We start from the raw sequence: 117,291 nt of genomic DNA, 5'->3' as shown, positions 1-117,291 counted from the left end.
GAGACAAAAAGTGCCCCTCTGATGGCTGCAATCTCCTCCCCAGGATGCCATTACCAGCCTCACAAGGTGTATTTTGCTGGAATAGGGGGAAAAAGCCAAAATGCCACAGTCAAAGGCCTAGTGCAGGCAGGTGCTGAGCATCAGCACTCTGGAGCATTTGGAGCTTGCTGCTGGGGCTCTGTGCCCTGCACTGTCTCTGGATCACTTGGCATTTTGTTTCCCCAGCTCCCCTCTCAGCAGTGGCAGTGCCCAACACGGCTGTGCTGCCCCTCCGAGCGCCTTCCCCTGCTCGCTCCTGGAGGCTGCTATCATGTGCAAAAAGGAAGGAGAAGGCAAAACAAGCACAGCCAGGAATCACATAATATTGCTGCAGTCCTGCCAGGAAACAGACTGTAGAAGTTCCTGTATTTAAAAGCCAGGAGATGAGTTTTATTGTTAGTAGTTGTTATAGCAACCTGAGGTGCTGGAGTAATACACGCTCGGCGCGTTGCGACAGACTCTGACAAGTTCAAGGCTGTTGCCTTGCTGCTAAATCTTGTTGCCAAGGCAATGCAACACAAGGCAAGAGCCTAGAGAAATGAATACTGATGACAGCTCATGCCAGCAGGCCTGGGCTGATTAAAAGGGAACTTTTAAAAGTGATGTTAACTTAAAAAGCACGGCAGCAGAAAGGAAAGGGGAGCACAGATATGGAGGAGAGGATCCAGAGGAGGAGCAATAGGTTAATGTCAAGCAACAGGTAAAGGAAAGTGTTTGATTAAAAAACAATGTGGCTAAACAGGATGTCTTAGCTTGTCATGCAAGAAATGAGCCACATTTTTGGAGGGAGTAAAAAAAATCACAAAATCCTCACTTTTTAAATTTGTTTAGCTTGGGCAGTAGGCAATTACTGCTGTAATTTGAAAGGCAACTTTGTTTTTTTCCTAATAGTGTTGACAGCAAAAATAATTTTCTCAGTAAATTTGTTTAGTGGCATGGATGTTATTGCTGCTGTAGTAAAAACTATGAAGTAGTTCAGTCAGCTTTCAATTTTATGTTCATTTCCAGCCTTTTAAAAATGCTTCATGGTGAACGGTTAGCTGGAAAAGAGATGAAGCCGTAAGCTGATTATTCTCTCCTGTCTATGATTCACTGTAAGTGCTGACAGTATACTCTGAATTGAAGGAAGAATATTACCCCAAGGACCACAGAGTCAAAATAAATTATCAGTGCTGAAGAAGTCAGGTAATTTTGTTAATTTCAACTACATATACAATATTTTGACATTGCTATAGGATACTAGGGTTCTAAAATGCAAGTACTGCAGAAGTACCTCAGATACACAATGATCTCAGATAAACTTGTTGACTTGTCTATTGACTTGTGATAAAAGCATAACTTTTCTTGGACAATTACCATAGCATTATTCTGATCCATTCCCACTTATGCCCCATATATTTTACATTTCCATGAATTATCAATAGCTACAAATGACCTCATGTTTTCCTATTCAATGACTACTCCATCATGTGCAACTCGCAGTACAGGAGTACTTTACCTGAACAAATGCCCTAAGTGGGAATTTGTTCTTCTGGCACCTGCTGTGGATCATGGAAAAGTCAAGTCTGCAAGTACTTTGTATTATATAAAAATGGGAAACTAAGACATGGAAAGTGATTTGCCAGTTGTGCTGGAATTTTCTGTGTGTGTGCATTCCTTGGCAGAGCCATCTCTATTGACCTTCGTAAAAGTCAGGTTTTTAATTAACTGTGAAATATTTTTGTACTATTTTGAAGTTCTGAAGCCGTGGGCCAGGAAGCAGGCAGGTGACTGGTCATATGCTTGTAGCTATCATTTGGTTTTCAGCAGCTAAATTATATTCAAACAAGCTAGCAATGTGTTACTTGCACCCTTACTACTGTTACTGGCATTTTTCCACAATTGCCATAGCTAGCTGGGAGATATTATACAATCAGAAAGAAGGGAAAAACTGGTTCAGGCAATTGTGAAGGGAACATGGCATTGCCCCAGAGGATGTTTTTATTTGCAGACTGTCTATCTTATCATTAGATAAAGAAATATAAGAATCCAAGATCTGGGCATTAGCTTTAATTTTTTAATAAGAAAGCAAAAAGAAACTCTAATTTTAGTCTTCGTTTAATTTCTCTGCTGGTGATTCCACACATGGTGTTATTTCTTAATATATTCAGGAGAAGGTTTTGAAGCCCTCCAGAACATCCTTCCTTTTTCTGAAGGGAAGCATACACAGAAGTCAGGCTAGTAAAAAGGCAGAACCATATGGGCAGGTCACACAGCAATATCAACATTTAGTTGAACTGCAGGACCCCAGAGCACTTCCAAGACCTGGCTCTCCTGTCTTCAAATCCCATCTGTCCCTACAGCCTGTGACAATAGGAACCTCCTTGGAAGATTTTAGACCGTGTTTACCACTCTGAACTGCTGTGTGATGCCTCCTCCAGGACAGATGGGCTGCGTAGGGGAAGCTCAGACCCCCTGAAAGAACCACTGAGAAGCACTGCAGCTCAATGCACCTTGGCACAGCCTCTAAAATACGGATGCACAGCCCAAGGGCATCCCCCTCTGTTTCCTTCTGCCTCCTGTCCCCCTTCCCTGCTGTGCCCTTGCTCGAGAGCCACCCCCAGAGAGCAGGGAAGCACTGAGGAGCAGGGACAGTGTGTCATCAAGATAGCTACTGATAGCAGAGCAGACAGAGCTATTTCCAGAATGATTAATACTATTAGCACATGCTGAAGCTTAAGGCTGAACATAAGCTTCAGAGGAATGGATTTTGATGTAAAAAGTGAATAAATGAGACAACTGTCAGAACAATGAGTGGTGAACCAAGTAAAGATTCTTAGTGTAGGAGATGCAAAGCCCTGCCTGCTGGCCTGTTTTCACTGAACCTGCTGGTAAAATTCCCACTGCCCTTCAGGCTGGAGAAATAGCCCAGCAGTAGCATGTGGCACAGAGGTAACCTAACCAGCAGGCACCAAGGCTGCTCCCACAACTAATTAGCTGCATGGCATTTGAGCAGAGGCATAGTGATGGTAACACCCCAGGATCCTCCCCCAGCCCAAACCATGCTCCACTGCCCCTGGAGCCTGCTCGAAGATCTTCGTGCTGCCCTTTGCTGTACATACCTTGACTGCTTGCAAGAGTACCAGTGTGAGGGCTCGTCTGTCACTGAATAAAAAGCACGTCTCAAAAGGGCCATCTGACTTATGCTGTCTTCTCATAATCCCCACTCCACAGGTCTCAAATGCCATAATTGAAAACCTGCTGTTCATCTTCTGAAAGTCAGGTTTAACTTATTGTAAGCAGCTCGCAGAGGGACAGTATTTTGCATAATCAGTTACAGGGGATATGTGTAGCATTTTTCTGTTTTTCTGCTCCTGACACTTTCCTCACAAGAGAGCAAGCAAATAAAATGTAGGCCTAACTGTGCAATGTCCTCTCCCCCAATTCATTTTTTTACCCCAATCATCAAGTCTATTTTTTCCTTATGGCTATAGCATTGTATGTACAACTCTTCATTTCCTTTTTGAAAATATATTCTTATTTTTCTTACATAAGACATCTTGGGAATAGATGTCTTGAATGGATTCAACAAAACCAGGTGGGCTGATTACTTTAGATCTATGTCTGCAAAGAAGTCACGTGCTCAGGGCGTTTCTCTGGAGTAGCTAATTCAGCTTGGGCCCAGCCACACGATCCCCCTTTCGAGTCCTGCCTTATGGCCTCTCAGGAATGTTGCATTGGCTGCAAGGGAATTACTAGGTCTTGGCAAGACATGTTAATATCTTCGCAAAGACTTGTTAGGGACCAAGACTTCAGCCTCCAACTATTTCCTCTGATAAAGCAGGGTATTCACAGCAGTTCATTAGTCTTGAATCACCAGTTTGACTTTGAGAGAAATGAAAGTTCCCCAGAAACCAGAGGGATTCTGTGAGTAAAGCTGGCTGGTGCTGCCTGCCTGCTAGGAGGCTTCAAACAAGAAGCACAGTGTTGGATCCAGTTAGACAAATCAGTGGCTCAGGACACTTTAGTCAAGGGTTGGGAAAATGAACACCCATTTAGAAGAAAGGTTATGGATTGTGGCCATACCTGCTGTAATGGGATTTGAAAGACCAGCTGTCAGGACATCAGAAAACTTGGACGTGGGCATGCAAATTTGATGTTTTCTCCTGAAGATCTGCCCATGTTTGTACACCAAGTTTGCAGCAGCAACAGAATTACAGTCTTATTTTATTACAGCAGTTGTTTGGGTTTGTTTATTTTCTTTTTTTTTTTTTTAACTCAGTGCTATCTTTCCATTAGCATCCAGCATTACCCTGATAATCCTTGAAAGCACCAGAGCATGAGTATCATATCTGCAGCTGGATCTCTCTGCTAGGAAGCTCGTTACACAGCATGGAAAGAATTTTTGCAGTCCCATTTTGAATCACTGATAACAATATCACAAGTAAAGGGGCTGCATTGTTCATCCCTGAGATGGGAAGGAATCATTCCCACAGTCCCAGCACATTGCTGTCCCAAGCACCTGTTTGCAAGGCAGAGAGGCAACATATTTTGCAAAGCAAGAGTTTTCCCAAAGAGCAGGGGGCACAACACTGGTACAAGGGACAGAGGGTGTGTCACAAAACAGGTCCCTCCACGCCAACTCCCCAAAACACTTGTATCATTGAGCTGAGCTGCAGAGCACAGCACAGAGAGCACTAAAGGAACCTGAGAGCTGGCCCCTAGGAGCAGCCAGCCCCAGCAGCTGGACCACTCCATCTGAGGAAGGGGATCTGTCAGTGAGATACTCACAAAACCCCAGCTGACTCACGGCCCCATTTCTTGGCTGAGTGCTGGCCTCCTTACACCTCTGGTGTTGGAAAAGGAAGTGACACAGCCGGTTCTCATGCACACGTTCAGCAGCTTTGAGAAGCTCCCAGCTGTAGAAAAACGCAGCAGAGCTGCAGGGTCTGGAGCTGGTTTCCTATCTGAAAGCCAGGCAGGATGCCGGATCTGTAGCTGCAGTTTGGATTGACACAGGGCCAACTCCAACACCGCTGTTCTCATCTGCTTTAGTGTCAGCTGAACATTTGTGTGCCATTTTCCCATCCATCATCATACAAGCCTAAACCGAAGACTGAAGTTCCCCCAGCTTTCTGCTGAGTGGTGGCATGAATTTCTGTCTTGTTCAGTGCCATTTTCTGTCACCCAGCTGACAATGGGATCCAAATCAGGGCCCCAGCTCAGCAGCTACTCAGTGACTTGTTCCATTCCAGCCTCCTTTGGCCTGTTCATGTCCCTAGTTAGACACATGTTTAAAGAACTCACTACAGCCATGCTTAAGCCCTGAGAAAAAAGCATCCCAGCAGAAGGGCAGAGAACCAGCTCGATCAAGAACTCACAGTGAGATGTGTTCAAGATGTGTTCATTTGTGTCTATGTACCACAAATAAACAAGATAACTCACTGTCCTGCTTGCCAGAAGAATGTTGTTGTCTCTTGGGAGACAAGCCTTCCTGGTCAAAGACTATCCTTGTAGAATAAATAATCAAACCACACTAATGCATGTGTGTATATATATATATATATATATTTCACATGGATTCATATGACATGTTGCATTTGCTTATGTCAGTCCATCTGATGAGGTAGAAACCGATGGGGAAGTTGTAACTACACAGAAAGAATGGAAATTTTCTGGTGAGCCTCAGCATGGCAGAGGCTGTTCTCAGGAGTCATAAAAGACTTCTGCAGCCTGCTAATTATACACTAGCCAAATCTTATTACAAACAAGCAATAAGTATAGGCACGTTTGTTGGTTTTGCTAATGACATTAATGTCCCTCTTGATGATGTGCAGAGCTCCAGGAGGCCAGAGGCTCAATTTGTACTGATGTATCTCTCACTCTGGTGAAGTCTAGGAAACTCTGGATGTTTGATAGCTTTTCACTGTCTATCTTTAGACAATCCAAGGTCTGTTTTCTGCACAGTAGTTTGAGCTGCTTCTTCTGCTGTATAACACATGCATTCAGAACTCTAATTAGATAGTGGATCTGTGTATTATTTTCTGGTATGTAAGTGATGGTATGTAGAATTACATATTATTCTTCTTAAAGGGAACTTATGCTTTTACTCCTCCATGATTTCCTTATCTCCCTCAGTAAAATGGCTGTGACAGTAAAATCTGCTGTGTAGATTCATTTATCTTTCCCCTCTGCAGTCCCAGAGAGTTCAGATATCCTGGTTAAAACCACAGACTTTACAATTTAGGGTAAATCACCACAGGGTAAGAGACAGACTCGGAGCTGGTTAGTACACATTCTGAAGAATTACCAGGATTTGCTGGACAAAGAGAAGCTAAGGTTTTTCTCTTCTCTCTATCCATATACTTCTGTGAGTGATTTGTTTTGAGTTTCCAGTGTCTGTTTGCACAGACCTGATCATCGGTCCCGCTGCCCTTCTCCACTTCCTGTCTGAGAACAAATGGAGACAGTCAGCAGCAGCAACCTCACATCCTTTCGTATGAAAACCACCAAACACAATTTGTCCCGCCAGGGAAATCAGTGCTCTAAGTATGTGAGTAATCCACTGACTTCACAGGGATATCTCTGGGTGGTTTTTTCAGCCTGCTCTGTGGCTGCAGTGACAGAAGGACATTGCCCTGGGCACACTCTTGCACGCTGCAGGAGGATGCCAGGGGCTCTCTGTGGGCACTGCTGGCCCGTGCTGCAGTGTGGGGAGCCCTGCTGTGCTGGGGCAGAGAGCTCCTGCCCCCAGCTTTCCATCCAGCCATTCCCAGCATTACGCATCCCTGGGAATACACTCAGAAACTACAGATGAGGTCATTCCCAAGAGTCTGCTTAGGTATTTGGGGCCCTTGACACTGAGAGGAGCTAAAATCTTACATTCTATGAATGGTTTTTAAAGGGAAAGTGGAACTCTTTTTATAGTACATTAGCTGTTTGCTAATCTTGAATGGGTAAATTATTAACTCTTCTACATTTTTTTTATCCTTATTGTTAGACACTGCACTAATACACATTCTTCTATCTTACTTGCCTCCTGAAAAGCTTTGGGAGTGACAGCTGCTTATCAAAATCCAAAATAAAATATTATTCATGAATTAATACTGTTTATGCACATTAACAAATCTGAGGCTGAATTCATTGCCATACTGCCCTTTCAAGCAATGCATCAAATATGAAATGCAACAGTTGGCTCAAGCAGCTCTGAATTGCACTTGATGCCCTAAACTTCAAAACATTTGTCCAGGAAATTACACCACATACTCATCTGTGGGCCCTGAGATAGAACAAAAAGCACAGCCTGCAAAGATACACCACCACTGAGGACGGGGGATGACTCTGTCTTTGTGTTATATTCAATTTGTCTTGGGGTAATGTAGAAGAAAGAAGAACTCCAGGATAGTTACAGAGAACTTTTTCAGACTTACTGAGCCAACATGCACATCTACCAGCCCATGACCATAGGTCCCATACTTCCAATACTTCCACATTCCTCTCCCCAGGCAGCTGCACTGGGCTTCCCAGCCAGTGTGTGTCTGGTGACAGCACACCCCTGCCAGAGATGGCACCTGAGGTCCAACTCACTGTTAATGTGCTGACAAAGAATCCCAGCCTTGTTGTTCAACCAACATAGGCCTTTTGCCTGAGTGTAGATGGTGCTGAGCCAATAAAATTTGGTTTCTTGATGCAAAGGACGCGCTGTGCTCCAAGTGCACCATCAGAATCACAGATTAGTGATGTCTTTTTAAAAATGTGCTCTGAACATGAGTTTTTCCTTCCAAAAATAACTTTTATTTTGTTCATATTAGAAGAGCAGGATGTTCCTTCCTGTCCTGAAGGGATAAGGAGGAAATGAGAACTATGGGGTTCTTATATGGTATGAGCTACTATTCATCTGGACTAATGCTGTGAATCTCGATTTTTTTCTCCCCAGGCTTAGCATTTTATTCCCCATGGACCTTATTTTGCATTCATTCATGCTGATGTTACTCCAGTGAAGTTCTCTTTGATATCAAAGGCATTCCTCCATGTTTACAACCCCTCTCATCCTAAGGCATTAGAAGGGAGGCAACCTATTGAAGACAGTGCACACTAAATGTCTCAATTCCCCTTTTGAATGAGATAAAGTCAGTTGAGAGACATGAGTGGGAGTAGAAAGCATCCTTTCCTGTACTCTGTGTTCAAGGAAAGAGACAGCAGTTTGGAGGAAATGTGAACGTAATGGACTGTACATTTGTCTCCCATTGTACTGAGGTCTGACAGGAAACACTTGGGGTTTGATTCAGGAAAAAGTAAATCGTATCCCTTTATAATACTCTCATAACCCCGGTTATCCTGCAGTATTTGACTACATCTCTGTCTTTAATGTATATATTCTCACAGCTCTCTCCAGAAGACCAGAAGGAAATCTGGTCACTGGGGAGCAGGGGAGGCATGGGAAGAGATTTTACAACATTTTCCATCCGATGGCCCTCCTGAGTGACAGCAAAAGGCCAGCAGCTCTTCACTTTTAAACCAAAGGGACTCCTGGGAAGCTGCCATTACTTCTGCCACCGCAAGCAGTTCCTTACATGAGGAAAGTTGCAAATACCAAACTTTGGATAATTTCTGAGCAGCCTCTGCCAAGCCCGTGAAGGTTTTTTTTGCAATTGGCCTTCACTGTAATGTGTAGATGGTTGCAGTGAGTTCCCACCACATGCACAGGGCCAGAGACTCCTCAGCAGGCACTGGAGGATCCCTTGGTTAGAGGTTCACCCTGCAGCAGCATGGAAAAGCTCCAGCTCTCAGCATTCAGCAGCTCTGCTCCTCACACAGCCTGCTGAGCTCTGTGGGATCTGTGCTGGTCCCAGGAAATGCCTTCAGTCACTCCCAGGGAGTGACCAGGGTCAGGGAGCTGTTCCAGTCCTTTGTCTCTGGGGAACACGCAGTACCACCAGTGTTTGGCATTGCAAAGATTGCAAAAGGAGCCAGCCCCCCCACACGTGACCCAGAAGAGATGGGTTGAGGACATAATGCCCTTGATTGAAAAGGGAGGCACCCAGGAAACCTTGTGGTATATATTTATTTTCAACTAGAGCTAAAGTAATTTGGCATATGTGTCCCCTGAGTTGCTTCCTAAACCACAGCTGCATGAGGAATTATCTAGCTCTTAGCTGAAGTAACTTCTCAAAAAAAAACCCAAACATGTAGGTCATTAAAGTGCTAATAAAAAAAAAGTTGATGAATCTCTGAGCAGTGCTCTGATTATCTCTCTGTGGGGAATGAAGAACTCATTAACATGAGCTCCATGCCACTCCCTCCTCCTTTCTCTGAGTTTGGCAAAAAGCAAGGAAACAAATGTTTGTGGTTTGGCCAAGTTTCTAATGAGTAGCTCAGCTAGGTCCACTGATTAGACACGTGGCTTTATGGAGGGTAAAAAAGCTGCCATACCCCGTAAAGTGGCAAAGACCAGCAAAGCATTTCTGCCACACTGAGTTCCCAAAAAGGAAACACTTCACTTCTTGTGTGGATTTCTTTCAAAGTATTTAGTGAGAAACGTACACAGAGAGGGTTTCCTTGACATGGCCAACAGAGAGAAACAGTGTAAGGTCCAGAGAGAGTAGAAAGCCGGATGCATGAGGACTCACTCACCAAAAATTGTTGTTACAGCTTACTATGTGTTTGGTTTCACTTGTTAAGGGGCAGGTTTTATTGCTAAGATACAGTCCAACTCCCAAAGAACAATCCTGCCTACCATCTCTCCTCCCTGCTTTAGATGTCACCTGTCCCACCCCACCGAGGATCTGTGCACAGCAGCCCCCAGGCACGGCAGGAGCCCACAGGCAGAGGTCCCCACTTGCTGCATCACCTGCAGGAGCTGCAGCACAGAGATCTGCCTAACTAGGATGGCCCAGGCCTCTGACTCTCCAGAAGCACCTGGCTGTTGTTTCAAAGGAGGGAACAAAAGCTCCAGAACTAATGGGAAGAAGTGTCTTCCATGCAGGAAAGTTTCTTTTTGATCGTGCTTGTAATCCATTTATAGCCTGAATCATCAGTACTTGTCAGCTTCATAATCTTTCCAAGACTAAAGTAAAACTCATCTACATGCCCAGGAGAAGAAAACTCACCCTACAATAAACCTGAAAGGCATCTGCTGGTATAAGCAACTGCTGCATCTGAAATTCAAATATCAGGGTGTGTGATCAGTGTCACGCAGTGCCTTAGCACTCAAATCAACCTCCTGAGACACCAAGTCTGTCCCCTGCTGCTGCAGACAACGCACTGTATAATGACTTTAATGAACTACAACTCAAAAGCAGTGAGATTTTTCCATTCCAAATCCCCCCTTGGAAAAGGCAGTATTTGATAACTCTAATGGTTAACAATTCTCTTCTGGTTTTCAGCTGAAATTTGTGTGTGGCCAGTTCCTATTCAATCACTCATGTGCCAGCACTCTCTCTAGCTAAGCTGGGCCAGAGCTCAGAGTTCAGGGCAAGTCCCGATCCACCAATTTCATTCCAATGTCACCCCCACTTTCAAAACCACACCTAAAGCTTGTAATTTCTTGGCCTTTTCAGTTTCCAAGTTCATTAAAACATGATACAGCTGTAATTTTTTTCCAAAAGGAAATAAAAATGAGGGGATGAACACGGGCGGAACAGCCCTACTAATTCCATGAGTGTTAAACCGAATTAATAGGCAAATTGAAGAAAGCCAATTGCTTCAACCTTCATAGCACAGTCCACATGTATACAGTGTGGTGCCTCAGGCACTTTTTTTCTCCAGGGACCTCTCTAGCTCCCAAGGGCCTTGCTCACTTTTCTGTGATGGTCTTGTAGCTCCTACACTGATGTGGTGGCAGCAGCCAGCTGTCCTCAAAGAAGGTCCTGCTCTGAGGGTCTTCATCCTGCCCTGCTCCAGCCCTGCTTCATTTCCCATGACCACAGTCCTCGAGGGGCTCTTTAAAAGCGGCCAGTACCCAGAATTAAAAGGTTTTGTCCCCGAACCTACATGGAGTTAGGTAATGTGTGTAATTTTATATACCTGTAAGCAGCAGTGCTGATTTCAAAAGAACCTTCTAAGATTTTCAAGGTTATTTTACAAAGTTTCTACTCGATCCTGCTTGTAATTCACTGCTAGCCTGGATCACGAGGACTTGTTGGATTTGAGGACTTCTGCATCTTGAAATAATTAAAAACATAATTAAAATACAGATGGGTTTTTGTTTTGTTTTTGGGTTGGTTGTTGTTTTGGGGGGGTGGGGTTTGCATCGAAAGGAGAACTATCACCCGGTGCTTCTGTGACTTCAAACGTCTGGTCAGAGCCGCTCAGATGTAACAAAACCAGCCCTGAAACCGAGAAACCAACTTTGGGTGGGGAACCAAGACAGGGATGATTTCAGCTGCAGAGCAGAACAACTACAGAAAGCCAAGAAAACAAAAAACAGGGGAAAAAAAAAAAAAAAAAAAGACGAGAGAGAGAAAGGACAGTGTTTGCCAAGATGACTTTAGCATTTTGTGCAGCTTTTTTTAGGCAAGGCTGCTTTCGGCAAAAGAGCTTTCTCCTGAGTAGCCATCTGGAGAAGCCGTCTGCCGCCTTTCAGCCCCAACAACTGTTTAAATGTCTCAAAATTTCGCTTCCAACCCAGTGTTTTGTTGTTGTTGTCGCTTGTTTGGGGGGCGTGGGTTCTTTATTCATTTTTCCCGCACACGGCTCGCTGTACCCCGTCGCCCCAGCCGTGCGCTGCCCATCGCGCAGCCCCGCGGGGATCGAGGCTCCAGCCCCGCACTGCAGGTACGGCGGGGGCGCGGGCCGGGGGACAACAATGGACGGCAGCGGGGCGGAGGACGCTGGCGGTGCCGCCGCCCCTCGGCCGAGCTGGAAGCCGTGGAAGGGCGAGGGAAGGCGGCCGCGGTTCCAATTTGGCCGAGGGGCGGCCGGGGAAGGGCGGCGGGCGAGCCCCCGAGCGCTGCCAGATAGTGATCCAGAGCGGGCGGGCGGGCGCGGGAGGAGGAGCCCAGGTGTCCCTTCCTGCCACATAGTGCTCCGCCCCTTTCCCCGCCCGCTCCCGCGGTGGTGCTGGCGCTCCCGCCGCCGGGCGCGGGGATGGACTGCAGCACAAAGGCGCGGGCCCGCTGAGGTGAGGCTGCCCGGGCTGCGGGCACCGCCGGGGGGGCGGCGGGGCGGCAGGGGAGCTCCCTTCCCGCCCAGCGCGGCGCCGCGGCCGCCCCGGAGCCGCGGTCGGGAAGGGGGCGGCGGCGGCCCGAGGCCCCGAGCGCTCCCCGCGCTGCCGCGGCCGCCCCGGGGCTGCGGGGGGAGCGCGGGGCCGCGGCCGGCGGCGGGATGGGGCGGTGCGGGGGCACCGGGGGCCGAGCGGGACCTCGCCCGCGGGTCTACGCCAGCTCTCCGCCGGGGGAGATGCTGCAGTGCTGTCGTTCTGCCTCGGCGCTGGGCTGAGGAGGAGGACGGCGCTTTAAATAATGCGCCTCCGCTCCGAAACTCCGCTAATCAAATAAAACCTTGGGAGTAATCGTTGTAACTACGGGCCGCCCTTGCTCCGCCGCAAGGCTCCGGACTCCCTGCGCGTCTCGGAAAACTTCTTAAAATCCACGTTTTGGGGGGTTTTAGAGTGGCTGGCGGTGCGGAGAGCCCGGGGCTGCGCTTCCCGGTGCGGGCTCAGGCATTCCGGTCACGGCAGCGCGGACCCGCCGGCGTGAGCAGCATCAGCCCAGCGCCGCTCGCTGCTGCGGCCACCCGGCCCCCTGCGCTGAGCGCAGTTGGGAATTATCTCCATTAGGTGCTTGTCTCGGCGAGGGGGAAATTCGGCACTGCTGCCTTGAACTTTAGGCTCCAGAAATGAGGATTTACGATGGGCCTTTTGGGAGTTTGTTCCTCGGTGCTGGTCAGTTTTCGTCTCGCATTAAAAAGCTTGTTTAGGAATTCAGAGCGGAGTTAGCAGTCAGTGTTGGCTGCAGACTTCAGGGCAGGCAGTGTCTGCATGGCTGAACGATGGGATTTTGGCAGGGAAGCCTTGGAGTGGCTCTGTAAGGAGGGTAGAGCATGCCTCAAAAGCAACAACCCGGCCGTGGAGGCGGGCTGCCTCTGTCCTCTCAGCATCATTATGTTACAGGCAGGTTGAGCCTGAATCTGCTGGTTTTCATTCACATGTCTTGGACCCGTGTCTGGAGGGTAGTGATGTGATACCAAGTGGAGGAAAAATGTGTAGGCATGTGCCTCATCTGGGTAGTTCCACTATGTGGAGGAGTTAAGTTTAAAAAAAACAAATAGATAAAATCAATGGCAATGAATATCTGGGGGAAAAAATGAATGGCCAAGGGTTATAAAAGCATGAATGTATGGAATTGCTGAATTGTGTGGGAGAAGTTGCTGCTTAAATGAGCTTTGGTACCAGAGGAATGAAGCTGACAAATGTAACCTCAGCCTTTCAAAGAGCTTTGGTGTGCCTGGGGCAGCTTCAGGCTGTCTCTCTTACCTTCTGGTCCAGCTGCTGGTGACTGGAGTGGAGCAGAGGTGTAGCAGAGGTGTGGCTCTGTGCGATCTGCTGGGAAGGGATGGTGGTGGCTTTTGGGGGGAGCAGTGCAGGACGATCTGCACGTGTCTGCTTTGACAACAGTTCTGCTGTGAAAGCCTCCCTTTTGCCTCCCTGCCAGGGTTTGCCTTGTACCAGGGAGTTCTCAGGACTGCACACCCGGTCACTTCAGTGGCCTTGCTGGCTGGAAACTGTGTGAACAAATTGTACAGACCTCCTTGATGGCATCCAGTACTTGCAGGGAAAGAAAGTGTCAACCCAGGGAACAGCATGAGCTCTTTGGCTGTTATCAGACAAGCTCCTCAATGCTGATTTGAGTAAGAAGTGCATGTATTTCTCAATGAAACAAAATGATAATTGTGTGACTAATAGAGTATACCAGTTCTAACTTCAGATGTTGTCATGTTAACACTTTTAGTGTTAGTTGCATTATTTCTCAGGAAATATCATTGCTTGAGTTTAATTTTCGCTGGAAGAATGTGAAGTCCCAGGCAGGAAGGGGTGGGCTGCTTAGGGGTTGAGTGTTTAATGATAGAGGGTAGTGAATGATGATGATGATGATTAAGCATGTCCTTAATTCCTGACCAATAGATGGAGTGCTGCTATGCTTTAGGATATCTGAGGATTTAATGGTCTCTTGGTTAAATCAGTCATTATCCTTGACTCTTGCCTGAGGATTGAGGCAGCTGACATTATTTAAGGGAAAGGTGATTTTAGGGTGGTGCATTCAAGCTGTCCTGTACACCACAATCATCTCACACAAGAGGAGGTCCAGGTGATGCCTCTGACGCCCCAGGCTTTGCAGTGCTTGCAGGGTGGTTGGACTGGAGCGATCTGGGGGAATGGGGCAGGTTCAGAGCCTTGGCCAGCGAGGTGTTCTGCAGCCCTTGTGGTGACCCTTTGCTGGTTATGGAGGGAGCTGCTGGACAGGGCTGGCTGAGCCCAGCCCGGGCTGTGCTGGAACAGTCCCTGTTGCATGTGATGTTAGAGGTGACATTGCACGCAGGGGCCGCCTGCTTTTGTTCAGCTCCACTTGTTACAGGCCCAATGACCTGGCATAAGGCTCTATTTGCTGTGAAAATTGCAAGAAATTAACATGTAAGAGACGAGAAATGAAAACTGTTTTAGGAAAGGCCAGCATTAGTTTGTTTCCTTTTGTAAGGGGAATGTTTTACGCATCAAGAACTGAACTGAAAGAAGGCAAAAGGCTGCTAGTTTTTCTTTCCCATGTTAAAATCATCATTGCCAGTTAAAACTGCAGCGCTGTCCTTGCTGTGCTGCGGATGGTGCTGGAATGATAATGCTTTAAAAAAACAATTTTAATTTAGGGGAATAACTAGTTTCACGTTGAGATAGTGCATGAAATTGCTTTTTGCTAGCTTTTTTTAAACTGGATACGCATTCGAGTTTCTTTAAAAAATGTCCTGTAACTCTAGCAGCCATAGTAACCTCTGGCTATTATTTCCCTTGTAAATCAATTTTGCATTTTCATAGTGCTGCAGTTCCAAAAACTGAGTCGGTCATTGTTTTGGTATTGACTTAGAAGAATGCAATCTTATATTTTTTAATAGCATTGCTTCCCATTACATCACAGGCTTTTCTTCAAGCTATGTTTTGAAATGCCTATTGCCGTATGAGAGATGGTGGTAGATGGTGGTGTGGCTTCTGGTAGGATTCTTGGGGTTTAGTTGTCTTTTGTGTTGTGTTTTTTGGCAGATGAAGATGAATAAAAGCTACTTGGCCCTTAGGGAACAAGCAGTAACTTACTCATTGTGTGTTAATATTAGTTCTCTTTGCCCACAGAGTCTACTCTGCTTCTATACTAACTCTGAGTCACTTGACATGTGGGAAAACACTTTTGTTTCTTTACTGTATTCAAGATAACACATGTCATTGTACATCATCACAAATGGGATTTTGAGGGATTTCATTTAAAGATATCTTAGCAAGTGCATGGCTATTTTGCAGATAATTTGTGATCCAGATTATTAATTAAGAGAAACAAATTAATTGGTTAGATAAGAAAGTATGTTCAGTTATGGCATGCTCTTAATTCTGGGCTGGTGGTCAAATCTGGGCTGGGCAGGTCAAAACTGTAAACTGGAAAATGTTGACTACTGAAAAGGTGAGATTTTCTCCAGATTCATTGAGAATTTGGATAGTGGGAGAAGGCTTGAGAGCATCAGACCTCAGTGGGAGGATGATGGCTGCTGGTGTTTTATTCCCCCCTGGATCTTTACAGCCTGGTGAATGTGATGTAGGTATCTGTTTATTTAGGACTCTGGAAACATATTAAACATATTGGTGTCTTACAGTAGTAATGTCAGTTTTTCTTGACAAGGATGCAGTCAGCTGTTACAAAGTGCTAATTAGGGAAATATTCTAATAGCCTCATTCATTGTTCTCATCTCTTAAACTGTTGTGGTCTTGGCTAGGAAGAAACTCTTTTCTTGCCTTTATTGTCAAAATCCAAGTGACATCAAAGCAGGAGGCAGTTTCCACGTGAGTCAGCAGGCTGAGGTGAAGATCCGTAAATCACAGGCTGGTGTGAGAGCTGGGGTTTGCTTTGTAGCATTTCCTGACCCTCAGCAGCAAACAGCTGGTAAATCCCTTCTCCCTTGTGCAGCTGGAATCTCCTGAAGTTACTTCTCCAGCTGCAGTACGTGGCAGTCCTGAGCAGCACAGAGATGAGAGCACTTTGCTGCTGTTCCTATTTTGCTGTGCTGCCCTGAGCAGGTACCTGGTGTTACTGGCAGCTCTTCAGCCAGGAGCTGAACTGTGCTGTGTTGGCCAGACCAAGAGGATTCATTGAATTGTGTTGAAAGTCTCTGTGTGTTGTCTTCATCTATACCTGTAATAACTGATCTCAAGCTTTTTTTTTATAATATTAATAGACATATTCAAATGTTAAATGATGCGTGAGTTTTGTTGTTTTGCCTTTATTTGACTTTTTTTTTTCTTGTAGAAAGCAAGTATCCATCTGCATATCATCCCTTGCTAGTACACTAAACACAACATAGGTCAGGGGCCAGGTGGACCTGAATATTCTGTTTGCAAATGCACAGTAAATGTCAGTCCTGGAAGGAGGGTGCTTACCACCCAACCTGCGTGTGTCCTGATGGTAAATAGAGTGCAAAGTGGGAAAGCTTACTTGATGGGTAAAGCTTGCTTAACTGTTCAAGACAGTCAAAACAAGGAAGGAAAAATATAATTTTAAATATATAATATATCCCCCCTACAAATGTAGATCAGCTTTTTTTTTTTTTTTTTTTTTTTTTGACAGCTCTAGAAGTCTTGGCAGAATGCTGTGGGAGCAATTTGGTACTGAAGTTGTCTGTGTGATTCAAATAAATAGTTCTAGAGCAATGTAAATTATGAATTGGCTGGGTTCAGAGAGATTGCTGGTATTAATGTGAGTCATTTCATATAATCCAGTATCCCAGGACTGTCTTAACAACCCACATGATGTTTTAGTCTTTATGGATGTATATACAAAAAACTCTCTGTATTTATAAAGAGCATCACTAAGGCCACAGAGTCAAGTATTTGAAAGCTGGATAGTGCTTTCCAACGAAAATATCCTCAATTTAAAAATTAAATTACGGCACTGGAAAGTACACTTAGAAGCCGTGATGTCAGAAAGAGAGAAGTGTTTTGGCTCAGATACTTTATATCTAGCAGACACTTAGCAGAGGCAACCTTCAGCCTAACATATGAAAAATTAGGTGAAATTGAAAATAGAATTTTGGGGCAGAAACAGTGGACAACACTAGGCAGTGCATCCTGCTCTGTGTAGAACTGAATACAATAACTCGAAAGTACTGACCTCACAAGTACCTTTGTTTTTGCCTGATTCAGGTACACAACCATTTTTAGGAGTGTTAATGAATTGTATGACAATTTCTCCAAGCTCCTGGTCAATGCTAAAACAGGAGTAAAACACAATTTAAGCAAGCTGCCTTTCGATATTATTTAAATTATTGCTACACACCAGGCAACATGCCATATTTGCTGTGTATCCTAAACCACCAAAACCTAACCTAGAATTTTGTTCTTGGAACATATGAACTGTATTTGGAGGTGTATCCTGTGGAGGGTCAGATCAAGTGTTCTCAAGTGATTGTTTTCAGCTGTATTGACTACAGTTCTTTGAAGGTGCTGAGATTTAGGGTGTAAGAACCTGTATATGAAAATAATACCTGGCATTCCTATGCTACATTAGCCTAGCTCTCCTTATACAGCATTACTGCAATAATAAATGAATACCTCGTTCAATATATATTTCTGCTATTGTGTTTAAATTGGGATAGTACCCACAACAAACCCATCATCCTGTTTCAGACCTCAACTGCAGATGAAGCTTTGCATTAAATACCTGGTTAGGGGATAATTGTCTTTGTAGTGTTCACAGTTAATCTGTACAATTTCTGGCTTTCAATGGCAATTGTCTTTAAATACTTAAATGTGTCTAAAAATATAGGCAAAGGCAAAACTCTTTTGGTAACTCAAATGTTTTTGGACCCAGCCATCAGGGCAGAAGGCAAAGATGTTCATGGTGTTACATTCACCTACTAAATAGAAGCTGTTTTCCCTTAGGGCAAACTGCATTTTCAGGCTAAAGTCTGTGTTACTTTCTTATTCCTAAAGCTACTGAACTTGTAAAAGCATTTGTGGGTATGTGTTAATTTTTTAATATTATTTTTTTCCCATTCCCATCAGTGGGCATAATACTGAATACAAATGATATTTCTTACTGATGTGCTGATTGGGATGGCTTGGCTGTGCAGAGCTGTTTGTCTTTGACACGTAGCTGACTTGGCATTCAGAGGACATGTGCATGTTCTGTGTTAAATGGCTTAAGGACTGGAGTGACACAGTTGGAGAGCTTGGCAGATACCTCTGTGCGTGCATGATTTGGAACAAAAAAGTCCATCTTCTAAGACAAACTGTCCAAAGTAGATCTCTCAGACAAATTTTCATAAATATTTTTATTGCAAAGATATAATCCTGAGCATCTCAAGAAGAATAAAGGACTTGTGACGCATTTTTAATAATAGGTAGTACAATGGTTTAGAAAGCCAAGTATGTCTGTAACCAGCAAATCCCTCTTGAGGTGTTTGTTTTGTTCCTTATCAACCTGATCAATCATGGGTCTGGTATGGAGCAGAAAAAAAAAATGCAGAAGAACTTGCAAATACATTGCAATTTATGGTGTTTCAAAATAAATGAACCCAACACAAAAAGCAGAAACCAAACCAAGTGGTCTGGCAGTCAGGTTCCCCCTCCATTTTTTTACTCTGTTTCAAACTTTGTTTAAATACTTTTGCAGCATGCAGAGAGATTGAATACATCTGTGTAGTGCTAGCAGGAGAGAGTCTGTGCTCTAAAACAGGTTAGTTCAAAAAAAAAAAATCTTGAAATGAATCCAGGTAGCTTCCTAGTTAAAACATATCAAATAACATAAAGCACATGAACTCAAGGCAACTTGGTTTAACTATATAAAACATTTAAGCTGTAAAGCATCAGGAGGTTTTTTTATAGGTGCCTGGATAATTTGCCCTGAGGTGGCAGAGGGGCAGATTGGGTCGGTTCCCTTTTTACATCAGATGTTTTCCTGTGAGCCAAGAACTTGGGGAGAAACTGAAATACTGCTTCCTCTTTAAAGGGTTGTTGCATATACATTATGCTCTTTATGCATGTTTGCCTAAACTTAGATGTTTTTAAAGATCACTGCTCCTTGTTTTAACATGTCCTAAGACAGCTCCTGGTTAAAGGCTGGATTTAAAAGACTGCTTAGTTCTTCTCAAGCACCACACGATTCAAAATGGAAGCTTTTGCCGTCTGGAAAAAGTGTTCTTTTTCCTTACCATTCCTGACAGTGTTTCATTGCATGTCAGTGCTTCTAATCAAATCAATTGGCACTTTGTGTATTGCCTGGTGGAATCCTGTGTCCTTCAAATATCTTAAGTCTGAAAGTCTGCAATTACCTGAACCAAGGCCCTGTCTCTCAAAGGATGGATCCAAAGTGGCCGATGGACATCGTTATGTGTGGTTATTTCTTCTGTACCAGAGAGGTGTCATCCAAAAAGGGTGGTGGAAATCAGCATTTCAGTCCAGTGCTTTGGGAAATCTTTGCTTAGATGTGGAGATTTCCATCTGAGGGGAGATTTGGCAAACACACAGAGCAGACCTCAGAGTGAAAGGGAGGGAGAGCTCTGAGTGGAGACAGGAGGTAGGAGCACTGTGCTCCACAGGCATGGCCAGCAGGAGCCCAGGATCCTGTGGCTCCGGTGCCATGTCTGGTGCCACATCTAGAGCCACATCAGACACCTTCATCTGCCTGGTCCTTTCCTCCAGCTGGAAGAACACACAGCCTAGCCCAGCCCATATGTATCAGCAGGGCAGTGTCTGTATGGGCAACCCTTTCCAAGAACCCTCAGTGCTGTATGGCACTTGTCACCAGAACTGCTCCACAGTTCACAAGACAGACCAAAGAATATTAGTCTTATTGTCCCAATACTTGTTTTAGCAGATTCTGTCTCTCCACTGGAACAATTATCAGTTTCCTTGTTGAAAAGGGTTGAAATTCTCCCCTTCAAGGAAAAATATTTGAAAATTTTAAAAACAAACAAACAAAACCCCCACAGATGTATCACTTCCTTTCCTATTAATATTAGCTAGTATATTGCATAAAACTAATGTATGTGCAGTGTTGATTAAAAAGAAGTGGCTAATAGTGAGAGTAAGAATAAAAAATTATTTATAGCCTGGTTAGCCTTTAACAAGAGAAAATAGCTTGAGGTATAGCATGTAACACCAGTGTCTGGCTACTATCAAACATGCTGCAAATATATAGTAACAGAGATTGTGTGCAGTAAATTTATCTGTGTAGTAGAAACCTGATGTTGTTGCTGTTCCCAGGGGCTAAGTTGAATTACATTATTACCCAGGCTGAGCTAACAGAGCTTTGCTTATGGTATACATACAGACAAGGCGGTTCTTCACAGAGAGGTGACCTCTGCTGTGTTTTGGTTTCAGATTTCACAGGGACCCATTTCAAAGTTTTTAGCTTCAGTCCACACCCTGCTGGTAGCTAGCTATAAAACTCTCTTTGAAGTAAGTTACAAAAAAAAAAAGTCTGTACTTTATTACTTTAATAAAGTCAGATAAAGGTCATTTGTTTACTCCTTTTGTGATACACACTGCTGCCACTGTTCCTTGTCAATAGAAGTGACACTTGAAAGATGGAACTAAAGCTACAAAATTACTGGTTGCAGTGTGCAAATACATAGTGTAAGTAATTTTTATGGCTCTTCTGTTTATTAGTTAACTTGGAGAATGTGCACAAGCATATTGTGCTAGGGAAGCTATTATGGGTGACATGGCATAATGTAGTGTACTCCCTCCAAGGTTATTCCACCCTCTCTCTGAAGGTTTTTTTTGTTTCTCTCTCTCTCTCTCTCTCTCTCTCTCTCCCCAAAACCAATTTAAAGCACCAAATTAAAGCCCTGTAATCCTATTTAAGAACCCTGTCCAATAAGATGTCACTGTTGCAATAAATATAATCACCTCTTTAATGCAGTCACTCCTCTCCGGGACTGATTTCCATCTGATTGAAATATTTGGGTTGTACATTAAAACCAAGCTAAAGGGGATATCCTGCTCTTCCTCCTGGCCCTGTGGTCCTGCCTCATCCTCTCTTGTGTAAGCCCTGCTGCTGAACTTGTGCAATTCACTGTGAATTGCAGCAGCGAAGCTCCTCTCCCCCCTTGGACTGCATTACCTCTCATTAATAAGTTGAATTAACTCAGAAGAGGGTTGAGTGAGCACTAGGGTGTGTGCAAGGCGTAGAAGGCAGTGAGGAGAAGCAGGGAAAGGGGGGATAAGAACATGGGGCAGTGCCAGGCTCCAGGTAGGCTGCAGCCCCTGGATCCCTGTGTGGTGCCTGCAGAACTGGCAGGCAGTGGGAACTGCACCTGGAAGATGTTGGTGAGCTGAGTGCTGCAAGGGCACTGACTGGTAGCAGAGCAAGAATGACCAAACTACTTCTCTAGCCTTTCAGATACTGTGTAGCACCCCCAGATTTCCAGGTTCCCCCTTACCCTCCCAAGTCTCTCAGGATCTCGGGGGAACAGTCATGTTTAAAGGAAGATTCTGGGATAAATGCGATGTTTTGGGAAAATGGCATCATTTCAAAAATATTTTAATTAAAATAATCTCAGCATGCTAGGCTGTGTGGCTCCCATGTCCCACTGTGTGGCTGCCAGTGGGTGACAATCCTGTGTGGTGTGCTGGTCTTGGGTACTCAGTGTTGCCTTCCACAGCAGCCTTCCCTTGCCTCCAGAGCCTGCAGTATCCATGCTGAGCACAAGATGCACAACTAAATTTTCTACAGTAAAATTCAAAGGTCTGCACTGCTGAGTAGTGTATACCATTGCTTCTCTTACTTTTTTCTTTATTTCAAAAGTTATGTGTGAGAAGTGGAGGCTAAATGCTGCCATAGGAGAACTTCATTACATCAAGTAGGCCACACTGTCTGTATGTATAGAACAAATTCTTTGGTGAGAGGGAAGGGTGGGGCTGCTCTTGGTTCTAGTAATGAACTTCTGCATATGTTTACAAGATAACTTTATATATAAAGAATTCAGAATTCCACTGAAGAAAATGTATACAAATAAGTTGCTTAGCATATCTCAGCGAGCTGCCCAAAATGCAAAATTCTATCTTGCATCCTCTTACGTGCCTTTGACAATGGCATTGCCTCTCTTCTCCTTCCATCCAGGTTCTCATCAGTTAAATGATGTGTAAGAAAAGCTAGCGTTGCTAGAAACAAACTTGGCAGAAGAATTGTTTTAGAAGTGTAATGCTGAGTTCCTAACAGCAGAAAGCTGTTTGCTGTTGGAGTTGACTGAAATTGTTCCAGTGGGTGAGTGATACAAGTTCTCAGTGTGAATAGCTGTCCTGCAGATAGCACTTTATTGTCTTCAGTGCCTGTCCTTCCAGCTTTCTCCTGCACCTCTCTCCTCCTTTTTTCTCCTGTCCTAGCTGCAGTGAAAGATTGTCTTCCAACATTTGCATTTTCTCTGTTTCACATAATATGCAGGCTTCAGTGTAGAGACTTAAGGAGTCTTATCAAAGTAATACTGGCTCAGTCAGAGTAAAGATGCTTTAGTTAAATAGACTATGGCTGTGTTTAAAAATAACAGCTCTAGCTGTGTCAGCGTGTTGGACAACCTGATACCGACTTCAACAGAAAGAGCTTCTGAAAATTGCTTTGCCTGCTGCAGTATTGCCCCAGTGTGAACTTGGTTTCTGTTGGCAGCATTTCAGTATCAGATAAACCAAAACAGAGCCCCAAAATTTTAAAAGTGAGTAGCCAAATGGCTTCAGAAAGTGCTTGTTGTAGTGGGCACCTTTTGAATGCACAAACAGGAGTAGCAGGACTTTTGCTCTTGTTCACATTGTCAAAACAGCAGTGCCTGGCTTTGGGTGCAAACACCACTCTCGTTTAAGCTCAATTAGCTTTGGGTTCTCAGCTGTTTGATGTTTGTAGTAAAAAGGTGCTGTGGGCATCTTCCAGCCCAAGATGTGTGTGTGACTGCCATGCTTGCACACATGTAGCCTGTTGCTTTCTTGTAATAGTGTAATGTGTATAGTATAACTAGAAGGGCTTTCTAGTAATTCCTGTGCAGTTGTCTCATTTTGCCCCAGCCCTGGTGTGTCTCTGACTTCTGCTGCCTTTCTGAAGACTGATTTAAAGCATTAATGTTCTTAAATAGTCTGGTTAATGAGAACTTTTTGAAAGTACTTTGTGTATCTGATGTTTATTCTGTTTTTTACAGTTCTTGTCGTGTGTGGGTTTTCTGTCCTTTTTTTGTTTCTTGGCAAGGAAGACAGTATTACATTCTTGTACCAAGAGGAAGAGTATTAAGCCTACTCATAAAAAGAAGATTTATTATCAGATGTAGGTTTTCATTTTGTCCATTGGAAATTTTTTTTTTTCAGCTCGAAACATACCCAGATTACTGGCTTCATTCATACGATCCTGGTATCAAGTTTGGATGCTGTCTTTGTTAAATTACGGCTCCTGAGGGTTTTCTGTTACAGAGGTTTCTTCAGTCAGGGGAAATGAGGGTATAATAAAGAGGATTCAAGGACCGGACACAGTGATTCCATATAACTGAAACAAACAATGCCAGATTTGGCTGATGTTGGATTTTCCATCAAACTTTTTTATTGGTCTTCATTCATTTTCCTTTAAGCCGAGTTTAAAATTGAGGCAGTTTGAGTGCCTGAAGGAACTGAGAGACCAATAGCAGACAATTTGGGAAATACTTTTAATCACTATATCCTATCTTTGTGCATTTACTTTGAATTCTGGCTTACTCAGGAAGTTGTCTTGGTTCAAATGCCATTAGAGCAGTAAATCCAACAGGAGACATCCAGATTCACTGAAAGGACTGTCACTGAAGCCAGTGTAACAGAGCTGACTGTGCCTGGGGTTTCTGAAGCACTGATTCCAAGCATTGAGCTCATGCTTATTGAGGAGCAGTGCTGTTTGCTGGCAGAGTGAGTACCTGACCTTCATTTCTGTCGCCTCTCAATTGCTGCAACTCCCTTAGCTGTTATTGGTATATTTTGTGTTTTACTACAGTTATAAAATGTTATTAACTGTAATGTGCTAAAATAGGGAGAAAATAATCAGAATGCACTTCAGGATGCAAGCAAATTTGCTATGAGATTCTATAAATAAATGACTGTATGACTGTGCCTCTCAGCCAGAAATACAGTGTGAAGCAAGAACGCAGGGTATGCCAGTAGCTTTCTCTCTTTCTCGTGTTGAGCACTGCCAGAAGGAGAATGATGCTGAATCTGTTTTTCACTGCCTCTGCTATGCCAGAACATTGGTCTTTTGGGGTAGAGTGTGTGCACTACTGCAGTTTTCTGCAGATAGTTCTCAAGGAGAGAGGAGGAGGAAAAACCACAGTATTAGTTTTGATATTTCCAAACTAAGAGATACTACAGTAAAGCTGAAGTTAAAACTGTAGCTGTTGTTTAAATGTCCTTTTAATTATTTTTGAATGCTTTGGGACATTTTTCCCCACTCTTGTTGTCAAAAACTTCTGTGTCTTTGCACATTGGTGAAATTGGGTGCAGTGGTTGAATCATACCCAGTGTACAAAACTCTTTCCTCTTCCCATCTATTTCTGCATGTGCTCTTCAATAAACCTTATCCAATTCTTTATTCACAGAAATTTAGGAGACGCTTTCCTAATGCTCTTTCTTCTATTAGGGTTCAATGGCATAACTTTAACTTCTGTTCCTGTATCTTTTCTACCTTTACTGGCTTAGAAGTAAAAATGGTAAAAATGAAAGCCCTTACAGTGGCCTAACATGTAGCACTTTGGAAGATGAAAACTGGATTCATCATGGAGCAAAAAGCTGTATGTGATCTGAGATTAGCACTTGCAGTGCATCAGCCCTGTGCATTATGGTCACATTTATTTGGCACAGTGTTTTTAGTCTTTTTATGCCATATCTAGTACAGGAGGATTCTGCTTGATGAAAGAAAGAAAGAAAGCAAACTGACAGAAGGAGTAAAGCTACATATTGCCCCAAGGATAAAATTTTGGAAATATTTCTCTGGATTCCAGCAATGGGCATTACATAAGAAAGAAAAAAGTCTGCCCTGAAGTGCCTAAGTTATTGAAGCATTTGTAAAAGTAGGGTTTGTCTGTCCAGAAATTTATTGCAATGTCTACTTCTGAGCAGAGGTGACACGAGTACAGATGCTTTGTAAAATCCTACTCATCCACAGGGACCTGTGGGTTTTGAGGGTTGCAAGGTTGTGTAACTTGAAGTGAAAAACATAAAAGGTTGCAGTTGATATCTTCAAATTATTTATTTACCTTGCAGTTGTGTGAAATTAAGTTTCCTGAGAGGTCTGAGTGACTTTATTTACTGTAAGAGGATCTGATCTTGTAGTTGTCTGTTCTGTGAGGTAAACTGAACTAGCACAAACATCCAAAAGTGTGCAATTGTGCAGCTTTCTAATTAGATAGCTCTCTTTGGTGTATTTGATAGATCAGCTTTGAGGGTTGTAAAAGCAGAAAGTAGAACTGTCTTGGGTGTGAGATGCAGGGATTTCCTTGCAGCATCTTATGGGCAGGAATTTGCCCTGGACTCAGACCCACAGCTACTGAGACTTTTCTCCTGAACCACAGCTCTTTCTTTGGCTCAGCCCTTAAGGGAGCAGAAAGGCAGGAGGTATTCACAGCACCCTTTGTGGCCAGCTGAGGTTTTCCCCTGAATCACATTCCTTCTTTGAATTGCTGTTTGGAGAACTCTCTAAGGATGCTGGAAGCCTTAAAACAAGGCAGACTCCAGTCGGGCTTGGCTGGCTAATGAAGGTGCCCCAGCAGAGCAGTGGCCAGCACACTCAGGATATTATGGCTGCATGCAGATTCTTGGTATGGGGAGCCTGGGTCTGTGGGTCCTCTCAGCTCTGTGCAGGTAACACCCAGATAACAACTCTTTGTTAATTCTCAGCTCATTATTCAGATTGCTCTTAGATTTAAATATTCTGTCTGCATTTTGGCTTAATCTTTGAGAAGACTTGGGCTGTGAGATTTTTGGGCATTTTTTTTTGAACTTTTTAACACAAGCTGTGTAAATGCTGCAGTATGTTATTTTTCTCCATTTAAGATATTTCATGCCATACTGATGTGACAGCTGTTCATGTTCCCCCCTCTTGGCAACAGTTAAACCCTTCGTGTGAAGTAGTTGGCAGCTAGTAGATGAATGAAGGTTTTGCCATTGATTTATTTATGTGTCCAGAAACCACCTGAAAGGTTTTGGGTTCTCAAGCAATTCCATTTGTTTCTCCTACCCTCATCCATAGCTAGGCTTCTCAAACTAGCGTTTCTTTTCTGTTTAAGGAAAATGCTTTGCTAGCAAGGCTTCTGTTAGAAATAGTAGGTAAATGCACCTACACATCAGGGCTCTCATTCTAAGCGAGGCTGTAGCAGCTGAAGTTTGGAGGTAATTTTTAAATACCCTGCAATAGACTCTACCTGGGCAGAGCCTCTCACTGCATCACGCCCACAAACCAAAGTAGCTGGAAACACCTGGGTGAGAGCTTCAGAGCTTGGACACTTCAGCAGCCTCCCTCACTTAAAGAACCTTTTCCTGGTGGAGCAGAAACAAGTGCTTTGCTCACCCCTGGGCTTGAAGCGTTTCTTTCTCTGTCCTCGCCAGAGCTTCTCTCTGAACAAGCTGTTGGGTCTGACTGTGCTTTAAATCAATCTGATTCCCCCCCTAAGGATAGTGTTTATACAACCATGCATATATGTTTAATCCTGTTGAAAATGATTCTAAAAACAGATGTTTAAAGCCCTTGTTAAAGGTCTCTTGGGACGTTTTAAATAGTTGTGTAAAATTCCAGTTGTCCCATCTTCCTGCCTCCAGAAACAAGTAGCTGTGTACCTGTTGATTGGAAATTGGCTGGCCAGGAGAGGATTTAAAATTTCAGCTCCATTCACATCATCTGACACAGAATTTCTTAGGTGAAAGTAGGACTTTCCCCTGTTTTGATTTTTATTTTTTGACTTTTTCATCATTTCATATGACCTTTTTAATACCTTGCTTGGAAAAGATAATCTAGATTAATCGAATATCTGAGCTTTACCAGTAAATGTCGGTGCTCCTAAGTGGCACTGTCCTCTGAAAGAGTTACTTAGTTTTATTTTTTAGAAGTCTAATCAAAGGATGATTTGGGGAAAGGGATTGCTTTCTTTTCAATTGTTGGTTGTCAGTGATGTCACTGGTAGTTAACTAACCTAGCTTTTCAAGTATTTTTGTTCCTTCAGTAAATAAAGAAGACTTGGGCTGTGAGGTTTTTGTTACTAAATAAATAAATAGCTAAGGGAATAGTCTCACTGAACATTTGGGAGGTTTACTAGTTTAACTTTGTATGATCATGGATGTGGAATGAGAGAAATGATTGTAGAGAGAGAATTTTTCTTAAGCATTGGATTCTCTATTATATGAACTTGTCTGATCTAATTCAGGAGAGTGTTTGTTAAGAGGACTGTTCTTAATTAATTCAATACTTGGATATCAAATATGGTGAAAATCTCTTGGGTTCAGATGTGGAATGATGCAGTCAGTCTTTCTGTTTCTCTCCTGTTTTGAAGAGAGTTTGAGCTTTATTCTTATTTTCTTGAGGCTCTAGATAGGATTTTATAAATCAACAAGCATGAAAGAATGGACTTCTTATTCAGACTTTACTGATTTTGAATTTAGAAGTTATCTGTTGTTTCTATTATTTTTGTTGGTTGCTCAAGGTTTTAGCACAATTAAATTTAATTGCCTTACTGAGAGCTCACTGAATTTATAAGAGATTTCAGGGATGATATAATTCATCAAAAACTTTGGTATGCTTCAGTTGACTTTTAATTTTTTTTACTTAAAACACTACAAGTAATTGCTTAGAGTGTCTACAGTTTCTGCAGTTCTGCAAGCAGAGTTGTAGTAACTATTTTTGCACTTTGAAAGTCAAATTACAAATCAGGTGCAGTCCTAGCTGAGTAGGAGCAAGAAAGCTCAATCTAGACTTAGTAGTAACCTGCATCATTACCTTCTCCCAGCTGGTATAGCAGTGAGCTGTACAAAGCAGGCTTTCCTCAGTAGCATGCTCAGAGTTTTTTAATAAGGGTGTGCTTGAATTATTTTTTTGGTGGATTTGTGGAAGGGGAGGGCATGCAACTTTTTCAGTTCCAGGAAACTTTTTTTTGTGAGTTAGGCAACTTAGAGAAAACATAGAAAATTCACATAGGGAAAATTTTTCCCTAAACATTGGGTTCAGGATGTAGGCCACATCTGTAATCATGTTTTTAGAAATGAGTCCATATTAAATGGATTCTCTGCCAACAACATCTGGTTGCACTTTATGTACGTGTTTTCTTTCATAGAGAAAGCAAACCATATGACATAACCCCAGACAGATAAAATGATTGTTTATAATACTTTGTTTATTTATATAGCACCACAAGATGAAATACATCTTCATCTGAAAAACCTTGCAGCAGATTACCAAGGTGAGCAGATGACATCTGCATTTCCAGATGGCTGGCTGGGGGCTCTGTGTTGTGTGGTTCATAAGCCCTGCTTAAAGGCATATAAAATTAGTAGCTGAGTTTGCTAATTGAGTGGGGGCTAATAATTCCAGGTGCCTTCATGGGGAGTGTCCCACCTTCTGTAGTGGCACTGTGATGGTGGAAGTGCTCCTGATGCATTGCATGGGGTCAGAAAGAGCAGTACTGTGCTGTGACAAACCTTCAGAGACAATGCCTTTTAGGACTGGTGGTAACTCTGGTAGTGGCCACTGCTATGAGTAAAATCTGAGAGCAGTGATTTGCTTTCATTAAAATAGACAGCCCTGCAATTGCTGTGCTGGACGTGAATTGTTCAGAGTAATTTCAGCAGGTTGATCTTAACAGTGCTCTTGGAAGTGGCTTCTTGCTTACAAAACAAGCTGTCTGTAGGGCTTGTGGTGGTCCAGCCTGCACTCACCTCTTGGGTTCTGCTTGGAAACAAGCCAAAAGATAAGAAATACCTTACAAGCATCAGAGGTGTGATATCCTGTATTAAAAAGGGTGTTGGGCTATGATGCCCTGGGAGCAGGGGGAGCTCTGCAGTGGGGTTTCAGCTATTGTAATCCTAAACAACAGATCTCAGCACCTGCCTGTGAGGTGTTGAAGGATGTCAGCTGTGTCTTTGGCACATGGAAGTTGAGCCACCTGCAGCTGTGGAAAAAGCTGTAGATGAAGCCGTGTTTAACTGGGCATGGGTGGTACTGTGCCCTAGAGTCTGAGATATTTCGAAGGAGCAATTTCCATGTAGGCCAGCAATTATTTCAGAAATAGCTTCATGTATCAAAAGCTCAATGGGAGCTTTTCTACTCTGCCAGACCTTGTGTGCCAGTGAGGGACATGCTGGGGAGGGAGGCAAATGTCATCTGCTGCAGGGTTTATTTCTTCCCTGAACAGGCTCCTGTCAAATGTGCACAAGGAAAGAGCTTTTTGACAATTTGTACCCAGATAAAATATCCTTGTGTGCTTGATGATCTCGACTGAGATCCAGGGTGCGTTTCATTTTGCTTTTTTAAACTGATTATTCGTGCACTAAGGTTGCTTAGAATATGCAGTACTCAACAAGTAATAATTTATTTGACTCTTCATTGCAACTGATCAACTTTTGTGTTAACAGCATAACTTCTTTTTTTGAACCAGCCAAAAAAATGACAGTGGTTTAGAACAGATTTTTCTTGCATTACCCAAACCAACCAGAAATTTAAATATTGTGGCTGTTAGACCTTTTAAAATTAGGCATCCTAATTAACAGAGCTAAACATGACTTAATTACTTAATGTAATTAACAGGATATCTATTACCTTTTTAGTTGCTAAGCTAAAAGGTTTTTACTCAAGTACAAGCTTTTGCTGTGCATGATGACCCTTTAAAGGCTTTTGGGACTCCATCCAGCTGGCAGCTTGGCATTGCTGAGCAGATGTGGCTGGTCTCTGGAGAGCTGATCTCTGCTGCTTAGCTTTATTAATTCCTGACATTCATATTGATCTGTGGGTCCAAACAAAAGCAGAGAGTCTCAGGTGGAAGTGGCATGATGTGTAGCTTCCTGTTGGCCTTTTCCTGCTATTTTCAGGATATATTTTGATATTATTAGTCTTAGCAGCTCTTATTTAGTTGTATGTGCATGTGCATGTTTTAGTGTTTCTTGGCTTCATTTTCTGTTCTTGGTGATTCATAGAGCATCAGAATGCACAGAAATCATGTTCTCAGCACTTTGGAAGACCTCTCCAAATAATTCTGCACGCTGGTTGTTCACAGGAAGCAAGTGGGCGTGCTGGAAGAGCATTCAAGTTTCCCGAAAGTGCTCATGATCACTGAGGAACTGCTGTGCAGCTCCCTTCTGAGAAGCATTCTTCACTGCTTCCAATTACTTAATAATTAAAATATTGAGGCTGGGAGGAACTCCATTTTCCTGTGATAAGGACTGGTGGTGTTGAAGAAGCAGTTGAAAATGTGTGCTGATGGACTGAAGTTTGGTTTTTCCTGAAATGTAATTTATATCCATAAAAAGCAAACCATAGTAAGTTTGACAATAAACTCAAATTGCAGGTGACAGATTTTTCTCAGTGTGGGGAGAGTCATGTTCTGTGCATGGGAAGTCTTTGTGGGCTACCCATTCAATGGATTATTACCACAGTAGTAAAATTAAGTATTTTTTTTAATGTTTATCAAGTTCAAGAGCACACATGATGAGTTCATGAATAAGAAGAGTATGATCAGGCATTGGCACATTGGAGGCACTGATCACAGGGGTTGCAGACAGGATTCTGAAGGTTACAGTGGAGCATGCCAGTGGGCTGTGGATTTCCCCTTTCAACCACACTCTGTCACAAATAAACGTGGTAATTACTGCAGCAAAGGCTCTGCACCAACGCACAGTGCTGACCTCATCCCAAGAAACACACAGCACTAGCCAATTTCTGGTATAGTTCGGGAAAAACATTTATTTAAATACTTACTGAAAACAGATGTTTGGGAATTTTGTTGGGGTATAATAAAGTCTTCTAAAAAAAAATTAAATCCTGAACTGTAATTATAGTAGCTGATAGTTTATACCTTTCCAATCCTTGGTCTCTGAGGCCATGCTTTGATAATTTCTCCAAGGGAAGCACTTGCTGGTCAGAAAGTGGATTCAGATTGAGACCACCCAATAGTCACTGAGTAGAAATCGTAGCAATATGTGTGTTTTCATTTAGTATAAACATTTTTAACTTAATGACTTCCTGCTTCTAAGGATGAGAATAATCTTGCTTAAAAAAGGAGGAGGAGGAATATTAAAACAGAAAACTTGTGTGCATGGCTGCCCTTTGCTAGCAAGCCTATAGGCTGATGCAAACTTAGGAGAAAACTCATGAGATGTTTTGATAATTGCAGCTTCCAATTCTTGAGGTATTTGTCAAGTAGTTATGGTTGTTTTCCTACAGTCACACAAACCTGTGTCTGTGCATTTTGCCAGCAGAAATGGACCAAGTAACAAGAGTTTGTTGAGTGGAACAGCAAATGAGGAATGAGTTGATGTCCAGGAAGACAGAGAGGGGAGAATAGAGACAGTGTTTTAAATAATGTCTTAATAAATGTTACACTGCATAGGATTTCTCTTTAGGTAGGTAACAAGCCCTTGTTTACATTTTGAAATCTAGTCTGGATAGGCAGATATTACTATAAAGGAGTAAAAAGAAAAGCATTGTTCAAACCTCACAATTAGACTTGAATCATTAAAACATTCAACAAATTCAAGTTGAAGGTGTCTGTCCTAGTTTTTGTTCACTTTCCTAAGTGAATCTGATGTACAAGTTCTCAGTGTGACTGCCTTGTAGAAGTAACACATGAAAGTGGCTGGTTTTTTCTTGAGTGTGGCAGTTTCAGTGCTGGAAAGAAGTGAGTTGCAGAGATAGTTAAGGGCTTGAGGTGCACATACTCAGGAAATCTTACAGATCTGTAGTACTGTTTTGTTTTAGAGCTGGGTGTGGATTAATTCTGCTGGTCTTCAATGTGTATCTCATGCAGTCTTGCATCACCATTTAATGGAGTGTTCTGTTTGATCAGCACATGTTCCCTTCCCTGAAATGATTTTTCTTGAAGAGATCCAGGTGTGTGCAATAAATGCCTTTAGCCTAAGCTGAGGATCTTGTTAACAATGCAGCTACTAGGAGGTGATTTTAAAAAGTCATGCATTTATTTTCCTGTATTGCTACTTTCATAGATTTTCTTCATAACTTAAAACTAATATAACCACAACGTGGCATTACTATCTTGTGTTTTATCTGTAAGTGGCAAAAGGTGTTAGAAAGCAAAGCCTGGGTGTGAAGTGAAGACTGCTGCTCCACACAGCAGACAGACTTCCTTGTTGCACTTACACTTTTCAGTCACTTTAGCCATAGTTGCCACTGAAATTCCTTATTTTTAATTTCCAGCCTCAGTTTCTTAACTTGTGGAGCTGTCTCGTTAAAAGCCTAATCTCCCCTTAATAACACTGTCATGAAATAAGGCTCTACACCAGCTGAAATTGGTCTTAATAACATGGACAGTTATCCAAGGAGTTTTTAGTACCAAGCAAAGAGGACAGCAGTGGTTTCCACTGCCTCCCTGGCATGTCTAACCTGGGCATTCTCATCTATTCCATTTCAGCCCTTGCTTTGGTGGGTGACTTGATTTCTGCATGGTTTACTTGCTGTGTTAGGAAGAAATAGGCTGAAATGAAGAAAATCCTACCTCCTAAACATGCCTGGAGTGTGTGCTAGGACTCATTTCCAGAGCAGGCATTAAGAAGATACTTGATTGCTCTGGGTATGGCTTTCTTCCTCTCTCTTAAGCTGGTATGTGCTCCTCAGCACAGGAGCTTTTGAGTACAGGCACACACTGAGGGCTTTTTGGATACAAAACCAATCACACTCTGCTTGAATGAAAGTAAAGCACTGAACAAGGTATTTTTGCTTTTAGTGTTTCTAGCAGGGCAGGAAGAGGCAGCGTCCTTCTGTTTGGAGAAATACAATTCATCTCCCTTGGAATAACTCATAGAGTATGTTTGGTAAGGAAAGGCTTTGAGATTCAACAGGGAAAAATGCTTCGTTATATTATAGATAGATAGATAGATATCTAAAAATCCCACTGAATACAGAAGGTAATCTTAAGGAAGTGTGTTCTTGCCAAAGACGAGATCAAAATTACTTGATGTTTCCACGTTGTGTTTACAGCTAAAACCATTGTTCTGATTTGCATTCAGAATGATGCATGTGACAAGCCATTATCTGGATTATTCAATATGTATAATTAGGCATTCACTTGCTTTTCCTTTCAGAGTGTCTGTGCAGATTTTAAAAATTTGAAGTATAAATTATCTGTGCGCTTTGATATAGCATTTGCATAATTAATTTGAGAGGTTGGTCAGAAGGATTTATTTTGAAGCTTTTGTGCCTAAAATAGAGTCCATTGATTTATGGATAGAGATGAGTATTGATGTGTGTTCTGCAGTGGAATTGCATAGTGGAAATAATATCCCAGCCTGTGGTAATGTATTTGGGATTTCAGGGCTGGGCTGTCACTCTGGCCTTCGGGCAAACAGTTTTAGAAATAGGCTCTTAACACTGACATTTTGAGGTGCATTAATGTTCTCCTTCTGAAAAGGAAAGCTGTGCAAAAAGAACTGTCACTGCCCAAACTGACACAGCAAACCAAGGAGAGTTCCCTCTCAAGTTGAAATTAGCCTTACTCAAACACCTGTATTGAAAGTTCTTTAGAAACCTTTTCTTTTCAATTCACAATCTAGTTTTCATTGACTGTAGAGGAGGCCTGGATTTATACTGAAATGCAAATTTAAGATAATTTAGAAAAGCAAACAACAAACCCTGTGTATACTTAGACAGAAATTGTGCTGCTGTGTTGTGAGAATGATGGATAACAAGAATTGTTTCCCCTCTTGCAGATAGGTACACGTGTGCAGCCTCTGTTGCTGAGCAGTGGGTTATGTGGCTGGTTGATAGGAGGAATGTTTCATTTCAAAGTGCACCACATACCTGAGAAGTTTTAAATTCTCCAAGGAATTCTGGTTACTTTGGCCTGGAGGATCTCATCATGTGGAGTTCCCTGGTGTAGCTGCCCCTTGCAGCTGTCTGCATCCTGAGTGCAATCCCTGCACGTGGGGTGCAGCACCATCTGCATCCCTGCACTGGGAGCAGCCCCATGCCTTCAGGTTGGAGGGATGCTCTCCAAAGTCCAGTGTTCATCACAGCAGGGAAACCTGCTTGGCTTTCATGCTGTGGAAACCTCTCTTGAAAATCTGCACCTTTTACCTGACCCACTTGGAGTTCTTGGACAGAAAAGTTTTCTGCCTCACTAGTTAAAGATTTGGTTTTCCTCTGAAAGAGGAACCATGAGATTTGGGCAGTCAGATTTTCTAAAAGTCACAGCAGAGCCTCTGCACGCATGAAGGAGCAGAGTTTATTAAGTGCCAGCTGTATTATTTTTAGTGTCTCTTCCTGCACTTCAGTTGAGAGGAATGGGCTCTGAGCTGGTGTGTGTCCTGCTTACACCTCTGTGCTCTCCCTCAAACAGATGAGTGCCTCAGCAATGAGGCTGCCAGTTAAATTGCTGCTTCAGGGTGCCAAAGATCCAATCCCTTAATCGGTTTGGAGGAATTTTGCTTCATGTGCCTTCTGCAGGTGATGCTCTGTTTGCTACAGAAGCAGCACAAACACAGAAATTTTGTCCCTTGGATTCTGCCCTGTTTCCTTAGAAACTAATTTCATACCATAGCTGCAGACTGAGCATCAAGTCACTCCTTGTTCTTTCTGTTACAAACACGTAAAATCAAATTGAGGCAGACTAAGTGCAAATAGATTAGTCCTCACTTCTTGGCAGATTCTTCTCATCTTTGCAGTGAATATTCTCCTACTGATAATTTTTCAGCTTGGATGCTCTAGAGAACAGGGCCCATTAGGCTGTGATTGGTATTCCTTTGATTAAACTGTGAAGAGTTGTCACTGCTGGAAGTAAAACTTATTTTTAGTAGTTTGCATGAAACGTTCAGCTTGTGTCTCAAGAAAAGGAAGTTCAAAGTCAGCTAAATGTTTATTGTCCATGTCTTCAAAAGGAAAAAGCATTGCAAATTTTGAGGAAAATTTGAACAGCTTGAAATGGAGGGGGGAAGTCCTTTTTAGTAGAGGTATTGCTCCACTGATAACAGATCTCCTGGGGTTTTGTTTCTGATAAGTAACTTGGCTGTGCTTCCCTAAAGCAGAGATATGTTGCATCTTCACAAAACTTCAGCTACTTTTAATGGCAAACTGTGTTTATTCACACTGCTGGCCTTTTGTGAGTTTTGGAGATGAGGAGGAAAAAAGTGGAAAGGGACAATTTTGAATCATTCTATAAACTGGCATCTATAAAAGAAAGCAAGAAGAATGTGGTAGTGTTTGGGTGAATTATTTCACTAGTTATTTTTTCATGTGGGCATATTCATTATATTTTTAATTTGTTGTTACCTGTTTGCTGTGTATTTTCTGCTCTAATGAACTTACTGTGGCTGTGGTATGCAGCCTGCACATCTGTAATTGAGCTTCTGCTCCTTGGTATTACAGAAGAGCTGCTGAAGAGACAAGAAGATACTTGACATGGTCATTAAAAGTCATTATGCCTCTGAAGGGTCACTTTGTTGAATTAAATTCAGAGGTTCAGCTTGAAAATAAACAACAGTAGGTTGTTGTCTTTAAGCAAACACCCCTCTAGAAAGGTATTTTTCTTCCTAGTAAGTATTTTCTAATTTATGTTACACTGTAGTTCTACACTGGCATTTTTCCCTTACACAGGTATTAAATTAGCTCATTCAACTGAATTAATATTTGAAATTAGTCAGATATTGGGGTCAGGCATTGCAAAGCATGGGGGCTCTTCAATTCCTAGTTAAAAAGCTGAATGTCAAGCATCGCTCATTGCTCTCATTAATTTTCCCTGTAACTAAGGCACCAATCTGGCTTTCATTTAAACTTGATGCAGATTTCTGGTGCATGTCAAGTGGAGCAGACTAAATCTGCAAAATAGCTTTTAATGATAAGCTATAGTTGACTACCTTTGATCGAAAGAGATAGTGTGCCCTGAAAAATAGGGTTATAGAATACTAAAAGGCAGACTTACATTGCAGCTCAGATGAAATAAAAAATAGGTGGGGTTTAAGGACATGTGGTTGAAACTAAAACCAGTTAGAAATAGTTTCTTGTCTTCTGCAGTTTGTGCTTTTTTTTCAAGTTCCCTCAGCACACTGGATCAGCCCAGGTGGGAGAGAGGTCACAGCATGGATAGTTTGATTAAAATACAGTTTAAAAGAAATTGCATGTTCCTCTGTCCTGGAGGAGCCAAGATGCAGCAGTCGCTGCCAGGGGGAGGAATACCATTAAAATGGATACAAGTCCAAAAGTAAATGTTTGTCTATGTTCCTTTTAAAATTTGTCTCTGATCTTAGCTTGGCAATAGTTGATTTATTTGCGAAGCTGTCACTTTTACTGTCTAAATAAACACTTTGGTACAATTACTTCTATCCTAATCTATCATACATGAACTTTCATGCTGTTTGTAAGGACTTCTGTGAAGAGGGGTTGAAAACTGAGGGGAAAAATAATAATTTTAATTTTTAAATTTTTTTTAAGGCAGCACTAGGAAATGATAAGCAAAGAAGTTGTGTGACATCAGCAGAGCTCATGAGGGAGATTGAGTGAGGTCCCCAGAGAGAACAGTAATTTTTTTAAAAAAATAAGAATTTAAAAACTAACAATGGAGACACGACAGAAAGATAGGAAGGAGATTTTCTTCGTTCATGAGCAAGTTTGACTTTCTTCTTAGTAATGTAAATACAGTCCAGATGGCTGGAAAGTACAAGATGCTCCCAGGGGCTAGGGTGGAGGTTGGCTGAATTAAGCTTTGCAGAAGTCAAAAGTGAACAAGTAAGATACAGAGTTTAAAAAAAAAAAACTGTGGTTAGTTTTTATCCTTTCTCAGGTTTGGGGGCTGAACTGACTGTTTCATGAGTATGATTAATAAAAGAATATAAAGAGTCAATGTTTCTGTTTATAATGTCATAATAAAGTAGGACAAATACTGATGAAAACGTATTTTTGTTTCACCAGTGGAGTTGGTCAGTTTGTAAACAAATCATAACCTCAGCTTCCAAATACAGCTTGTTCTAATAAGTAAGGGGCTTGGTATTTTAGAGATGAGGAAAAGTATTTTAAGATCTTTATGAACATTATCAGCTTTGCAGCAATAATTTGGTGTCATGGATCCAGCTATGGCTTTAGCCATAAGTTAATGATGGAAGAAAATAACAGCATACATTTGAAATTTATGTTGTGAAACATCTTCTGATCATCTGTTGTCAGGCAAAGATTCCTTGTGGTGGTTTTGTCATGTCTTGATGCAACTGGGCTTATTGCCACACTGATCACCACTGGGAGCATGTGGAAAATCCTCTCCAGCCCCTTCAAACTTCAGCTGCAGGTCTTCCCTTTTATTTCCACTAGTCTCATCCTGTTTGCAGGCACAGTATGAGGGGAGTTTTGACAGTCTCAGAAAGAGCTGCAGAATGCCAACAACCTACCTGGAAATGGTCAGAAGTAATGTTGCTGCAGTAGAGTGAGAGTAACACTTCAGCTTCAGAGCAGAAAGACAAAACTGTATGCCAGTGCAGGTTAAGAGGTGCTGTGGGTTTGATGGCTTGCAAAATGAAACCAAAATAGCAGTGAAGGGAAAGGTGAGAATAGAAAGGAATCAGTGTCCGCTCAAGTGATTGAAGCATCAATTTAGCAAGAATCCCTTCTTAGTAAAAACATCCTGAATGGTCATTTTTAGGAGTGAAGTGACAAAGGCAGCTTGCAAAAAAAAAACAAAAAAAAAAAACAAAAAACAAACGCTGAGAAATCAAACATAGAGTAAGAATGTGCTAGGTCTTACTTTTACTTTATGGGAGAAAACGTATGGAAAGAGTCCCTATGAATCTTGTCTTGCTTTGTATGTTTAGGCAGCCCACTACAGTCATACCAGTGTTAGAACTGTGAATATTTAAGTGTATTTTTTACATGTTAACCTAGTGAGAATGGAGTTTCAAATGCACATACCTGAGTGAGTTGGGAAGTTGTTTCCTTGTGTGGGAGATGGAACCCAAGGGAGCAGAAGTCTTGCTCCCTAAAGTGCCCATTCCTTTCTTGAAGCTTCAGGGCTGTGTTGGGTGTCCTGGGCAGAGCAGGAGGTGGATGGTCTGTGTACAGCACCAAGAAGTTCTTTCCATTTGAGGTGGTTGGCCAACACAATGTGTCTGGATGGTTCTCATAGCAGTGGAAGAGGAGGAATGGGTTGATGGTGCTGAAAACAGAATGCAGAAGTAGCATGAGAGAAGGGACTTACAATGGGTGGAGAATTTCTTACAACCATTAGTAGTCTTGGTGTTTTAGAGGGAGTATGTATTGCTAGGAGGGAGATCCTGCAAACCACAAGGAAGGAGTGATTGGAGCAGATGGTTTCTGGAGAGAAATCAAGAGCAAATTTGAAAATGACCATGGCACATTAGTAGGTGTGGTCAGAGGACAGCAGTGAGACTGCAGTAAAAGCTAATGGGTTGAAGTTAACGCTGAAAGATTGGTAGAAAATGAGAGATTTTGTCTCAGGGAGAGGAAAGCCAGAAACCTGTGTTAACAAAAGATGAGAAAGGAGCCATGCTGGGCCTTCACATTTAGTTTTCTTTTTAAAAAGGAGTGTAAGATACTTTTTCTTTCAGGAAAGATTTAAAATCTGAGAAGTCTGAATACAAGAATATATGTGGAGTAAGGAAAAAAAACAAAGCAAAGGGGAAAAAAAAACTGGTTCAGAGGCATTAAATAGCAGCTGAAAAATGCTAGGTGTCTTTTTCTTCACAATTGCCCAAACCTTGACATAGCTTGAAAATTATTTTGCTTAAGTGGATTTGGTGTAGCTTTAACCTGTGCTTTTTCATTTTTTGTGGAAGGCTAAAGGAGCACTGTCTGCCTCCTCTTGACAGGCTTTTTGAAGCTGCAGTTGGCACTTGTGTTTTGTCTGCTTTGATGTACCCATTACTGAGAGATGCAGTACATTACATATATTAATATACATATACACATCTCCTCTCGTGCCAGTCTCAGCAGGGACCTCACCTCCTCTGAAGGGCGCAAGGGGATCAGGAGTGTATAATGCAGAAACGACTTCCCTCAGGCCAGTTGGAAGGTCTGTTGCAAAACTGTACCCAGCAGTTGGATGAGGCCATTCAGATGATTTCTGACAGTGTCATTTTCCATTGCTTAGACCATATTTATGTGAAAATTTAATAATGTTGTACTTAAAATACCCCACCTGAAATTAATTTTATTTTTGCTGAGAAACAGTCATTAAAACAGATACCAGACAGCAACTCCATTCTTTACAATACTGAATTGTTGAGCACTGGGCCTTTGTTAGTGGGGTTTATCAGATGAAAAGGTAAAATTAAATAGCCAGTATTACTGTAAACAATAACCCATAAGCTAAGTGTGAATTAACACCTTCATTTTCATATGTATTTATTTCATCAGAGGTCATAATTAAAACTTTTCAGTTACTCTTCAATAGCTTTCATTTGTAATATTTTTCTAAAATCGGTCTCTGCTTCCTTATCAGCACCAAAGCTTCTGGTGATTGCAGTGTTAATTCAACTTGAGTATGAATGTTACATAATTTTGCCTAGTAGTTTCTTGCCATTCTGAATATGCATCTTGGTGCAGTGACTGTAGGAAAAATTAAAAATGAACCGTACATTTTAATGAAAACTAGAAAATAATTTCTTGCATCACTTTGTATTAATGTGTTCTAATTCTGGTCATCGTGGTGTGCTGTAACTACTGCTTTGCTTTACAGTCTGCAGAGTTTGGGTAGTTCTCTAACATCACCAGGGAGATTAAATTGAAAAGGTTTTGGTGCATATTTTTTTCTTAGGGTGTTGACAGCAATAAAAATAAAAGATACTTTTTGAGTAGCCTTTGGAACCAGTTTGTTGTCAAAGCCGTGTGGCCCTGTTTGGGACACTAGAGCCATATTCATTCTCCTTTTAGAAGAGCATGAAGGATTCTTCTGTGTTCGCTCTTGGAAGGGGAATTCCAAAATTTGAAATCTTCTAAGAGTGGTTTCCTTGACTACAAGAGTAATAATCTCTCTGCCATGGATTGTAAACACTTCTACAGAATCAAAGTCTTTTTATGTCTCTGTCTGAAGTTAAGACATTTGTCTGTCTTTTCTACCATCCAAAATTCTTGACTTGTTTGGTAAACTGACTCCATAAAGCTTTGTCTTTCATTGGCTTTGTTTGTTTTGGTTTTTCCTTTTGAAAACAGTATTGTCTCTTTGTAGCACATTCCAGTTTTGTTCTCCTTTCATGACTTGTTCCTCTTGCCTTCCTTCAGCTTGAATTGAGAGAATTGAGTGCAGTTGTAGCTCTGATTAAAATCTTGCCTTAATTGAGTCGCAAATTTGCAATGACATATATTGGTCAGGGTGCTGATGTAGCACCTTTTCCCATTCCTAGTGCCTTCCTGAATTCTGACAGTACTCTGTTTGTTCAGTTGCCTGTGTTCATTTATCCTGTATTTCTCTCCTCACAGCATGAGGTTCAGTACAGAGTGTAAATTGCTTTCTCCATGATAGTGACTTGCTAATTATCTGTCAGGAAAATTAATTCCCTTTGTAAGCTCTGTCTTGCCTTTCCCTTGAGGTGTCTCTGATACTCGATCTCCTTGTGTAGGTTCTGGTAGAATATGAGTTCTGAGTGCCATTGCTGTACAGATACACAAAGATTTCCAGCTTCCTTTGGAGGGATCCATGGTGTCAGTTGGCATTGCTCAAATAATCCTAAATGGAGGATGTGGTGAGGGAATCATTAGATTTACATGGGATGTCTTCTAAGGTACAAAGAGTAGCATTGCTTTTCCTTTCACTCAGTTGAGTACCAGCCCATGGTTTTGTGCCTCACCTGCCTCACTGTCAGGAAATGCTCTGGGAGTGAGTCTTGTTACTGATATGCTGGGTTATAGTTGGGGATAGGGGTCTGCTTCAGGTTGATGGGGATGCTAACAGGATTTAGGGGAAATTCAGCAAATAAGTAGAAAATGGCATTTTTGTTTAGTCAAAGGTGCTAAATAATTAGACAGAAGTTCTCTCTCTTATCCCTAGGAAATACATTTTGGTAAAGTTTCTCAGGTGCTGATCTATAGTGAGGATGTCTTGTGGCCCTGGTATGACAGTTCTGTATTCTATTATATCATCAGTTTTGTATGCTGAGTGCTGAGAATGGAAAAGATGGAAACATGGTTAGATTGTCAGTTGTTTCCAATGAAGAAATCTCTGTTTGGTGGAACTGTTTGCATTCCTGTGGTCAGCAGTATAAGGAAATACCATGTTATGAAAAATTCCCAATTGTTTCCTTAAGGGCTCTTAGAGTTGCACAATCTTTTGATGGTTTTGTTTGTTTAAAAAAAAAAAAAAAAAGAAAACGAAAAAGAAAAAAAAAGAACTTAGTTGCCATCTCTTCAGTTTGGAACTCAAAATTCTCTTAAATATTTACTAGAGCTTTGCTTTTATACTCAAGATTTGGATTCAAACCAGAAGTGTATTTTCCTAATGCACACTGATCAGCCATTATAATATGAGTAGCTGAGGAAGATTATAATTTCATTCCAGGGGATGTTTCTTTGGGATATCCCAACAGTTCCTGGACTATCCATCATTGTGATTACTCATAGTTTCTGGATGCAGCTCTAAACCATTACTTCTCTTAAGAGAAAGAGATGTAGTTCTCAAATAACCAAGTGGCTTTTATACTTTAATTCTCAAGATAAGTGGTATTTCTGACACTCAAATTCTTTTGTCCTACAGGCTGAAGCCCACATTTAGCATTTAATTTGTACTTGCATTTTCAATATCCTGTTAGGATTTGTGTAGTAGGTCTGATTTCGGACATATACGGTTATTCAGATGTATTGCAGATTTTTTTGAAGCTGTTCATGTTCAATATCTTAGTACTTAATACTTAGTTCAATATCTTAGTCTTAGTACTGTCATCTCTTTAGTTAAAATCCATCTCTCTTCCTAATTTATTCATCCAAGAATGTATATTGTTGTTGTTTTCCCTGATCTGAGAGCTGACTCTGAGTTTGTTCTTCAATGTGTGACTGTTACTCCTTCCCAGATTTTTTTCCCATTCTTGATATGATCTGCATCCTTTGTTACTGATTGTATAATTTTATTTTGGGCATGGAGGCATTTAACTGATGAACAAGAGCTGAGAATGTGACCTAAACAATGCAAAGTGCAGTGATGTTTCCTAAATAGTGCCTGTGTCAAAGTTTTTTGCTCATACTCCAGGGATGAGTAGAATGTCATGAAAGACCCCAGTGGATTAATCAGAGGGAATTAAATCATGGCACTAAATGGCAGAGTAGTTTCATAGTTGTCACATTTTTTTGTTGTTGTTTTAATAATGAGAATTATGAAATGGGGAGGGATGAATAGCTTGTGAAAGTGCATTGGGTGGTAATAGGGAGAAGGGGTGTGAAGAAGGAGATTGTGACAAGGAGCTTGTGACAGAGGAAAGCAAAAAAATTTGCTCAACAGCATTATTATGTTTGCAGTGCCACAGTTTCTGGCTTTCTCCCACAGCACCTCCTCTACTGAGAGCTGTAGGATGTCCAGGCTGTGCCCAGAGGTGGGGACAGAGCTGAGCAAGCTGCCCATTGCTGTCCTGGGGCAGTGCTGTGCAGCCCTAGGGAGACTGCAGTGGTGTCAAACACTGTCAGATATGGGCACCTCTGTGCTCTGCAAACCAGTGCTATAGACCTGACACTGGGAAAATTAAATTTTCCTGTCTGAGAGTGGTCTATCAATGCCCTCTGGAAACAGTAGCTGCTAGCCTGGAAGAGAGTCTCTTCTTGCCTGTGACGGCTACGCTTAAAATAACATATCAGGAGCTGACGTAAAAATAGCATTCCCTTATCTCTAACAGTGTGAAGTAGATGAAAAATAAACTGTACTCATGCCAAGAATAAACAGTCACGTTAGAGTGTTTAAATTCCTGATGCTGTGGAGTACTCACGCTCTAGCATGGCATTTTGGTGCCAATGCATTTCTTCTTCCTTCCCCAGTCACTGCCATCGCTTTGTGTGCTCTGCCAGGGAGCAGTTGGCAGGACAGCAAAGTGAGCAAATATGCCCAAGCCCCACATAGAGCACCTAGGTAGGGAATTCTGTCCCCTAAATCTCCCCTAAATCTGTAATTACACCTGTAATACTCTGTATACATTGTTCATTCCTAAATGCAAACTTGCTGAGCAAGGCATTGACTTCATATAAGTAACTAATTCAGGGAAAATAGATAATTTGAGCAATAACATCTTATTTTTACTTCTTTTTTACTACTTTTTACTTTACTTTGTTTTTTTGCTTCAGAGTATCTTGTGATGATGGTGTCTTCCAGTAATTTTGTATAATTCTACTTGCATTATTTTTGTGCACATTGGTTTTTTTAGAAGTCAGTTCTTTACTCCTGAAGCTCATAGAGCGCGTTGAATAATTCAGCTTTTAGTTATTATGAGAAATGGGATAACCAGGCTGCTGAAGTGTTGAAACTGGTGAAGTATTTGTGGTGTGGTATGCTGAGAAGACCTAAGCAGTAATGCTCGAGGATGCTACAGTGAAATCATGAAGAATAAAAAGGAAAAGCTGCGAATGGTTGAAAGAGTCTGGTATAACCTGATTAATTAAAATGGGGTAACAAGTCGGTGAGAAGTACCAGCCTTGCCTCATGGTAGGCTGAGCTCAGTGTTTTTGCAATGCATGAAATGTCTAATTTGCAATGTATAGATCTTAGAAAATGTAGTATGTGTTTTGTATGCATGTATAAAATGAAGGAGTCTGGCCCCTGTGCCCCAGGAAATAACTGTTTTTTCTTGGTGGCGTGGCTGAGGGAAAAAGGAAGGTGATAGAAATAATTTGGCAGGTTTGACTGAAGATAACTTGTGGTCAAAGCATGTGAAGACAAAAGATGATAGAAGTACACAATTGGTATTTTATTTCCTCATTTTACTTTCGTGTTAGAGGGTGAATGCAAGAGGAAAGCCCATTTCTGCTCAGTGGTGGGAAAGGGTCAGAGCAGGGCGGTTGTTTCCGTCCCAACTTTGAGCACTAGCAGCTGTCAGTTCTCCAAGGGAGGTGTTGTGTTCCTGTCCTGTGTTCCTGTCCTGGCTCCACAGCTCACTGTGGAGTTCAGCTTCCTCAGGGCCACAAGAGGAATTGTGGATTGTGGCTGTTTTGCTCTACTTTAAAAATGCAGCGGGTAGTCTGGATGTTCTGAGTTGTAACTGGTCAGTGTTGAGATTTCCAGTGAGGCAGTATTAAATGATACTTCCCTTTGAGATTTTGTTGTGTGAAAAATGCATTATATGATAACAAAAAAAAATGTAATTCAATGAAAAATTCTGAAAAAGAGTTCAAGAAGCTAAATGTTGCGTTGCTGCTTTAAGTATATTCCAGTAGTGTTGAGAAGCCTATCAGTGGTCAATCATGTCTTTTTTCTGTTTTACAGGTCAACTGTATTACTAAAGAGGAGAGCTGTGGAAAAACTCAAGGTACCTAAAACATTTTACTGCCTGAATTCTTGATGTGTTCTAGAGTAACAAATATTAAAAGGAAAGAGGGAACTGAATCAGTGATCTGCATCTTTTAAAGTGGTTTTATTAAAAACCACAGACAAAAAGCCCTGTCACAATAATCTCATTAATGTTGTGCAAAATACTTTTGTGGGATGAAGTTTTACCTCAGCTTTGGTGTGTGTGTACAGGAGTCTGAACAAAGCTGCATAACACTTGCTCTAAATATATAATGGAACTGCCTAGACATGAGGGAATTGAGGTATCCTGCAAGTTCCAGCCCCAGTGAGGTGGATATTCCCTCTGTACAGTGAGGTGCAGGCACCAGCTGATGATAAATATCATCAAAGGTGAGTGAATGTGGTGCTTTGACATTGTTCAGGGCACTTAGCAGACTTTGCTGACAGCAGTTAACTGCTCTGTGTGCAGTTCCCAAAGATGCAGAAGGAGTGGTATGAAGATGGCAGAACCTGAGCAGCAGCCTGGATTCTACAAATTGGAACTTTATACATTTTTCAGACACTTCTGTTAATGTCTTACAAGTATATCTGTGGTATAGATAACATATATTGTGTTGTGGTCTTTATTTCATAATAGCAGGCAGCAAACACTCACAGTGGAGTATTTTAGGGATTTGAGTGCCTAATCTCTTATCTGAAGTATTTTTTGTCTACCACTCTTCTCTATAGCTCCCCAGGTTTTTATTAAAATAAGACAGCGTTATAATTTGCGTTTTCATGTCTGTTACATAACTAAAAAGACTGTATTAAAATAATCCTGTTGCTAGCACTTGGATAGAGTTCTTTTGGGGGATTTTTTTTACTTGGAGAAAGTTTTTCTCCTTTTTTTGCTGTGAAGTATTACCTGTGAGATGCTACACGTACCTTGCAAATGGAACACTATGAGGCAGAAGCAAGGAAGAAGTCAAAATATTATCACTTCATCAAAATGGAAAGACAATGGCTTTTAGTAATAAAAGTTAATTTTATACTTCGAACTGAGAGGAGCTGAGCTGCCTTCTTCTGCTAAGAGTGCATCAGCTTGTTGCTTGTGAGTAATGATGTAATGATGTAATGAACTTTGGTCCCTTCTGTGCTACTGATGCTAAGTTTGCATTGTTTGTAGCTGTGTAGGTTGCTTGTGCCACACATGCAAAAGCAGTTTGCTACAGATAAGAGTACAGTTTATATGGAATTAATTTCTCAAATTTCTACTGTTGATACAACTCTTAGACATGAGTTATGTCAAGTCTTTGTGATTGATAGAGAACAAAATGGGTGTTTTCTATTTTGTTTAAAGAGTGTGAGAATCTAAAAGAAAGGGTAGCACAACTTAAAGGCCTGGTAAAAACAAAATGTGTTCAGTTCTTGACCTGCTGGTGGTAGTTATACTTATATTGCAGGTGATACAAAACTACTCTTGTCTGTTGTTTGGACAGAATTGAAAATACAGTAGAGCAAAACCAACAGTGTTGTCACTGATATGTTCATCAATAATGCCTTTCATTGCAAGAAACTGGGTCATTTCTTGGTCCTTTCACCTAAGCTTTAAGATCATTCATATCATTGGTTCCACCTTTAAACTGAGGTCTTCTGTGATGCTTGGGGTATTTAAAACACAAGGTGTTTTCCTGGGATCTTGGGAGACTGCTAGGCATGGAGCCCCAGTGTGGCTGCATTCCCTGCAGTGTTGGGCCGACTTCTCCTGCGGTCTCCTGGTAAGATGAGAAGCTGGCAAAAAGCATAAAAAAAATTAATGTGTAGCTGGAAAAAAGATACAAGGGACTCTCAGACATTTTATCTGGCGTCTCCAGTGCTGAAGAAGAGGTTTCTATCTCTTTGCTCATTTTAGACAAAGGATTTTACTCTTGACATTTTTTTGCCCCTCACTGTGCAGAACCTGTCAAATCCTTTTCCTGACACTTTCTCCCCCGTCAGTCCCTGAGAAAGACTTCAAAAGAGATTTTTCCCAATTGCAAAAGGAACCAGGCATGGCCTCTCTTACTCACCCTGCATTTGAAGCATTGATAAGTAACATGTGGCTGGCTCCAAACTGCTGACTTTCCCAGCCATTTAAGAAAACACTGTTAGGAGTATGGTTTTAAAAGAAACTACAGGATTGTTCTCCGTTCTTTGCAATTGCTCTTTTGTGTAATGTGTCCCAAGAGGTTTGATTCTTTTCTGTCTGAAGCAGTGAGAATTCACTGCTGTCTTTCTGATTAACACAGATTGAAAAGAAATGTCAAATTTTTTAAAACTTTTCCATATGGGAAGGTTTTCTTTATTCATAATCTGTGTCACGCTCTTTAAGTTGTAACTTTCTTTTTCTCTAATGCCTTTGGATCATCACTGTTTGGAAGTGCCCTATCAGAAAGAAAAATATTATTTTTGGAACTTAAGACTGAGTAAGAGGAGCCTGGAATCGAAATCTACTATCTTGCATAATTGTTTAAACCTGCTATGGAGTTTGGCAAGGGTACAGACTGAGAGGTCTTTTCCATAAAATGTGGTTGAGGCTTCATATTTAAAGACTGGGTATGCCTGAGGACAGCCCTGGTCCTTTTAGTAAGAGTTAAGCTCACCTGAAGGGCAAGGTGAAGATGAAGAATGTACCCTGGAGAGTTTTGAGCTTATTCCATAACTCCAATCTGATATATCTCATTATAGTGATGGGAGAACATGGTAAAACAATGGCCTTCTTATTTCCTGCTCTAAGGAACAATCTAAGAGTAAATTGTACAAAAATACAGTAAGATGAAAGACTAACATAAATGTGGTTTCCAATCTATCACCTGAATTGATTTTTGTTTTAAAAATAACGATAAGACCCCAAGCCCTCCCTGAAATATGGATAGTGTAGCTATATTACTCATAACCATTTAACCTGGTCAAATAAAATCCAACGTTGTCTCTTAGCTGTTGGAAAAGCTGCACTCTCTTCATGTTGTCCCACATGGTTTGTGTGAGTAGGGCTCAGATCTTGAACTATTAAAATGTTCAAAAGACTTGGAGCTGTTTCTGAAAACATCTCACAGAACACTAAAATTCAGCAAGTTTGTAAAGTTGATTTTTTAAAATCTTTCTCTCTCTCTTAGAGGCACATTTCTAAGCTGCAAGTAGCATTACTCATTCAGACTTCTAAAATCCCCTTACACATAGTAGTGAGGAAGAGGTCAAGGTAGGGCAGAGCAGGACAGTTGCCAAAGTATTTTTGCACATTACCAGTGTAGAGTTGACTAAACCTTTTGTCTGTGCCCTGCTGAAGTGTCAGCCTTCAGTGTATCATTCCTGCCACTTGTACACACCCTACTTTCCAGGATGGCTGCAGCAGCTCTGCTGAAGGTCATGTTCCTAACTAGGCTGCTGTAGTCTTGATGGTTTTGAGCCCCTGGGCTTTTTAATCCTTGAGAAAGTCTAGATGTGTTTGTGGGATATTTTAAGCATGCTCTTGAGCTCTTTCCTCCCACCCTGCCCTCTGCATCCTTCACCATTCCCTCTCCATTCTCCAAACAGCCCTCACCCTTCCAGCCCATCACTGAGGAATTGGGATGAGCACTGGCTCAAGATCCCTTTAGGCACAATGCTTGCTAGGGTCAAGCAAGGGCAAGTGTTTAATAAGCATTTACTCCTGGATGTACAGAATTTCATGCAAACATGGAAGGATTGTGTTCTTCATCTTCTTTCAGCTACCAGCCCTGATGGAGCCATGTTTAATCACGCTAGAGGCCTGGGGTCCTCTGGCTAAATGTAGATTTATTGTCCCCTCTGAGCCTCATTGTCAGTGAACTTCCTGATTTTGGTCAGTTTTTTAATGAATGCTGTTTAAGCTGCCCAGATGTGGCTCTTCAAACATCAGTGACTGTAGATAATCCTGTCTGCATGAATGATGAAACAGAATATGTGACACCAGTGTATTTCTGCCTTAAATGCCTGTTTCCAGTAAATATTCATAAAAAGATGTTGTCTTGCAGTCTGATAACAAAGACAAAATTAAACACGGATTTGGGTTTATGCACATTTTATACAGTTATGTAATCTGATGCCTTGTTCTCTAGTGAATCAATTTAAAGCTTTTTTTATTCCTACTATGAAAAGTTTCGGTGCATAGAAGTCTGAGTCTGAGTTAATCTCACTAAATATTTGTAGTTGCAGACAGTAATATTTGTCCATGCTGAATTTACAGTTTGTGGGTTTTTTTGTTCTAATTGAAAGGTAACCACAATAATTGTGAAGACAATTTGCATGTAAAGTCCTGCATTTGTTGGGCTTTTCTTTTTTGGAACTCAGTTCCTGTTTACTTGGCTGTCTCAACCTTGTCCTGTATGGACGTGACAATGGTGTTGGATCTCCTCCACTTCTCCATCTCTCCCTGCTGATGGTAGTGCTCATGCTGAACTGAGCTGTTCACTGTGACCAGTTCATCAAAGCACTGGAGCTCTGCCCAGATACTTATAAGAAATTAAATAAAATGTGGGATGTATTTGTGCAAGTTAAAGTAATCAAAGAGAATTTAAAAAAAAAAAAAAAAAAAAAAAAAGATAGTTGTTGCCTTTCTTCTGAAAAAACTCCATGCTTTGTGTGTAGCTCCTGTTGTTTTTAGTACATATGTGAAAGAGCTGTGGGGTTCTTGGCTGTGTTTTTAATCATTATTTTAATAACACAATGATTTTCAGCATAAATTGTTGTTACAAAATAGAACCTGGTTCTCTGTAACCTCGGCACAGAGTGATGACTGTCCTGTCTCAAAAGAGCCAAACCTAAAGTTTCTCTGACACAGACTAAATTTGAGCACTTTTACTTCTTCTCTCACTGTGATGGAAAGCTGGAGTAGCTTGGAAGTTGAGGATGAGGAAGATTAATAAGTGAAACAGGAAAACATCACCCTAGGATACTTCCAGAGTTGCTGCTACTTCGATGATCCATAGCAGTAAGGAAGGCTTATCCAAATTCCTGCAACCTTTTAAATGTGAATAGGGTGCTTGAGGTGAAGATCCCACTTCCTCCTCGGGCATGCTGCTAATCCCTGAGTTTGTACAGAATTTCTGTAGCTATTACTTCTGCTGTGGATTTAGGAAAAAGACGTGCAGGCTTTCCAAGACAGCACAGCTTTCGAAGGCTTTATTTCAGTTATGTTAAAATACTGAATTGTTGGTGCTGCTTTTCTTTTTTTTTTTTTTTTTTTTTTCTTTTCTCTTTTGGTTTTTTCCCCCATGAGTCCTGGAATGTGTTGAAGAGTGTTGGATTTCTCTTTGCCATTTTCCCTTCCTGAGGTCCCTTTCATGGAAACAGTTTTCTGGCAGCAGATAAGTTTCTGTATCTCATTCCCTGTCAAATTCCTCAGTCCATGTGATAAAGAGTTTCATGGGAGGCAGGAGGAGGAAGAGGACACCATTCATGTGAAGTCTCTGATTGCAGCAGAGAGCAGAGGAGCTTGGTGGGCACCTCCAGAATGAATTGTACATTGTAATTGTAATTGTAGGGAGTGTACATTTCCAGGCATGGGAGAGAAACACTGGAGCTCTGGCCAGTGTTTTTGTTCACCACACAAAAACCTTTTTCAGTTGACACAAGAAGGATGTTAAAAGTTAGTAGTACAGATTGTTTTATCACATCCTGTTAATTATAAATTAATGAAGAACAGCTCTGCAGAGAGGAGCTGATGTATTTCTTCAGTTGTTTGTGACATGGCAATCAGATTTTTAGCTCTTTCTTTAGGAATTAAAGCTGGAAATGCTGTTCAGAATTGCAGACTGGTATATTTAAATGATCAGGCTTATAACTGCAAGACAACAGATCTACCTTAAAATTAAATATTTTTTCCAAAAGGTAAACAAATTCTATTTTGCTAGCATTATAGATATTAATGAAATGGTTTTTAATGTGTCTCTCTACAACTACCACGTTGTACTTATTTTTTTCAAATCGCTTCTTTGCTTACAAATGAATCTGTCCCTGATGACTTGGAATTGCTGAATCTTTGTAAAGCATAAGAACCCCAAATGTGACTAGATGTGTATTAGCTCATTGTGTCTTCACTGTGGAGATTGTTGGATTTTACCTGGTTTGGCTTTATTTGTCAGCTGAGTAGAGTGAATGAGGAATGTGTCTTAAAACTGGATTTTTTTTTTCTGAAGTAGATATAAACCTTGAAACTCTCCCAGTCAATACCAGTTTACTTCAGCAACAGCCTGTGGGTTTGTGATTTTTTTCCGCCTTCACTAACTGAGCTGTATTCAGAAATTACAACATCCTTAGCAAAAGTTCATATTTAGAAAGTCACCTTTTTGTTTCCCATCTGCTGAAGACGGATTTGTATAACTTCTTAACAATTCAGTTGTAGTTACGTGAAGGTTTTCTCTGTCTCTTAGTGACCAATTACTTTATAGAAAAAATTCTGTTAAATGTGGAAGTAAGTTTAAGACTTTGTTTTGTTGTGTGTCAGGTTAAAACAAACTCAGTCAAGTTCTTTGCAACTGATGCTCCTTAATTCTGCTCTTCCTGCAAAGCTTAGGCTGCTGACTGAGACTTGCCAACACTCAAGCCTCTGCTGCTTATCAGCGTGGAGTGCTAGGAGCTGTGATTTGTGTTGTGTCATCTTAGGCTGAGGAGAGGCTTGGTTGAAGGGGAATGGGGTAAAAACAGTCACTAACAAAGCATGGAAGTCCAATTTCTTTATGCTGCCCATTTAGGAACAGTTTTGCAGTGGTTGGCAGTTCCTGCTATTGCCCAGTGTCTCCACCTTAACATGGAGATACGGAGGGTTTCATGTCAAGAAGTTCAGTTTGAAGCTTATCTATACCAGTAATTGCAGTAACATATAATTCTCTTATTTTCAAATTCAATTTAATCACATTTTTTGGACTAACAGTAGTGCGGCTACACAAATTGGTGAGTGAACTGCTGAATAAAATGTGTTTATTCTCCATGGAAATGGACCATTTATACTTGACGTAGGCTGTTACTTTAGATTGAGTTAATTCTTCTAATAAGCAGTCAATCCCTCAAATACTACAATTAAACAACAACAAAACAAATCCATCTGTATTCTGTTTGCAGTCTTTGAGTAAGTGTTCCTTAAAAAAAACCAGTTTTGAAACATGGTAACACACAAGAATACCAATACATTGAAGGTATCACCTTGGTGTTTGGAGCAGCAACCTGCTGCCATGAAGGTATGGAAAGAGGCAATTTTGTGTTTCCCAAGCTGTGGATACAAGCCTCAAGCTTGTTGAAGGCAGTGACTCCAGAAAGCACCAGTGTTGCTTTCAGTATATTTGTGTCTGGGATAGCAAAGCTGTTCTTACCTGGCTCCCAGCAATTTGCTTGTATGAGTCAAGTTCAGTGATCTGAGCTGAGGTACTGAGCAGAACGATTTCCCTGCCAGCCTTCTGCCTTTGCTAGTTAAAAAAAGGAGAATGCTTGTTATAAGGAGGTTAAAGCCTGCAGGTAGTAAAGTGGCTGTTTAAAGAATGAATTAGAAGTTGGATAAAATATATACCCATCTATTGAAGACTTCAAACTTTTTGTTGTTGCTGCTTTTTATTTTTAAGAGGCAAGGAGGGGTTTATAGCAGGGTTTAGAAATCTCTTAGCAACAAGGAACGATCTTTCAAAAGCTGAAGCTTTTGCTGAAGAAAATAGAAGGCAAAAAAAGCTCTCACAAATTAAATTTTAAAGTATAATAAGTCTGGCCAAAAGATATTCTGAGAAACAATTTGCTAAAGATACCAGAGCCGACAATAAATCATTGAAATTGAATCATTTCACATACATCAGGAATGAACATCCTGCCAGACAGACTGGAGAGCTGATAGATGACTGAAGTATAGAAGGAATATATGGTGAAGATAACGCACAGAACAAAAGCTAAATAATTTTTATCCAAGTTGTCTTTCCTGAGAGATTTTAGGGCAGAAACTTCACTTTGTTGGTCATGTTTTGAGAATGGGTCTCAAATTGAAATGTCAATAAAAAAGATTTTTAGAACATAGAAGAAAAAAGTAACCAGTTGCCAGGAGTAGATACCATTTGCCCAAGAGAGCTTACAGTAACCTCCAGTGACAACATTGGTCTGGCAGCTATGATCTGTTGCTTAAAATGGCTGTGAGATCTGAATCAGAGGAAGATAGACAAAACCAATTTCAATGTATTAAAAGCATTCCAGGAATAGTCAGGGTACCACAGACTTGCAGGTCTGTACAGGCAAGTTGGTGTGTTTCATTAGGAGCAGAGACCACAAAATTGGGAAATGCAATACGTTGGTGGGCAAATACGTGGGCAAAAGCTGATCTCAGGATCTGAGGGAAGTACCCATGTGCATTTCAGATAGATGGCCTTTAACCTTAGGGTGGGACTTGCAGTTATTTAGGTCTTGTTTTCCTCCTCTTCAGCTTGCAGAGTTGCTGTTGGTGTTGAATGCAAAAAAAAAAACCCCGATCATTTGCTCTGTAATCATGTAACTTTTTGGAAAATGTTCTTACTTAACAGGCAGGAAGAGAATACCACAATGTAACGTTGTGATAAATTAGATGGACCTCAATAAATAACTGGATTATAGGAAACAGTGGACTGAAATCAACTCTATTGCCTCAAGAACACTAAACGACATGTATGTAATAAAAATCTGTGACTGCTGATGTACATTAATTTAGATGTGAATATTTGTTTAATTTGGTCAAGTTCTGACCACAAGATGTAGGTGAAGCTTGCTTTGTGGTAAGTGTGGCATTGTCAGTAAGTAGACTCCTATGAAGTCTGCCAAGTCTGAATTTTCTCCTGTCTTTGTTTTAGACAGATTGGCCTATATCACAGTGAATGTTTGACTCTTTTTTACATTGCTGATAACACACACTTCTTGGTAAGATGATACAAAATAAATAAGTGAAAGTGTCATCTTGGCATCATACCAGGCTTTAGGAAAAAAATAGTGTTTGGACTAAAAGCAGCTTCAAGCTTTTTCATGGCTAGAGCTTCTTTAAGGTACTTAATGGTGATGAAATAGCTTTAAAGTGAAACAGATTTACTAGACCAGCTGAAAGGTCCTCTCCAGCATCTGTCAGCTTTATACCAGTTTTGTACCAAAGAATTACAAAATGACCAAAGGTTGCCAGAAAGGCCGGGTTATTTCTGTGGAAATATTTTCTTTGACCAAATCTCTCCCTTAGGCTTTGGGAATATGCAGTGTAGATAAATTTATACTAGTCTCTTTCAAGCATAAAACATGAAATTTGCACTGTTGCTATTTTGCACATTGTGTCATATGGAAGAAAGCATATGTTTGTAGGTGGGTACTGATAAGCTTGTATGATTTAGAGAAGTATTCAAAAATCCTCTCATCTTCACCATAACTTAGTGTTGTGTGTTTGTCATAAATCATGCCAATTCAACCCTGGCTCATCTGTCATATAAGGAGGAGAGCTTAAACCAGCTTTTACAAAATACATTTCAGTGCAGTACATTCAATACATTTCACTGCAATAAACTCTTTATTGCTGTGAATACACCAAGGTGCTTGTAGTGGGCTGATGGATGTCAGGGATTTGTTATTGCCTTTACTCCACTTTCAGCATGAACCATTAAAGGATTCCTAGTATAAAGGAGTGCTTTGTTTGTTTACATGTCAATTTGAGATGTAGAGACTCTAGTACCATGTTGATGTCGAAAAGTGTGAGTTGTGCAGTGCATTTGCTAACTTTTTGGCTCATTTTTCTTTCTTGACAGCAACAGTAAAATAGAGAAGACAGTCTTTGAGATGCACTTTAGCTTCAAGCACTTACTGAGAATGGGAGAGAAGGCTTTGTCATTACTTTAAAAATCATTTATGGAACTTTTTAATCACTATGTCCTGTTAAACTTGTTTGCTTTATAGTAGTCTCCATGGATGAACATTTTTATAGCCAAATAAATTTGTATTTTGATTGCAAAGCCATTAAAATATATCTGCTACCTTTTCTCTCTTCCTCCTTCCCTCACTTTTCCTCCTGTTCTATTCCCTACATGTTGAGATGTTATTCCTTTATATTTTTTAAGGAATTGGTCATATATTTTTACTTACTGATTGTTAATGTTGGCAGCTCTTGCACTTGGTATTCTGAAACCTTGTTTGTGCCTGGTGACAGTTTCTCACAGCATATTTTAGTCTACACTCACACTGTTGCCAGATCTTGGGATGTGCTTGGCACTGCAAGGTTCTCATTTTATACTGTGTTGTATCTCACTGCTGAGAATTGGTCTGTAATATGTGTTGTTGACTTGGGCAATGTAAAAAACCCTCTGGTTGTGAGATACACAGAAAAGTGCATTACCCATTGTGCACGTGAATTGGGAGAATTTAATGAGTGGGCTCTTGTTTTTAAATCTGCAGCTAGGATTTTTTTCCCCTGGGCTAATAAAATAGTTCAGTGATCTCTTCTTACATGTTCATTCTGTCTTGCCTGTAGCTTGTCAATGTTTTAGAGCAGCACGTGCCTTGCATAACTCGAGATCTCTGCAATATCAGTGCGTACATGTGGATTGTGTGCCTCTGTTGGAACCACTGCAAGTCTGTGGTGCAGCCAATGAAGTCTAGATAATTACTCACTTCATGCCAGAGAGAGGTTAATTAGACAGTGAATTCAAATGGTGTGTAATTATCTATAGTTAGGCAGAAATAATTGCACTCTAGGACCCAATGGTTTCACAAACACAAATGCTGAACATGAAGATGTTAAGTTTCAGTACTTAGCACATAATGTAGATGATAAATGAAAACTGTTACTTTAGGACTTAGGAATTTTTCTTTCAAACGGGGAACTTTTAGACATTGAGCAACTTTGTTCCTGATTCACATCTCGGAGAGAGAAGAACTTAAGTCATCCCAAGTGACTCACATATTATTTTACTGTGAAGCATGAACTTCTCTTGCAAGTTCAGATGGTGCTATTTATCCTTAACCATTATGTGATGTAAGCATTTCTAGGCACAGTCAAACAACTTCCATATTTCAGTAATAATTCTAGCAAATGTGATATGTGTTCATATTCAGCATAAGTAAAACAATTTGCATGTATTTCAGGTGGATGTGAAAATGAGAGACTTTCTAAACCCCTTTTGCATTCTTTTAGTGTGAAATTCTTAGCTGTGTATCAAAGCCAAGAAGTGTGCACAGCTAAACCTCTCTATTACTCACCTGTAAGTCTGGTTTGAGACATAAGTGGTATATGGGCTTGGAACCCTCTCTGCATCTAATTTTAGCCTTAGTGACTAAAGTTTATCTCCAGCTTGAAGCATCGTGCCTAAATTTAAATGGTAAATCCTTAAGAGCAGAAGAACTGTGGTTTATTTCTGGAATAAATCTTTCATATTTTTAAGGAATACATAGATCTTGGATAGATTTGCTTCACAAGAGAGAATTTTGCTCTAGAGAAGAAGCAAACAGAAGAGACTAGTGAGTGAAGAGTTGTTTTTAGTTAGCCAGTTGGCATATGTGCACTTGCAAGATTCACTTGAATGATTTCTATTTGTAGTGCTCAGCTGAGTTCTACTGATGCAACAAAACTTACTGTTACCACTTTTAATGTCTATCAGTATTTTCACAGCCTTCTATCAAAATATTGCTGAAAACTGAGCCTGAGAAACAAACTTGAAACCAATAACTAACTCACATTCTAGTTAGTATGGCTGGGGGGAGAGTAATTTTTAAGCTATGTAAATTTTAAGGCATCTGCAGCTCTATCACCATTCCCTACTTTACTAAGATATCTTCCATTTTGAGGTAGGTCTAAAAAAGCCTTTAATCTTTCTGGGATTTTTAAAGACCTTTCCATGTTCTGCGGTTCAAAAATACCTTTGTCTTTTATTGTCCAGTATTTAGGTGAAGCAGGATATTAAGAAATACAATTATTTGCATTGCTGAACTTCATGTGAAAAGAGCTAATGGTCTTGGGAAGGTGGTCTACATACCTGGGAGGTCTTGGCACTGCTCAGTGTGATGTGATTGACTGATCACCTCCAGAAACTTTCTGTACATGTTTCTAATATGTGAGAAATCCAGGTTTTGCTGTGGCAGACAATAAGCAATGTAGGAAATCATCCCTCAATGGATTTGCCTAATGTTGAGTAGCTAAAAATGAAATTGCGGGAAGAATGATGAGTGCTGTTCTTGCTTTCCAGCAGCAGTGGAACTGTTCATGCAGCAAATATAGTGAGATTACATGCAATCTAAATTGTGCTGTGCTTCTGATTTAAAAATGTGCTGCTTCTGTTTACTCTTTATTGAGTCATTGGTTCCACGAGAGAAAAAAGGGATGGTATTTTAAGCTATTTGTACAAATTCATATCTTCCAGTCAATCATAGGGTTTGGATTTACTTTCCTTGGGAAACTGTAAATTACTGAAAGGCCTCTGCTTTTCTGCTTTCCAAATGATAACACTGCATGCTTTCATAATGGTTTTGGAGATTATACCAACCTTCCAGAAGCATAGCTCTAAACTGTAGAGATCCTTTTGTGAAAGGTAATTTATAAGTATTATATTTAATCAATATTGTTTGCTAGAAGGATATCTTTCTACCATTTGTTTTATTACTTTATGGACATGATATCAGAGTCTTATTGCTTTTCCTTCCACAATTTGGGACACAAGTATATGGTTTTAGATTCAGACTCATTTTATTCAGCAAAGCACATCCGCTGGTATTTCATTGCTTTTTTATAAAGAGAATAGCCCTGTGATAGTTACTTCTTACTGTAGGTACTGGTCTTGAAAATGGTCAAGTGAAAATACTTTGTTATTAGTGTCATTCTTTTGAGTACCTGTGCAGTTTTGAGAGGATTGAGTGCTCCATGCAGAGAAAAGGTGACTTGCTGCTATGAAAAATCAAAGGAGTAATTTTTTACTGGTGGTGTTGGAGCTGAAGAAAAAAATGCTAAAAATATGTATTAGAAGTGTTTTGCTGAGTGTGGCTTTACCTAGCAAGAGGGAATCAATTTGGAATTTTTAAATGGGGACTGGCTTGGATTAATGGAGGAAAAAAAGACGTTGTTTTGAGTTTTTAAATATGTTAGAGGAAAAAATGAGCTATTCATGTAAACTGGTGAGTTTAAGTGGGATGAGATTTCCAGAGCTCAACAGGTTGAGGTTTGTTGATGGTACCAATAGCATCCCCCTTTTGTATACACTCTATGCCTTTCCTGAAATCCCCAAGGGTGGTGAGACATGAGGGGATTGCATTCATAGGAAAGACTCTAAAGGACTGAATTCTGCCTTAAGTTCTGGGGCTTCAGGGCTGCAAGCATTGGTGAGATTACTTACCAATAAGTAGGAATTTCTCACCAATAAGTCTTACTCTAGAATGGATGGAGCCAAGTCTCTATAAGCATCTTTGCTATAGAGGGAAAGTGTGATCCTAAGTGAAAGTAACAGCTTTTGTAAAGTGTCCCCAGATCTACCTGTCTGACATCAGCCAACATAAAAACACCTTGGCAGAGCAGACACAGACCTGCAGGTTTCTGAGCTCACCCCACCTTGTCCCTGCCAGTGACGATGTGTCCTGCATGCTGAGCCTGGTTTCACTGCCAGCTCGCCGTCCCCCTCGGCTCTCTCTCCCCCAGATAACTTTCTCCTCCTAGCACAGATACTCAGTGCTGCAGTCTGGATTTCATTCCTTCCCCTCTGGCTCTGCGATCCTGCGCATTCCTGACGTGTCACCAGCAGCCCACAGCTCCAAAGTGCCGGCTCAGCTGCCAGTGGCCGAAGCTCGCAGGGGAAACAGCCCAGTTCCTCCATGCGCAAACAGCTGGGCAGTGGTGGATGGAATTCATTGCTGATATGCACTGGGCTGTGTTTTTCTTCTCTTGCCATTTCCTTTGCAGCTGTGAAAGGCAAGGTTTTAAGGCTTTGAAAACAGTGCAGACCTTCTCAGTGGGAGTAATGTAAGAGTACTGAAATATATGTGTAGATTAGGATTTGCATACAAAGTAAAACCTCTCCTGAGCTGTAACAACCGGCACTGTTGACGTCAATATTCAAATTCCAGGTGCATCTTTTTTTTTCTGACTTTGGATTTCCAGCTTGAGAAAACAATCTGTTTGAGGAGATTTGCATTTCTGAAAGCAATAATCATTGTTTTCTGAACATAGGAGTCTGAAATTGAGCGTTGAAAGCAATCTGTAATGAAAATGGTTGTCTTCCATGCATACTCTTGGAGCTGATTTATAAAATGGACTGATGCTGCTTTAGCCAAATGTGAAACAGTCAAGTTGCTGAAAGTCATGTTCCAGGCCAGCAGTTATGGGAAATTTATCACGGGGTTGGAAAATACATATGTTATCAACAGGGCTGCATGGCTGCCTCGAGGCTTCACCCAGCCCATGACAATCCAAAAACAAACCACCCATCACAAATGAAAAAATGCTGTCAAAAGTAGATTCTAAGCCCTAATGCTGTCAGAAGGTACAGCATGCTGGGCTTAGTTGTAAAATAAGTGGAAAAATGTGTGGTTCCTATTGTTGAAGATAATATTTTGTGAACTTCCAGTAGGAAAACACAACAGATATTTTTCCCCTTGTTTGTTAAACTGTTTTAAATGTGCTTTTGTTTTATGGAATTGTTACACCTCCCCTACTAGTAGGCTTATACTGCCATGCAGTTTACTCAGGGGAAGATCTCTAAGCTCTTTTGCTAAAATAATTACGACTCTCATGGGTATTTTACTAATACACCGTATTTGCATACCCTATATTTATAAATAGTCTCATACCTAGAATGGATTGTTTAAACAAATGCTTGAAAAAGGTTTTGTTGTTATAAGACCTGGTCTTAATAACTAAATAAATGAAGTTGTACAAATATGCTGAAAATGTTCCCGCCAGCTTGGGTTGTGTAACTCCTTGTACCATAAGAAGAGTATTTCAAAGGTCTCACTGAAACCAGGGCCAATATGTGTGGTAAATACTGTGCAGAGTGAGGAAGGGTTGACAGACCAATATCTTAATAAATAAATAAATAATAATTGCATAACTCTTGAAAGGAGACACACTTTCAGTCTCAGCACCCACATCAGCCAGCTCTTGCAGAGAGTGCTGCAGAGAGCCTGTGGGATTGTACTTCCAGCAAATACAAAGGATTGCATCCTTACATCCTAATTTTTCAGGCTTCCATGCAAGGGATTTCCTCTGCGACCTTGTGTCTGTCGTAGCTAGCAGCCTGCAAGGGGACACCAGCCCAAGTCTGGCTCACATGGTATGCAGGAAGTTCAGCTGTAGTAATTTGATTGTAAATCTGAGCCAGGAGTCAGTAACTCAAATCATGGCCGCTACTTCAAAGAACGAAGGTTGCACCCTTGAAAGGCTTCTAGTTTTTACAGCTGTACAAAAGTTAACTCTTATGTAAGTTGTATGTTATACATGTGCAAATACATATTTATATCTTATTATAAATATATGCGTATTATAGGCACCCTGTTCCATATCTGTCATACTAAGTACTTTTTTTTTGGCAGGTAGAAGAAGTTACGGGAACAATTAAAATTCCTGTGCAACACTGGATTACTTTTTTGTTTGGAAGAGTGAGTGGTGTTATAGGGAGGGGGGAAAAGGCAGATTTCTACTTCAAAACCAAAGAGTAAACGCATTCTGGGTTTTACCAGAAGGTCTTTTTGTCAGTTTGTGTTTGAATGGAAAGGTCTGAATATTAGGAATAGAGTTCTGGGGTTTGCACTCTGGTGTATCTTGTTAGTAAATATTTAAGGAATTATAGAGCTGCAGTTGTTTTTATGGCCAGTAACCAACTGGTGATACTTTCAAGGCAATAAACAGTATATGGGAACAGTGTTCTTAATTGCCCTGGTGTGTAAGAAGTTGTTAAAGTTTAGAAACTGGTTGTTCTCTGCTCTGCTTTCACTTTAATCTAGTGCCTGTCTGACTGTGAGATTAAGAGTGGCAAAAAATCCAACCAGTTTTAAGGAATGCATATAGTAGCTGGGCAACTTAATTTCATCTGACAGTGAGTATCTTGATCCACACTGTCTGCACTGTGTTTTCCTGTGGGTTACATGACAGGTTGGTGGCATGATTTGCTTTGCAAACCTGTAAATGAGTTCATGTTTGCGAATCTTTTAGCTGTGGTTTCTTTCTCCACCCTTTTCTCATGAATAAACTTGAAAAATATTTAGGACAAGATTTCTCTGGACTCGCCGTGTCTGATGGTATCTTTTTCAGCTGTGGTCTTTGTGTATATATACTTCTAAAACAATTGGGAGGTGTGGTGCAGTGTGCTTCCTTGGAGGGAGGAACGCTGTTAGTAAAGATTACTGATCTGTGAGAAGAGTCAGCTACAGAAAATGCTGAAACTAACAATGTGGCTGGGAGGAGTCTGTGGCTTTGGTTTTTAACTCCCTTTGGGTTTTGCTATAGTGACTTGGAGCAGGGAAGTGTTTGGTCAGCTGTGGTGTAACACTGCAAAAATTCTTGTCCTCCTGACAACTACATTTATCAACATAGTAATAAGTTCAGTGTCTTAAACAACCACCTGACCTGCTACACGAAGAAATTGTATGCAGTTAATAAATACCTCAGATTGTTCTGTATGTGACTGACAAGCCATATTAGACTAATGAAACACAGGATTTGGCAGTACTAAAGCTCGAGACATCGTTGAGTGAACTTTGTGTAAGAGTGGGTTCATTCAATAAAATATAAAAGGAGCATTTAAAGAGCCTTTTATTCCTGTCATAAAGATGCTTTGTGCTATTGCAGTTGTGTGTTTGACAGAACAGTTGGGGATGGATGCTGCAGGATAGTTGTCTTGTAATTTGAGTGTCTTCTATTTCAGACCAGCATGATTTTTATCTTCGTTGTTGTGACATGACTGGTGAGTTACAGTTTCTGTGTTTGAATGGAGTTTCCCACCATAGTTAGTATCACGTATCCATAAATCAGTCTGTTAGCATTGGTCGTTCTGCATATTATGGGATGGGTTGGGGTTTGTTTAGTTTGGTTTTTTGTTGTTTGGTGGGGTTTTTTTGGTTTTTTTTAGCAAATGAGACCTGATTTTGCTTTGCTTAAGCCAAGGAGAATGCCAGGCTCAGTAGGATTGGCTCAGAGTTTTGAGTGTTTGTTGGCAGCTTAAGTGGGCACAGCCACATGGGGCACAGGGCTGATTCTGCTGTGCTGCAGTACCATGGGTCCCTGTACCTGTGAGGTTTTAAGTCTATGAAATAAAATGAATCAGTTGTATTTTGGTTTGTGGTTGAGTTTGGTTTTGAGTTGTTTTTTTTTTAATTGTTGTTGGTTTGGGGTTTTTTATAGGTAAGTAGTCTTGATATATTTTAACACATGGCTCTAAACCAGCTCATTACTGGTCACAGAGTTACAGCAATTGTTGCACTGTAGTTCCTCACCTCTCTTTACTCTATCAAAGTACTTCAGCTTCTGTGAGTATGTGTGCTAATGGGTTTTTATCACGTGTGTGAGTAGTAGCAGGCGAGATATTCTCCCATATTAGCCATTGTAGTGTGATAGATAATAGAGAAGTCTATTCTCATTTAAAGCTATAACAGAGTGTATGAGGCAGCCTTCATTAATATATACTGCAATTGTATTGAATTTCTTTGATTAAAGCAGAGAGATTCTTATGGTAAAGGCATGACAAAGTAGTTTTAAATTGTCTAATTAATTCAATTTCCTAGTATCCAAAAGCATATGTGCACCCTGGTCAAACAAAAAAAAAAGAGCTAAGTACACAAGTATTTTAAAATATATAAACTGGGGAGAAGAGATGAACAAAAAGCTTCTAACTTTCAGGAGATTAATCATGCTTTCAACATCTGGAATGAAGGTTTTTCTTAAACATAGTTTTGAGATATGCAGTATTAATCCCAAAGCTTTGTGAGGGCAAGCAGAGCTTAGCCTAGGAGGCAGATACTGAGTTCTGGCATTAGTTTTTTTGCATTGTTTCCACATTCTGGCACTCCACTCCATTTCCTCGCCTCACTGAGCACTGAAAGGGACATAAATTGACATAACTAGATTTTTGTGACTGGGGCAAGGGAAGCAGCCTGAAAGATAAACTTTAACCTGTCATCCTGTCAACAAATTTGCATTGTTAGAAAAGTAAGAATTTATATATTGTGGAGTCAAGAATAGTATGTAGGGACAATGCATTAAGATAAAGAAAGTGCATACCTGAAGTTTTGGTTTTTTCAGCCTAAAAATAGAATCTAAACATCCCACTGTCTGATTTGCTTTTCCACTAGAAGATTTACTTTTCCATTTTTCTGTCACACAAAAAGCTTTGAGTACCCTTACTGGCCTAAAGCAAGGAAGCCTGAACTATGGCACAAGTTAATGTGAAAGTAGTGGAAGAATTTGGCCTGTCCCTGTACTTTTGGGACTGCTAACTTCTCTTAGCATTCTATACTGTGTCTTGAGCATGCTACAATTCAGTTATGCAACCTTGGGAAGTTTCTCTCCCACTGAATGCACTGTTCCTTTATTAAGGCTAATGGGAGTCATGTGTTCGTGTCAGTGGGAAAGCAGACCCTTAAAAATCTTTCTGGTAGATTTGGTGGAAACAGAGCTCACGTTCGTTACTGCCGTTCTGGGCAGTTGGATGTCTCATTAGCGGAATGTTAATGAAGTTCAGTGAACTTCATTATTGGACCAAGAGGATGTGGTGAAAATATAAAACGAGTGACTTTTCAATCTTACAATTTCCTGTATTGTTGGATTAATTTCTGCCTGCCGTGTCCTTTCTCCCATCCCAGTACTTCCACACTGTTACCTGTTGTCTGCTGGATGTGATGCTGGAGGTGCTTCAGCCCCGCTGTCGGGGCTCTCTGCCCTGAGCCCACGCTGTGGCTCCCCTCTCCTGGGAACCTTACAGTAGCAAACATTAGATTTTCAATCCTTCTGCAACCTCAGGCAGGAAACAGAGTACAAACATCCAGCAGGTAGGAGCCAGATTTCAGCCATGGGACCGCCAATGCAGTGTCTTTACAGGGACAGCTGAGTGCGGAGAGAGCAAACACAGCCCTGTGGGGACGATGACAGTGAGACCCACAGCACCCCTCCACTGAGCAGATGTTCCTGCAAACCCGCACTAACAAAAACAAACCCGCCGTGTCCCCGCCGAGCCGCAGGATGGGCTGGCCCCGAGTGAGGCCGAGCCCTTGGCTGGCAGCGGGAATTCGCTCACCCTCGGCAAGCGCGGCCTTTCGTTTTATCTCGCTGAGGCAACCGCAGGGGAACAATGGGTTATTAGAGCATTGGAACAACACGGGCTTTGAGTGACCCTCGTGTTACTGTGCTGTGCGGGCCAGGCTAAAAGGAGAGATTGGCTGCCCTCAGAGTTAATTTGGCAGCTGCTGCGTGGTGAAGGGGCCTGGTGGTGGGCGTGAGGTGAGGGCGGCCATGAGGGGGCAGGGAGGGCGTCCCCTCAGGGCCACCTCTGGGAAAGGGAACGAAGTAAACACAAAAACAGAGAGCTGGCAAAGTTAAAAGTGTTCGGTTTGTTTTCGCTTTCTGGTACGAAATCTGTTTTCCTTCATTCTTCAGCTTTTTAGACAAAACTGGTACATTGCTGTTTTTTGTCACTAACAGTAGAAGTGACTGGAAATGGCTGAAAGGCAGGTGAAGTGTCCTGTCACAAGCAGAAACGTGCTGACCTCCCCAATTCTATGTGGAATACCACAGGCAGGCTTTCACATCCCATGCAGGGCCCAAAGACTTTGATCTTAAGTGTAGCCTTTGGAGGTGTCATCCTCCCTCAGGGTCATCTCCCTGAAGCTGTGCCCATCTATAAGCAATTAGGTAGATTATGCCATTGATACCTCAGAAATTGGAGTCCCAGAATCACAGAATAGACTGAGTTGGAAGGGACACACAAAAATCAAGTACAATTCTTAGCCCTGTAAAGAAACATCCTCCAGAATCACGCCATGTGCCCAAGAGCATTGTCTGAGCACTTTTTGAGCTCTGTCAGGCTTGGTGCTGTGGTCACTGCCCCGGGGAGCTGTTCCAGTGCCAACCACCCTCTGGGTGAAGAAGCTTTTTCTAATGTCTAACTTCCAAAATTTTGTTTTTTCAGAGGAATGAGGATGTAGGGCAATATTTTAGCCTACAAACAAGGTATATTCCAGGTATGTATGCTCCTGGTGTTAAAGGTGCACTTTTATTAGAAGTGCTCATATTTCAGTGATAAAATACATGGAGAATATGTATATTTTCAGTGGTAAAATATGTAGAGCTACAGAGTGGACATGAATTTTGAGAAAATCCAGAAGGGACATGACATTTAAATGTTTGCCAGTAGCAATACTCCTCTTTTGTAAGGCAGAAACCAGTTTTTTAAGTTCCTCAGCTTTCACTTACACACATACCCCTAACAACAAAAAAAAGAAACCACCCCTCCTGATGATATTTCACTGTCTTGGGTAGAATTTTCCTGCCTGCAGGGCTGAAAGAGGAGCATATCTAGTGAGTTATTTGTAGTTCAGTTGGTCTTTCTACGATGAGAAATAACAAGGTGATGGAACTAGTTTTATCCTCTGGACTGGTGTACCTATTGCATTCTGAGATTTTATGTGTATTTTTTTATGTGTTTTTCTCAAAGCACATAATAATGAGGAATTGTGGCATCCCCTTCCTGGGCAGTTATCTACTCAATATGCAAATGTATTCCCAGTGCCCTGAGTAGAAGCCTGCTGGAAGCCTCCCAGTCAGTCCTCACTGAAGAGTTCCTGCACTGCATCTGAGAGTCCAGAGCCAAAGCCTTTGCTGTCAGTTTAGTGAAGGCAAAATGTGCTCTCCATGAAGGAGGAAATATTTAATAGTTACGATGTGCACACATTTCTTTTTTTTTTTATTTATTTTTTTTATCAGTTGGGGAAAAACAAGCAGTGGCAGCAGCTGTGCCATGTGAGCGAGTGTGTCATGAGCCTGCTGGGCAAGGCATAGTGAAGGGCATTATTCCACTGGGAGGTTGGCACTGGCCATGGCCCTCCAGAGTTGCCACAAAGGATTTTCTGTTCGACATCTAACGCAACAAGCACATTCATATGTTTGCAGAGGGTTTCCATGGAAACCGTGTAAACTGTGATGCTGGCAGACAGAGGCAAAGGTTATACTATTGTAGAGGCCCTTTTGTATTCTCTTTAAATGTTGCAGAGCAGCTATATTTCTTAACTGATACTCCGAGCCTGTGCAGCAATTTGTTCAGATTTTTGGTTTGGTCTTTTATTTTTGCTCCTTTTTTTCCCCCCTTGTCTTTTTCATGGTTGTACTTAAGGAGGTCAGATGAGATGCAAGAATAACAATGAAAATGTGGTTCTCTATTTTTTCTTTTGACATGGGATCACTTGAGTGTTATTATTTGAAGTGTCTTACCTTTCTGTTAGTGGTAATGATGCAATTGGAAATGGAAGAAGAGGGCATAAAAGAAAATTCAACCCCTACTAGTCCATTTCTCATTTTTGTTGAGTGCTTTTATTGCACAGGTGTAGAACTAACTCGGGTCATTGCTCACTGGCACTTGGAGAATTTTGAATGCTGGTCTCCTCTCAGAACGATGAACTTATGCTATTTATAGATACCAGTCTTAACACTGGCTAGCCTTTAGTATGCTTTGAGACTTCATGCTGGTTTTAAATTTATCCTACAAATTTAAATTTCCAAACATACCTCTTGCTTTGTTCGTGTTTCAGGAAGCACTCCCACCATGGGCACAAACGCTACTTATTAAGAAAGAAAATTATTTGCTCTTCTATAGGATTATCCAAGTTCCCCTTTGATTATCCATGTTTGCAAAATTATGCTTGTTCACAGCTTCAGCTTAATTATCATGGGAGGTTAATTTAAATGACTGAATCTGTGTCTGGGCTTATGCTGCAGGTCAGAGAGAGGTCCAGGTAGTGCTTGTTCACCTGCTGCTCTATGAAAATGAGATCTTACCTGGTCACGCTGTGCATGTATTCATTCCTGCCACTTAACTTTTGAACCTATTGGTTACTTTAAGCCAAACGGGGTACAAAGGTAAAAACGTTATTTGCTTTACAGAAATTGATATCTGGTTAAAGATGTAGGATTTTGATGCTGAGCAACATCCTCAGTCCTTGAAGTACAAGTTGCTTAGTCCATCTGATTATAGGGCACTGACTAAAAAAAAGTCCAGTTTAAGTGTCGATAATTAATTGAACTCGATCACAAGTTTGCAGAATCAAGAGGCAATTTAAACTCTTTAAAGACTAAAGCATACTTTGCTGCAAAAAGGGCAAAAACCTTTTAGGTGTATAAACTAGTACGATCTTAAATGGACAAGTAGCATTAAGGCATTGTGTTTCTGAACTTGTGAAAGTACTGTCATCACACAAAGCAGCACTTAGTAATTAATTTTTGTGGATACAAGTATGAAACAGCCAAATTGGAGAACTTATTGTTTTATCTTTTTATCTTTGTGGGTGATAGTTTCTACCAGAGAATGAAAAGGTGGAATGTGCTGTTGGCTCAGGATGGTTGCTGATTTACTTTTGGACAGCCAGGCATGCCCGTGACCCGCTGTGCACCATGCCAGGAGCAGCCAGGAAGGGATAACTTTGTTTGTTTACTTATTTCTTATATTTTGCTATTTATGTATCTGATATATAATTGTTAAAGGCTTCATATCCAGTGCCTCATGAATGTGACAGTTAAAAATAACTTCTAGAAAATAAAGCATCCATTTTAGTCTTCTAGAAACTACTGGTCTTCCAGTCCAGTATCACACAGGTACAAACAACATGTTAAATGTGACATGAAAATGAATGCAGGATAAATGTAATGAAAACCTTTCTTCAAGTTTCATCCAGCATAATTGTAGAATTACACTCTCTGAGGGACAGGGGTTGTGTGCCAGGTAGGAGTGTTTCTCGTTATGAATTCCACTTTTCTGAGTTTGAAGCCAGAAGTCTCAAGAAAAAGTCTGTTCATATAACACAAAACTTTGCATGCTTTCATCACATCATACTGACTGCTTTGCAGTACAAACTTTGATTAGTTTTGATAATTTATCACAGAGAGAGAACATGTACTGATGAGGGAGGCCAAAATCAAAATTCCTTAGCAGTTTGCTAGAGAATTAAAAAAAAACAAAATTATAAACCCACAGCAACTCATAAATGGCATCTTATATGCTTGTCTCAATGCAAACTGGAAGCATCACTCAGTAATTAAAATAAAAATAGAAATCCAGCTATCTCCCTGCCCAAATGATGCAATAAATTAGCAAGTTAGAGCAATGCATCTTACAATAAAAAAATAAATCTAAGTACTGCCCAATTCTAAAAGCAGCACCTAGTCCTACTCTTCCAGAAACTTAGGAGATCAAACTCCTGAGGCCAGATGAGTCCTGCGGAGTCCTTTTTTCCTCTTTGAATTAAGAAATGAGTTCCAAAAAAAGAAGTGGTTCCTCCCTATCCCCACTGTGGTTAAGGCAGAGCTCTGGCTGCCCTGGGTCAGCATTGTCCTCCACAGCATTCCAGCACGTCTGTGAGAGCTGTCGTGAAGGAGCCCTTGGCAAGCATCTAATCACCTATTATTCAGCACTTTATTAATCAAGTTTTGTGGTATTTTTTGGGCCTGCTCTTGCATGAAGATATTTAATTTTTTGAACAGTGTTAGGTTGATACAGATGTTTATTAAAAAACCCACAAAGCACCCAACACAAAAGTGAAAAACATAACTGAAAGACCTAGAAAAGATATTAGTTACCTTTATTCATCAAGCAGATGAAATCTCCATAGCCTCAGACATTTTTATGTATCATCAATAACTTACTTATGGTGTAAGGTGAAATGCTGTTTACCTAGGATGATTTCCATCAGTTATTCAAATATTCAGAAAGAAAAGGCATCACCAAAGCTCAGAACAAAATGTCATTTTTCTTAAAAATTGTTAATTGACTTTTAAATTTGTTGCTTTTAATTCTTATTGTTAGAGTTGAGAGAAGAATTTGCCTCTACATTTCAGGCTCTGAACTTCATTCCATGGGTAACATCAGATACTTCCACTCAGTATAAACATGCACAGGTTTAATTGCATACAAGCAAATAGCATTTTCAGGCCAGGTTTACTAATGAGCTTTGGAAATTCAAAGAAAATTGCTCCTAAGTATTTAGTTTTATCTAGGAGACAGATCCATCTAATATATTTGTTGGCTTCAGAATATTCTTGAAATTACAGACAAAAAAAAAGCCCCAGCAGAAATCAAAATTGGAAGGATTGTTTGGGGAAGGATTTGAGGGAAAGTCTTTAGTGGTGCATGTGTCTGATCAAAGGCTGTGCATGCCTTCAAAATTATAACTGAGAGGTTTTGCAGCTGGAATTCTGAGTTACTGGTGCTGCAGCTTCAAGTCCTGCTGTAGTACAAAGTGAGTGTCTTCTGAAGCAGTCTGTGGTGGATGGTTGCTTGTACTGCCTTGACTGCTGGGAACTTCTGTTCTCAGTACATTGGACCATCTCCTCTTCAGACATGAAATACTCATGCTTCATGCACCTGAGATCAAAAGAGAGGATGGGTTAAATCTCTAGGACAAGTGTTCAATATCAGCTGGTTTTCCATTCTAGGAACAATCACAGATGTGTGCAAGTCCCCATGATTTTGTGCAGCGTGCCAGGATGCATCCATGCTCTGTAATACCAGAATAGTTTGTTGTGGAGTGTCTTTTATTTTCCCAAGATTCCAGAGCTTACAAGTAATGATGGAGGAGAAGCATTATGGGATAACAGTAGATAATTGCTTGCTTGCACTGGAAAATAATAGTAACCTAATTATTAAATATTTATATATTCTGCTTTTGACTTTTAAAATACTGCTCTTACTACCGGGCTTGATGCTGACTCACCCTACACCTCAGCGTGTGTCTTACCAAAGCTTTTGTTAGTAAATCTTCAGCACTTGTTAGAGATGTGCTGGCTGCTGCTCTGGGCACATCTGCTTCTCTGTTCAGTGCTGTGGTTAAGTCCAAAGTGACCCTCTGCCGTCAGCTGGGCTTGCTTGAAGGTCAGGGGAATAGTTTTCCATTCCTGAAGGTATAGAAGACCTTTGGCTCTCTAAATTCAATTTGCTTTTCTAATACTATGAGCAAAAGGTGGCAGAGACAAGAAGGAGGTCAAATTCAGGCCAAGTCAATTGAGATTGATGTGCATATTTATATAAGTTAAACTTTGAATGCAAATGAAACTTTTTGCATATACTAGTTGGGTAGTTTGTTGGGGGGAGTTTAATTATTTTCAAGCAGGCTGAAGACAACATTTACTACGTTACTATACACAGAAAAAGTGTTTCTCACTACTGTAAATCCTAGGGATTTCCCTGGGAAGGATAATTAAAGCAACATGCTGTGAGCGCAGCTAATAAAGTAGTTGCCTTTTGAACTTTTGAGTAGGTTAGCCAGGCCCTTGTGGCCCTGCTCTGCTCCACACTTTCCCCTGCTCTCCTCCCCCAGATTATTTTTAACCCTTATGCTTTTGTGTAACCACTGTAGACTCAAGCTTCATGGAGAGATGTGCTTAGCACCATTAGGGAATGGTATTTTCAGAGGTGGGGGACTGAAACACTGCACTGTGAGAGGCAGGATTGCTTTAAGGCAGCCAGGACAACATGAAAAATTGTAGCATAAGGTATGTGTAACCTAAATCCTCTAAATATGATAATTTTGTAAGTATTAGGGATGCAACTAACCTCCATCAAATTCTGCATGTTTGTTAACTTTTCCCTTGTTTTGTTTTGACAGTCACAAACATTTGTTTGTAAATGCACCAAGGAGGGGAAAAATATCCCATATGCTAAGGCAAAACTAATTTTGGTAGTGGAGAAAAAGAAAGTCTTGGAGTTTTGGATGGGGTGAGAAAAGACATTCTCAGCATAATCTGTGAATAGTGATTTACAGATTTTTGCCTGTTATGCCATCTCATGGCTGATGTAAACTGTTAGTCCTATTAACAGAGCCTTCCCTCTGCACCTCAACTTGAGCTTGTCTTTTTAGAGCATTTGCTAAAGTAAGGGGATAGCTCTTTTCTCACAATGCCTAAGGTTTTTTCCCTTGCTCATGGCCAGTCAGTGGCAATGTGCCTGCTGCACAGTCAGGCCTGGGCTTGGCTGGCATCATTTGTCTCACATTTTCATCAATCCCTAAAATTGCTATTTGTAAATGATAGTTAAAAACCTTAAGACAACCATAAAGCCTCTTCTCCACATGTGAAATCAATATACGTAGTTGTGTTGTTTTATCTAAAATATTTTGCGTTTTTAACTATAGCTTTTTAAAATGCTCTTGTTTTCTGTTTAATGTGAGAATGATGAATAAGTCAGTAAGATGTTAAAATTCCTTTTTTGAGAGGCTAGCCAATTTATTTTGACATGGTCAAGCTTATATTGGTGTGTTAATGTGACTTATGTTATTGCTCTTCATATAAAATTTATGGCAGAGTGATTCAGAAATCCCAGGATGAACTGGGCAGAGTTATGCAGGGTGTGGTACATAATATTAATAAAGATACAATTTGTCCTGAAGACAAATTGTATTTGTATGATCGAAGACCTGGCATAATTTCATCTTTTCCTCAAGTTTCCAGTTACAGTTATCCTACTGAGATTAGTTGTTGGCCAGATTTCCCAGTGCTCAGTTGTGAGTTATGGAGGGCGTTGAGTTGCAATTCTGTACGGTCAGTGCATGGTGGTGGTCTTAAATGGGGTCTGCACTGAGCTGTTGGTGGTGCTAAAGGTCAGGATTTGATGTGAAGAGAGAGGAACTCCAGGGGTTTGGGCTATAAAAAGGTTTGGCTGCATGCTGCCAAACACAAGGTCGGTTGTTGGTGTAAATATTTGTAAAATCCAGCAGTTGCCTTGTGTCCATCATCTGGATTGCCCACCGTCTCAGCCTCTGACCCTCCAGCAAAACCCAGGAGGCAGCTGCTCTGGCCATGACATTTCTCAGGATAATCAAACTGCCATAAATCACAAAGACTTTTCATGTGCCCTGAGACTGATAAGAGGTTTCCCTGCTCTCCAATATCACACGTACCAGTGACCCAGGAGGGCTCCTGCAGGTTGCTGGGAGTAGCCCTTGTTACTCCAAATGGCTCTACCCAGGTTGAAGTGAATCAATGGATTTTAAAAATGTATTTACATAACGGACTTGTTTCTTCTACTCCATAACCTTTTGTGAATCTGCATATAAAGTGGAATTGTTTTCCCCTGCATCTGTGCAGGTCAGGGACAGCCCAAGAAAAAAAGTCACCAGAGGAAGCTAGAGACCTTGCAAGAGAGGGAGGGTGTTGTGAAATATGGAAGGCGGTGACTGCAATCAGCTTTTCCAGTTAAGTTTTTTCCACAGAGAAGTTCTTAGTTTGTAAGAACTGTGGAAGAACCCAGGTTTCATGTTTTTCAAGTGACATGGGGACATTGTTCAGCCATTGTCTCTGTGTGTGGGTTACGTGTGTGCCTACTTTCCCAGCTTAATATGGATAACTGCTACCAGAATGTAATCTTTTAATTTAGCTCTCTGTTGTCTACTGACTTGTGAAATATTTGTACTTGTACTTAATACTTGTGCTCAAGTACAAGTGATTATGCAGATAGGCAGAGGCAAGTCTTTAAAAAAGTGCTTTTTATTGTCACCCGTGTGAATTGTTTCACCAACAAATTCTGGATTCCTCCTCTGCTACTTTTCTGTAACCAGAAGTTTGCTTGTGTGATGCACAAGCTTGCTTGGGTTTGCTCTGACTTGCATGTTTTGTGCACAAAACTTCATAATCTCAAGATGTTCATATTGTCTGCACAATCTTAACAGATTTTGTGTAAAAGAAAAACGTTTCACGGAGTGGAGCAAGGAAATCATTACACTGCTGACTGCTCAGGTGTCACGCAATGCAGTGATGGCAACATCTCAGTTATGTACTGCTTTTCCTTGGCACAAGAAGTTCCACAGTGGGCAGGGTGTACCTTGGATCTGAACTCTCAGGGTTGTGCTTTTCAGACTGGTTTTGTCGTTTATCTTACTGACTCTCAGAAAAGGGTGACTGGATAACTTGCTTATCAAGGGTCCCCTCCCTTTTTTACATGAGAAACTCATGCAGCAGTGAAGGAATAGCAAAATGTAAATTATTATAGTTTGGGTCTACAGGGTTAAGCATGCAAGTTCATTTATGAGACTCAATGCATGCAAATAGCATTTGTGGCCATGTGGTAGAGCATATTGGATACATCAAACCAGCATTCTGGGCTCCGGAAGTTTTTTCCCCACTTGTGCTGAAAAAATGTTGGCAGGCCAGCCTGCAAATGTGGAGGTGCAGACTGCACCTGCCACAGGCTGAGTGCATTATAAGAAACCTTCCTGAACAGAGGAAAAACATCACCCCTGCAGTTAAAGGTAAAGCTCCAGGCCTCAAATTCTCATGTTCTGTGTGGTTGTCAGCGACCCACATAGTTCTCACTTCCTGACAATAAAGTGTGCCTGGCTCAGTTCCAGTTTACAGTGAGTAAAGTGCGAGTTGCACAGCTTGACTATTTGCGTCGACTTTAACATTGTGCGATATAATTGGGAAAGAATAATGCTTTAGATTTAACACAGCAACACAAAAACAAGGTTCCAATGCACTCAAGTGCTTATTTCTTAGGAAAAAAATGTCTTGCTGCTATATGGTCTCTTAAATGTGGTGTCTGAGAAGAGATGATAATTTTATTAGCTTGCTCTGTTTAAAAGCAGAGGGATCTAAATATGCAATACTTGATTAGACTATTTGATTAGTAGCCAGTTTGGGCTGTAGTATGACAAATTGTTTATGGCTGGATGGCTACTGGAAGAAATGGTATTAGACATCCCTGCATCATCATTATTTCAGCACAAACATTTGTGTAGATATGCAGTTAACTGGCAGGGTAACTGATACAGGTGAAAATTAATCCATTAAAAACAAAACAAACTTAAAAACCTTGCAGGCGTTTCTTGATATGAATCTGAAGATGTGATAAAGGGAGAAAGATTGAATGGCTGGGCACGTTGGGAGGAGGTATGACTACTTTATTTTTAAATCTAAATTATTTTGTGTCAATTTAGGGGTATAGTTTGGCTTGAGTGCTAGTGTACAGAATTCCTGTATATTAGTAAAATCAGTTAATAAAATTTTGAACAAACGCCACCTATCTAGTTATTTTCAGCTCCACAAATTGAATTTAGAAAATGCTCACATCTGAACACACATCTTACTTACCAGAACAATGTGTAAAGTAAGAAAATCCCAAATCCATTGTAACATAAATAATAATAATAATTTAAAAAAAAATCTGCCAACTCAGATGTTTATGGTATTTGATGTGGTGATTTGATCAGGTGAATTTCAGAATTAATTAAATTTTGAGGTGCTTACCCAAATTTTTTTTTCCTTAAAAGAGTTGCAATTACTCATTTCTGTGTCATTACTAAAATGTATACGAGGAAGGATGAACAGCTGACTTTCTAGTGCCAGAAAATAGCATTGGTGACCATTTTCTCAGTCCACATTCTCCTGCACATTTCCCCGTCCCTCTCCACCATTCCCCCATATTCCTGAAGTGTGTGTCTTGCTGCCAGCTGACGTACGTAGCTGACAGTGTTTGCTAAAGCCAAGTCTTTGATTCAGACTGGAACCTGTTTCGTAGGGAGGCTGGAACTGAGATCAAGAGACGCCCAGTTTGCTTCCAACAAGTCTCCTGGCAGACAAGATATTGGAGGGGGGGTGGGAGGGGGAAAGAGCAGACTGTTCCTTAAAAACAAGCAGGCAAGAAATTGCAGGAGCAGAACAGCTCAGCGTGCTGCTGTTCAGGGAGCCGCTCCGATGCGGGCTAGCCCAGCTCCAGTGCTCAGAGCCCAAATCAGTCACAGCAGTTAACGATGCCCTGCACACACTGCGGGTTTGCAGTGCTGGGAACTCTCAGTAAGATGGATTGCACTGCATAGAGAAAATGGAGATGTCTGAAACCAGCCACAAAAGATCAGCATAAAAGGTAGGTTAATGTTCTGTTGCTAGGTGATCTAATAATTTGGTCCCTTTTCTGTTACTCTGTCTGGTGGTATTTATTTTTATATACGTTCAGTACATTATGAAAAATATAATTTATATCAAGTCAGTGCTTTCTGGGGGGTTCTTTCTCAATATAAATTTTCCTCGCATTTGGTCTCCTGCACTTTTTTTTTTACTTTAGTACTTCTTGTTTCTCTGACCTCATTATTATTTTTGAGCTGTTTTTGTGATTTGACATTGAAAGTAGTTATTGCAACAAAAGCAGCACAGCAGGTTACTTAGACTTTACAAAGTGTCAGATGGGGATGCTCAGAATGTCGTGTTGCAACCTAAAATCAACAGTTCCAAATTCCTGGAAAAAAAATGAAGCTTTCATTATATAGAACTTACTCCTAAGTAGAGAGATACACAGCTTCCTGACAGAGAGGGTATGTTCTACTTTCTGTAGCCCAGTTACAGGTATAAAATACAGAACAGGATACGGAAGCCAAACCCATGAGCTATATAAGGCATCAAAGCAGGGGAGGACACGACCTGTTTTCTTTTGTATCAGAATTCAGTTCAGCATGAAACAGGAGGGCAGAGGGAGGAGGGGGAAGTGGTGTTAGTTTAACAAGTTACGTTGTAGCAAGACCTTGTGAGCCTTTTTATTTTACAGCTCCTTAAAAGTATTTTCAGCAGAGATGAGGATTCTGTGTAACAAAAATTTATCCGTTCTGACTTTCTGTTCTTAGGTTGGCCTCACATTGGAGTTGAACCAAGTGTGGGAAAACTGCACTTCTGTAACTTTGAATCTCTTTTTCGCGTGTCAGCATGTGCATGCTAGGTCAAAATGTGGGCTAAAATGTGTGCCTCAGCAGACCAAGAGTGATGGCTCTCACCAGGATATAATCAGATCTGAGTTTATATTTGATTTCTCTGTGTATGTTTGTCCATTCTGACCAGTCTAGATATAGTGTCTTGCTGCTATAGGGTCTCTCATTTCTACCTGTGCTTCAGTCTCTGCCACCCCATGGAGCATGCATAAGAAATGTTAGCTAGTACTGTTCATGAAGGTGGTACCTCACTTTCTTTAATTCATAAACAGCATTGGAGGGGGTGGAAGCCAAAAGGAGCCTTGCAGCAAAGCTGATTTCTTCTCTAGGCACAAGTATCACCCACACACAGACACGAAAAGGTGGGGGAGAGGATCCTCTATCACAATTCATAGATGTTGAGATCTGGATTTTCTGTAAATACTTTTGTCTTACTGCTGGTTCTGTGCTGAGAAGGAGGTACTGATTTTTTGGTCCCCTAAAGCTGATGGCATTTTTAACAAATGTTCTCTTTCTTAAAAAAAAAAAATAGTAGAAGATGCAAATAAATAATAAAAGAATGGTTGATTTGTTTGAAAATTTTCCAGAAAACAGTAGGGGTTATATGAAAGTCAGCCTGGGCTCAACAGAGCGGGCATTGAACCAGACCTAATAAGAACAACTGGACCCAACACTCACATTATGTTCAGTAATGGAGGGGATTTGTACTACAACGACTTGAATGTTGTAATCTTAATGGCTAGAGGTAACAAACCAGGCTGAAAGGAAAGAGGAAAATCTAAAATCCAAGGCAATTAGAAAAATCTCTTTCGTGGATTTTAGGTATTGCCAGTCACATTTGTGCCATTTTTACAGATGAATGGGCATTTCTGTCACTGTAAGAATGAATTGTAAAGTAATGGACTTGAACTAATTATGTCCTATAAACCTATAATAATAACAATAAATGTGTTTTGAAGTTCATACATGCATGTAGTTGATCCAGCCAACTGAGTCGATCAGCAGCTGAGCAAGTCTCATACTTGGGATTAACAGGATTCAGGAGCATTTTAGGGGAAAAAATGGCTGAATATGACAACTCCTGAGAAGGAGGAAAAGAGCAGGAGTCACAGCATGTCACCAAGCAAGGTTCTTGCTATCTGCATTTCTAGACTGCCTTTAGTTACCTACAGGTGCTGGAAGGTGTCTGGCTCAGATGGAGGTTCTTACCCCACACAGATGGAGAGCAGTGGAGGCTGACAGGTCTGTCTCAAGCTCTTCATACCTTATGGCATTTAGCCAGGGATCTCATAATCTTACATTTTCTCCTGATGGTTTTTTTCTTTTTCTTCTTAAACCTCACCATTTTGGGCAGGGAGGAAAGGGAAGTTACACACAGGGCAGAGGAGCAGAGACATAATACATGATTACATTTATTAGGGTATTTTTTCAAAGCTGAGCAGTGGTCAGATCCTCAGACACCATCCCAAGAGTTAATTCTTCAGAAAAACTTAAACTCCTTTTATACTTCCACCAGATTTTTCCCAAACGCTCACTTCCTTGAAGCAAGACCCTTGTTTTCTCCCCAGCATCCCCAACTGATCACACATCCCAGGCTTTCTAGAAATCAGTCAGCAAATGCTGAATGAACTCCTGCTGCACCCGAGCAGCAAATGCAAAACACACCAATGTGTTTCCACAGCCTCTGGAATGAGGCCATCAGAGTTCATGGAGTTTGTCTCCAGGATGTGAGTTATACATCCCAGAACATGGTATGTTCATCCAGCATGCCAGGTACCTCCTGGGAGCTCTGTGTGTGCAGCTGGATAATGTTGCATCCCAATTGATGTTTTCTTTCTCTCTCTCTCTCTCTCTCTCTCTGGAAAAAATAAAAAAGGCAGAAATAACAAAACCAATTAAACCTGTGTAACTGTTGCATTTCATCTCAATCCCAAATTTCATCATAATCTGTAATATACAAGAAAGTCATAGACTTGATTTTCTTGGCTCTTGCTCTAATGCTTTTCCATCTCTGTCAGTGGTTTCTTTCTGGAGTTTCATACTTGGTTACAGGGCTGCAGTGCCGCAGGATTTCATCCCTGTGCACTGCCTTGCACTCTCAGCAAAGGCGTTTGGGAATCTGTGGGAAACTGGCTGAAAACCAATTTGCATCCTCCTGCCAGCCTGGGTCGTGGCGTGGCTGAGCAGCAGAGGGTGTTACAAGGACTGAAAGGACTTGCTGCAGGCAGGACAAGGGCTTGGGCTTTGAAGCTGGTTTTGACAGGGGTTCCCAGTGTTTAACCTGGGAAATACGTGAGATTACAGTGGAAACAATTTAGATGCTCACACTGACTCACTGTTCACAGAATACTCCAAATGACAGTGACACAAACGAGGGGTGGGTGAACTGTGCCACAGAGCAAGGACACTCTGATCCACTGATACCAGAACGTCAAACCACGCTGTTGAACACTGCCTGACTTGGGCTTTTTCCTCTGAAGATGGGAATTTACATACCAAATATTTTTGCATGCAAATATTTTGATATTAAATGTATTGTCGACTGTAGATACTTGCATGCTAAAATTCATTTTCATAATACACTTATCTCATCCTTCAAATCCTGCTTCTCTTTGTTCCTCAAACCTGAGAAAGTGTCCCTCTTCAGTAGTTTTTGAGGAATGGTGCTCCTGAGTGTGCTTTTGAGCCTGATTCTGTGTATGAAAATTCAGGTGTCTGCTTCTTTCTTTTAATCCAGTTCTGCTTGTGTTTACAAATGCTTATCAGGTTTTTTAATGAGATTTTTAAGCTTTCTACCAAGACATGAAAGTATTTTTGTTGTTTTGAGTTTTTTTCCTTTTCCTAATGTAATGAGCTTAAGTGAGAATCTTTGCATACAATTGCATACAAAAGGAGAAAAGCTAAAGCTCAGCTGTTTGCCACAGATGTGGCCTCAATGCTGTGCAAACCAACATAGAACCTTCTCTGCAGTTCCCTCAATATCTCCAATTGTCTCACGAAAGAGCAGGCACCAGCTGGAGCTCTGTGAAAATTCCATAGTGGTCTTTGAGTGTCCTGAGGCCTTGACTTTAAGCTGTGGTTATGAGATGCTTTGAAAATGCTGTAATTGAGGGATTTCTTTGCAGAAGAGCAGATATTAAACAGGCCTTGTCTTCTGGGTGTTTGCTTGAACAGCTCAGGAAGGAGAACTGTATAAAAACCTTGGGAGGTAGTAAGTGTAGTGTAAAATGATAGAGGAAAGTTTGTTATAAAATGTACAATGGTCATTTCAAATGTCACTCGTAATTGTATGCATTCTAGTTTTTATTTTACCTCAAACAGAGATGGTTATGCACTATCAGAGAACTTACTCATGGTTTTTAAACATTTTTCTAGCATCTTTCCTAAATTTTCTGGTTTTGATAGTTACTCAGTTGTTCTCCTTTCATCTTAGATGATCTGCAGAGATGCGAAGGGACATCAGTTGTGTCCAGACTTGGAAGTTACATGCAGTGCCCTCCTTTGAGCTAACGTTTTTCCCTGTTTTCCTTTTGTTCCAGGGGAAGCCTTCCCTCCACAGTGTTGAAGCATGAGTGCTGATGCCAGCCAGGTGGTGATCACTACTCCTCCTGCAGCCACGATGCCTCACAAGGAGCGGTATTTCGATCGCATCAATGAGAACGACCCGGAGTATATCCGGGAGAGGAACATGTCCCCTGACCTGAGACAGGACTTCAACATGATGGAGCAGAGGAAGAGGGTCACCCAGATACTGCAGAGCCCTGTGAGTGCCAATAATGGGGAATAAAAAGGAAAAGGTGTTAGAAAAAAAGAAATCCGTGTCACAGCTAGATAGAATATCTCTGGACCGTCTTCTGAGAAAAGTCACTAAGCAGATTATCCAGCGTTTTGTTGGTGTAGTGTTTTGTCTGTGGACAAGCAGCCTTTATGGTGTTGTTTCTTCTCCTGATACTTTCATATTCTTATGGTTCATTGCAGTATTACAGAAAGATGTGGCTGGCTGCAGGGTTCCTAATTAAAACTTAGGGGCAGGGAAGAGAGTGAAGGAGTCACCAGTCAAATAGGAACAAATTAGGGCATTACATGGTGTTCTGCTTTCTGGGTTTGAATATTAACCTATCATTTGCATCAGGAATGTTTTAATTAACATTTATAATTGGGTTAAGTTTATTTAAAAGCTAGACTATGTTCTTTTTATGTCCTTGAGGGTGATCATACCCTTACTTGGCCATATTAGCACTCATCTACTGGTTGTGTAAGTTCAGTACTTGCACAGACTACATATAAAACTATTAAATCCATTGAACCGCATTCACACTAGTTATAATTTTTACCTTAATACCTGTGTTCTTTGAGTTTAACCTGATGGAAAATAATACTGTTGCCTTGAGTATTTTGAAGCCACAGGGAGTGAATAAGTCCTGTGGAGTGATCCTTTAGGGGTATCCGTGTGTAATGCGAGTATTCAGGATAATGGGACTGGGAAGGGGCTAAGCAGCTTTACAGATCCTTCTGTCTTCTGTTACTCTGTAAATTGGGGTGCTTCTGTAATTTTTTTGAAGCTCTTCCATATGTAAAGAGATTGCAAACAGCTGTTAGTAATCACCCTATTATAGTCATCCATGAATAACAGGATTGTTTGCTAAAGTGTTGTGGTGGAGTGTCTCTTGGATCTGTGTGTTGCTTTGAGTATAATGTGAACCTGTTGACTAAGGAATTCATTATTTTTTGAGTCAATTTATGCAAGCTTGGGTTTGCAGCCAAGCTCTTTTATAAGGAAAATACTCTAAGGAGGTACTGCATAATGTTTTAATCATGATAATTTTATGTTTTATACTCACTTGTAAAATGTGTTCAGAGTCTACTCATTCCTGTTGGAATACTCACATTATGAGTAGCCAGGACTCACAGAAAGACTAAATCTTTAGCCTAACAGATAAAAATAAGTTGGAGAGATCATTTAGTTTTATATGTGAGGATGTTTTTACGGCCCTTTTGATGACAGTATTGAATCTGATGAGTGTAACTATTTCATTAACATTTTGGGCCATCTTTTGCCAAGTTGCCAGATGTAATTAATGTTCCTTCGCTGCAGCCTTTGTGGTGTTGTTTTTAGTAGATGCAGTGTCATCATGCAGATTTTAGGAAGGGGTGTGAAGAGGGGTATGAACCCCTGAGTTTAGGCTGCTGTTTTAACACAACAGAAGATTGTGAGACAGAGAGCTGCTGGGCTGCTGTCAGTGTCCTGCTGCAAGAGAAGCTGAGCCTAGCACTTTTTGGAAAGTGACTGTTCAGAGCTGCCAATAAGTTGCAAGTTTTTGTTGTGTAAGGGAACAGTTGTCCAAATAAGCCAGAGGCCTGCTGCCCGCTTGGCTTAGAGAGAAATGGGAACGTGGGAGCTGAATGTGGGATCAGGCATGAAAAGGAGTTGTCTGAGCTCCCACTTCCCCTCAAGTATCTCCTTTTATCCTCTCTTTTCCTGATAGAGAAAATTTAGAGGGACTGTGCTGTGATTTCTCATGCAAGGGAATTAAAGCATTTTTATACAATATCCAAGACCAAATGTCCCTCAAGGAAATTTCATCATTTATTTGGGGTGGAAAGTGCAGTATATTTTCCAGGCTCCAGCTGCTGTGTGCCATACTGTTCCTGGGACTCAGGACTGAAAACATTTACCTTGTTCTCCTGAATTTAAAATTCATCACATAATGGCCAGAAAGTACTGATGTAACACAGTATAACACAGGTTTGGGGTTGAATTGATGAGTATTGTCCATGGTGTTTTTGTTCTACAACTACAGAATTACATTGTGTTTAAAATTTTCATAGAACTTAGTTGCTTTTCTTGATTATTCCACTTGGCAGAGAGAATGTAGTTTGAAGGTGTTTAGAAGAAGAGGAATTATGAGACATACTTTAAAGAAGAGCTTGCTTTGCTGGTAAATCTTCACCCAGTTTTAGATATATAAATGCATGTATTCTTCAAGCCTTGATAAATGCATTCAGATCAAAGAAATAGTCAATGACTCCTCTTTTGGCAAGTATTAGTAAATGTGAAGTGTATCTAGCAAGGATAGTAACTACCTTAAAAGTACACGAGTACGTTATGGACTTGAGGTGAGCTTTGAACTTGTACTTTATGTGAGCAGAGGTGCACAACAAAGGGTTAATCACTGTCCCATAGTAGGAAGCTTAGGTACTAATTTAGTCTGGTTTTATTAACAAACTTTCTTTCTTTCTTTCAAGTAGGAAAATCTAAATCCTTTAGCCAGAAAATAAATTAGAGAATATATTTCTGGAACCACAGTATATTTTACTCAGCTCATGTTATTGTAAGGGCTACAGGCCTGACCAGGCATCTTCAGACATCAGGCTGCTGGAACTCTCTGATGTGCTGTTTAGTGGCCCATATTAGTGTGCAATTTGACTGCTCCTCTCTGATGTGCAATTTCCCTTTCCTAAATTAAATAATTTAAAAGCTACTGAAAAGCTATTTCCATTACCTCTGATGTTTACTAATGTCTCGGAGTCTGTTCATAATAAACCTTAAACAAATCATAGTTGTTTTCTGACCATTGCCCGTGGAGAATGTCCTGACATTATCAGTAAGTTCTCAGATGTGTTTGCCTAATACTGCGTGTAGCCCCTGAGCATTTGATAGCCTGGAGAATCTGATAAACTGAACGTTTGCTGTTCTGTGTCTGGTAGAAATGTGGAAAGAAATTAAAATCAGCTGGGCCTGAGCAGCCTGATAGCATCCAGAAGCACTGCTGCCAATCTTAGCACAAAACCATTTATTTAGGTTTATATTAGTAATGTCTTCAGGTTCAGAGGATTCAGGTAGCATGTTGTTATTTTCAAAGAAAGGTACTACATTAATCCAGTAGACTAGTTTTATTGCTTATTGGGCCCAAAATACTTACCCTATAATATATCCCAAATCTGAAAAGAAGAGTTGGTTGTTTGGTGGTGTTTTTGTATTTTCCAGCTTAACTCTGCAATTAAAAACAGTTTTGTCTGTATGCTAAACAGTCATATGTGGCTTGTTACACAGAGTAACTATGTCTTTCACAGAGAAAAATATTTTTGCTGTACCATCAAACTCCTTATTTCACTTGTGGTATACAAGTCCTTCTGGCCTTTAATTCCTTCTAGCATTTCTCTGATGCTGCCACCATAGCAACCAGAAACTCTTAAAACACTTTAAAAGAAAAAAGGTAGTGCTTTGTGCAGTTATGGTGTTTATGAAAACTGAACAGCCAGTTCAGCACTGAGGACCTGAGTGAGCACACAGACTGGGAGAAGATCCCCACAGCCATTGTGAAGCAGGGAAGGGGTTGGATTCTTTCTGCAGGCAGGAAGCAGTGCCACACTGCTTCCAGTGCAGTGAGAGCGTGTGAAACAATTACCCACCCAGCAGAAAAGGTAACTACAGGCTTCAGCTAACAGGACAGTGAGTGTAACCTAACAGGAAATTAGGATCAGGGCTCAGACTGCACTGAGGAGTGCCTTCCATCCCTTTATGTTGGTGTATTGGAAGGAAAGGTGCAGGTGAGGGTGGAAATGGGAGAGGATGCATTCCTGTGCAAAAGATGTCCTTATATATGAGATATACATCATTATTTTTGCTGATGTAAGAAGAAGTTGTGTCTGAAATGATGAGTCGAACAGCTGTTTTATGTAAACATAAAAATGCCCGGTTATTGGAATTTAAATGTACAGTCTATATTTTTAATTTACCAGTTTTGTGTGACTTCTTGAGACCCATTGGATGTGTGCTGGCTATTTTTACATATAAGACACAGCTATTTTGAGCTTGGGACTTTTTTTTTTCTTAAGTTGAGCTCTGTGTTGGCAGGATCCCATCAGAATTTACTTAGATTTCATGTTGGATCTCAAGAGTGTCTACTAACCCATGATGACTCTGCAGGATGTTCAGGGCCACTCTGGCTTGATTCTGCCATTGCAGGAAGGCTCAGGTCAAACTATCTGGACTGCAAAACTTTGAGGGGCTATGCTGAGGTTAAAAATGTGCTTCTCTACTGTGCCTCCCTCCCTGCCTTGCACATGCACACACCTCCTGCCTCCCACACTAGCCAGTCTTGCCCAAAAAAAAGTGGGGAGGTAACTATAGAGCTTAGCAACTCTTCTATTCAGAGGTCTGCCTTAGCATGCAGCATGCAGGCAGATTTTTCTCCTCAAAAACAAGCAATCCCACCCACACTTGATTTTTTTTTCCTGGATATGTTATTTTCAAACCATCAGGACAGAGATGAAGGATGATTTAATTTATTTTTCCCCAGCTTTTGGAGTTGTTTAGCATACTTTATTTTATACTGAGTGAACATCCAGTATTTTTGCAATACCACTCCCTTTTGGGGCAGTTTATTTTCTTAAAAATATCAAAGTCCTTTCAGTTCCTCATATGTTTTGGCTTTTACTGCTCTTTTCTTAGAAGTTCAAAAGCCTTTCACATCCTTCAGAAGCCTCACCCCGTGGCCACAAAGGACTCACAACCTTTTACATCACCTGAGGACCTCCTCACTGGGCAGTCCTCTCTCCTTGCAGCTCCCTGCTCTGGCTTTTGTCTCCTCTGACATCTTCCCAATATCCTGCTGGGAAGTCATGCCTCTCCTCCCACTGCAATAGCTTATTTAATTGCATGCTTTCATCATACAACCTGGGCAGCATTTTGTTCACCCAGAGGCAAGAGCTCAACTTGACACGTCATTGAAGACATACTACAGAATGTCCCTTAAAGATCCCCTGGGCACTGTGACAGCATTTTAAGTGAGAGGGTATTTGTGGTCAGGGTAACATCTGTGAGGACCCAAGAAATCCCACTGCCTAACTATCATTTCTGTAGCTGCAGTGGTGCACTGTAAATTCTCACCAATGTCCTGCTCCACAAGTGCACGTTGAGAGAATTTCCCTTCTTTCTTACTATAAAACTGGGTTACCCTCTATTTCCATATTGCTCCTTTCCACTTAGTTTGAACTGTGGGTTTTTTTCATTAGATATAAATGCCAATGGATACAAGTTGAAAAAATACCTGGAAAACCTTGGAAAGCCATGACTGGTGACTTTTCTCCTTGGCTGCAGGAACATGTGCATCCAGAACACCCTGCAGGAACTCTGCCATTCCTCCTAGTGCATCCTCACCATGTGTGTCCCCATCCTTCCAAGTCCTGAAAATCCCAATTAATTATGCTCAGAAATGCGTGAGACCCCTGACGAGCCAAAATTTGATTTCTTCTTGCGTTTTGCATTTCATTGTACATTCCATTTACATTCATTACACTTCATTTGCATTCCATTTAGCAAGATGTATGGTATGGCTTTAGTCCATGAGAGAACAAGAGGAGGAGACCCAGACCCCCATGCAGAGCAGCAGTTGTGTGAGTGGCTGGCTCTGGGAGCTGGGTGTGCTGGAGATGGGCTTGACAAAGGAGTTCAGAGCTTCAGGTTTGGCTGTAATCATGAGGTATCTCTAGGCTGCTTATCACAGGAGTGAACACTGCTGCAGCTCATGGAGGAAAGCCAGTGTGCACCAGGTTAGAGGAGCCAGAAAAACTGGCACAGGCCGAGCTCCGTGTGGGGACTGCCTTGCTGTCAGCCCAATCACTAAATCCAGCCCAGGTACCTTCACCCTCCGGTGCAAGTGAAGAGATTATTATAACTTTAGCTAATTCCCCATTCTCATTACAGAGGCTCCTTCTTTTTGTCTTAACACAGGAGCCCCATCCCCCTTGTTCTCTTTCACGGCATCACTGACGAACACTTTTTGTGACTCTTATCTTCTCCCCACCAGCCTTCAGTCACTGGCGGTTTTTTTGTGGCCAACTCCACCCTTTTCCACTTAGGGCACCGACTGTTTGTGTCTAAACTTCAGTCTTGAAAGAGCCTGCTAGGAGCTGTGTTGGCTGCTTTGGTGAAGTCTTCCTCTCACGGGCAGCTGTGTTTACAGCACAGGAACCCAAATTAACATCTCTTCACTCTCGGGGACAAAATACCAGTTAAGTTTTGAAACTTTTCTTCAGTGGTGGTGATTTGGCTTAAAGACTCTATGTGGGCATGTTTAGATAAGTTTTTTTTAAATCCTTTTTAATCCTTTTTAAAAATGGATTTAAGATATTAGAAACTATGATCAAAATGGGCAAAAGTGAAAATGGTTGAATGGGTTTCTTGTATTTCTCGGTGGCTTTTAGTCTAACAGCAGTGCTGCTATGAAAGGTAGGTTCCTCACATATCTTTTTTAGCTACTTCCCTGTAGAATGACATGAAACTGGTTATTACTGTAATTAGTCCTAATGTGAGCACGTGCTTTCTCCTCTTAAAGGTTTGCAATAGTATTTATAGATGACTTGTAAACCATTATTATTTGCTTATTATTTTATTTCTACTTCTTTTGACATATTTTGACATGTAGAAATCAGTGGTCAACAAAAAAGAAACAGCATAGGTAGTCAAAATGCTTATAAGCCTGTGTACTTCTTAACATCCTTAGAAAGCTGCCTAGCAAGATGAGGAGTCTAATTCCAAGTTTTTTAGAAATATCACTATTCTGCACTATATTTGTGTGTATCCATGTAAAATAGGTTATTCTAGCAAGTTGATTATTCTAGTTCTTCCTGCATATGTTGCCTGAAAAATACTAGTTGTTAACTGGTACATGCAAATGTTGCTTTGATTCTTAAAAGCCCAAATTTACACTGTCAGCTCACACTTAGACTGTACTTCTGAAAGAAAATGGAAGTAAATGAGTCAGAACTGAGGTTGTTAACTTCACTCTTGAGTTTCAGAGAACTGTTGCAGATCTAAGTTGAAAGATTTTTCTATCTAAATTGCCTGAGTCTATGATGTGTATTTGGAAGATGATTGCACATAGTTCTGCAGAAGTAATTTTATGATATTAGAAAGACCTTGACCTAATCATTCTATTAATGACTCTGTCAAGAAAAGCTTTGTCTGTTCTGCAGGCTGTGCAGTACCATGTAAGGTGCAGTACAATCTAAGATGGTGTACAAAAGCTGACTGCAGTTTTGGAGAGAGTGGAATTCTGGAAACAGTTTTAGGAACAGGCTGAGCTGCCCTGTTGATTTTTACTGGTGAGTTTTGGAAAATTCATGTCTCAGAGCAAGGTGGTAGAATGGCACTCAGAGGGTGGATGAGGTGGAAGCAGAGCAGCAGCCTGCATTCTACCAAGGTCCAGCTACTCACTTGGGTGTCTAAAATAAAAGCTCTACTCAACATCCTCCCAGGTGTGCATCTTGTCTGAAATGTCACTGTAGCTCCTTTCCAGTGGCTCTCATGGGCCCAGTTTTCCTACCATGGGATACTTCCTATGCAAACCTTCAGTCTGATGCTTGAGGTGCTGTTTCAGCACAAACAAGAGGGAGACACAGATGCTTGGCTGGGCAGGTGAGGTCCCTGAAGGCAGAAGGATGCTTGTGCAAACAGGAGATGACTCCCAGCTGTGGAGGGCTGGGTTCTCCAGGCTGCATCCTTGCTGTGTGCAGGCACAGGCAGGTGTCTGAGTGCAGCTGTGTTGGCAGGATCGTGGGCAGCCGTGAGGTGCAGTGCTGCTCACTTTGGGACCTGTTCCCCACTGTAAAAGTCACTGCTATTTGTGCCTCATGTCTAAAGTTGTCGTGGTTTCAAACAAACAAACAAAACAATACAAATGTACCCGGTGAGCCTACTAAATCCCAGGGCTGAAATTTGCTCTTGATTGAGCAATGCTGAGCATACAGATGAATAACACAATTTTTCATTCATCTGACAGTACAGTTTTTCCTTTGTCAGCATTTCGTGTCAAGTACTACATCTGAAATTACCAGTGACCTTTCCACTTGAGAAATATCCGCTTTGTGCCAGAGCAGCCCATTTGACATCTCTTTGAAAGTCTCTCTCTCCAGTATTACTTACTTGTATGCCTTTGGCCTCATCACTGTGGGCAGTGTAATGCCACACATATATAAATATATTACAATCTCATGAATTAAAGCCAACCAAACCACTTGGTCTCCAGGCTCTAGTTAGCTTTTCAGAAGCGGGTTTCTGCTGCTCTGATCAGATCCCAGAATCAGAGCCCTGAAAGCAAGTGGTTTTACAGAAATCAGTCTTGTACAGTGAAATAAATGTCCAATAAATATCATACATTTAATGGCTCTTATTAAGGGTAAATTGTTGACCACAAGAAGGTGGTGCCCTTCATAGGAGCCCACTGGGATTATGAGAAATGGAAGAAGGTTGTGTTAGCACATGTGGGATGGTTACCTAAGGATATACAGTTCCAAGTTTCAAAGGTCTGTAGCAGTGAATGAAATGTATGGAAATATTCATAGATATCCATGTGACAGGCTGCTAGAAAGCATCATTATGCACTGGCTTGTGGATAAATTTCATACTTGATTTTGTGTACTTCATCCATATTCTCACCTGCTTTACATCTCATCCCAAACCTCTATATTTGCCACTTTCCTTGCTCTTACCTATCTTCTCTTATTTCTAAAACTATTTTTAAGGGAAGCTGCTTGTTTGGTGTAACAAAGGTGTTGATACAACACTAAATCTTCATTTCTAGTAGCCTCAGCAAATGTATAACATATTACTGTTAGCATTAAGGTGCAAAATTAAGCTCAGAAGAATGAAAATAACATGACCAAAGAGCAGAAGAATTTAAAAAACAATATGGTATAAACCCAAAAATCTCTCTAGTCAAAATTTTCCCAAAATATATTATATTACCTTTTTTCGGCTATAGAAGTAACATTACTTGTACAGGTTTAAAAAAACCTCCAGAAATCTGAATATGACTAATAAGACTTTACTATTAATGTTTTTGCAGATCTTTTCCATAGTCCTTGTTGAATTGAAGGAATAATTTAATATAATGCAGGGCATTGGGCAGCCTGGTCCAGTGCTCTGCTACTCTAAAGTTCTAAAGTTCTTCCTCATTTTGAGCTGGAACTTTGTATATTTCAGTTTATGGCTCTTCTCCCTGTCCTTCACTTCTTTTCCTCCAGTTAGGTTCCTTTCCTCTCTCCATTCCATGTTTTTTCTTTCCTTTTCCTCATCTGCTCCTTTCTCCTGCTGCAAAGACCTTACCAACAGCAGCCACAAAAGAGAAAAATCTGACTTTGTGCATCTTCAGGCTGCTGAGCAGCTATTCAGCTGCTTGGGGGATGCCACATGAATATTCTGGTGTACACTGAGAGATCTGTGCAGGGTCAGTCAGTGGGAATTTTTAGAGGCTTTGCTTATGGAAGTCTCAGGTACGGACATGATCCTGACAAAATTATTCTAAGGAGAGCACGGATGTCTGAAAAGTTGGTAATTAGTAGTTGTGGAGGCTCAACTGTCTAGCTGAGGAGACTGTATCAAGTAGAGTCTTGAGGATCACTTTGTGGGGTTCAGTAGCACTCTCTCTTACTAATCAAAACCTGTTGGTGAGCAGACCCAAGGGATTGGTGGATTTTGCCCAACAGAGTGGGTGTTTTGAAGGACTGAATTAAAATTCAGTGAAGAAATTACGTTTGTCATGCAGAACTGTTTTCTTTCTTTAATTGAGAGCAAGTGCTCTGCCAAGGAAGGCAAACTGAAAGGAGCAATTACTTACAGGGAGTAGTCTGGAGTTATAATAGGAGCCAGCTGCGTGGTAAAGACACCAAATGTGTTTTTGGAAGGGATCAGGAGGAGCGTTCACAATCCACCTCAGCTCGTGTTGTGTGCAGCTTTGGGTACTGCATGTTTGGGGAAAAGCTGCAAGATGCTGCCAAGAAGTAATGAGAGGGCTAGAAAATGTAACCTATGAGTCTGAAGGAACAGAATTTATGTAGTCCAGGAATGTCAGGGCTGTAGTGGTCCTAGGACAGGGGTGTGTTGTAGACAGAGAATAATCTGTTTATCATCTCAGAGGAACAGGCTTTGTCCACAGTGCATAGTATATTAAATTTGAGATTATGACAATTTTTCATGATATATTCTACAAGAGTTTATCTCTTGGGCTTGCAGTCACTTTATTCAGAAAAAGAAGGAAGGGTTTTTCCCTTTGGGGAAGGAAATAACCAGAGAGAAGATAGCATTCTTTCCAGTTTTTGCCTGTCTGTGATATTACTTGAGCATGGATGAGCTCCAGTTTTCCAGTTGTTTATAACTTTATCAAATTTGAATGGGTTTTCAGAGGGATTACATTATTAAAAAAATATCCAGCACAGAAAGCAACACATCTTGATTGAATTTCAAGTATCTCTTCCAAAATATGGATAACACTTTAATTACTGATAAAAAAGGGTTTAATAATTAAAAAAAAAAATACAATTTATCTTGTCGTGTACTGGGAAATAGTAAATCATCTGTGACCAAACTCTTCCTTTCTGGCCGCCAAATTGCCAATACCTAGTGTGCAAAATATAGGTTGGATGATTAAGTCTGGCATAGTTAAAACAGCTAAAAACAAAGTCTATGGGAAAGATATAACATTAATAAGAGGCAGAGCTACCAGCCCCACCTATAACAGAAATAAGATTATCAAGGCCAGGTTTTTTGATGATTCTCAAATGTTTCTACAGGCTTTTAGAGAAGATCTGGAATGCCTTATTCAAGAACAGATGAAGAAGGGCAATAACCCCAGTGGACTGCTTGCATTACAGCAGATTGCTGAATACATTACAGCGAGCACTTTTACAGGTTTTTCCTCATCTTCACTCAGTAAGTGAATTACATATAAACTGCTCTTTTTTTTTTTTTTTTTTTAATTGTTACCAGGGCTTAGGAACACTGGGATCTCCTCTTTCCTTGAATAAAAATTCTGTCAGAGCTTGCTTCAGCTGTGAAGTAGTGCAGATGGTGGCCTTAACTTGCCTTCTTGGGCTTCCTTCTCTCAAATTCTTTGACTTGTATAATGATGTGCAAAGTGGTTGCAATCCTCAAACTCAGTTATTCTATAATTTGTTAATAAAAGGGACGTAGGGAACAAAACAACAAAAAGGTTGTGCCCTTTTACTATTAGAAGTTTAACATGAAGATAAACTGAGATGTGAAATACATTACCATTTAGTTTCTTTATTTTTCTGCTCTTGCATGTACAACTCTGAGGTGGGGAGAATACCCTGGCAAACTGAATTATCAGATAAACAGCTCCCACAGTTAAGAACAGCTTCTAGTCTGCACTCTGCTTGTAAAGATGTCACTGGGATTTCGCAGTTAACACCCAGCTTCTTTCCAAGTCATGAAGCACTGAGATGTTCAAGTCTATTTAAGTTCTGTGGGTGGACATCGTATGGGAGCTTACAAACCTGAAGTACAGTGGCAGCTGTCAGCATTCATCATCTTTGGAGATTTTGTCCCAAAATGGTACTTCAGGGTTTATTTAACAAAACGAGTGGAAGAGAACAGAGAGCCCAAATAACCTCGTGTTCACGTCTCTGGTTGGTTACTGAGACTCTGCCTCCCACTGTTGTCTCTGCTGCGTTAGCCAGAGACAATGGGGACAGATCTCAAAGTGCACACTCCTTTTGTTGGAAACCAAAATGACTTTTACCTCTTTTGGTCTTAACATTCCCTCTAAACAAAGGTTGTAGGCTGTCAAAAGGCTTGATGCATTCCTGAAGGGGAGAAGGGTATGTTTGTGTAGTCACAAGTCAAAGAGACAAATTGATCTTTGTGATTTCTCTGTTAAGAAGTGATACCTTCTGTCTAAGGATTTGAGAACTCTTGCACTAATCTTAATTTCTTCATTAAGACTGAATTGAAGTGCTAAGACTGAGGTATCTCTTCAAATTAGTAGGTGTCAGAAGTCCACAATGAATGTCTTCTCCTGTAACAACAAACCTCAAAGTAACATGTAAAAATACTTAATTAGTGACAAATGTCTTAAAGCACACTTTCAGTCCTATATAAGATATTGATTCGGGAGACAGCTCAGGAAAATCTTTATTCAGTCTCATAAATGCTGGTACTGCTTTGCTAACCATTTAAATACACTGCATTTGGAAGATCATGGCAAAGCTGGCATAATTGTCCAACTGGCTGTCATCTATTTTTGTCTGTTTTTCAGGCCATGGAATGATTACACCCATCAATGACCTACCTGGGGTAGATACCTCCTCATTTGTTAAGGGCGAAAAACTTACTCGTTGCAAGTTAGCCAGTTTATACAGATTGGCTGACTTGTTTGGGTGGGCACATTTGCCAAATACCTATATCTCAGTAAGTATTTTAGAGAAAAAAACCTAAATTAGAATCTCGCTTATTCATTCAAATTATTTTTCCCCTGATTAATGTAAATTAAAACAGTAATCCATTTCCTGTCTCCTTTGCAGGTAAGAGTAAGCAAAGAACATGACCACATTCTAATCATTCCAAGAGGGCTGTCCTTTTCTGAAGCTTCAGCTTCTAATTTGGTATGTGATTCACCTGCTGTAATAACCAACAAGGCTTATCCTGTTTTCTAAAATACTTTCGTGGCTGCTTAAATGAACTTCTGTTACTATGCTGTTGTTTGGGGTTTTTTAATGTTTACCCACCAGATGAAAAGCTGATTAACTGCTTGATAGTAGCACCAGTATTTCTTCTTGGGTGTAGCTTCACTTTCTGTTTCTTTGTCTCCAGCTTCAATGTGGAGCAGCAAAGTTTTGTTTTCCTGTCTGATGAAGCACAGCAATAGCCTTCCATGACCTGAGAGTGTGGCAATACATGTGAAATGACTCTGTAGGAGTAGTGTTATCAGGATCACCTCTTCCCTTTAGAAGTGAGGAGATAAAGTCAAATAATCTTCCCTAGGCCCAGCAAATGAGCTGGGGGAAGTTACAGCCTGGAATTTAGGCAGTGGTAGCTTTTAAATCACACAACTTTTGGTGCAGAACCTGCCATATGCTCTTCATGTCAGTGCATATCTGTAAAGAAACTGCCTCAAGGTGAAAGGGGTACCAAAATGAGATTGATACTATTACATAGCAAACACAGAACCCAAATAACATGACATATGACCCTGCTGTAGTTTTCTGTTTAGCCAGGAATTACTATTTTAATGTTCCCATGAATCTGAAAATTCCTTGTGCATTGAATATTCTTACTGGAAATTTCTCAGGCTCTGAATTATCTTCGTATTTAAAATGTAGGAAATGTAAATTAAATGCGTTTTTGAAAGTCAGAAACAAGGAAAGGTCAGCTAGACTGAGGCAGAATATATGTTGTGTCAGGGTCTTATCCTTACTTCTTCCATGGCTGAACTTCCAAGGGCTAGTACAGCAGAGTGTTTTACTGACACACAGATTCATGGCTGCTCTCCTGCTTTTTTTGTGCTCTGAGCCTTGAATGGATGTGGAGAAATTTGGTGCTAGCTAAGGAAGGAATGGTATTTTCCAGCTAACTGAAGTTGTCACCAACTTTCTGAATCTCATTTGTCTGTTTGCCTTTTTCAGGTGAAGGTGAACATCCTGGGAGACGTGGTGGACCAGGGAAGCACAGCTCTCAGCATTGACAGTGTGGGCTTCAGTCCACACGTGGCCATCTACTCCACCCGCCCCGACGTCAGATGTGTCATCCACATCCACACCCCTGCCACAGCTGCTGTGAGTCTTCCTTTGGCACACACTGAAAGAAAACAGCTTCACCTTATGAGCTTAGGACATATTTCTCCTCACAGCAGTTGCATTTTTTTTGTTTTAAAGTCAGCTCTGCACTGGTAAATAAAAGTGTGAGGTTATCAAATAGAGAGAGAGAGAGCTGGGCCACCACGGTGGAATGGGATCGGAATAAACTGATGCTCAGACATTATTACACTCAAGCTGAGGAGCTTGCAAAGCAAATAGCTTACACAGGCTTCATTTATAATATCCTAGATAGTATAATGTGCTGGATAAAACATCTTCATTTGCATTATGCAGCTCCATTTTTAAGTGGTTTGATTAGTAGTTACACTTAGTTTGGATTTACCTCAGTATTTAAATGTTATAGTTAACATAAACTTCAAATGGTCTGTATAATAATGATAAAAATGGAAGGAGGCCAGAAAGAATTGGTTTGAAATAACTGAATTCTTATTATCTAGAAATGCAAATATATATATATACATTCCTTGCCTACAGACAAAATAAAAAGGAATGAATAATTTCTTTTATACTAGCTTTTTGAAGCTCTAAATGTGGGAAAGAAGGATAAACCATTAAGTTAGCTGAGAATTAAACATGAATAAAATTCACAAAAATTTCCTCAAATAAATATGTCCCTAAACTGTGTAGCACCTCTATCACCCTATTGCAAATTAGACTGGTGGAGGGGGTTTTTTCCTAAATCTCCCTATGGAATTTGTCTGTCTTCTAGCAAAGTACACCCTGCTAAGGCTTAGGTGGTTGAGATGTGAGTTTTAAGAGTTTCATTTTTCCCTAGCTATAAGCATTTAATTTCCATGAAACAGGTTTCTTCTATGAAGTGTGGCATCCTTCCCATATCACAAGAGGCTCTGATTCTGGGAGATGTTGCTTATTACAACTATCAGGGATCTCTTGATGAACAGGAAGAGAGAATTCAGCTTCAAAAAGTTCTTGGACCCAGTTGCAAGGTATTCAGCCTCATTTATGCTCTTCATAAACAATTTTCATGTTCTGCTCCAGTTTCTACCATTTAACATTAGTGTCTTCTTTTACTAGGTGTTAGTCTTGAGAAACCATGGTGTGGTAGCACTGGGAGAGACACTGGAAGAAGCATTCCACTATATTTTCAACGTGCAACTGGCCTGTGAAACGCAGGTGAGAGAGAATTTACCTGTGTTTCATTTCAAGCACTTACACTGCAGAGTTACAGATTATATCCCTGATGGGAAGAGCTCTTCCATTACACAGTTTGGAATAACAGACTGGAATAACCAGGGAATCACTGAGGGAGTGGCACAAATCCTCATTCTAGGAACACTGACACAGTCTCAGTGGTGTGTCACTCTGAAGGGTACAGCAGGTTTTGTTCCATGCTGTGCAGAGCGAGCCTCATGCAGGGAATCTGTCAGATAATAGATTTGCTGGTACGCACTGCATGGGGAAGTGTGACTTCACATCTCTCGAGAGCCAGCTCCTCTGCTGAAGCTGAGTGTTGTGGCAAGAAAAGAAGCTTCTCTCTGTGATCACAGATTTGTGAGACCAAATTAAAAGAAGGTCTTTAGACTGATGGTAACAGGTAGCATATTTAAAAATAACTTGAATCACAAATTCAGTTGTTTCCATTCTGTCTAACTTTAGCTAGCTGGTGAGGTATCCAGATGTTACCTATAACCTGTAACACTGAAAGTGTTCTCACCTTTCATAAGTTTTAAGCTCATCCCCAGAAACTTCATCACTTCGTTCTTGTTCCCCAGTGACCCTGTCCTCCCAAAGAGGTATTTGGATGTGCAAATGGTGGGCTCCCACTCCTTTCCTTCCTTGCTCTACCATTCATTTTGATTTCAGACACTCTTTCATTTTGAAACAGCTAGAAAAACAAAAGTTTTTTAATGATGCAGAAAGATGTTTTTAAGGTACTCTGAAAACAACTGTTTGAAACTTCTCCTTTTGAAGTGCAGTTATTAGCAGATGATGTAATGCTTTCTGTAGCAGTCACTTGCTATATATTTTAATACATTTTTTGGACAGTAAAAAACTAACCTGAGAAGTAACAGCAGCATGTATTTAAGCAACCTCCTGCTGCAAATTCAGAAAAGCAGAGAATACAAAAGCTTTTTCAGAAGTGAAATACACTCCTTGATGTCTCCAGGTTCATGCATTAGCTGGAGCAGGTGGAATAGACAATCTCCTACTACTGGATCTGCAGAAGTTCAAGCCTTCCACACACGCCGTGGCAGCAATGGGAGGAGGTGGAGTTAATATGGCTTCACAACAAAAATGGAAAGTTGGGGAGCAAGAATTTGAAGCACTCATGAGGATGCTGGACAACCTGGTGAGAGCACGTGGCTGGTGGTATCTGTGTATCCTGTAAGGTTTTGAGTGGAGGATTAGCTTGTGTGAAGCAAATAATTTTTTAGTCATACTGTTTCTGACAGCAGTATTCTGTCTTGATAAGAATTTATAATGCTTTGAGCTTCAATTTTGTCCCACCATCTTACAAATGTAAGTAGTAAGTGTAGTAACTTAATAGTGAAAATCCTTATTTTAATTTTTTTAAACATTCTTTTCTTATTTTTCCTCCTTTACAGGGATATAGAACTGGCTATGCCTATAGGCAACCATTAGTCAGGGAAAAACCCAGACATAAGAGTGATGTTGAGATCCCAGCCACTGTGACTGCCTTTTCCTTTGAAGATGATACAGTCCCACTTTCCCCCCTGAAATTCCTTGCACAGAGGCAACAGAGGGAGAAGACAAGGTGGCTGAACTCTCCAAACACATACTTGAAAGTTAATGTGCCTGAGGAGTCCTGGAACGGGGAAACCAGTCCCAGGACTAAGATCACGGTAGGTTGATATGTTGGACAGTCACTTTGGTTTTGCCCTACTTGCAAGTAAGTTATGCACAGTTTATGTGAGGAAATCTTGAATAGGATTAGCAAATAAGTTTATTGAGCAAATTAAAGTAGGCTTTTCAGAGCCTTGGTGACATTGGTACTGAGGGCTCCTCTCTTTGAGGAGAGGGGTTGACTCTAAGGTGATAAAATTTATGACAAATTTTATGGCTGTAAGATGATAAAATTTATGATAAAATTTAACAATGATTTTGCAGTTCTAACCATCTCCTCTTATTCCTGAAGTAGAAAACAGTTTTTCTACCACTTCTTCTTGTGCTGTTATATAGCACAAATATAGTAAGGTTTTAAGTCACCCGTGGGTTGTTCTTTTTTTACATGAGGGAGACACGAGCTCTAATTCATCTCTTGCTGCCCCCTTTCTATTTGTGAGCCTACTGAAAACAGCTTTCAAAAGGTCTGTTCGTGCTACAGGCTTTTAACGATGACAAAGATTTCCCCCTCCTGCAGCTCAGCAAGATGCTGACACTTATTTCCAGCCTGCAGAGAGGTGGCCCTCGTGGGACTACAGAGCGTGTTACTGCTCTTCAGCTGCTCCCAGTACAACCGTAAAAGCATCAGCTCCTCCTGCTGGCAGGCTGGCAGGTTTCTGAACTTGAGTTGGGGAAAAACATCCTTGGAACCCTGCTTGAGAAGGGGAAAAAACCTGTAGTCAATATGTGGTTAGCAGAGGTGGAAGTTGGTTGCATGAACAAGGGCTCTGGATCTAGGTGCCAGTTACTAGAAAGTGTGAGCCTTTGTAAATACAGGATCATTAGTACACAGGTATTTTTTCAGGAAGGTATGTCAGTATTTACAGAAAGTAGTCATGTTCAAGGCAACTTAAACCCTCTTGGGCAAACTCGCAAACCTGTAAAGGACTAGGGATTATTTTTTAGGTGTCATGTGGAATTGAGAATAGAGTCAGAAAGTCCTTCCTTGATATGTCTCTTTAACAGTAAGACAACACAGAGAATTGTTCTTTTCCATCATACTGGGTATTTTAGCTTCTATCTCTTTATTTTCCCCTCTTTAAGTGGATGAAAGCTGATGACTCCTCCAAGACTAGTGGAGGAACGCCAATCAAAATTGAAGATCCAAACCAATTTGTTCCTCTAAATACAAACCCAAGTGAAGTGTTGGAAAAGAGAAATAAGGTAAAAGAAATGTAATGAAGTGAAAATTGTAACATTTCCAAATAAAATTATGTGTTCAAGTAATGATTCAGCAGAGCGGTAAAATAACATTTTCAAATGTTTTGGTTTTATTAAGAAGGTTCTTACACTCTATGTGATTTTTGGCACCAAAAACATGTATTTAAATGTGTGATACACATAAAATCTGTAGATACATATGTAATATTTATATATTTAAATTTTGAGTCCAATAGTCTGATGAAGGATGAGTGTTAACTCTGGAAATGATAGATTTGGAATGCTAGTCCCTGTTATTTAGCATTTTATTTAGTAGATAATTAGGTGTCAACACCAAAAGAATTGCTGTGCGTCATCTGCAGCATGATTCAATCTCAGACTCTAATCTTGTTCTGTTCTGTTTTAATTTGCCTAGTGCTTGTTAAGCTGGAATTTCTAATGGCAGTAAAAAAAAGAAAATGAGAGATTATTGTTGGATCTCTCTGTAAACAGAATTATCTCTCTGCTGTTCCCTTCCAGCATGATAGACACTGATTATTAGACTGACCAAATACTCCACCCTCAGCATAAATATATTAACAGATATTCAGGACTTTTCATTTGATTGCTTTTTTTTCCTTGGAAAGCACTATATCAGTGTCCTTGGGGACTGAAGTGGAGTTAGAAGGAGCAACTTCCTTCGTCAGAACTGGAAAGGCACCCTCTAATCATCCAGAAATTAATAATACATGTCCCAGCCAACAATTCTTAAATTTGTGCATGTCACTGGCTCATAGAAAGTTTATTCCTAATTCTCTGCTGTAGGATTTTTTTAATATGATCTGTATTGGTATTTATATCTGATCTGTCAATCTCTTTTAAGTTCTGACAATTAGAAGCTAGGGCTGTTAGTTTGGGGGAAACAATAAACTATTCACAGAAGGAAAAACTTTACCAACCTTTGTGACCAGAGTTTTCTCCAACAGCTGAACATGTGTCCTTTATGAGGTGGAGAGGAGAGGTTCAGGGGCTGTTCCTGGGAGCTTATTTCTAAATGTTGGCTTACATGAAGTGCAAGAGCTGGGACTGGGGTTAATATTTGTGAGTACTGAAAGAGCCAAACAACGTATGCTGTGTATTCAGAGGTGGAAGAAGAGTTCTTGATTTTTAGGTGCAGCTTGATTCTCCAGCCATTCACTGTTGCCTGTGTTAGTAGCTTTGCAAAGCTGATGGGCACAGGATTTGTTAAAGAGAAATATCTGTTTCTAACCCAATTTATTTTCTCTCTATAGATAAGGGAGCAAAACCGATATGACCTAAAGACAGCAGGGCCTCAGTCTCAGCTGCTCGCAGGGATTGTTGTGGATAAAAAGCCAAGTTCTGTGAGTACAATATAATTAACTAATTTACAGCTGTTCAGGTTATTTGGCTGCTTGTCTTTCCAATGTCAGCTTGGACCATTTTCATTCTAAATGTTTCGTTAGAACTGATTCTTTTAATGCCAGCTTTCGAGTGTGATGCACCTTACTCATGTTTCATTTTAAAAGTTTATAAAGTTAGTTTCCAATTGAGATGTGCATGTTAAGTTTGGCATCATTAATATTAATGAAGTAGGATCCTTGTTTAAGATCATTTAAGTGAGATAGGAAGAACTTTATGATGCATGGGTCCAAAAATAGCCTTCATTAGTGTGTGGAAGTGATGCTTAAGATAACAATTGAGTCCCAGAAATAGCTGAGTTTAAAAGGTGGGATGTGACCGTGGGGAAGACAGCTTTCATTAGAAACAGGCTTCTTATTGGGAGAGAGAGTTTCCAGTTTCTTATCTGCCCATATTAATCTTTTCTTGAATAGAATATACTTCCAAACACTATAGATATCCCTAATAAGGTTATCCAACATACTGTGGTGAATTGGAATTGGAATTCTGTACTTCTAAGAGTTTCCAGCTATCCAACAGTTAGTACATCTGTGTTTTAATTCTGTATTCCCTACCAAAACTTGGTCACCAAACTTTGGCTAAAAAAAAAAAAAAAAAGGAAAAAATAAAACCTGCACATTTGCTTGTTGCTTCTTATTTTTTAAGTGTTAAATTCTGTGGCTCTCTCTTTCCCAGTCAATGCAGTTTGATGATGAGCACGCGCCGCCAGCACCACCCAACCCGTTCAGCCACCTCACTGAAAAGGAACTGGAAGAGTACAAGAAAACCATTGAGCGCAAGCAGCAGGGGTTGGAAGGTCAGCAGTGTGGTTTGAACTGCTGGGGTTTACATTTTCATAATAAGCTTGAGAACATCTGCTGTAAAAATTGTGTAATGTTTGTTATTAGCGTATACTGCTGGCAACGAGCTTAGAACTAATCATTCCTTGAGGTGGTAGAATTCTTTTGTTAAGTGTGGTTTGTTCTTTTACTTTAGTTAGTGCTGAAATTAAAGCAATGAATGGTTTGCAGAGAAATGGGATGGATGAAAACACAATTAACCATAATGAATTTTTGTGTCAGAATCGTAGAATGACTTAAGGTGGAATAGTCCACAAAGGTCATCCTAATCCAACTCCTCCTCAGAGCTGATATTAAAGTTAGATCAAGTAGCTCAACTCTGCACCCAGCTGAGCAAAAGTTTACTGAAATGCTTCTCTAATTTTACTTCTGTTCTCTCAGTATGCAAGTCTCACCTCCTTTCACTTTTCACATCTCTTCCAATACTCCCACTCCATAGAGAATTACTAATTCAAGCTTGATTTTAGTTTCTAACAATAACACTTATTATGAATTCTTCTTCACTAATACTGTGTAATAAAACACCTTTGCTGTCTGTCACACTCAGGACATAGTGTAATAGCCTGCTGTACCAGCAGACTGTGATGAGATAAAACCATGGGGAATGCTATTGGAATGCAACCCTGACACCTTTTTTAATGCTTTCTAATAAGGAATTGATATATACCAATTTTTATCAGATAAAGCAAATCCACAATTCTTTAGAGTTTTAACTGTGTATTGTAACTTCGTGCTATTGTCAGCATGAGCAACACAAAGCTGTGGCAGACGTGTAAATCTTGTAGCACCAGCACTGACACTCTTGCTTGATTTTCACTTTTGCTTGGCTACTAACTCACATCTTGTCCTGCAGATGCTGAACAGGAATTATTCTCAGATGACGGTTCATCTGTGTCACAAATTCAGTCACAAACTCAATCCCCGCAAAATGTCCCAGAAAGATTAGAAGGTATTCCATGCAATTTCTGTATGATGCCAAGGGCTCCAATAATGCAAGTCCTTGACTCTTCTGCTGCACTTTTACACTTGCATGAAGTCACCTGAGTCAAAAGGAGCCCTCTTTTGTGAAGTTTGGGTGGTACTCTGTCCAGAGAACTATTTTTCACAATTTTTTCTAATACATAATTCTCACAAACAGAAAACGACTCAGGGCATGCTGAAACTTAGATATTAACCAGGTGGAGCGAATAGATATTGTACTTCATTTTACTGAAAATGTTAAGAAAAGTTCTTTTGCCAAAGACTTTTCTAGAAGTCTAAATAGACATTTTAAAAGGCAAGCCCTCCAATGCCTTCTGTGTGGAATGGCTGTGTTTTCATAAATCAGTCTCTTGCTGTAAAATGTAATTCAGACTGTGCTTGAGGCTGGGTATGCTGTGTAGGCTATATTTGTACATACTCTATACAGCCTGAGCTGTGCATGCACCTGGCAGAGATAAGGTTAGATTTTTCAGCCCATTTTCCCTTAATGACTTTTTGACTGTGTTGTCTGCTCACAGCAACTAAGAGTGTGGATAAAGGGGAAAAAACACATCTAAGCACTTCGGGTTTCATTCCTTGGATCATAGTCCAGACCCACAAGCTTTGTCTCAACACTGGGGGGTTTTGCATGGAAAGTGTACATAAATAATTGCAAAATCATTTGCTCTTTCAGAAAATCATGAGGATTTCTACACCCAGGATGCCAACCTAATATCTGTGGAGATGCCAGTAGTGGTGGTGAACGGGAAGGAAGATGCACATGACGTGGAAGAGGATCTCACCAGGAGGGTCAGTCAGTTAACCATGAGTACTGTGGAGAGCGTAGAGATCACCATTAAAGGCTCTGAAAAGATAGAAGAGGCCCTGTCCCCTGAAGGGTCACCTTCCAAATCCCCTTCAAAGAAAAAGAAGAAATTCCGCACCCCATCCTTCCTGAAAAAGAGTAAAAAGAAGGAGAAGGTAGAAGTGTAAGTGCAGCTCTGTTGTGAGGAGACATTGCACATTTTAAACGTTTAAGTTGACCATTAACAGTGTAGTGCTAGGGGTGTGCAGTAACTGGACTTTTAACATAAACAAGTAGAAACTGGAAGAGGTTTTGCTTTAAAGAAACCAAACAAAGAGACAAACAAACAGACCTTTTATGTTAATTGCAAATTAATTCATCTCTCACTTAGCTGTGTCCAAGATTGCTATGAGGGTTGGAACCATTGATTAGTTTGTGTAGAACTACACTGGCAGGTGCTCAATTACCGTCATAGCAAGGTCAAATACCGTCACAGTATGCAGCAGCAACTTCTGCTTGGAGTATTTTGCAGACCTGACAATTTTCAGTACAGTTAAAGTCTTTAATAAAGTTACTGTTGAGTGATCATATGACTTTAAAACTGCTGTCTTATTTGGAAACCAGATCATACATTTTTGTATTGTGGTTTTTGACCATATATTTTACGTTTTCTGTATCCCTATTTGAGTGGGTACATATTAACAGCACACCTTTACATCTTTTTTAAGATTAGCTCATATAGAAATATTATACACTGGCACATAATACTAGGGGAAAAACTGTGTAAGAGAAAGTTTATTTGGAATTATACAAAATGTCTAAAGAATTCCATTATTCAATAACTTTTTTGCCAAATACTTCATTTTAGTGAAATATAATTTTTGAAAACTTCTTTTTTATTCTATCAGTTGGGGCAGGGGAAACCCTTATTTTTCAAGAAGGGGGATTTTATACACTTAACATTGATAATTTAGTTTAACTGGCAAAACAAAAAGAAGATTTTATATGTTCAAATGTTTGTATACCATTCAGTATAAAGGTATTATAAGCATGTGAACCAAGCATTTAATAGTTAGAGTGTATTTAAGAATGCTTGGTTTAGAGTATACTTAAATATAATTCAGGAATCCAGGGAGTTCAAAATCAAAGGATAAATGCATATAAAATTGAACTGGATTCATGTTTAAAAATTATTTGTGGGTTGTTCTTTTTCTCTTTCATGGTATTGCTAATGAATGAAGAAAAATAATCTCTTAACCAAATGAAGGAAACAAAAATGTTAAAAGGGAAAGTGAAATAGTAGGGAAATAGGAGGAGACAAAGAAAGTAAAAGTTTGGTGATTATTTTTTTTAAATATATGATATGGATTGCGGAATATTTTTATTAAATCAGCAGAGTGACATTTCCATATTAGAGGTTTTAAATAATTTGTATGGATTCATGCAGAGTGCAACACTTTGGGTTTTTTCTTCAGTTTCATTCAAATTGTAAAAGGGTCTCGTGAATCTGTGTTGTCCTTTGGATGAACCCAGAGCAAATCAGAGCCTAGTGCCGTGGGTAAGGGTGCTACTGCCACTTACTCATTTTTACTTGTATTGTCATTTTAGTACTTTTACTGTATTGTAAATACAAACTAAACATAGAAATTAACATAGGGGTTTCTTCACTGTGTCAAATGTCTGTAAATCAGTCATCACAATAGGAAGTACATCTTTTAAGATCCATGTGATTCCCAAATTACCGGTTGAAATATTATACCATATATAATTGTTAAATATGGCTGGAGAGTGGTTTGGCATGCAAAAATGTTGATTATAGCATGTTCGGGGGCTGGTTAGCTTTGACCGTGTAAGTGTGATAATGCAATGTTGGAATGGATCCTGGAAACAATTTTCTAGCTGTCACTAAATACTGGAATCAGTGTTTTTAATCATAGTGGAAACTTTCAGTTGCTTACTTTGTTTTTTATGTTCTACATTATTTGTGTTGTATTACAACATATGTAGAAACAGTAACCTGTGAACTACGCTTTTCATAACTTTTTTAAAAATATATCTAAATGAATGCAATGTGCATAAATATTTTTTAAACTGCAACCGTGAACTATTTGCACCTTTTGCTAATGCCTCTATTTACTTGCTTTGGCATAAAGAATGAGCCAGCCAACTCTTGTGTCCTGTGGAAAATATATAAATGTTCTCTGAAATTGCTCATAGATGTAATGCTAATTAATGTTAAATCACAAATAAACAGTATTTTAAATAGATGGATTTCATTTCTTTTGTTTATGCACTCCCATCTCTTGCTTGTAGAGAAGATGCTTTGATTATGCACATTGCTTCTCAAGAGTTTATTCTGGAGAGAACTTGTTCTGCTTATCCTGAGAGCCCTGCAAGAAAACAAGCTGATCTTGCTGTTGAGCAGTTTTTGTCTGTCACAGGTGCTGAGAGGAAAGGGAACAGGCCCATGGTAAAAGGCAGGGCACTGCCAGGAATTGTTCTGAGCCCAGGGCTCTGTGCTTGCCCATCCTGGGCTGTCTCCTGCTCTGCAGCACCATGGCACCACAGGTGACAACAAGAGGGACTGGGAGGGTTGTAGTGCTGAGTAAGTACAGGGCAAGGAAATAGCTCGCAGAAATTACCCTTTTTTCAAAAATTAATATTAATAAAACAAAGGTTTTCATATAGAAAAGCTTAATGTAATGTTATTTGAAGATATCTGTGTCACGCTTGCCAACATATGGTGTATGTCGGAGCCTCTGAGGCTGCAGAGGTTGCAGTGTTTTGTTTTTGTAGCTGTATCAACTCTGAAATGTCTTTAAGGACTTCACAAATGTTTATTTTCCTTGTTCTTCCACAAATCAGCCTTTTGTTTCTGTTTACAAGAAAGTCAAATGCAGCCCTCTGAGTCAGAAGACAGCTTGATGAACTTGGTCCCCATGTGGTAGGATAATTTCAATTTAGCATTTTAGATAAATCTTGACCAAGATTTTAGTAATTTTCTGACTATCATTTGTCTCCAGAAACATCTACAGTCTGCTTAGTGCTGCACTAATGTGAAAGTAGACACTGTATCAACACAGAGGAGTGTCCACTGTAAGGCCAAGGGCATATATAATTTTCTTCTTTAGGCTCTTTTTATTCCCAAGAATCTGCAAACCACATATGACCCTTCATTTTCACTTAAATCTTTTTCTTTCACAGAGTTGCTCAAAGGATCTGAGATTCTGCAAGCCAAAGCATGGAAATAAAATAGATGTTTGTAACAGGCATAATAAACATTTAAACTTTAGTTTTGGGAAGTGGAGCCCTTGGAAAGATGAGCTTCAAAATGGATCATTAATATGATAGGAAATAATTATTGTCATTAGGCTGCTTAACCCAAGAGAGAGCAATACAGAGAAGCAGTGTTTGCTGTGAGGAATTGCATGCAAGCTACCACCCAAGAACATTAAAAAGGAAAAGGATTTATAATGCTGTACATCCAAGTAACTGCTTGTTGTCTTCTACAGACTTCCAGCTGTTCTGGAGATGAGTGTTACATAGCAAACCAGATTTTGCAGAACCTGCAGAATGAGGTGTATCAGGCTCTAGATGCCACAAGGAGACAGAATAATGTGATGTTAGGGCTGTAGTGGGCCCTTTTGACTCATATTTTCCTGCCTTGCCAGTGGAGTCCATTACACACTGTTGAGCATGTGGCTTAAATTGCTCTCATCTCTGGGGCAAGTAGTTGAGGATTTTCTATTTTCTACATATCCAGTTTGCAAAACTGTTGGGCTCTCACTATTTCAGCCCATGGAAGCTTCTCAAACAGGATGTACTATGAAGTAGCCAAGGGCAGTGAGAAAGGGCCACGGTGTCCCATGCTGTGCACGTGGGTCTGATGGAAACTTCTGACGTGAGCGCTGATGTTCTCTCTCTTGCTTTCTGCAGACAGGCAGGGAAACACATCCCCTCACCCATGGGGCTGCTGCGGGGGTTGGTGATGGTTCTTTCAAAGACCCAGGGTGTTAAAGGATGTGCAGGGCTCTGACAGGCACTGAGCAGCAGCCTGGCCGTGTGTGTGTGGGCAGCTGGAGCGTGGCCAGCCTGGGAGCACCAGGAGGGCATGCAGCAGTCAGTGCTGGTGGCACTTGTGGCGTGCTGGCTGTCACAGCCTGCAGGAACTCTTCTCTCAGAGGCCTGCAGCTCGGCCAATCCTGCACTGGGTCTTGGGGAAAGCCCATCCTCGATACAAACATCACTCAGTCCTTCACCACAGCTTCTAATCTCAGTTTCAAAGCCAGCAGTAATTTAGGTTTATAAGAGAAAAAATTGACAGAATACAATATGAAAAAACTTGTAATTTTGTGCAGCCTTGTCCTCTGGAAGTGTTGGGGTACGATAGCTGTACTTTTTACATCTACCAGCAGTACATGGGAACACACCCAAGCGGTTTTCGTGTGGAGCAGCATCCAGCATGAACAGTCAAATTTGATCCACTTCAATGCAGACAGAACAAAGCCTGATGATGGGGACTGGAGAGCGAACAGGAGTCCACACTCTGAAATTGTGGTTGAGTCCCGCAGTCAGAGCCCCTGGGAGGTGAAAATTCAAGCGGCCTTTAGGTGGCATCAGACCCTCGCGTTCGCTGCCTTTGTTCCCCGCAGCCGCACAAACAAAGCGCTTGCAAAGAAGGTATTTTTGGTGGAGATTTTGTGGGCTTTATTCCAGTTCCAGTGCAGAGAGATGAAAGCAGACATCTGGCTGCTGGACTCATTTTCTATATTGATTCATTTCAAAATCCAGCCATGGAGCAGGCTCTGTCAGGGAGGCAAGACTCCTCCCCTTCCCTCCATCCTTTTGCAACAAGCTAAGAATATTGAAGTTTTTTTGCACTTTTAAACTCACTCCACTGAGCAGAATAATATCTGTTTGTTCAATATTTTCTCTCTGTTAACCTTACCCACAGGCCAGAGACTTCTCAGTGTTTCTGGATGGTGGGGCAGAAGTCACAGGAGACCCCAGGTTCCCACACCTTTCTGTCTCACCTGCTTCTATGTCATGAATTCCAGGTGCATTTCCTTTCACATTTGCAGCAATAGCTCGATGCAACTGCGTGTCTCTGGACACTGCTGGAGCTTTTGCAAATTTTTAATTTGCAAGTATTATTTGTAAAAACAAAATTTGTGCCCTGGGTTATCAGGATGGTGAGTAGTTGAACTGTGTAAGGAACAACTGAAATTCTCTGGGTGGTGACGTGATCCCGGGCATGGTCCTGGCCGCTCCCAGCCTGGCTGACATTGCCAGCTGGTGCTGGATTTGACCTTTGGCATGTCAGCTGCTGGCTGCACTCTGACCTCCCAGGCACTGCGCTCATCCCTCCCCTCCCAAAGGTACAGAAAGTTCAAACATCGACTAAAGTGAGGTGCTTCACTTAATGGCCTGGCTTTTCTCAAAGGGCTGAGCACTTAGCCATGACAGGGAGACCTGCAGAAGATCACGATGTTTAGTCCTCAGATTGATGCAGGGAGAGCCAAATAATCCCTGAACTGTAGAGAAAATGTAGCCCCCAGTATCAGCATTTTGACAGCTGTGCTTGAGGACCTTGCAGGGGCTGAATTTCTCAGTGAACATCCTGCCAGCCCAGACCCTTCCCTCTCCATGCCCCCACAGGGGTGGAAAAGGAAAGGTTGCTGCAGATGGCTGAATTCCTTTGTCCAGGGTGTTGAGAGCAACTAACTGGCCCCTAATAAACCTGCCGTGTTGGGGCTCTCTGAGTGTTAATGGCAGTGTGGGGACCTGTCTGAGCTTGTCTCCTAAGCTGGTGTTTGGCACAGTGACACTAAAGCTTGGGGACACTTTAAGTCCCTGCACCAATGGCCATGTGGTGCAGACGTGTACCCAAACAGGTGCTGAGCTGGGGCCTCAGAGGTGCTCCAGAGGACCAAAGCCACTTCATCTCTTGAGTTGTATCTTTGCTGGGTGCCAAAAAGGACCTACAGAAAACTCTGAACACACTGCAGCAGCTGCAGTTGATGCACAGAGCTTTGCCCTTGGATGTTGAGCACTTTCAGCCCCAATCCTTCTTTAAGTGGATGGACAAGACAGAAGTTGGCTATTAAATCCACTCAGCAGAAGGGGAATGTGGGACAGTAACTCCCTTTCCCAAACAGGAAGTACCAATTTCTTATCCCAGTGAATATAAGCATCCTCCCCTTTCTAGCAGGCAGAGGTTCAGTGTTTTCAATACTTACTCTTTCCATCTGGCTAGACAGCTCTCTCAAACACCAATACCTATAATTACATATATTATGTATATTTGTATATGCATATTACACATGCTAATTATATCTACAGAGGTATTAAAACATTTACCTTGCTTGACTTCAGTTTTATTTTCAAGTTGGCAACATCCAACCAACATTAGGTATATGCTGTATAAATAAGTAGACTTTATTTAGATTTATTCAACAATGTTTACAACTAATAAGTAACCACATCCATTTAAGTCCTGATCTCCTGGCTGGCATGTCACCTACATGTGATCATTCACCTTCAGCTGGAGCAGCTGGTTCTTCCTGGATTTATTTAATGGGGCCAGCTTCACAAATGACCTATCAGAGGTGCATTGGGCAGAATTTGCTCTGCCACTGTCTGTCTAATGGGAGAATATTTGGGCATTGGTGTGGTTTTCTTATAAACAGATATTTTGTGCTGTCTTACTCCACTTGGCTTGATTTCTGCCTTTCCAGTTGCTTTATGGTAGTAGAGATGTCCCAAATGCCTTCTCAGGGTGAGGGTGAAGGTGCTGTGTCCGTGTTACCTGTTCCATCCTACCAGCACCAGAGTGTCTGAGGTACCAGCTGCTCACTGGGGCTCCTGGGCCTTTTATGGATATTTCAAGAAATAACAGTGTCCTTTCCCTTCATTGAAAATGAGCTTTGTGCAAATGAGGGGTGGGAGTTGGGCTCGATGATCCTTATGGGTTCCTTCCAACTCAAGCTGCTCTATAGCTCATGATTTTCTTACACTGGGCATTTTAAGTTTGAAAGCAGAGTAAATTTTGCTTCCACTTTTTGTCTCTTCCTCCAGTCTAGCCCTCATGAGTGCTGGTGTGAACACGGTGACAATGCTGCACAGGGAGCAGTTTGGCTGGAGAAACCTCTCCCTCTGTGAAAATGATCTCATCCAAGAGGTTATTTTCAGTCTCTGGAGGATTTGTGTGAGCTGGTCAAAGGCTGGGGGCTTCCTGACAGCACCTCCAGCCTCCCTGAACCCCACTTCAGCATGGCACAGCTCACTGACACTCATTGTGAGCAGCCAGTGCCTCTTCAGGTGGGTTTTGTGAAGCCACACGCATTTCATCAACCTGTAAGATCAGGACTCAGCCTTTGCTCCCAGTGCACGGCCAGTGCTGCCCCTAAAGCAGAGGAGGACTGCTGCCCCCACTTAGTCCTGCTCTAGTTTAGATCTTGTCAAGGCTGTCAATACCACTGATTTACTGGGCACTCAGAAAAGGCACATTTACTTGGAGAAATCAGTATGATGAGAAAACCAAAGGGGTGTTTGGGTGAGTGGGAATGTAGTGCTGGGCTCCATCAGCACCTGTGCAAGTGCCTTCTGCTCCACACAGGACACAGCAGCTGCCTCTCCAGAGCCCTGGACACCCCACAGAGGGCACAAAAGCAGTGCAGGATCCCTTTGCAGTGCCATTGCCCACATCGAGACTTTGGTGTGGTGGAACTTTGGAGGAAGCCAGGAAACATCCCATGCCTGGCTGCCAAGAATACAGCTCTGCACGGGCACTGGAGCCACATTCTGGAGACCCCCTGACCCCCAGGCTGAGCACTTGGCCAGGGCTCTCCAGCCAGCCCATCCTGCTGTGCCGGGGGCTGACAGACACAGGCTCCTCTCCCATCTCTTGGTGGGATAAAAACCACCCACCCCATTGTTCCCAGCCATCCTCTCAAAGTTTATAAATAAACCCCATTTCCCTGCTGTCTTTGTGCTTTTCCATTTTGACGCACCCTTGATTTCCTCCTGTTCCAGGGGCCTTCAGACAAACAGCTCCTTTTTGTTGTTGTTGGTTTGCTTCCTCCCAGCCCTGTCCGAGAGGCGCCGGTGCCGGTGGCAGTGCCAGGGCAGGGTTATCTGACAGCTGCCCATAAATTACCCCAGGTTGTAGGTGTGGGTGTTAATGTGCAACTTGGTGACAAAGCAGCTGGGTTTATTGCATATACAGCATTTTACCAAGGGGAGGAGGCTGCTGAGAAGTCTGCGGATGGGATGTGGGGGCCTGGTGCTGTCCCAGAGAAGTCTTCCCTCTACAGGGTGAGGCAGAGCAGTCAGGCTCCTTCAAATCCAAGCATGAAGTGGGTGATCCACAGGATTCACTGCTGCCCAGACAGGATCACACTTCCACTGTCCTGTTTAAAACAAGGTGATTCCCAATTAATTTTAATTTCTTAGTTCCTAAATGCTTAATTTCTAAGCATTTTAAAGCTCACTTCTTGCTGGCAGCCCTTTAGCAGTGATTCTGCTCACCAGCATCTTTTGGGTAAATATTTAAGGAGCACTAAAATCCACCCATGATCTATATAACTGCCCTTCTCTCTGTATCAATATTGGGGATTGCTCATGTAATACATGGCTGTATTAGGTGTAGTCGTAAATGCAGGTCTGTGCCCTGGGCTAGCACAAGGAAGGGTGTGTTTTGCTTTTTCAGCACTTGCATTGCAAGGGCAGGCTAGTTTTTAACTCTCTCCTTCTAATATTCACAGCATCTTGGTGAAATCTCTGTCCACTGAGTGGAGCCTGGGGTACAAGCAGAGCTGGGGAGGGCAGGGATGCTCTGAGCATCATGGTGCTGCAGGCTGAGATGTGGGTATGAATTAAGCTTTCCCTTTTTGTTCCTTCTTGACAACTTCTGCTGAACTCAATCTCCTGAGAAACACTAAGGGCTAGCATAGGTGTTAGGACAGCCTTTCTGCCTACTAAGTTTAAAACAAACAAACAAACAAAAAAGCCAACCAACCAAAGAAAACAAAACAAAACAAAACAAAACAAAAAAAACCAAAAACCAAAAAACAAAACAAAACAAAACAAAAAACAAAACAAAAAACCAAAAAACAAAAACAAAAAAAAAAAAACAAACAAAACAAAACAAAAAAAAACCAAAAAAAAAACCAAAAAAAACCTGTTGGGTTTTTAATATCCAGCTGGGTCATTCCCAAGCAGGAGTGAAGTTGCCATCTCCTCTAGCTTAACCACTAAGGTTAAAAAATAGCAGAGAGAGAAGTCTTAAAATATCTTGATACCTGAAATTCAGGAAGAAGAAAAAAGAAAAGCCAGGAAAGGGGATGTGCTGAGCTGTAACAACACGTGGGCAGCGCTTGAGCTGGCGCACGGCAGCCCAGCCCTGGTGACGTTGTGGGTACTCATGGTTTCACCCAGCTTATTTGACATTTCCCTTCCTCCTCCCGAAGGCCGAGACGTCTGTCTGTCCCTGTCCCGCCCATGTCTGGAGCCACCAGCTCCAAAGGGGAGCAGGATCCGGCGGCGGAGTTTCCCCGCTCCGCTGCCTTTGTGTGCCAACCGGGTTTATCTGTATTGTTTGACCAGCGCCAGCAAATTACAACCTGCCTGCCTCGTCGTGAGGGAGAGGCAATTAAACACCAACCCAACGAGTACTGCGGGACCGGGAGACACAGCCGCGATCTGCGCGGCACTGGGGAGAGGAGGAGAACATGAACTCCTCAGGTGTCCTGCCCTACCCTCTGCCGTGTGTGGGTGAAACCTGCGCGGGGCAGGGCTCGGCAGGAATCGGCCATGCCTGGATCCAGCGAGTTCTCCCTGGTTTGCTGCAGCCCAAGTGGCTGGCGGTGCCCATCCTGAGTGGAGCTGGGTCACAGGACTTTGCTTTTGCCCTGCGGAGCGTTCCTCCGGCTGCTTTGCAGCCCTGTGGGCTGTTCTTGCAGGCACATCCTGTATATCCCTCTAGGGTTTAGTGCTCCAGCTCAGTTTCCCATCAAATCAACCCTGTTTTTCTACGGCATCTTCTTCAATGCCCTTGTGCCCAAGCTCCTGGAGCTGAGCTTGTGTCAGTGCCACCTCACCAGCAGCCTCCTGTGCTGTCCCCAGGTGAGATTTGCTGTCCCCATCCTGCTTCACCTGCCATGATCTTCACCTGCACATTCACATCTCTATTCCTCAGCTTCCAATGAATCACCCCAAATGTTTTGTGGATAACAAATCCTGTTGCTAATCCTGGACACCCCAATGAATCATTTTTTCTCCCCAGATGCTGTGAGCACTCTGGGGGACAGGAGCCATTTTCCTGTGGCCTGGGGTGTTTTCTCAGTGTTATACAAATAAACAGGGGTAGGTTTGAACCAGGATCAATGGAATCAACTTCCTGCAGGTGCTGAGAGTGTTTCTGGGTAGATTTAGAGGGCAAACTTTGTCTTTAAGAATCAGTGATGTGATGTTTGTGGTGAAGTGCTCTGGCACCTGGAGCAGGCGATGAGGAAATCATCACTGGAATCTCATCAGAGCCAAGGATTTAAGATGGCTGTGTATGGACCAAGCTATCTGCCACCAAGTTCAGCCACCTGAAATGAAGGGCAGATAATTCGTGCTGCTCCCTGTCACCAGCTGTGTGAGAGCCAACAGTCCCAGGTCCATAGAGAGTTTTGTGAGCCCTAAACAAAGATGCACAGGGGGTTCCTGGGAAAGACAATACCCATGGCAGGGCAGCACATCAGGAACACAGAACAATCATGTGCCTGCCAAAACCATCACCCACAATCAGCTGCTGATTTAAGCAAGGGTATTCTGCCAGGTTGGCCCTATCAGCAACCCACAGTCACTCTTTCCTGCCCTGCACATTGGTTTGGGGCATTTTATGTGGTTTTACTCTGGAAGTTGTTTGTGCTTTGGGGGATCCTACAGAATGTGGGTCCTGGGGCAAACAACAGTCACAAGGAAGGGCACAGGGTTAAAAGTGCAAGGGATGGGTCACACTGATTATTGTCTTTACAACCAGAGACTTTTCTAGGCCAGGCAGTGCAACAGATCCAACCTCTTCTTCACACAGGTATCTGACAGCACTGTGAGAGTCGTCATCAGTGGAATCAGAGCAGGTGAGGATTAGAAAATGAATTGCAAAGAGAGTAATGCAGTGGCTGAGGGGTGCAGAAGGGCTGGGGGTGTCACCCCCACTCAGCAGAGCTGGGACCTGCACAAAAGAAGAGTCAGGACCAGCAGCAGTGGGGTTTGCTGTGACATGATTGCCATAAGGTGCAGGGGTCTCAGCCCATTGGAAGCCATCCCTGTGGGATTGCTGTGGGCTGGGATGCTGAGAGTGGCCCCTGCCATGCAATGATCAACCACAGCCAGGGTGAAGACAGAGGATGCCAGGCAGGATCAGCCTGGGAGGATGCACAATCCTTCTCCTCAGTTACAATGAGAGGGGGCAGAGGAAGATGAGGAGAAAGCTGTAGGGAAATACTGGGGGGAGAGAATGGCTTTTAAACCGCAGATAATGTTGGCACATGAACAAATGGGTATTAACTGGTGGGGGCTGCTGGGAGACTGGGAAATTTGTGAAGGGGATTATATGACGTGGCTGCTCAGAATAGTTGGACTAAATGACCCAGCCTATCCCCTCTGGTTTTGCCCTCCCCTTATGGCACCAGGTGCTTGGAGTAGCAGCAGGGCTCTTCTATTTGTATTTGAATATTAGGGTGTCAAGCAAGTAAAAATGAGAAAAACTGCATCCAAACACTGGTGTGCTTTTTCTGTTCTTGGGATGCACCAGAAAACCCTCCTGCATCAGCCTCTGGGGTCACAAGCTGCCTGCCAGTGGCCTGCAGAGGCACAGTGAGCTGTACTGGAGGGAGATGCTTGTAAGAAATGAAGGAAATCATTAAGCAACAGCAATTACACAAGTTGTCTCTCGATGCTTTGCTCCACACTGAACCAGAGCTGCTGGCTGGTGGCACTGGATGCTCCCAAGGTCCCTCCCAAAGCAGAGCTCCTCCTGGGAAGCATTGTCCCTCCAAACCATACACTCCCTTGCCCAGCTGGTGTCCATCACTGTGGCTCCACAGCCAGGGGCTGCTTTCCCCTGCCCACTGTGCTGTGGCATTAGGGACAAGAGCAGCATCCTTGTGCCCCCCAGCCTCCAAGCCAACCCCAGCAGCCTTTGCCCATCAGGTTCCTGCAGTCTTTCCCTGGGCACTGACCCTTTCTTCTGCCTGCAGGTGAGCAGTAACTCCAGGTCTGAGCATGACCTCTCTAGCCTATGACTTTTTTTCTAAAGTTTAACATTTTTTTTAAGTTAAACTTTTATCCAGCCTTTTATTTGAAGCAACCAGCATTCTTCCCTTCCTTTGAAGGGAAGAATATAATTTTTCACTATTATTTAGCTGCTGCTGTTGCTGGTGTCAAGTGTCAGCTGTGCCCTGATCGATTTCCTGGCTTAACACCAGACCCAGGTACCACAAAGCCCAAGTTCACCATGAAATCCAAGGAAACTAATTTTACTGTGCAAATTTGAGGATCTCCTCTTTGCAGAAACTGTCTGATGAGTCTGAATTGTGAAAGCTTTGACAAAGAAGAAAGGAAGTATTGCTGAAGAGACTGTCTGGGGAGGCCAAAATTGAGCCCCTGCCCCTCCAAAACCCTGGGCATCATTTCTGCATGCTCCATCTGGGAGGGGGTGGGGTGGAAAGCTCCCAGGACACTTCCCCTAGCAAAGCCTCTGCCTTTCTTTTCCTCTAGGCTTTATCTTCTGCAGCCAGTTTGCCAAGACACAAGGCCTGAGGGGGTGAAAGGGGAAAATGAGGCACCTGAGCAGGTGTAGTTTGTGCCTGTTCTCATAGCAGTCACCACCTCAGGGAGGCTGTCCTGAGCTAATGCATCAAAACACAGGGGACCAGGAGGTTCTGTGCTGTGACATCTGTTGAAAGGCCAGCTCAGTGGAGGGACACAAGGCATTCCAAAGTGAGAAGAGGCTCAAACCTCCATTGGGAGGTGTGGGATCCTCTTTCTCTGCTCTTCCCACAGCACATCCCACTGGGCTTGTCCTAATGGCTCCTCAGCCCTAGCCCAGGAAGCAAAATTCCCAGAAATGTGTTGGATGTCACATTACTGAGTGTAACATTAAAACTCAAAGCCGAAGCATGCAGAACTGCACACTGAGATCCTCCTGCCTGGAGCAATGTCAAATGGCCTTCTCTTGATCTGCCAGCCCAGCCCAGAGTCAAGGATCACTTGGTGTATTCCTAGGAGTGATGTAAAGCTTTCAGTTGAACAGACAGAGAACTCTAGATCCTCCACTTGGCTCTGTTCACCAGGGGAGACACTCTTGGACCTTTTGCCACATCCATCCTCCCACCTGCCTTAGCAGGTCCCATCCACCCCTTGCAGAGCCACCCAGACCCACCAGGAATATTCAGTATTTAATCCACCCAGCAGGAGATGTGCCTTTTTTCTGCTGGCACGAGGCAGTTTCAGACCATATATGTGCTTTCCCTTAAGGGTGGGCAAGGAAAATCCTTTATTACTTTTATATCAGAACTGCATGGCAACTACTGTGAAAGGCCAAGTGTGAATGGCAGAGAACAAGCAGGACCCGAGAAGAGCTCGTGCCATCTCCCAGCCTCTGAGACAGAAAACCTCCTGTTACAAAAATGGGGAGGGTAATTAGAAGAATGGAAGTAAAAAAAAAAAAAAAAAAAAAAAAAAAGCTTATTGTAGAAGCAGAGATCATAGCCCAGGTTTGCCTAATGAATGCTGAGATCAGGAGATCAAGGGGCACCACACAGGATTTCAAGCAGGATCAATCCTTACAGGATTGTAAGGAGGGATTTCAAAGGAAATTAAGTAGAAGCTTTAGAGGTACTAGTAGGATGAAACTGTAAATAACAGCATCATACATCATAAATGGATTTGAGAGAAGCAGTATGGCAGGGCAGGAGTAGGAGAGAGGGACCATCACCACTGTTTGTAGCTTAGTTCTTTCCAGCACACAGCAAAAGAGAGCATCAAGGACAGATCAGAGGCAATGCAGCAGCGTGGGCAGCCGGAGACACCCAGAAAAACCACAGAGCTTCCTGAGCCCCAGCAAAGGATGGGGATTGCTCAAGAGTCTGAGGACACACCTAATGCATGACAGCTGCTGGAGCAGCCACTCCAAACCCTGGCAAGGGCCTTTCTCCTGGGGCTCCTCTGAGTTATCCTGAGCTCTTGTTTAATTGAGGGAGCAACTGGGGAAGTGAAAGGCCATGGTAATGCGGCTTCATGAGAGGGCTGGATGCATCCCCCCACTCTGGGTCTGCCCAAGGGAGAGTCAGGCTCTGACAGCACCCCTAAGGACATTGAGCCCTTGGCTGCAAACATCTACCAGCCCCACAGGAGTGTGGCCCTGCTGTAAATCAGGGTCCCATGTCACGCCTTGGGACAAGGGACAACAGGCAGCAATAGCAGGTGGCAGCCGGGGCCTGGCAGGACAGCCTGGAGCCAGTGCTCCAGGGGAGAGCTACATGTATTAATTATTGACTAGAGAAAGAAGAAATACGAGATTTCCCTGACCTCTGTGTACCTCTCTGTGCAGGCAGATTTCTGCACCCCAATTAAATCATGCTTGGGCAAGGAGAGGTACAATACCTGCACTTGCCATTGGGCTGGGCCTCTTGGCTGACCATTAGGAGTGATGCCAGCAACACTAAAACTTCCTGGGTCCAACAGCAAAATCAAGGCTTTAGGAGTCACCCAGGTTCCAGGAGAGATCTTTTTCCCCTCCAGGGTACAGCTGCTCCAGACCAGCTCTAGGCCACCACCACCACCACCACAACTGCATCCATTAAAAAAAAAAAAAAAAAAAAAAAAAAGTGATAGCCTCCAAACAATTTTTCAATATCTTTATATCACTCTTGTGCAGCAAGAAATGCCTGCCCATGGCAGACAGGCAGCACAGCTATCACTTGGAAAATGAGTTAGTCCTGCCAAAAGGACTGCAGCAGAATTTTAAAGGCAGGTGAAATTTTATAAAAGGATTACATTGGGATTAGCCTGAAAGGAGAGAGAGCAGGTGCTTCCAGGAGCTTTTGCAGAGCAAAATCCAGGGCTGTCTAGGTCCCCACCCTTTAAAACTCTCCCTGAACCCTGCCAGGTCTGTCCAGGGGGTGATTTACACTTGTGCTGCCACTGGAACAAACGGAATGGATAACACCTGCAATGGGGAAACAGCTGCTGTGTGTGATACCACCAGAACAAGGTCAAAATACACCCACCAAAGGGGACTTTCCATTTGTGCTCAGAGCAGAAGCTGTGTTTTCCTCTGTTCAGCCCAACATGGGCACCACACACTCATGTGAGATGATTCCCATGGCAGAGGGGAAGGGATGCTCACTCTGCTCCAGGGGTTTCTCATGGCACCCCACACCCCCTGGCAGCTTTGCACCTAAACCCACACCTTGCTATGTTATGCAGCACTGCAAAATAAAGCACTCCAGCAATCTTACCTCTTATCTAACCCAATCCCCAAATGATGGGGTGGATATTTTCCCCACTCCTACGGGTGTGAATTTGGCAATATCACTGTGGGCACCCAACCTTTGCACCCCTGGGCCACACTCCCCTCGCTGTGCCACGCTGTACTGAGGGCAGCCTGCAGCCACAGGCTGCTGATAAAAGGTCCAGGGATCTCCCACGTTGTGAGTGCTGCCTTGGCCACGTGCCTGGGAGCAGGGGCTGTGCTGGCAGCGTGGGCAGCAGGGCTGAGCCAGGGGCTCACCCCATCTCACCCCAACTCCCATTTCCGTGGGCCCACGGGGCTGCACTCAGGTCTTCTCCTTCTGTCCAAGAAGCAGCTTCCCCATCACCTTGCAGAGAAACAAAATCAACAGTGAGACTTCAGGATGAGCTCAAAGGCTGAACAAAGTACAA

The 117,291-nt window shown here is 41.5% G+C and overlaps 1 protein-coding gene across 6 annotated transcripts; it reads left to right on the top strand.

The window, feature by feature from the left end:
- Positions 1-11,613: 11,613 nt before the first annotated feature.
- ADD3 (adducin 3) lies at positions 11,614-103,622 on the top strand. 6 transcript variants are annotated; one of them, XM_063405340.1, is made up of 17 exons: positions 12,037-12,139; positions 22,332-22,475; positions 44,800-44,842; positions 79,227-79,450; positions 90,262-90,400; positions 91,749-91,900; positions 92,014-92,094; positions 93,115-93,264; positions 94,110-94,253; positions 94,342-94,440; positions 95,435-95,617; positions 95,874-96,131; positions 97,216-97,335; positions 98,604-98,693; positions 99,427-99,547; positions 100,444-100,539; positions 101,245-103,622. In XM_063405340.1, the coding sequence occupies exons 4-17, from the start codon at positions 79,256-79,258 to the stop codon at positions 101,541-101,543; spliced, it is 2,127 nt and encodes a 708-aa protein (XP_063261410.1). In that variant the 5' UTR covers positions 12,037-12,139; positions 22,332-22,475; positions 44,800-44,842; positions 79,227-79,255; the 3' UTR covers positions 101,544-103,622. The 6 variants fall into 6 exon arrangements, with proteins under 6 accessions (XP_063261411.1, XP_063261409.1, XP_063261414.1 ...); XM_063405341.1 differs by lacking the exons at positions 12,037-12,139; positions 22,332-22,475 and adding an exon at positions 11,614-11,793; XM_063405339.1 differs by lacking the exon at positions 22,332-22,475 and having other exon boundaries at positions 12,027-12,139.
- The last annotated feature ends 13,669 nt before the right edge of the window (positions 103,623-117,291 follow it).

Source organism: Prinia subflava, chromosome 9, assembly GCF_021018805.1.
Source record: "Prinia subflava isolate CZ2003 ecotype Zambia chromosome 9, Cam_Psub_1.2, whole genome shotgun sequence".
In the NCBI taxonomy this organism is placed as follows: Eukaryota; Metazoa; Chordata; class Aves; order Passeriformes; family Cisticolidae; genus Prinia; species Prinia subflava.
The sequence above is the reverse complement of the archived record's forward strand: the minus strand, read 5'-3'. Positions and strand labels throughout refer to the sequence as shown.

What these genes read in the sequence shown, in the direction of transcription:
- ADD3 (XM_063405341.1), top strand. Translation starts at nt 79,256, where the DNA reads ATGAGTGCTGATGCCAGCCAGGTGGTGATCACTACTCCTCCTGCAGCC. An exon ending in TGCCAAATACCTATATCTCA is followed by an intron (nt 91,901 to 92,013) that starts GTAAGTATTTTA and finishes TCTCCTTTGCAG; the next exon opens with GTAAGAGTAAGCAAAGAACA. An exon ending in TGGATAAAAAGCCAAGTTCT is followed by an intron (nt 98,694 to 99,426) that starts GTGAGTACAATA and finishes TCTCTTTCCCAG; the next exon opens with TCAATGCAGTTTGATGATGA.